We start from the raw sequence: 144,179 nt of genomic DNA on the forward strand, positions 1-144,179 counted from the left end.
TCCGAAAACGAAGTGAGGTTCGTAATTCCGAAGGTTCGTTAATCCGAAAAAGAAATGAGGTTCGTAATTCCGAAGGTTCGTTTGTCCGAAAACTAAATGATTAACTGACCTCATTTCGTTTTCGGACTGACTAACCTTCGGAACAACGAACCTTATTTCGTTTTCGGATTAACGGATCTTCGGAACAACGAACCTTCGGAACATCGAACCTTATTTTGTTTTGGGATTATCGAACCTTCGGAATAACGCCACAAATGTTCGGATTAACGAACCCTTTTACGTTTTCGGATTAACGAACATCGAGGTATAGGCAATTTGCGTGTTTCGGAATTACGAATCTTCGGAATAAAGAACCTTCGGAATTACGAACCTTTGAAATTACGAAGTGTAACCATTTCACCCAAAACATACCAAAAGGTACAAGTGTTTCATTAAAAACTTTCCTTGTGTTTTGTCCTAACCCTCTTGCAGGGGAACGTGAAAAGGACATTCTGTAAACGTTTTTTGGGGAAAGGATGAAAACATAATCAGTGAAAAAGATTCAAACAAAATCGGACGAACAGGAGAAATCTTTGTCTTCTCACGATTTCGATCGATGGCAATTTCTAAATTTGCCGATATGTATACTGACAAACTCATTTTGCTCCGGTAAGCAAATTCAATCAAATGTCATGTCTAATGAATGTAATATGCTATCTGTAAGCCTACTGCCCGTGAAAATGCTCTTTGGAAAATATAAAGACCGCATTAACTAAACGATAACAAATATTGCCCCTACCAACTACTTGCCTAAATCAAATTTATCAATTTGAGATTTGTGTACTCGCACTTTTCCCACAACCTAGAAACCAATAATGAGGTTTATGTATTTAGGTACAGATGTGTCCATGGTTCTCCGTGCTACTCAGAGACTTTGATATAATTTTGTACATGAATCTATTGATCTCACTGACTGGCAAGGCTTGGTTGGCTCATTAATATTTACCAAATATGTTTGTCCTCCGTTGAAGCTTATCAAGGGCAACAATTGCCAAGTTTGATTCCCGAGTTTATAGGCAATCTTTTTACTCTCTTTGAGATCGTCCTATAGGAGTCGTTATCCAGGGCAGGAACATCGCAATTCCAAAGCGTTCATGACATCGGTGAATTGTTAATGCAAATGACAATACCACACAGAGCTGGATCATTTATGAAAAGCATCATATGCTGATTATCATTGCCGTTTTCTAATTCCAAACATGATGAGTAGAATCCATTAACCATTAAAAGACAAGAGTTCAGGCAGGCACCCTTCCTCTCGCTCTCGAAAAATTACTGTTTATACATCATTTTTAAAACTACATCAAGTCTTTGCCCCCACTGACGATTCCCTTGCCCCCCCCCCTCACTGCTGTCGCCATGCACTTGTGCGCTTTCTCAATATGTTCTTCATTGTAATGTATCTCAATTAGGGGATTCATTGCTGTGCATAGGCGGTGGAAGCGGGGGAGGGGGGGGGGGTGGACGTGACCCCCTAAATTTTAGGTGGGGGACGATCCCCCTGAATTTGTTGTTGGTAACAACAAATTTTATGCTCGCCAATTTTTTATTGCTGCGTCCCCCCTATAATGTGGGGTTGGTAACCTTTTTTTTTTGCTTGTCAAAAAATTGTGTGGTGGTCCCCCTAAAATTTTGGCTTCCGCTGTGTCGTACAAGATATCTCGACAACATTTTTAGATATTTCTGACATGAAAATAAAAGAATATTTTTTTGATTGAAGGTGATCCTCGAGTAACACCAAAAGGAAACAAAAACTCGATCACACATCCGTGTAAAATGTCCGTGTCGTGCAAAACACAAAACACACACACCCCAAAAATCAAAGAAAGTAAAAGAACAAAAGCATTGAGTCACATTTGGCAAACGAAAGTTCCATGAATTCATGAGGCAGTTGAAAACATCCGGGACATCAATGACCCCCAGAACTCGGTGGAGTATTATATTTAAAAAAATGTATATCGGCCCCATGCTAATTTACAGGAAATGATGATAGACAACACTTACCGCCATTTCAACCACTCATCATGAATAATTTCTAGCAAAATCGCCACATTGGTTTAATTCGGTATCCCGATTTCCAGGGCCGTGTTTCATTGCTTTACACCCACCTACGTATACTTGTCCTTGTACGGTGATACATTATTGCATAATGTAAAAGACGTTCTTTGAATCCGCATCCAGCAGCCTTCGCACGACGCAACATCATATTAGTTCAGGTGATAGCGATTATTAATCAGAATAAAAAAAGCACAAATAATTTGCTTAATATTGTTAGTAATGATAATAATATGCATCATTTATATAGCGCTTAATACAAATGTTTCCAAGCACGGCTACCCTTTTTGGGCGCTCGAGTATTCAAGGAATTCCTTCCTACCGGGCACCCATTCACTACACCTGGATGGAGAGTGTCAAATGTAGATAAAACGCCTTGCCAAAGGGCACGAGTGCTGTGGTTGGATTTGAACCTGGACCTTGTGGTTCGAAGTCCGGAGACTTATCCACTGAGCCACACAAAACACCTCAAGTGTTAGACAAAAAGTTTAAAGGTTTCAGCCTTTTCGGGACACCTGTGCGATTGACCATTATGACGTCATTTTTTTGTCCAATAAATGCACGCAAGTTTGGTTCACTGTAGGGCAGATTTGCACCAGCCTGAGTTTTCAAATTAGCGCGCTATTTTCTGATCTGGCAAATTAACCCGAACAATCTCGAGATTATTTGTAATAGAGACGCAATTATCGCGCTAGTTCGCTGGTTTAATATCGAGATTGCAAATCCCAAGTAAATTTGCAAAATAGCGCGCTATTTTAAGAATTAGCCCGCTAATTCGCAGGCGGTGCAGACGCACTCGAGATTATTTATTTACGACGAGACACCATATATGCATCGATGCCTCGCTCGAACACGGATCGCTCTTCTTGCGATGGTGGAGACGGGGTTTCTTGAATCTCGAGATTAATCGTGAAGAGGGCCGATCGGGCTAAAATCTCGAAATAGAGCAAACTCGTTCTGGTGCAGCACCGCCTACAATTTTTTTTTTTTTTTTTTTTTATAACAAGTGGACACCTAGTTTCCAATAATGCAAATAGCATTTCCATTTATTTGAAAGCAGGATAAAAGAGCATTGTAGATTAAATGCCTCGCTCACGGGCATAGGAGCCGCGGCCGGGGATCGAACTCCGGACTTTCCATGTATAACCAGGCGCCTTAGACCACTCGGCCACGGCACCTATACCATTGCTAAAGATCCAAGATTAAAGGGAGATTAAAGAACCCCAACAGAAATTCGCTCTCGACCTTTAATTTGAAGTTTTAAATTTCGATGATTAGCCAGTAGTTTCGAAGGTTTGCAATCTTCAAGCTGAATAGAAGATTTAAAAAATACAATAATTTCTCATCCGGCTCATGGTTCTCCGTCCAGGGTTCGTAACCATGGTAACACAAAGGTTAGCGATTAATCGTACGCTTGATTTTCACGATTGATTGTACATTGTAGTCAATGGAATCAATCGTCGAAAGATGTGTTACGGGCCCCAGATCCCCGTAACTCAAAGGTTTGCGATTAATCGCTAATTTGAAATAACAATTCTGATTGGTTCATTGTCAGTCTACTGAGCAAAATGCCCATGCAACGGTAATCCTGATAGGCCGTTTCATTTAGCGATTCATCGCTAACCTTTGTGTTACGGGGCCCTGGGTTGTCGACGAGCTGCGAGGGTCTGCTGTGCAAACCCTTCACTCGAGTAAAGTGGTCTGAATATACAGCCTAAAGTCCCCGGCAGTGACTCGTATGCAGAATTGTCTTTGTGCTAGTCTTGGGTGAAAACACCTATTTGTTGATCAACGTTCCAGTCAGGGTCCTTCATATAGCGTGTGCACTCCGTAGTTTCCGCGACACGTAAAACAGGTAAAGTTCCGTGATTTGGACATCAACTACCCCTGTGGGTCCTCTCGCACTATAGTTTTAGCCAGAAAGTGTCAAGAACGAAGTCTCTCGAGATCAAAGAGTCATTTTACACAAAAGATTTAAATTAACACCCCTCACCAGGCGCGCCGGAACACTTTCAGTTTTGGGGGGGCAAAATCCCGAAGGGCCCAATATTTTTGACAGCGTGAGATACCGAAGCGATCGAGCGGGAGAGGCTATGGGACCCCCACCCCCACGGTAAGGATTTTGTGTAAAAATTTAGTATAAAAGTTGCGTTTCTAAGTGCATTCAAAAATGAATTTCTTGAGAATTAAACAGTCTTGGAGTTCTTTTTGCTCCTTCTGTTTCCTCCCTTCTGACCCAGCCTGGTGTTTCTTCATGACCAGGGTCGCAGTTCCAGCAAATTACGAGCCTTATTGCAAACGAAATTGTTTCAAACCAATGTTATATAGGCCTTTTAAAGACTTTAAGATGACAAACATGACCGTACGAGCCGGGGCCGCCGATCGAGAGGGCAAAATTCACCAAAAGTGTGCACGAAATCCTTCAATTTTATTTTAGAAAATGCAAAAGCTCCCCCATCACAAATCCCCTCGCTCTTACGTTTCTTCGAAAATTTAGGTCTTGCAGCCCCACCCACTCCCGGGTTGTTTTTTTTTTTGCAAACGTCCATGAATAACAAAAGCTGGGATGAACCAGAGAACATAGCTGCCATCTCGATCTGATTAGTAACAGGTAATGGGAAGAAGTTTTGGAATCTAAAATACATATATAAGTGCTATATATGAGCTGAAATAGTATCAGACAAAACGCCTTCCAATCATGCCAATGAAAAGGAATAGAGGAAAATACGGGGCTGTGAAAATATCTTAAGATTTTTTTTTTTATATAGTAGAGCAGTACTGTAACGCTTTTTTTTTCTTTTATATTCTTTACATTTTTATTCATATCTCGGATAATATGAGTCCGGTCAAGGAGACACTTTCACAGATGATTTTATTTTTTCATGTCTAAACATTATCTCTAAGTTGCTTTCGAGTGGGATTCACCATTTTTACAAATAATAAATTATAATCCTCTACACATGATTATTCTGAGTGTAATTTTCTGATAACATGTCTATATTGAGTTGGAATGACCTTGGTATTTTCTTTAGGGCGCTGAATTGTTATTATTATTTGTTTGGCGTCACCTTTGCCTGGGAGGCGAAAAGCGAAGTAACTGAATCACACAGGTCTCTTCTCCTGATATAACTGATTGGGGAGGGGGGGGTGCAGGTGGACCTCGACACCGGGGTTTCCCCCTATACGAATAGTGCAGTGGGTTCTTAACGTGCAAGGGTGGTGACTCTCCTCTACACGGGGCCTCCATTTAACGTCCTATCCGAGGGACGGAGTGTTTTCCATTGTAACATAGCCTGCATCTATGAAACATGGGAGAGACGTTTACACACAACGCACTGACTTCAGTCATCCGCCCATGCAGGGTGGACTCGAACCTACGATCTTTGGTTCGACTTCGACGGGCAGACGCGTTACCGACTGAGCCAACACCGCTCTCTTGTTATCACTGTATTAACTAGTTGAAAATGATATAATTGAAACAAGTTTCTCGAGATGTTATGGTTTCTGGGCTTGACAGCTATGACATAGATTCCATATCTTGCTCGAGTAACTAGTGTTCACGCGCGTTAGTGATATCGGGTCCGGTCTGAGCGTTTCTGGGCGACCGCGCGTTTGTTAGACGACACAGCCAGCATCATAGAATTATAAACCTAATCATTGATGGACCACTATCAATTTGCCATTCGCTTTTAGTCTGAAATGTATTCATTAAAAGGTTAAACGTTATCACACTGTAATAAGATGGAAAGGGGGCTTATCAAAGCTATGTTTCACAGAGGAACTGTTCGTCAAAAGACGCGAGGCTTACTATGACAATGTATTTGCCCCGTCAGGGGCAAAATTTTTTCATTTTTGACAATGGAAATGACAATTTTCAGGCAGAAAAGTGCCTTCATTTACTTTTGTCCTTAAATAATTTATCATTTTTCATCTTTCAGGGGGCACGTTGGGGGGGCAAAATCTCGTTTTGCCCCCCCAAAATTTTATTTGGGGGGCAAGTGCCCCCCCTGCCCCCCCGCTTCCGGCGCCCTTGCCCCTCACCCCTCCAAAAAAAACCCAAAATGCCATGGTAATTTTACAAAAGTTCGACTAGCAACAAATCTAGGGTTCACTCTCTTGTGACATTTCCCATAGACTTGCGCGTTAAAATGGCACTGTTAAAAAAATTCATGAAAAATACAGTTGAAATCAGAGGGTCAAAATTGTATTACCAGTGAATAGGATATATATCTGACATTCCATATCTGACCAGAAAAGGGTACCTTGAACAGCTCTGGTATTTATCTGTAGCCTAAACTTCACGAATGAGATGACATCGTTAGGAAACAACGGCAGGAATTCTCGTCTGCACGCAATATTTTTAATTAGGTCCTTGTAAGGCACTAACATCCTGCATGATTTCGTCAACTGGGTAGTAAAACTAGAAAAAAAAAGTTTTAAAGAGTCAATAGAAGAAAAAGGCTTAATTTTCTCTTCGCTTTTCTATGAAATCAGGAATACAGAGGGTCAAAAATTTTATTACCAGTGGATAGGATATCTGACATTCCATATCTGACCAGAAAGGGGTACCTTGACCAGCTCTGGTATTTATCTGTAGCCCTAAACTTCACGAATGAGATGACATCGTTAGGAAACAACGGCAGGAATTCTCGTCTGCACGCAATATTTTTTAATTAGGTCCTTGTAAGGCACTAACATCCTGCATGATTTCGTCAACTGGGTAGTAAAACTTGAAAAAAAAGTTTTAAAGAGTCAATAGAATAAAAAGGCTTAATTTTCTCTTCGTTTTTCCATGAAATCAGGAATACAGAGGGTCAAAATTTTATTACCATTGGATAGGATATCTGACATTCCATATCTGACCAGAAAGGGGTACCTTGACCAGCTCTGGTATTTATCTGTAGCCCTAAACTTCACGAATGAGATGACATCGTTAGGAAACAACGGCAGGAATTATCGTCTGCACGCATTATTTTTTAATTAGGTTCTTGTAAGCCACTAACATCCTGCATGAGTTCGTCAACTGGGTAATAAAACATGGAAAAAAAGTTTTAAAGAGTCTAGAAGAAAAGGGTTTAATTTTCTCTTTTCTATGCAATCAGGAATAAATCATTTTAGAGTGCTAATTAATAGTTTCCACGGTTTCTTACTTTCTCTGAATAGAGAGATAGAGAGAGAGAGAGAGTGATTTTTATTGCCATATCGACCCGGACTTTTCAAATATATTTTTGCGCCTCATACAGGAACATCGTTAGTTTTCAATCTTTCTCATTATATTTTCACCACACTTCAATGCTGAAAGAGTAACCTTAATGTTACAAATATCATTCATCGTTTTTTTTTCGCACAATGAAATAGAATACCACTAATAATCAACTTGCAAAGAAGCATTACATTGCTCATGAATATTTATGAGCAACATGACCAATCACAGGAAGAAAATGCTGCATATATAAAATGAAGGGGGTTGAGTCAGAAAGGAGGTATCAGAAAATTGGGGTCACATTATAGGAATACCCGGCAAAGTTCTACCAGTCGGTTAACCAGTCAATTTATTATTTTTTTGTGAATAAGATGATTGATTAGAACGTATGAGATATGTGTTCCAAATATAGGATACTCATGGGAAGGGGGCTTGGGAGATTGACAGCCAAAAGTACCACTACCGAGAAAAAAATAAAACGAACGACAGAATATGTGACACAAAAAAAGATACAATACGTCATGATTTTCTTGATGTTATGTTGAAACCAGTCACAAAATTAGATTTAAAGTAAAAAAAGGTTTAGTTTTACTCACTCACTTCGCTTCCTCGCGACTATTTATGATTTTTTCCTTCTACACCATGTTATGCCCCCTTAAGTTTTTAACCCACCCTTCTGTTATGGTAACTCCAGTAGGAAATCGGCAGGACAGCTTTTTGCTGGTATAATGCCAAGCTGGTACATAACCTATAGTGGCTGACCATACGACAGAAACTACTCTCGGGTCTTTTTATCAAAGTGAAGACGATGGCAGAACGGGGATTCGAACTCACAACCTTACGGTTATGAGTCCAATGCTCTAACCACTAGACCATACGACCCATTCTGCAGACTATTCATCATGACTCTTGCTCTCAGTCTTGTATTTTTTTCTTGGTGTAGTTGATCTGATCCAGTTAAGATAATAATACGGATAAAATCATGATCAGCAATATAGCACTGGCTTATCGGTCAACAACCTGCAAGCAATTACGATTATCCAACTTATTTCTTAAAATAAAAAAGCAATCAAAAACTCAGGACGAACGCTTCAATTCATAATGTTGCTGATTTGGGGTTGCAGGGGGTTGAATGAAGGAAATTAATTATTACGATCCTACTGCTCTTCGTCTTATTTGCCTTATATAGATAACCTTGAGAACAAAATCATTTTGGTGATCAATGAAAGAAGTCAACGGTTAGCAATGCATGGCTTATTCCGGTGCTTATTATTTAACGAGGCGATAACCAGGTTTAGCAATGTAGCAAATCCCGCAATTCACAATGTTGCTGAAATAAAGTTCAACGACCCAATGTTTCTTTATCAGCAACCTGCAGGTGAAATATTAATGAAAATGGAGTAGAACTATTCAATATTGTTCTTGGCCTTTGGGAAGATGTATATGCTTTGGAAAGTTTTGCTATAACAATTTTTCGAAGTAAATTCAGAATTGATAATTGAAACAAGAGACTCAGCTAGCTTGCTAGTTTAAGAGAGTAACTATGGAAAACAAATCTGAATGAATTAATACAGTAGGAATAGGCGTCTAAAGTTACTTATAAATGTCAATATAGTTTAAAGCTAAAATATTCGACTCTTTGTTTCTTCATCAGATATTTCCTCCCGTTTCTGTTAATAAGACATGAGGTGCTAAAAATTTAAAACTTGCAACGGTCTTTTGACAGGGAAACGTTTCATAAAAAAAAATTTCATCCAACAATCTTTCAACTTTCATTGGTCTTGAACATGACTGTGAAGCATGGCTCCTGTGATGGTAACCATGGAAACTACCGGACGAAATAATCCCCTTTCCAGGTCCTGAAGGCTGATACTTACTGGAATTTAAATGATATGTATGTATTTTTTTTCCAAATGTGTATCAATTAGATAGAATTATTTACGTGTAGGACCGAGCTTTGACGTCACCATCCGAAAGACGTGACCAGTCGAGCGTTTCATCAACATTTTGTCAGATCTGACAACTTTCCTTGATTCTGATTGGCTGAAAATTACTGTTACTATGGTAACTGTCGGAAGAAACGCTCCCCATGCAGAGCAAAAACCCCGGTAACGTCTTCCTTCATTAACTTCTCTGACGTAGCTATAGGATTACAGGCGCACGCCCCAACTCCCAACGTTGGGAATTGGGAATCGAGTCAAGATTTATCTGACAGCATTCTGAGGCCATTTCCTATCACAGTGGACATCCCCTTTCTTTATGAAAATGAAATTGCTCGTGTCCAACGTCAAAATTATGTCAAGTATATATCATGTTTACAGTTACATCATTTTAGAGATTGATATATTCAACAGTAAGGTTATTTTCATAGGTTTTTTAGTTATTGGTCAAATTGCGTTCATGGAGTACTTAAATTATTGGACATACCAAAAGACCAAAACCAAGCACAAGCTTCAAGCTTCAAGTCATTTTTGACACCAGGGACTCATTCCAGTCCCGTAGCACAGGGCGTGCCAAGATAAAAATTGGCACATACATATATTAAAGTTGATTTTAGAGGATAAAGCATGCCATCAAACATTACACAAAGCATAAGCATGAACAACCATGACGGCTTATAAACCGGGACAGAACGTTGAGATGAGCAAAGAAGATTTCTTATTCCGAAGCTGAATTTTAGTATATCATGAACTAAGAGAAGGTAGTGGATGTACTTATTGTTCCAATACTCTGATTAAATTGGCACATAACGCAGTATAATTCATATCAAAATATGCAGTTATACGATAATCTCCTAAATACAAAAAAAATGATGTCGCGTGTATTGCCGCATGATGATTTAAAAGTTAATCACCTCGCAAATCGGTCGTGAAATTACACAATGATTGCATACCTACTCAGTTGAAGCATAGCTCCATGGTTGAAGTTCCTACTTGTTTTAATAGGCCCACCACAATCCTCCTTTTTGTACGAGAGAGTACTATTACGTAACAGGGTACAAAAGATTTTGAAAGTCATGAAATAAGGCTCATGATAATGGTATAGAATATTTCTGATCCCCCCAAAAAAATTATAATAATAAAAAAAGAGAGAGATAAAAAAATTGACTGTTGTGGACTAAGTAAGAAAGTTGGCTGATGTGAACAGCTTTTCCTTTGGCATAATATCATCTTCATTTTTTTTACATATTGAATTCACCTGGGTTAATTTTACCCCTTGGCTAAGACAAAATGGTGGGCTAATTAGTTCAAAAAGAAGACGGCCAAGTGACCTATTGGAAGTTGCACCGAGCCTGGGCGGTGATCCCCGTTTTGAATTTGTAAAGCAGCCTACATGAGAGGGTCATCTTGCCCCCATCCTATGAAGTGAAAAGAAATCTCAAGAAATCACCACGTATGAAGTACCACTGACGTAAGGATGCCGGGGCGCTTGGGGGCATGCCCCTCCCCCCAAAAAAGAATCGCCACCAATAGAGATTATGTCAAAATCAATGCAAAAAAAGAAAGAATTGTATAAAAAATGTCAATATTTTTGCTCACTCTCTGCTCGCTTGCATCTTGTTATTACTTTTGCTCCATCGCTACATCTGGTCCCCTTCAATTTCCCTTGTGTGTCATTTCGCCCTTGGCAAGCACCAGGAAATTTAAAGGGAATAATAATCCAAAGGGTTAGACATGAGTCGTAGATCATTATGACGATTTGTAAGAATTTCACATTCCTGTGGTTAAGGTGACGTTTTGTTCGGCAAAGTGGCAGAAATGTTGTCTTATATAAATAAATGACATAAGATATACAATTGAATGACCGGATAACTGTCCCTCTCTTCTTTTTTTAATACTTATAGATTACACATTATTAACAAGACCAATATGGAGTTTAAAGGACAAGTTCACCCCCAACAAAAAGTTGAATTGAATAAAAGGAGAAAAATTCCGACAAGCATAACACTGAATCAAAATCGGATGTAAAATAAGAGAGTCAATTTATGGCATTTTAAAACTGTTATGTGCATATCCTGGTCAGTATGCCAGTGAGCCGAGTGATGACGTCATCCACTCACTACTTCTTTTGTATTTTTATAAAAAGAAATATGAAATATTAGAATGTTCTCCACATTTTCATGTGAAACAAAATTTCATTCCTCCCTGAACATGTGGAATTACCATTATTTAAAATTTTTTTGGTTAAGTCAAGTTGGTCCTCTAAAAATTGAAATATATAATTAAAACCATAAAAAAACAAAAGAAACAGTGAATGAGAGACATCATCTACTCTCTCATTTGCATATCACTGAGTTGTGCTAAACTGTTTTGTGAAACATAATAAAGCTAAACTTTAAAATATCATAACTTTCTTATTTCTCATCTGATCTTGATGGAATTTTCAGTGTTATGCTTGTTTGATTTCTCTATATCGATTCAAATAGAAAAAAAAATCTGGGGTGGAATTGACCCTTAATATCAAGCGGTTTTAGAACAAACTTGAAGAACCTATAGAAACATTATGACAATCCGTAAGATTTGCACATTCCTGTGGTTAAGGTCGTGGGGTTTCTTCCGAAAAGTGGCAGAAATGTTGCCTATTAATCAATAAACGACACAAAATGTGCCATTTAATGACCGCATAGCCGCCCCCTGCATGTTTACATACATAGATTTTACATTGTTAGCAATTGACCACGAGATTTAAACGGATTGGCGGCGTCTGTAGGTTTGGCACGTCCATGATAGATTGTATACTCTTTGTAAAGGAAGGCACTTTTCCCCCCCTGGACTTAGGGTCCATGATTCATCTACTTGACCATAATCGGACAGTCCCACCTACGCAACCGATTACAATTTGACCGATGATATCTCATTGGGGATGACTTTCAAGCTTCAATCGATCTGGTGTCGAATTCTCCGGTGTCAATTGGAGTCAGTTTGCCAATCCGAAAGTCTGCTTCACTGAACGACAATGAACCTCCTTCAAGGATCGCCGAGCTCTATGTAACGGCGGATTCCTTTTAAGTTCTTTGTTTCCATACACAACGAAAGATTTGGAACGCTGACTGAGCTGTATACCAAAAAAGTTTCTCATTTTAAACCTCCCTGTGAAGACCATGGATCCTGTGATCCATGTGGTATACTAACAGATAGTAGACAGATCAGTGGGAGCACTTTGTGCACCGTGATTCACCGTTGAGAAAAAGCTATATCTATAATTCATACCCAGGGGGGCACTTACATTGACGAGTGGATACAAAAAAAAAACACGTAAAACGGATGTTTTTTTCACGATAGGGCACGTTACGTACGTAACGTGATAAGGGTGTCAAAAACAAAAATAATGAAAAAAGGGTATCTATTTCGCTAGGAAAATTACGTGTTTAGGGTCGAATTTGCGGGGAAGATAAAACAAAATTAAAATGTTTTGTAAAGGATGTCCTTTTTGCCCCAACACTTCGTGTTTAGAGTCCGATTTGCGCAAGGTGTAGAATGTGGGGTCATACTAAACCATTGGTAAAGCCGACGACCGAAGGACCCGTAACAATAAAACATTCCTGTACTTGTTTAGGGGTTCATTTCAGGGAATAATTGCCAAGAGTATCGTTTTGTTTCCAATACTTGTTAAGGGTAGGGTTTCACACGCCAATACTTGTTAAGGGGTGCATTTTCAGAATATGGAAATTACGTGTTTAGGGTGCTTTTCGAGACCCCATGGTCGCGCATGGTATCCACTCGTGAATGGAAGTGACCCCCCGGGAATTCATGGTTCACCCAAGTTTTTACTCTCACGGGGCGTTTTCTTTCCTTGTCTCTTTTTTTGGCGCCCTGAAAGTAGCGTCCTGAGATACACGCGCGGGGATACACTGCATCTTTAACCTCCATCCAGTCGGGTCCAGTCATTTGAGATTCGTTGTTTAGAAATTGTATAAAGATAATTAAAGATCAATGGAACATAAGGGGATTTCACTAATCATCTAGAAGGAGATATTCTGCTTCTTCACGCAGTGCTAGCTCAAGCAAAGATGAATAGATCATATTTTTGGTAAAGCGCTATATAAGTACCTGTTATGTAATAGGATCTGAGAGCGGAAGAGACAAAATAGAAGAGACGCTATATCTTTCATGTGTAGTTCTTACGACAATCTTTGGGTCATTTTAAGCCAATTATATGTATTTTCAAGTGAAAAAAAGAATACTGCTGGACAAGATGTATTATTAAATGTATAAACTGTAGATGCTTTATATTGAAATTCATACGTGGGAAACAAATAAACGGAAAGACATTCAAATCTGCTAGAAGTCATTTTCAGGCAACTCTTGTATAAGAGATAAAATGAGTGTTCAATCCCCATAAGTCATTATGATATAATACCATATCAATTCCCTTACAGATAGTGCAGTTATGTGTTCTTTACGGCACTTGTACGCGTGTTTGTTTTAAAATCAATGTAAATTACAAAATACCAATGCGTTAGCCTTTATTAAAAATGACGACTGTCTTGATGTGATATCTGCATTCTTACATTAAGACAGTTGATAATGTGCATGTACATTTTTCTGTTTTTTTTCCCAAGGTTGTCATGCAGCGAAACTTAGCTCATAGGCCCGTATTCTGAAGTCAGGTTTAACTTGAAGTCAGGTTTAAAGATTTTTCACAAAACAGTGATATGCACAACTCAGTGACATTCAAATGAGTCAGTCGATGATGTCCATCACTCACTATTTCTGTTTTTTTCATTGTTTGAATTATACAATATTTCATTTTTTTAATAGATTTGACGATAACGATCAACTAATTCCCATGATCAGGGAGGAATTAATCGTTGCTTCACTTGACAATGAGGAGAAAATGAGAATATATCATATTTCATATTATGAAATACAAAATAAATAGTGAGTGGATGACGTCATCAGTCTCCTCATTTGCATACCGACCAGGATTTGCATATAACTGTTTTGTGAAATTAAGCGAAACTAAAAATGTCATAACTTTCCTATTTTACATCCGATTTCAATGAAATTTTCATTGTTATGCTTGTTTGATTTTTCTCTTTTTATTCAAATCAACTTTTTTTGGGGGGTAGACTTTAATAGAATTCTGAAGTCCATGGGGAACTAAAAAAAAATCATTTGCCATTAAAAATGATTCTAAGCAAATACGTCATGATTTCGACAAATTTTGTTGATTTGAAAGTGTCCTGTGCAATTCTCCACTCATACAGAAAACTATGTAGTGGGTGTGTGTTTGTGGGAGGGGAGCGGGGGGCGAGGATAGATGCGGGAGGTGGGTAGTGAGGAATATGTATTTCATATTGATGAATTGACGGATTTACATTTGAAAGGAAAAAAAAGTTGAAAGAAAAGCAGTGTTGGAGGCTGCTGCCCGAAATTTACACAGCGTAAACACGGTATAGCCCCCCCCCCCATCCTCATTGATAGGTTGAATCTTGGTGGTCATTTTACACAAGATGCAGAAACCTTTGTAAATCATTTCAATCACATTTTTATTTTGACCGATGTGAAGCACGTGGGCACTGAGCAACGAGGTCATCTTAATCCCACTTGTCACATTGAATGAAGGCGCACAACAGACTGTGTAATTAAAAGAAATACGTGTTTTTTTTCATAGCCAGGAATTAATGTATATAGCATGTATACCTATACATGTTTTCATGTTATTTCTGCGAATATTTCAGGTTTTCGGTTACCTTTAATTTTCTGAAGCCATTGAGGCTTTCTCGTTCCACACACTGTCATTAATGGGCACAACATGTTGAGGAAGCTGACCTTCTGATAACTGTGCACGATTTGTGGAGATTTTCGAGAGAGCATGGCGAGCTATTCAAATCTCCAGCAGTTATAGGGAAAATGATTAATTCTTTGAAATTATATATAAAAGAATGTATAACGGAAAAAATCAGGTAAGTAGCAATGAAAGCAGGTGGTATCTTCAGCCAGATATCAGGGGAAAAAATGATGAAAACTATGTTGAAATACAAATGAATGAATGCTAAAACCATGTATATACAAACGATGGACATTTCACTTAAAACAGCATATTTCAGTCGTTCGTAAAAAAAAAACATTCGCAACTTTAACGAAAACTATCATGAAGTTATCCCCGGTTAATAATCTTCTGAATGACTCAAAATTTAATGAACAAAATTATGATAATGGAGATTCGCCCTGACAGCCCTGGCATTACTGCCAATATCAGCAACATAGAAAATTACGGTAAGTGGATAATGATGTAAATTGATATATGATAACTCAAGATTAGCGACACGAACTTTTCTCTAATGACATTTTATTTCTGGATATTATTTTCCCGAACGGGGTAGTACATTCCTTTCCCTCAAATGATCGTTTCCGTAATTAGGTTGTGGTTAATACTGTATATACAGTATAATATACATGATATATATATTTTTAAAAAGTCTAGTTCGATCTAGGATTGTGTGGTTTGTTATTTCTGCGAAGGAGCTGATCTCCTTTTAAAAGGTAAATGATGGTCCGAGTTGAAAATTAATATTGGAGAAAAATTCTTCCATATTTGATTTTCCAATCAACAAATGATATAAACATGGACTTAGAAATGAATCTGCAATAATGAACCTACAGATGCGGTAGGTTGATTGATACATTAATGGAACAAATCCTGCCGGGTACTTGTTAATCTCACCCGGGTTTAGTGCAGCATATTGTGGAACAATATTAATGCAATGACAAATTCATTCTTCGTATATATATCCCATTCTAAATACATATTTTGATTAAGCATTTGGTTCATTATAATATAGCAACTTCATCCACTGCATTTATATTCATCCAGGCAATGATATATTGGTATGTGTTACTACAATTCTAATGTTTTGTTTTGTAACACAGGTAAATTTTGACATGCCTGATTCGTTCATTTGTGGGCCTGCAAGGGTTCTTTATGTACATACCGTCGCAAGCACCACAAACCGTCCTGCGCACTTCGATGCGAAAGTCAAGCGCACTGTATCTATTCCACGAACCGTCCTCTCTGTTACGTTGCCCATTGTGGCGTAAATAATTAACTTCAAGAAAATATAAAGATACGGGATGAAACTTTGGAACCTGAACTTTTTAACGAAGACACTGGTAAATAATTTGCTCTCTTTTTAGGTGCACTTATTGCTGGTTCAAAAAAAACTTTTATTTAAATGCGTTTTCTGCAAAAGTAACTTTCGCATCGAAGTGCGCAGAGAGGACGGTTCGTGGTGTGTGCGAGTACATTTGCGTAAGGCCAATAACATCCATTTTAAAAGTTTAATTTGCTTTCCTTTTCATCTGCTCTGATTTCTATAAGCTTGGTCTTCTTTTAAGTGGGATTATAAGAAGCTGATGAGTAGCCATTGTACTACTGATTAGGTTTGGCATTGTCCAGTAATCTCTCATTAATCACTCTCTTTGTACTGTCTTCTCCTTTGATTTTATCTGCTTTACATTGACTATAAAACCTCTCCCTCTCTTTCTCCTCTCTCATTTTTCTCTCTCAGTCACCCCTCCCAAAAGATTGATTATCCCTCTTGCTTTGTATCTTTGTGCAATGCCATCTTTATTTTAAAGGGGAAGTTCACCCTGACAAAAATTTTATTGTAAAAAAAGCAGAAAAAATAATAAAAAATATTGACGAAGGTTTGAGAAAAATTCACCAAATAATTAAAAAGTTATTAGAATTTCAATTATTTGATTTGTGACGTCATATGCGAGCAGCATTCCTACATAGCGAATGGTAAAAAAAATCAATGAAATGTCATTTTCTCAGAAAATTCAAAATGGTTTTCACTGTACCTTTTGTATACCAATAGACAAATCATCTCACACCCGATCATGAATAGAAAACATAATTAAGTCATCAGGAACCATAAAAAAATTTAAATTCATGCATTTTATATTACATAACACATGGGGCAGCTGCTCGTTTATGACGTCACAAATCCAAAACTTTGAACTCTAATAACTTTCTTATTCTTTAACGGAATTTCCTCAAACCTTTACTAATAATTTTTACTATTTTTTCTGCTATTTTTACAACAAAGTTTTTTATCAGGGTGAACTTCCCCTTTAAGTAGACCATTCGCATGGGTAATAGGTCCATGGTATAAGCATGGAGTTAGCCCCATGGTTCTATTGGGGTCTTTGAACTTTGCTTGCTCTTCCCTACATACACTCTTGGCTGCTTGGCCAATCCCATGGCTGTAAACCAAGGAGTACTCGAGATTTCTCATATATATATTCATACTATTCCAGTTGTTTCTTTTCTCGCGATATTTTATATTCATACATCTAAAGTTTGTAAAATCTTTTTACCTTTAAGAAAGATTGATTAAATGAATATATTGAAAAGAACATCGTTCATCGTGCATACGCCATCGAACGCTACCTGACCACAAGTACCATTACATTATATTCCACCACAATAATTTATAGTGCTACATTTGTTTAACAAATGTAACACTACGCTTCAAGCATTATATTTGCTTAATATAGTTTGCCTCTGCATTTTACTCAATATATATATATATATATATATATATTTCAATGTATTCATGTCTTTCTACAGTCACTACATATAAGATTGTCACTTGGTTATGTACTTTATGCTATATTATGTCTCAACCATTGCTAATTTGGTTTGTATATTATTTCAATAAATGCAGAAAATCCTGCAAATGAAAAATACAATCTCAATGATGAAACAACATAACCTTGCTTGGCTGGGATTAGAACCCACGAGTCCCGGGGGTGGGGGCACTAACATTGGCTAGTGGATACCATGCGCGACCCCAAAAACACGTGAAAATGATGTCTTTTTCAAGATAGGGCACGTTACGTACGTAACGTATTAAAGGTGTCAAAAACACTGAAATAATAAAAAAAGGGTATCTGTTTTCACTAGGAAAGCTACTTGTTTAGGATCAAATTTGCGAGGGCATAACAATTAAGACTAAAATTATTTATGAAAGATGTACTTTTTGCCCCAAGTGTCAACACTCCTTGTTTAGACTCTACGATTTGCGCGAGGTGGGGCTGTACTAAACCCAATGATTGAAACAATTGAAATATCGCTGTACTTGTTTAGGGGTTTAATTCAGGGAATACTTGCCAATAGTAACGTTTTGTTTCCACTACTTGTCAGGGTAGGGTTTCACACGCCAATACTTGTTAAGGGGTGCATTTTCAGATTATGGAAATACGTGCTTAGGGTGCTTTTCGAGACCCCATGGTCGCGCATGGTATCTACTCGTCAATGGAAGTGCCCCCCCCCCCCGAGTAAGACCCTCTGTTTCAAAGGCGATAGTTTAGAACCACTCGACCACAACGCTCCTTTACTACCAATGATGACTAAAATTGGATCACCGTATCACCGCGAACCTGGAAGCCTAGCTATTAGAATAAAATCATTGTTGAGGTTGATTTAAGGTATTTAATCTGTTAATCAAATCAAGGCAAAACAGTCATTTTATCACATTCAAGGATACATTAACCTGGTTTACATGTCCCTGAAAAGAGGGATGCATTCCGGGGGTGCTTTCTCTCCTTCTTCTTTTCTTTATTATCATTTTTGTAAAGACCAAAATCACTCCCACTTTCGAGTGAAAACCTTTTTTGGGGGATTGTCCATTTTTTTTCCATACCACCGCCCCTCTTCAAAAATCGTTCCCAGTGCCCTGGTGATTTCGACACATGAAGGCCAATATACATGTCCGTGGTAACATTTGTATATCTCCATTCTATATCCAGGGCGTCAAACAAGGTGCAAGGCCGTAAGAGTCCACTTGTTCCACCTCAAACCTTAAAGTTTTACTTACGGTGTCTTATTAAGTCGAATATGATTTCTTCACAATTCAGTAATGCAAACACTATAATTACAAGTTCTTTTGATATTGTTTACAATTTGAAGCTATGTAAATTAATGCTGATATTTATTTATGAATCCATCTTACTACACTCATTTTCAGTTTTCCTTGAAGCTGATATGAAGTTCGGTTGGTTTTTATAAAAGCAGAAAAATTAGAAAGAAATATAAAATAATGTTTTACAAATTTGTCTGATAGCAACATGGCCCTAAACTGGACAGGGTTAAAACTTTAATATTGTGTGATTTCCAACGTAGACATAAAATGTCTATTTTTTTTATTTTCCCCCAATTTTCTCTAAAGATTTAAACAGGCGTGTGAGGTAGGGGCCCCTTAAAGAAACATTAAATATGCAAAAGCCATGATCATCATTTAACCCTGAATTTCTAGCATGCGATATTTTGAAACAATACGGTGGAACGATCACTGAAACACTACCCTTCACCAACGTTGGATGATTCTTATATGGCTTTGGAGGGGTAACATTTCACAGCGAAATACAATTGTTTATTACGAATATAGACTCCAAATAAAAATTGTCATTTCTTCCTTTTAAGGTGTTTTTAATAGCACGCGCAAGGGTTGTTTACAATCTGTTCAAAGTACTATCATGACCGAGGACAAATATTTTACTAAAACTGAAAATTGCCTCCTCGAACAACCGATGCCATAAATCTTCAAATGCTTTCATGATAACACAACATACTAGTAGTTGTATTCCTTTAAAGAATGTCAGCATGCAAAGTGAGAGTTGTCTTGATATTAACAGTTAACTTCTGACAAATTCAATTCAATTCAAGTAAACATTCGTTTTCTTCCAGTTCACACTGTTTTCATGTAAATTCACACAAAAATATAGAACAAAACGTAACGAATATGAATAGAGTATTTACAAATACAGATGAAGCCGTAACGAACCAAGAAATCAGAGGGTTAAGGTGGGATGCGCATACCACTTATGCTGCAATCACATTTCCCCTTCGGCGGCCGTACGGCAAGTCGAAAACAACCGTTTTCATTCCAACCACCTACATGTAGCTGATACAAATAATGTTAAAAGGGCTGTTTTCGACTCGCCGTACGGCCAAGATAAGGAAAATGCGACTGCACCCTTAACGATATTAAACCTTTTATGCAATTTTGACCTAAATGCATGCTAAATGATACGTGATTAAAATTTGAACAAAAGTAAAGGATCATTATCCCACCATGTGGTCTAAAATAGTGAAATATTTTCTTTTGTTCCGATTTTTTTTTTTACCTTTGTATTATGCTTGCTTATGTGCCTCGAAACGAAAAGCTTGTTTGCGACATTTTCCCGAAAAAAACACATTCTGTATATATTTTGTTTCTTTACAATTTCTTGCAGACTTTTGAAAGGCTTAGAAATTAAAAATAGTTTTCTTTTTTCTTTCAAAATTCTAATCGTGATGCTTTAGGGGCTTCGCTTCTTCAAGGCAAGTCATTGAAAGAAAACGTCAGAAGATATAAGGATGGGTCCGTGACCGCATGCATGTCATTGAGGGGCCAGAGTCTGTGTGGTTTCTATTTTACAAAGAAATAAAAACGAAAGTCCTTTTTTATCCCTTAAAATCCTGAAATCACTGGTATTTTCCAAATGTTTTCCGGGATGTTTTCTTGCTGAAGGATACACGTGCTGGGCTGCTCACGTGCCATCTTGATCACGCTTTACCGGGTCCTTGAACAGTCCTAAAGAAAGGGAAAGTTTACTGAATGGAAGAAACCATGCATAAGAGACAATCGTTTGAATTGCACATTTTCACAAAACAGTTCGTAATCCTCTTCCATACATCGGTGATGAAATCACAACCCCGCATTATTCGATTTAATCCTTTACTGTGTGAGCCACAAAGGCGGACAAAGAGTTAACAGCTCCCAACACAATCAATGTCCCTCCCGAATATTGCGGCTATTACAGATTTATCATGTTTCTTCAAAATGATATACGATGTCATTAATTTACCGAGCTGGTTAAGAGGTCACATGTTTTTTTTTCTTTAGCATGTTGTTGGCTGTTCATCAGCCCCTCTATCCACCACTCTGAACTTGGTCACTCCTTGTATACTCAAATGTACTCAAATTCAATCTCGTCAAGAGGTCATCTGGGTCGGGGGGGGGGGGGCAGCCCCTTCTTTACTTTGTTATGCCTGATAATTTCAAATACTAAAACCTTACCAAAGAATGCAGACATTTTAGTGACTTTTGGCTTTCCTGCATAGCAAAGCGAGACATGTACACGTAGTTTCATTTTTTTGTAGGCGCCACTTTTCCTCCGACGGCGACGGCGCCGTCGTCGTCAACATTGAAATCTTAACCAATGTTTAGATTTTGAAATGTCATTATAGATTAGAAACTCACGTGGAAGTGGGTGTTGCATCGACACAATGTGCACACAATCATTGGAATGGCTGTAATAAGTTTTTCACTATTCAAAACTACCGCCACGCCCTTCTCTCTCATTCTGTATTACCTTTAGTCCCTTCTTGTAAACTGCATGGGTCAATATATTAATATAGCGTATTCTCTTTAAGAACATCTCGAGACAGTCGCCTGACAATTATTCTTCTGAAATTATATGTGCCAATGCATTTCCAAATGGTCCAGCTAGTACTAAAGTATGTATAGATATATATATGTACATATTATGATCACGGACTTATTACAAATGATATAATGCAGTAAAACTCTACCAGCCAGCAAACGCATTTCGGAAAATAAAGTATATTCCCCGGGTTATATTCTCGCCCGTAACCGCCACGTTCATAATCTAAACACGTGTTTGTTTATATAGTGTGTCATATCATACTCACGGTTATTAAACCCATGGAAAGTGCACGATTTGCAACATATATCAATATTAATATCAATTTCACTTGTCCCTTCCGGCTTATAAAGTCTCCCTAAAAATAACATTTATTTGTGGTCGAACCACTAAGGGAGGGCTTCCTTAATCACTCTTGTATGGAACGGATGACTTCTCGGGTATTTTCTTCATACCGTGTATGGTTAGTTCTGGACTCCTATTATAACGATTCGCGCCACGATCGTTGCGTAGATCGTATAGGAAAGTCGTGGATTGATCGTGAAATAATCGCGATATTTCCGATCTATATCATATCGTGTCGGATCTTGTGGCTGGTCATTTTAATTATACATAGGCCTATATGGATCGCTTAAATGAGATCACCACTAATGAATTGTAACACCCAAACGTCAATTGTATTTTGTTACTTGTGTAATACATTTACATATACAGACGATTAAAGAAACTTAGAGCTCGAGTAATACGTGCATAATTTTATTTCATTATGACAAATTACTGTAAGATAATTGTACTGCCATGTCTGCAAATGTCACGGGGGCCACGGGGTACTTGGAATCTCGTATAATATTTGAAACCACTGTTGGATGAATTACTTTAAACGACATTGCTGAATATACTCTAAAAGATATTACAATCTACCAGCAATGTATTTGTCTACAAAACACTGACCAAACAGGCTCCATATTATTTAAGTAACTGCTTGAATCTTTATACACCAACTAAAGCTCTTAGGTCGGCCAGTGATCACCTTCGCCTCACATATTCATTAACTCGTACATTAGCTGGTGATAGAACTTTTACAGTGTCGGCTTCAAAATCCTGGAACGACCTGCCACTAATAATTAGACAGTCTCCGTCATTAGTAATCTTCAAAAACTCATTAAAAACTCATCTCTTTCATACTTTGTAGTTTTTTTTTATATATTACATGTTATTAATTCATTGTAAGCGCTTTGGGCCTTATAGAAAAAGAGCAGTACAAATAATAAGTAATAAGTAATAATAATATCAATAATAATATTTTTATTCATTAGTGTATCAACAGACTTATGCTTGAGTGTCCATTTTGCTCAGCTGTTTGATGCAAATCAGAATTTATATAAATACAATATGCCTACACGTCCCTATATATGCATTTGCTAAGACGCTGGCATTATATTCGTTTTATAGATCAGAAAAAGTAGAACAATTTATCTAACGACATCAAAAACACACCAGCTTTACATTGCTTTATCTAATGACATCAGAAATGCACAAAGCAGCTTTAAATTGCTCAAAAGACAAAAGTTAAGAAAAGAAAATTACTTCTGCATGGTCCCTATAGATTGAGGGATTCGCTTAGTTTCACGATTAATTATTTAATGCGTAAATAAATTTGCCTTTTTTTGTTGTGTTTGTTTTGTATTCGTTTTCCCTTGTTACGTGCTGTACTTTGTAATCTTGTATGTGTAGCCCCTCTTATACATAATTGTAGAAATAAGTTAAAAGAGATTAGTCTCTATTAATTTTGTATTATAGTGGTTATACCCATATTTATGTAGATACATGACATACAGAGTGAGAGAGGAGAGAGTGAGATGACTTGCATGACCTTTTGTACATACTGAGAGAGAGTGAGTGAAAGAGAGAGCCAGTGGTCAGTTCTGGCTGGCGTGAGTAAGGGTCAGGTGGTCCTTATTCTCAGAAAATAATGACGTGAATGACATGAATGACGTAGTATGTTGGGGATTCTTTGTTTAAAAACCCTTCCGCTGCACTGTTCTGTTATTGTTAAAGGTCAAGTCCACCTCAGAAAAATGTTGATTTGAATCAATAGAGAAAAATCAGACAAGGACAATGCTGAAAATTTCATCAAAATCGGATGTAAAATAAGAAAGTTATGACATTTCAAAGTTTCGATTATTTCTAACAAAATAGTTATATGAACGAGCACATCCAAATGAGAGAATCGATGATGTCACTCACTATTTCTTTTGTTTTTTACTATTTGAATTATACAATATATAATTTTTTTACGGATTTGATGATTAGGACCTCATTGCCTGAAGCACAAAATGTTAAAATAATAAAATTCCACGTGTTCAGGGAGGAATGAAACTTCATTTCACATGACAATGACGAGAAAATAAAAATATTTCATATTTCATATAATAAAATACAAAAGAAATAGTGAGTGAGTGATGTCATCAGTTCCCTCATTTGCATACCGACCGAGATGTGCATATAACTGTTTTGTGAAATGAAGCGAAACTTGAAAATGTCATTACTTTCTTATTTTACATCCGATTTTGATTAAATTTTCAATGTTTTGCTTGTTGAATTTTCCTCTTTTTATTCAAATCAAGACTTGGGGTGGACTTGTCCTTTAAGTAAAAGATCCTCCCCTACCCAAAACGGACCCGTGCTTGATTTTTTTCTTTGATTTAGTATTATGTCTTTATTGTTTTTATGTCATGATGCACTCGTCACAAGCTATGTTGAACTTAATACCTCCATTGTATTGTAAATTTTAGAAATGTATTAATGCTTATACCATTGAAAATAAATGTTGAACTGAAATGAATTGAAATTGGCCAAAACCAAGCACTTAAAGTATTGCTAAAAACGTATATATTTAAAGGTGTTGCTTTCGGCATTATATTATGTATGTAAATTGGTTGAAACGGTATTGCTGAATATAAGCAAAAAGCACGCACTTATGTTCAGAAAAAAACAAAAATGTTGCCAACATGCCGATATTAAAAAAAAATATGGAGGATAAATGGGGAAATGTCTTCTTAAAGACGAACATGTTGCTTACCTGCATATATTGTATCGGATCGGGTGGTGGTAAAGTCGAAGTACCATGGATTAAAGAAAGAGTAGATGGAAAGTGCTCTCATCCCAAAGGGGTCATGTCGAATATTTTTATCTTTTTAGGGATAAGTATAAAACAATAAAAGAAGAGGAAAATGAACAACTTCGCCCAAACTAAGTTTATCTGTTCGGACTCCATTCTTGAATCGTACGAAGGTTTATGACACATCAGTTAAATTCAGTTTGATTCAAGACAGAACCAAGCTTGTTTCGATTTATGAAATGGGGTAACTTTTCTGGATTGTGTGACGTTAAAAAAAATGAGATGATTGACCCCCACCCCGACACGGAGTGCATAAAGGTGTTTAATAAATGCAAATGACACAGGTATTATCATTAAGCTTCTACTTTGTTTGGTTTAGCTGGCAACCAAGAAACGATGATTTTTTCCACTGCTGTTTGGAGCTTTTTTTTTCTTTGAAAGAATCAGAAGTTCTTTAATGTTTTCAGATATTTTTCTTTTCTTTCTTTCTAATTATTTTTTCCTGTTCTATTTTCTTTTCTTTCCCTTTATTGTCTTTTCTTTCTTTTCCTTTCTTCTTCTTTTTTTCCCTATAATTTCCTCTCTTTTCTCATACTTTTTTCTTTTATTTCTTCACTTTTCTCTTCATGTTTTCCTTTATGTTTTATTTCTTTTTTATTTTGTTTTCTTTTATTTTTTATTTCCTCTCTTTTTTCTTCATTTCCTCTTTTTTCTTTTCCTTTTTTTTTACTTTCCTTTTTTTGTATTTTTCTGCTTTTGTTTTAATTTCATTATTTTTTCTGTAACTTTCGTCTGTTGCAATATGCTACAGCAGAGTAAACAAAGTTAAATGAATTTGCACAAGAAAGGATCCCCGGTTAACTTTATGAAACACTCATTGAGTTTATAAAGACAAATTCTGAGACAGGATTTCTCCATGTATTCTCTCTATTTTCTTTTCTATTTATCAGTTACAATGACAATGGAATTTCCTTCGCATCCAGCGCCAGTAACAGTATATAAAATTTGTGCATTGAGGGCACAACATGAGTCTCTTATTACCAATTTCCTTTTCATTTCCCAATGTTGATTTAATTCCTTTTCATGTGTTTTTTTGTAAAATGCGGACTTCGTATTTGGCACTACTTCCTGATGATGAAGATTGGTTTGACAAAGTATTGATGAATATCAACCCGAAACAATCACTTTGAACAAGTATAAAATGAGGCCTACTTCTTTATAAAGAAAGTGTACATTTCGTAACTCGCTGGTACGTTATTATTTTTTTAAAAGATGTCTGTCAGGGATAAAAAAAAAATAAGCAAATGGTAGGTTCTATCGCAAAAAATGGGAGGGGCGAGTCTCTATCCCTTTTTTGGAGAAGTAAACTAATACATAAATAGATGAAATAACATATAATTTATAGAGGAAAAACAAGTTAATATCTTAAAGGAAGAAGGTCCAATGTCCTCTCCATGGATCCATCGCTTTCAGATGACAACTTATAACCACAGAAAAAAATGTTAAAATTCATATACGACGCCGTTTATTAGCTCTACAATAGTTTTTTTAAAACAATAATGATATGTGTACAACCGACCCCCTTGTGGAACATGCCAACCAGAGTGTTTCATGTCTGAAGAAAGCTTAAAGTAATAAATGATACTTGGAAAATATCATGTATATTCCGAAGATTGAAGCAGTTGTTCAGATTTCATAAAATGTGAAAGAAAAAATGCTTCATGTTTGCTTTAGATCGAACATGTGGGATGATAGTCGGATCTATAGAAATAGAAATCTTTCATGAGCGAATTTGATAAGTATTTGGCCATGGATCAAAATGGTGTGTGTTTTTTTCATATTGGAGGGGTGTTTAAACAGATTTCTGTATTCCAAGAACAGAATTGCATTCCCATCCATCGTTGTTATTCTTTGAATTCTATGCACTTCCAGTAGTTTTAGGGATTAATCACAGCATACCTGTCTTACCGCCCTTTCACACGGTAAAAAAGTAATTTGATTTGATTTTATTTTATTTATTGTTTTCTTCTGCATGCATAACATACGTATAATACATTTTTCATAACATAATTAACATAATATGTTGAAGCATTTTTGGCATGAATCATAAATAAAGAGTACTAAAAAGATAATTCCAGACAAAAATTATGAACTATATGATATTCACAATTTGCAGGAAGATTGTCATCATAAGCAGATTGCTTGAAAAAAATGACAATCCCAAACTTATACTAATTGAATTAATTAATACATTTATTAAGCAGAATGGGCATATATTTTCAAATACGAAACATGAATTCATGCAATGCTATAGTATGAAGATGAAGATGATAAAGCTGAGAGTGATGGTGATATGATGATGATAATGAAGGCCATGGAGATGATGGTGGTCATGATGAAGATATTGGTAATGACTAAATCGAAGGAGGAATAAATTCGCGATAAAAAGGATACGACACAGAATGAATGATGATTCCAGTGAAAAATATAAGGCTAATGACGAATATTTAGCACGTGTGAAACCAAACTAGAACATGATTAGAATCACAGTCACGATTGCAATAGCAATCAATACGATGATTCAAGATTCACGTGTGAAAAGGCCCTTATTTCCCATGTTTCCTTCTTCGTGCAAAAAGTTCACTGATGTTTCATTAATTCTTCCCCCTACGTTCTGTTTGAAGGGAAATCCAACCTTGGCAACGTAATTGTTTTTGCACAATAAAGAACAAAAAAGTACACAAAAGGGTGGATGTATGAAAGAAATCAGACAAAGTGTAATAAAGTCATGGCTGTATGGAAACTTAGTATGCGAAACTCATAACGGAAATTTCATAAGTACATTGTGACATTTATAATGCATAATCATGCATTAATTTATAATGCATTTACATCAGAAACTGGCAGTTTTATCCCATCAGATAAGCGGCGGTCCGCCTCTTTCAGGGGGGGGGGCTCTCTCAAGTGTCAAGGCATAACATATTTTTTTAGGTGAAAAATGCCAAATTTAGACCCAAAACTTCCCAATTTTATATAGTTCAGGGGTGTATCTATTCTAATGGTGAACATTATTTTTTCCATTTAGTGTACTTGTGAAAATATGTTAGCATAACACCCATTATACCCCCCTTCGACATCTCTATACAGATTGGGGTGTTGATATTCTTTGGTCTATCCCCCTCCTCTTCTTTTCAATTCAAAACATAATACAAAATAATGTAAATCAGATACAATTTTAAAGATGAACAATCTTACTTCGTAAAAAAAAACGGTATAAAATTGAGCATAAATGGAAATGAGGGGTCCACTAAAAGTTTGTAAAGTGTGGATCCCCCTTGGAAATGAAAAAAAAATATTGTCGACTTATTCATATATGGGTACATATTCAGGAAAGAAAAAAGAAAAGGAACAAAAATTGAATTACTGACCAAATGCAAAGCTATTCACACACTCCTCCGCCCATTCATAACATAAATCACCCCCAATGCTACACATTTTCCCTCAGGGCTCAGAAAAGTTTCAGAAGTTATGTAATGAAGATGTAACACAGAAAACATTTTGATATGTCATCGTAGAACAAAATATTATATCCATCCCAAGTTTTGTAAAGGATGAGTAATTTGGTATATTGGAGCATATTGGGATGGTGTCCCTATCCTAAATTGACGCCAGCTATACTAGAAGGTCTGCAATTATTACAATAATTAGATCAGGCTTTGATTCCCCGGTTATGAATATACACGCACACCCACACACCCGTGTTTGTGCACACACTCTCACAGTTATCATGGTCATGAAGGTGATTCACGAAGATTATTTCAATATTTAAATCAAACAATATTTTGAAGAAATGAAATAAAAATCTAGAAACCATTGTTAAAAATTTAAATGAAACTTTTTCATTGTAAAGCGAAGGCGTGATATGTTCTTATCATTTTTCCGTTTATTATTCCGCTGTTTGAAAATGAAACATGGTTGTAAATTGTGTCAAAAGTGTGGGTGTGTGATATCGCAGACAATATCGAATGTAAGCTGACGAAAAAAAAACTTTGATATAATTGCCTCGAAACATAATGTAGTAAATCATCATCATCATCATCATAATCTTCATTATCTTCGTCATCAGCTTCAGCCCTCCACTATTTTTTTTCCAAAACCGTGTACAAAAATAAAAAAATGACCATGATTGTGATTTTTTGCATGGTCAGCCCCAAACTTTGAACACCGTTTTATCATTATCGCCATTTAGTGTTGTTTTTGCTATTATCCGAATCATAATTGCCATTTTAATCATTACTATTTGTGTCATTATGATTATATCACTTTACAGCTCTCTGGTTGTTGGTGTGCTATTATCAGGGACTAGTATCCCGGTAGTGAGATGGGGAGTCACCCTCATCATCACCAACTACCGGGTCGCCTTCCTAGCCTTTGCTCTCGTCGCCTCTCTCTCTGCTGTCTGCTCGTGTTTCATGGACTTTAAGGTAAATCTCTGACCAGGGTCCGTAACACAAAGGTTAACGATTGATCGTATCCTTGATTTTCACGATTGATTGCACATTGTAGTCAATGCAATCAATCATAGAAAAATGTTCTACGATCATTGTTAAGCTTTGTGTTACGGGCCCCTGGTATCCGTAACACAAAGATTATCGATTAATCGCTAATTTCAAAGACCGGCTCCGATTGGTTCCTTGTCAGTCAACTGAGCAAAATGCTCATGCAACGATGATCTTGATAGGCTATTTCAGTTAATAGCGATTAATCGCTAACTTATGTGTTTCGGGACCATGGAGTTTTCCGCTCTCAAAGAGGTTCCATGACAATTGCTCCTGCGACAATTGCTCCGCTGTAAATTCCACACACTAATGGAACGATCAACTTCAACCCTGGATTTTACCTAACCTAAACCTAACATAAAACCCCATTGCAAACCTAACCCTATATCTCAGGTGAAATAAAGCCCAGAGCAATTGTCGCCAGAGCAAATGTCGTGTCACCTTCAAGGTACAGTACATGACTGTCAGCTTAAATATTTCCTGGTGGTGGTAGGAGAAGGGGGCATAGAATGTTCAAGGATGCACGCGGATGCGGGGAGGAATAGAAGAAGAACGATGGTGCTTTGGAATTTTCAAAAAATCTGTCCCTTTAAATTTGAACATTTGATGTAATTTTATCGATTGATTTTTATTTTCAATATGCCCTAAAATTGTTTTCATTATTTATTCATTTCTAACTGATTGATATATAAATGTGAAGGAATCTTTCAAGCTTATTATCGACAAAGCATAGCGAATCTGTAATTCGAAGTGATGTTTATTTCCTGGGGACCTAGTATCATTGAACTACATACTTAATTGATCCAGGATTTGACAGGAGAGTGATCCTTGTCAATAAATAAATAAGACTATATTAATTTACTGCATATTAGATTAGATTAGATTAGATCTATCTATTATTTCAAAAATATGACCCCTCCATGGAGTCCTTCATTATCCTAGCTTCCATAGTTTCTTTGTAACTTTTACAGACGAGCTATTCATAGATGAAAAGATATGATCCCTCTAGGCAGTCCAATATTTCTATGTGCTTTTATTTTTTTTTTTAGCTTTCTTTGTTTACCATTATAATGTGTATACCCCTCTTTTCTTCGAAATTAGCCATCATTCAGGAACTTTCGTACAAGTTGAGTGCATGCGAGTGCAAACGACGTGTTATTTTTTACCTCTCCTATTTATATCCAGGCAATTTTTATCTGACTCCATTATAATATCCCTCTTATCATTTTTTCTCGAAAATTGTGTCAATAATAGATACTGGATTTCAACGACGAAGACCTCTTTTATTCACTCTTTTCTATTTTCTTTTTCTTTTTTTTTTCTTACTACGTGTTTCATATTTTGTTTTTGTTTATTGCTTGAGAGATAATAGGGTGTCATCTCCCCCCTCCCTTGCCCCATCCATATGCCGTCGTCCCCTTAACCTTCCAAACTTCCAAGTTCAAATAACCGTTTAAAGGTATTATTTAACTTTGTGAGCAGCCAGGCAAACCCAAATTTTGTAATTAGGCGTCTTGAAAACGCTTAAATAGAATACATAATTGTATGGGATGAAATTAAGATGGTGTTCCGTCACTTTATATTTCACTTTTTGAAGCACTAAATAATGATTTTGGACGCAATATTTTCTGGTCTTAAATTTTGTAACGTATCAAAGACACAGCATCTAGCTCAGATTTTTAAAAGTCACATCAATGTTAGCAAATCACTTTAAAATCAACATTTGCTACCTTCCTTAACCAACTGAAATTTTGCCTGTTCTTCAAGTTTTGTTTATGCACTTTGTTTATGCAAATTAGTTGGTCAAAACATGAGAAATCAGCTTATGGGAACTGGTCTAATCAGATTCAGCATATTTGAATTTTGTGAATATTCCGGTTTCCAACTTTTACCCCAAAATGCTTCTAGAAGTTTATATAGGCCTCTTTTTCCAGAATGGCTCTAGTCTAAAGTATCGAATCAATGGTCTATCATTATACTTTTGATGTTGTATATGTACACATACCTTTCGATATATTGAATGATTTCAAGTTCATTGTTGACCTTTTGGTGTTGGTGTTAGGTCAATTTTTTTCACGATTATAACACCAAACAACATGAAGATGGTCCCGATAAGTCACACAATGGTTGTTGAGATGTCAATAATGTGATCTGGATCAGTCTTACAAACTCTGAGTAAGTTTTGGAGCAAGGGGAAGTAATCAAAATTTCAACACCAACACCAAGGCCAACACCGGACTTGAAATCCCCCATTATTGAATCACGTTTTCATATGATTGATCATAACTGGAAAACGGGAAAGCCTGGAAACGTTCTTTAGTTTATTCAATAATTACTAACAGCTTTTTGGTGTAAAACTGAGGGGTAATATTTGCAATCTTTGAACTTTGCGTGTCACAAGACCCCGCGATACAAAATGTTGCATTTTGGATAGGAATCATAAACAATTTTTATACAAAATAATGTTATTAATGTTGTGGTGATCTTGCTTTGTCCGAGTGTAATTGGTCGACGAATTCAATTTTAAAAATGTAAATGGAATAGTGAAAAATACAAATAATTCAAGAGTTACCAAACAACATTACATTTTTAACATCTGTTTCATAATTTCATGAAATTATTATTTTTCACGAAACACTCCATTGTTTGGAAATGATTTCTGTTTGAAGTGTTTCACGTTGAACATGTTGAAAATGGTAAGGGGCCGATGAATAGAAAATCATCCCTTTTGATCATCCTATCCTTCATTTAATCTAGTCATTATTTGGTCGTCACAATCAACATATTTCTACGTTTTGTGATTACTTTTGGTTATTATTTATTTCATTTCATAACATAGTATACTACTTGTGACTGGGAAACGCAGTGGTCGGAGCTAAGACGCGTACTACTCAGTCCACACTTTGCTTCAGTTTTCTTCGTAGCCTTCTTCACAGGCGTTTGCAACGGTAGCGTCTGGGGTTTTTTGTTGTGGCACTTCCAGAATATTGGTAAGACATGATCGGTTCCAGTGTATTTATCACAAACACGATACATTTTTTTTGTTATTACATTTTGTTATATACATAACTGATCATCTAAAATTAATAGGTAGAATAACTTTCAAAAGATGTCGGTGGAGAAAAAGATGTATTGCAGTACTGTTTTTATCATATTTTCCATTGAAAAAAAAATCAAATTAATGTAATTTTATATAGACTTTGGGATCAGACAAAACCTGGGTCACGTAACATATAGATTAGCGACTGATTGTACGCTTGATTTTTACGATTAATTGTACACTGTAGTCAATGCAATCAATCGTTAAAAAGTGTTATACGATGATTAATAGCTAAATTATTAAACTTGGTGTTACGACCCCTAGAAAGCGTTTTATCAACATATGTAGCCTGATGATTTTTTTTTTGGATCCAACAGACATGAGAGATTTATTTGATTTTGATTGGCTGAGAAGCAAAGGTCTGTGACTGTTTCTATGGTAACCGTCTGACAAAAATAGACTTTTTGGACATCCGACAATTCCAAACGCTCTAATGAAGGTGATAGCGTTGAATATTTTTTTTAAAGACTTACTGGAAACTGTCATTAAGCTGATCTACCGGATATGTGTCAATTTGAGATGACAGGTATCGTTTAAAGAGTATAAAGGACAAGCCTATTATCGTTCATTAGACATATCACTGTGTACTCTGAGAATCAAATATTACTTTTATCATACCCCAGGCAAATATTCTCGCCAAGTAATGATTGAAATTGAGTGAACAAAATAATGATAAGTCAGCTGGCTCGCTGTCTAAGGAAAGGGCTTGAAAAGCAACATCAAATTTCGAAATTCCGTGTCAATAATCTACACACTAAGAAATAAGGTTCAAATTTCAACCCTCTGGGTTGGTAAAATAGCAGTACCCCAAGGGGCGTAATGAGTGCAATTTTGCTCATTCGTGCACCTTTAAAGGTGCAATTAGCTATGTTAAGCACATTATATACGGTGCAGAAATGACCCATGTAATGAGGGTTCAAATTTGAACCCTTTCTAATGTCAAGTATTATACACCTTAAAAGGTTCAATTTTGCACCTTTTTTCGTGGACGAAATATCCTTATATCTTTGTTGAAAACCCTTTTTTTTTCCTTGTCAATTTTTTTCCTCGGGGAAAATGTGCCCCCCTTCTGGAAAATCCAGGATCCGCCCCTGGTGTAGATAATGATAAAAATGGTGGTAATCATGGTAATAGGGTTTCATTTATATTTTATCTGCTTCTTTTGAACAGGTGCCAGTCAGACCTTGATAGGCGTACTTGAGGCGATACAAAGTATTGCAGAGTTGATACTTGGTTACTTTTCACGGCGATTCCTAAATTACTTAGGATACATTACTTCTCTAACGCTGGGTTTGGCAGTCTACGCTATTCGCTTCGTCTGCTATGCTGCCATTTCAAATCCCCTGTGGCTTATACCTGTTGAGATTTTACACGGTGAGATGTCTATTCCTATTCTTTTTTTTTAATTTGAAAAGTATTGAAGTGATAGGCTATTGTTATCACATCGAACCGGTTTTGCTCGATAGTGCACCTCATAAAAGTACATGCCCATGGAGAGGGTGTTTTAAGGAAACGGAAGACTAAATTCTATCCGTGCCCCCCCCTAGCTCTTTCTCTTCACATTGGAGAAAAAAAGACAACTGGTGTCTTTATAATGCGTGGTGTAACCGTGCATATCATGTGTATAAGTGAATATGGTATAATAATGATAATTATACTTGCTTATATAGCACTTAATACTTACTTTGTCAGAAGTCTCTAAGCGCTCTACAGTATATGCAGCATAACGTCGGCCTTATGCCAAAAGGGCCTTAACCCGATTTTAGGGGTTCTGAATATTTTATAATAAATTTAACACATTTCATGTAAAACTTAATAACTTAACACGTTTATCGAAATTGGCTTCTAAAGCAAAAAAACGACCACAAACTTTTGATTATAAGAGAGGCCAAAACCTTTATAAACGCCATTATCTCGGAATGGCCAAAAAGCAGTTAAGGCCCTTTTGGCATAAGGCCGACGATAATTACCCTGGCATGCCTGGCTTTAGCAGTTCAGCTGTTACGCGCGCTGCGTTTCAAGGAATAAATTCCTGCCAGGTACCCATTTACCTCACCTGGGTTGAGTGCAGCACATTGTGGATCAATGTCTTGCTGAAGGAAATTACGCCATGAACCATGGTATTCGGGTATGAAATTCGAAGTGAAAGTAGTGCCACTTTCGTCTTTTAAAGCAAGTATCCGGCTCTAAAGGCTCTATGCTTCTTTTTGCAGCAACATTCCCGCATTCCACGTCTATGGTGAAATGAAAGGATTGTTGATGAAAAGCCGCATGCAGTTTTTGTCCTGCCATAAGAACGCTACTCTGACTTTCACTAGGTTCCTACAAGTCGTTCCTGCTAGCATATATTTGTCGTTGGAGGTTGCCAGTTACAAAATATTCTTACTGAAATAAACAACACTGTAAACTTTCAATCGTGGGCCACTCCATGGCATCTTTATTTAGCAGTTTGACAAGTCGCACATAGTGTCCTATGATATGCTCAGTTTGAGTATTGATAGATCATGCGGTGTACATCAAGGTCACTGATAGGCCCTCATTTACTTTTTCTCATTTTTTCATTGAAAAGAATCATCATTACCATGGCATCTGTTTATCAATTTGGCAAGTCGTATATAGTGCCCCGTGGCATGCGGAAATATAATATGCTCAGTTTGAGTAGGCTTGCTGATAAATTATGTGGTGTACCACAAGGTCATGTATACACCCTCATTTTTTTTTACCTGATTCTTTTTATTGAAATTACTATTATTATTCATTATTGCCATACCTGCAATATCTATCCTGATAATACAAAATAAAAACAAACGAGGAAAATAACAAGTTGTCATATGAAACTACTGAAACCAAATGACGCAAGATTTGAATACTCTTATATGCAACGTATCTATGTGATTATATAACATAGGGAATTCCGAATTTTACACCATGCATGCTACATCACGTGATCTCAAATATTGATATTTAGGTGCCAAATTAGATAACGTGAGACTTCTGTAGAGTCCGATTCTTGTCTGCTATCAAAATATTACTGTCGATGTGAGCTTTTGCACTTAACGTTGCGACCCTATGCTTGGAGTATGAACATATGAACATTGGTGATCATGAGGTGTATAATCATGGACCTACTACAGTAATAGGCCCATGACATAATGTGTTATACTTATTGCGAACTTAGGTGACGCAGTTACTAACGCGTTACCGCGATTGCAGTTCCCAAGACTTTACCAGATTTGCTAGACCAAGTATGGCACTGCAATCAACTTCAGAACTGCATGAACGGGGAGTAGATTAGTATTTCCATCTTAATTTAATTTCTATTGAAATATAGTATACATAATTTAAAACCTACAATATGTTGCCCAAATTGTCGAAGTGTTTTTCACAACATTAATTTGTTTGCAACGGATACAAATATTTATGTTTATCTATGGTATACAATTTGTTTTTGTTTGATGGAAGTGAAATAAATAAATTTGAATTTGAAAAGATAGGCCTACTCATATACTGTATACAATATACATATACATACACATTCTTCTGAATGCAATTGGGAGATCTGTATCATGGTTATGATCTTTGATTTTCTTCCCTTTGATCAGGTATTTCATTCTTACTGACGTGGACCACCTTGGTGTCGTACCTGGGGACGGCCGTCCCTGCCGAGTGCATGACCACGGTACAGGGGATCCTCGGCGCGCTCTATTTCGGCCTTGGCGTCGGAGCAGGGTCCCTTGTCAGTGGCATCATCATCGACTACTTCAACGCCGTCAAAGCATTCTATGGATTCGCCGTGGCTAGTCTGGCGGTGATGTTTCTCTTCATGGTTTCTCAACAGGTATGCATGTAACAACAGTCAATGATGAAGGTTTATGGCCAATCTTGCCATGCATAGTGTTCATAAAGCTGTGTGTGGGCGTCGTGGTCTAGCTAGTGGTTAAGACTCTCGCTTTTAAATATGAGGGACGTAGGTGGGTTCGATTCCCAACCATGGCGTGTTTTCCTTCAGCAAGAAATGTACCCACATTGTGCTGCACTAGACCCAGGTGAGGTGAGTGGGTACCCGGTAGGGAGGTATTCGGATCTGGAGCGTCTGATTTAGATAGCCGTGCTAAAGCCGGGGCAATAATAACACTATCATGTTAAGCAGATAGGGCCCGTTCTGAGAACAGTTTTCGAACTGAAGTTGCTACCCTGTGTATAACATGACATTATTATTGTCATTATCATGTTTATTTGTTTCTTGAGGTTTATAATAATGATAATATCAATAATAACAATTATATTCATAATCATAATATTTATGATCAATAATTATTCTTATAGCTGAATTCATGAATTCATCCGAGGTAAAACGTGTTTTATGAATGTCCGGAATAGGGCGTTCATTACTGCAATGAATAAACAAATAACAGTAAAAATTAGGACGTTTGAAAATTTACGAAAGCGAAAGCTATTTGCTTTATTTGAAACCACTGCCCCTTTTGCAAGATAAGAGCATGGCTATGGATGTTTCGATATGGAAAATCGATGACTGCGTTTAAAATGACTGCAACTGGTTCAGTACAAGAAACAAAATTATATTGTTTGATCAAATTCCTCTGATGCACTGTAAAAACGTTGGTGTTGATTTAACACCAGCCCGGAATATATATACATGTATGTCCACACCGGAGAAGTGTTAAACAACACCAGTTTCGTTTTGGTCTAACACCAGATAGGTGTTTATACAACAGTAACAACACCAATCAGTATTAAGACAGCATCGGTTTGATTCCAAACTGGTGTTGCTTCAATACTTCTCTGCTTCAATATGTAGACTCCGGGCTGGTGTTAAATCAACACCGCAGTTTTTGCAGTGTGCCGATCAGGAACAGATTGACTCCGGTCATCTTGTCAATCTCAATCGACCAGGCTAAATCATCACAATATTGGGTTTGATCGAATTGATCATTTCCGACGGTGGAATCCTGGCATTAAATCACTTGGACATGTTGAACTAGATTTGGCACGATTCCGTCATTTCTTGATTATTTAACATTGTAAGAAAAAAAAATCTAGGGCAAATAACGGAGTGTTAAAAATAAAAATACTGACGTGATTGAAGATTTTAACAAAGGGAAAATAAGGCGAAAATGAAATTATGAATGATTGGGTGTGTTCTGGGGCTCGAAACACAAAGCTTATCAATGATCGTAGAACACTGTGAAATGACCTCATTAAGAAAATGCCGTATTGTGAAAATAATATGAAAATATGCAGTACTGGGTCTGATATCTAACAGGAAACTAAAAACAAGGGTATTCGGAATATGTATTCTAACGTTCGTGTCTCTTACCTCATGGCTGAATGGCGTAGTCCTTCGATAATTAGGCCTAGGACAAATAAATCTGACATGATTTTTACAATGTCCACCATCTTTATCAAGTGAAGTCTCCCACCATAGGACTGGGTCCCGTAACACAAAGGTTAGCGACTGATCGTAAGCTTGATTTTCATGATTAATTCTATACTGTATTTATACGTATCAGATCGTATCAGATCAGTTGTGGCGATCGTACTGATTTTAGATATTCTTGAATGGTAAAAAAAGAAAAAATCGCAATCATTTACGAAAAGCCAATCGCGACGATCATACAAAGGATCGCAGGACAGTGGGAACGAGACATTAATGAAATCAGTCGAAGAAAAACGTTCTATGACGATGGTTAAGCTTTGTGTTAAGGGCCACTGGGGGTGTTTCACAAAGAGTTAAGTAGGACTTATAAGGCGACCGCACGATTGATCTGCGAATCATTTTTTGAATAAAATGTAGTAGAATTTGATGCTATTATTGAGACTTGGAATAATTATTGTGTAATGTTCGAAATCATCGTACGAATACCTATGATCTAATCTGTGACTATGCTATCATCCTTCTTTGAATAAAAGCAAATTTAATCTCTAGTCGTAATGACGCCATAGCAGTCGTACGAATGGCTACGATTTGAAACTAATTTGTCCTTTACTCCAAGAAAGGCTTGCAATCTTTCAAAATGGTTATATTAGTATTCTTTCAATTAATTTTAACCTCAAATAAAATAATATGTTCCATTCACATTGTCAGATTATCAGCAAAATGCGATTTGTTCCAAAATCGGATCGCGAACAATCGTAAGATGTGCGGTGGCCTTTAGCTCTTAAATACCGAGTAGCTTACGGTATTAAAAAGCTTGACCGCATTGGTCAGATCGTAACATGAGGACGGACACTGATGTGTATCTATCAATAAGATGGTGCGTTGCATATCATGATGTACGCGTCGGCATTTAAGTGCCACCTAAGTCGTAATTAAATCTGTGTGAAACACCCCCTCTTGGCTACGTTTCCACTAAAGCTTTTCTTTTCTTCTGTTTCAGCTCTTTCCGCGTGGGAGCAAATTCGATGATAAATCAGAGTATGATGACAATGGCAATGACGAAGAAAAGCAGAAACTCGACCACGTGTACGATGACGAAGCTGAAGAGGTCATAACTCCTGCCCCGCCGTATCCTGTTTCCATCAAGAATTTTTTACAACCAAAAAGAACGAAGAATGAACAACATTTGCTTAGTCCCGGAGCTGGAACCGGTCCGATCCCAGAAATGATGCCGCACGGTCGATTCCTTCACCGGAAAAATTTCGCTGATGCCCATAAAGAAGTACATCAAATACAGCAACGTCCGCTGAGTTACTGTGGAACAGCGACCAGCGACAGCGAAATGAGAGTCGAAGTGCAACAGCGGGCATTACCTGTACACGTGACCATTTCACTGCAGCAGCTGAAACAGCTGAAATGTTTACCACCAAAAGAAAAGACGTTACCTAACAATAAAATTCCAAAAGAAGAAACTCGGATAAATGCCACGTGTCAGCACGAGACAATAGAAAACAATTGGTTGATGCCTCGCCAAAGAACTTACACGATAAACTGAAAATAACCCAATTTCATTCTCTGAGCCAATGACATCGAATTGTTTAAATTTGATTATTTATTTATGCATGTAGGAAATTATGTAATTGAAAGTTTTCAATGCTAAGTTCACCCCGACAAAAAGTTGATCTGAATGACAAAAAAAAATCAAACCAGCATAACATTGAAACCTCCTTAATAGAACTATGGTGCTTCATTTATTGCAATAAAATGAGTATGTGATGTTGAATCAATATCACAATTTCTTTTTCTATTTTATGACGTCACATCAAAAAGACCTATGTCGTTTTTTTTTATCCTGTAAAGTAAAACCCGGTTCAAATCATCCGTCTGGGCTACATATTATTGCAAGATCATTAAGAATCAATCAAGATGTTCTTTATTAACAAATCTAAAAAATTAAAAAGAAAACGTTTTCAATCATTGTTATGCTTTTTGGTAATTGTTTTACCTATTCATCACCTTCCTTGCTGTATTTGGGGTGGTCTTGGCCATTTATGCCATCCACACAGTACTTGAATGTATATATATGTACGTATATGATATAGAGTTTCAATGAATCTTTCGAGACAAGCTGCATAGAAAAAAATCTGGTCTTTCACTAAATAAATTAAAAACTCAAATGTTAAGAGCGTGTATAGAAGTCTACTGCTTGTACGCCTGTTACGGTCTTAAACTGTTAACTCCCGCTATAGTGTAACTCGCTCCCTAGCTTATTGAAAATGTGTCCAGTGTGTGCGCGCACTGCCTCTAGGTTGTTTGGTACCATTTGTTTGTACACCAACGCACCGGATGCACACATAGGATCCACTGCATACAATGTACACGATCGCCTATGACTTGCTCTAAATGAAAAATATGCTGCAGTTTCTTACCAGGTTATTATATGTCTTAAATCTCTTTTATTTTGTGATGAGAAAGATGTGTTTTTCTAGAACGGACTACAACCCCCCCCCACCCCAAAGGAAAAAAAACATACAGAGTGTTTGTGCATGAATATTTTGTACTGAAGTGATTTTCTCGCATAAACTCCCCATTCACAGCACACATACATTATATTTGCAATAGAACACTTTTACGCGAACTTACCCGGCGAGTTACACTATAAGCACGATTCGCTTATAAGATCGTAACATACGCCCTATACTGTATAACAGCCATGGTTGCTCATGATTGGTCAATTTGCATTTCATCTGAGTATCTATGGGATGACAGAAATGGTTTAATTAAAGATTAATACATGTAGAAAACAGATACAATGTTTATGTATGCATTCGGCAAATAAATGACTGAAACGAAAGCGTAAAAAAAATGAGTTTATGACAAACTTTCAAGAACACCGATATTCGCCATCCGATTTCCGAAATTCAAAGGACATTTTTTTAAACGGAAAATCACGTTAAGTGATTATCAAACATGACGCGATCGTTCGGAGCAAGCCCACTATGTTTGTGTGACTGTCATACCCATGGATTTCATTTCATTTATAGGTTTAATTAAAAAATACAATTTTATAGATGCTGCAGTCTCGGTTCTGGGGTCCGTTGCAGAAAGAGTTGCGTTTAAACGCAAGTCAAAAAATCAATCGCAAGTCCCAAATGCTCGCTGTTGATTGGTTGAAAATCAAATTGCGCATGCTTTTTAGAGTTGCGATTGAATACAACTCTTTCTGCGACGGGACCCTGGTCACATTCTCTTTCTGCTTTTGTATGGGGGGGGGGGGGTTCTTGGTGCTAGAAATATATGTGAAATTTACTTATCGTAATTTTTATGGAAGACATTATAGACAGCTGGAGAATGGCTTGTGGAAAATCTATCTTTTACAAAAATTATATTTTAGTAATTTTGATTGTTGAATAATATTGAGGATTTCTTCCTAGCGTACATTGTTAGAAAATGTATCCTTAAAATAAAAGAAGTTCCTGCAGCAGAGTCTCGAGAACACCTGTAATGTTACTAGATTGCATAATCTTACAGGAAATTGTATTTGGTGTATGGAATCTGACAAATTTCCTTAAATGAAAAACCCTTTTCCCCTGTTTTAACAGACCTGTTCTGTTAAATTGCAGAAAATTCCTGTTTTATGAATTCACAGAATGATTCTGTTGTTTTCTTCAAAATCTTCTCATATTTCCTGTAAAATCACGTTTTTTTAAACAGTGTATACCACGATGATATCATTTTCAACTGTAAGTCATGCATGGGTATATTAATTTTACAACTTGAAAAAAAACTATACATTTCTTATTGTTTCTCCAATTGTGCTAAAACCTTCACCTATCAATTTCTTTGTATTTTCTTTCATCGATTAAAGCCATTCCACTTTGATTGGAACCCCTGAAAAATTCATTTTTCCACTCAAGCTTTCCACGGCTCATTATACGTATGCTAACAAAGGCCTCAAGTAGACATGGTGCTCCAGTTTTCATTATGATATATTTTGATTTTTGATATTTTTCATTGACTCGGTATTGACACTATAACCTATAACCACCATCACAGGAAGCTCTTTACCAGAAAAATTGGGCCAAAATGGCGTTTCTTGAGAGTCTACTTTTACCGAACTACAATACAGGACTATCGATGACGTTTCGGCAGAAAGATACAAAGTGATATTATATTTGGGATATTTATTTATTTATTCATTCAGCTGTATATATATCTTATTTTCTGAGTACAAGGAGTAGACGATTTCAGATATTTGTAAAAAAATGTTTCTGTGACAAAATGGTCGATGATTATTGTATAGAATGATTTGATGAAACTCATATTTTCTCTATTCTTGTGCTTTATGTTAGATTCAAAGTAGGGCATTCTCAAACGCTTTCTAAAAACGTCGATAATCTTTTGTCAAAAGCCCTCCATAACAAAGCAGCCTTTGTCAAAAAATTTGTGAATCAAAACAGCAGTGCACAGCAAAAACTGTGGTGTTAACCGGTGTACATAGAGGACCACACCAGTTATTTTACACCGGTGTTAAATTGGTGGTGTTAGTTTTACACCTATAGGTGTCATTACAACACCTTTTGTTGTTATATTTGCACTCTTTGGTGTTATGTTTAATCTCTAGGGTGTAATTTTAATACCTCAGGGTGTGGTCCTCTATTAACACCAATTGGCGTCAGTTTTAACACCGCAGTTTTTACAGTGTGTCATTCTGGACTGTGGACAAACGACATATTTGCAATTATTTGGCCGGTCTGAATGTTAAGACGATGTGCTGTACTGGTCCACCAACTTTCGACAATGACCTCTATACTGATCTGTCCATTGTGATTCGCCGCAGGAAACGTCTGCGAAGTAGATTCTAAAATACGCCAGTGATGGAGCACTGTAAAAACTGTGATGTTAAAACTGACACCAGTTGGTGTTGAGGACCACACCCTGAGGTGTTAAAATAACACCCTAGAGATTGAGCATAACACCAAAGAGTGTAAATGTAACAAACATAGGTGTTGTAATAACACCTATAGGTGTAAAACTAACACCACCAATTTAACACCGGTGTAAAATAACTGGTGTGGTCCTCTATGTACACCGGTTAACACCACAGTTTTTGCCGTGAGGGAGCCGTAGGTTACGAGATAAGGGGCGTGGTCTCTTTTTTATGTACAGTAACCGTTAATAGTGTGAGGAAAAGAAAGTGGCTAGAAGGATAGGAGAGATAAAAAGAAAAGGGAGGAGGGACGGAGGGAAATGGACAATAGAAAGAGGAGGTAGGAGCTAGAAGGAGTTACGGTATATGTGTTTGAGAGGGAGTGAGGTTGTGCGAGAGCGCACACGGTTTGTGAGGGTGAGGGTTATGGGCGTGTCTATTTAAAAAAAATTGAGTATTTTGGGCGAAGGTGTATTCTCCCGTCTTCCCGACTCGTATCAATCGAATGTGCTCGGATAAACACATGTTGGAGCGGTCGTGGAGCGGAGAGAAAAAAGTCATCACCGCTCGCTACCGTTCACCATTTTCGATTTCGATTGTTTTTTTTGTTTTCGATTTTTCCCCCAATTTTGTGAGCGAAATTCGACCCTCTCTCCCCACCGCTCCACGACCGTTCCAACAACGCTCGGGCGGTGTGTGACCAGGCCTTTAGTTACCCAAATTGCAGCTCATTGTAGCTGATCAATGCGACCGGAACGGCGTAACGAAAAATATGAGAAGCTTTGGAGCGGATTTCTTTCTTCTTTTTTTCTCGATAAGAAGAAAATGCTATGCTTTGGAGCGACTTTCTTTGTTCTTTTTCTCAATAAGACAAAAATGCTACGCATTGGAACGGACATTTGAGTGTGAAAATGGGGGTCCCCTCCGCGGCACATACCCACTATGCATTATATACTGAGTGCCCCCCCCCCCCATGAACACATGCACTTTCAATGGGATTCGTCCAATGAGTGAAGCGGAAAGAAAATGAAAAACAGACGAAAACTAAAAATCATTAATCATGTTAAAACGACATAATTTTCCTACGAGACAATAAATGTGATAATGTCTAAGTTATTATGACTATATTGCAAATCAAGCTTAAATTTGCTTAAAATCAATAAGAATTGCAGTTAACAAAGCATAAACATGGTCAATGATGTAAACATGTCTACAGAAAATGTAAAGAAAGGTAAGATAAAAACAGACAAAACTTTGTCTGTTTTGTCTTTGTCAGGAGTATGCATCATCATGTAATCAAATCTATATGTAGAACACCTTTTTTATTTTTTTTATTTGTATGTTCTCATCGTCCTGGTGTATTGAACAAAAAACAACATGATATAGTTTAGAATTCAACATAAAAAATTGACAACATTATATAAGTATAGCAATAAAGAATTTTAGATACATGTTGAATAGTAAGCAAACATAATGCCTAAATTGACTTTTCAATCATCTTTTTGCAATTTTTCCAAAAAATACTTTTTTTGTTATTTGCTCGCCATGTTATTTCTTCTAAGAATATTTCAAATATTTCTTTGAAAATGATTTTCTTTTTTGTTGAAAAATTGTGTAAAAAACTAAATTAATTAATACATTAAAGAAATATATAATGTTGTGTCCATTACCACCGTGTCTACCAATCACAATGTCTTTATAACTTTATACATCAACATTTTTAATATTCAGGTTTATGGTAACACAAAATTTACTGAATTTTAACCAAAAGAGTCTAGAATAATGTCAATCATAAAATAAGCGATAGTAGTTGTCAATAGTTTTACATTTAAAACAAAGTGGAGATTCTGCCAATTTAAATTGAAACAAATATTCATTTGGCATCAAAAATTTATACAAAAATTTAAAGTTGAGTTCAGCTTAACGAAATTCTTCAATAAAAGTAATATTTTTTCCAGATATTGTTCCAAATCAAATTTTCTTTGAAATAAAGTGACCAAGATTGTTCATCATTTTGGGTTATAATTTTTTTATTCACAAGAAAATTGTATAATCTTTTAGAAAGTTTAACAGATGTTTACTTTGTTTTATATGTAAAGCAGGATCATGGTCCTTCAATTTAAAGTAGCTAATAATTGAATAATATCAGCAATGTTTATCTTCAATATAATATATATATATTTGTTTTATATCCTACTTTTAATAATTTATAACCAAAATATATGCGCTGAGCTCGCAAAGTCCGGTTACTTGCGTTGAATTACCCACTTTTCTCCGAGCCACCGCGCTCAGCGGAACGCAGATTAGTGCCTGCGCCTACGCATCACTGGACTTGCCCGGTAGAGAGAGAGAGAGAGCTGTACAACAGTATTCTATGCTTGATTGTACCTATAAAGATTCGATGCCTGTAGCATCATGTCAGTGATGGAGTGGTTGGGAAGGTTAAAATGGCGATCACTGACATGATGCTACAGGGCATCGAATCTTTAGGTACCCGTCCTGACTCAGTCCGTACTAGCAGAGAGAAATTCTGGATGAGACGACTTCGCACCATCCAACCTCATGGCCTGAACATCCAATAGGGGAACGACTGATTAATCCTTCTTATCCACTTTCCATTTGTGTACACATATAATTTTTCCCTCAGCTTTTTTAGATTAGTTACATTATAGTTTCTGCCTCTACTTTCCTCCCATATCTCATACCAGCTCAGCTGCAATTTTTCCTCCCTTATTCAGGCGATATAATAATTATTATATATTCATTTTTTTTCTCTCCACTCACCTCTTAGATTTACCACTTAATTATTTTGCATATTTTCAAGCTCAGCTCCAATTTTTCCTCCCTTATTCAGGCGATATAATAATAATTTTTTTTTCTCTCAACTCACCTCTTAGATTTACCACTCAATTATTTTGCTTATTTTCATGTTTACTATGTTTTTTTTTTCTTAATACACCCCCTCTCTCATACAGCATCGGCTTCTTTATTTGCTTTTACCTTTTAGGCAATTTGCTTCCCTTCCGTATGTACAGGGTTTTTTTTCTATTATATAGTCTTCTGTTTTTTTCCCTCACACCCAGCGGATTACAATATCAGTTACACCATTTGTATATATATTATTTTTTCATTTTGGATATATTCATATACTTTTATACTTACAAATTTATTTTTACACTTACTTTCTTCTCTTAGTTTGTTTAATGCTCTATCATACATACTTATGTCTTTTGCACATTATCAGTTGTTCCCTTCTCTTTCCCCTTTTCCCCACTCTTATGCACCAGTTTATTATGCCTTTCTTTGTTACCTGTTTGACCCACCTCTCACTAATTCTCTTGTCATTCATATCTTCCTCATACCCTCTATCACTGTTTTGTTCCAGATCCTGTTTGATGTTGCCTGCCTCATTATCTTAATCCCTCTTGGCTTGAGGTCTTTCTTTGGCCTCACACTTACTTCCCTTTGTGTCTGCCTACTCCTTTTCTTTCATCCCCTTCATTAACCTGATTGGTCATCTCTTCTCACTAATGCCCCTTTTGTCTCCTTGTTTCTAGTATTGCTGTTGGATGTCTGTGGTCTATATTATGGTTGTTCCACTTTATATGTTTGTCATTTTGCCTCCGACGAAGATTCTGCTAGGTAAGGATCAAAAGCTTAGGCCCCTTTTGATCTGAAAAAATGACAGTTTAATGGACGTTTTTGATAAAGAACAAGATATATATCCAAGAAAAGATGATTACAAATCAGGGAAGAATTCTTTTAAGGATTAGAACTGAACACGGGACATTTACATTCACCTATTTAATCATGAAAAGTATGGGTTTTTGCTACAAAAATGATGCGAGCGCGAAGCGCGAGCTGAATATTTTTATATTCCAATCTGAAAAGCGGACATTTTGAGCACGATTTTAAATAAAGAACGAGTTTTGTATCTTATTCTTGCTTGCTGAACATTACAATCTTGTTTTTTAATGCATATCCGGAATTATTGGGGTGGGGGGGGGGGCGAAATGATATGTTTGCCCCCCAATATTTTCATTGGTGGGGCGATCGCCCCCCTGCCCCCAGGATCGACGCCTCTGGTGTGAAATCAGTCGTAACTTACGGACAGCTTTAAACGACCCTGAGTGCAACCCCTCTAAAAGCCAATCTTCCTTGTAAATTGATGGGAGGCAGTGAGGGAATATAGTAGGAGTGGGTGTGGGAGGGGTGCGGGTGAGGGTGCGTGGGGTGGGGTGTGAGTGTGGTTGCATGTGCACGTAAGCGGTTATGGGGTGTGTGAGAGAGAAAGAGAGAGAGAGAGAGAGAGAGAGAGAGAGAAAGAGACAGACACGTTTTCACATCAAGCCTCCTGTAGAATTTCGGAACCACAAATGCCCATTTAGAGACAGAGAAAGTCGGATCATTTCATAATTATGTTTAAGCCTTGATACAGATTCAATTTCAATATTTTAAAAAACAACAATATTTTTCATACAATAAAATACAGAGAATACATGTGCATGCGTGCGGGTATGGGATGTGTGTTAGAGAGAGTGGGGGGGGAGGGGTTGGGGAGAGCCGGATCCTTTCATAATTACGTTTAAGCTTTGTTAAAGGTTCAACAATCCAATTCATGAAATTCTTGGTGAACAAAATTGGAAAACAACAAATATTTCATACAATGAAATACAAAGTATAAACGGGGATATGACAACATTAATTTGCTAAGCGCATATCGATGAGTCACGCACGCACAAAACTGTTTCACTGCAATCACCGGAATAAAACAGAATTTTCATATGTCAAAACTTTGTTACTCCTTGTCATATTTCTTATGAAATCGTCACTGTTTTTGTCTGATTTTCATTTATATGTTCAAATTATCTTTTACAGCCTGGAGTACTCCTTTTAAGGTGTCCTTGCAGTCTAAATTCTAGATACATATTACTTACATATGTGAATGATTTTTGAAAGAATATTTTTTTATTGACATCAACAGGAATCAACTCAGATTCAGTTTGCAGGGGGACTTTAAAAACACATTTTCAGGAAATTCCGCGGTTAAAGTGCTCCCGCGGATGGATATTTTCTAATAACAAGTGGAATGCCTCTGGTCGTCTCACCTGCATCACGCAGTTCAATATAGCAGCAGTGCTGACTTTGAAAACTACTCTAACTCGTACAAGATGTTCAGTGATACATGGTTACTCTTATGTCCACTTTTTATGAACTAGACCAATAAACTTACAGGGATATGATGGTTATTCAACAAAAAAAAAACCAACATGGCCAAAGTTCATTGACCTTACATGACCTTTAACCTTGATCATGTGACCTGAAACTCGCACAGGATGTTCAGTGAAACTTGATTACTCTTATGTCCAAGTTTCATGAATCAGATCCATAAACTTTCAAAGTTATGATGGTAATTCAACAGATACACCCAATTCGGCCGAAGTTCATTGACCTTTGACCTTGGTCATGTGACCTGAAATGCGGACAGGATGTTCAGTGATACTTGATTACTCTAATGTCCAAGTTTAACGAACTAGATAAAAAAACTTTCAAAGTTATGATGGCAATTCAACAGATACCCCCAATTCGGCCAAAGTTCATTGACCCTAAATGACCTTTGACCTTGGTCATGTGACATGAAACTCTAATAGGATGTTCAGTAATACTTGATTAACCTTATGGCCAAGTTTCATATACAAGGTTCATACACTTTCTAAGTTATGATGTCATTTCAAAAACTTAACCTCAGGTTAAGATTTGATGTTGACGCCGCCGCCGTCGGAAAAGCGGCGCCCATAGTCTCACTCTGCTATGCAGGTGAGACAAAAACTGATATGATAAAAAAAAAAAACTAGGGCTACTTAAGGAACTTTGGAATTTGAAAAGTACTCATTTAGTTGCTTTTGAGTTACTTGTTATCTTGAGATTTTGCTTCATGGATATCGTGCTAAACATTGCTCCAGCAAAAAGCCCATACCAGTAGCTAATACAATATTTGCAAAACTGAAACATTTGAAATAAATCTAATTAATATTTGTTCCTTAACTTTTGTCTTTGGCGTACCCCCAAAATTAATACTTTTCTGTGAACACGATCCGTTAGGCATAATCCCCTGCTTCATTTGCTAATAACAGAACAATATTTGATTTTTCTACCAGATTTATTTGTTTTGGTTGCATCAGGAATTCATCAAACGAGTACACGTTTTCACATATTTTCATTTGCATTAAAGGAAAAAAAGAAGAAGCATTAATTCGGCCTCAGGTCTATAAATTGAAGCAAGATTGACTAGTTAATCTCCGCAATAATGAGTTTCTTCTTAGCTAATGATACTACAACGATTACATAATGGTATTTATAATGTGTTTCCCCCTCCATTAATACGACGACGATTGAATGATTGCTATTTAACACGGTGAATTACCCCCCCAAACCTGCTTGAATAAATCAGATAGCTGTTAAAAAAATTTCCCCTCTATAAAACGACCCATCTATAACTGGTTTGATTTTGATTAATCTTTTTTATATCGTTCATATAGTGGGTCGCAGGCCCAGGCCACAGAAAAATTAGACTCTCCCTTACTTCAGTATCAATAATCTTTCTCTGTTGGGGCCATGCAAATCGGGGCCACAGATACGTACTTATATCGGCGTTTTTTTTTCTTCAAACGAAAGTAAGGCTGGAATTTCAAACCCTGAGAGTACCTGCTCCCTCCCCGATATTCAGTTGAACAAAAGTTTTAAAAAAGTATCTTTTCGCAAAGAGCACTGTCCTCCTAAACTGTCAGAGACGCTTGAGGTCACTTTAATAACACTTCAATTTATATCGGTAATTAAAACGCCCTCGCAAACTTTCACTTTTAAAATATAACCATACAATGCAAATGTAACATTCATATATGAAGGTAAAAAACATCACACCAGCTTTAGCGGGCTATGGTCTAAGATCAACTTTGAATATTGAGAGAAGGATCCAACACGTGTCGTTCTTCCACGTGAGACAAGGGACTGACCAACACTGTGTTGTTTCTCATTGACTGTGTTTTAAATGGCTAGTCTTAAAATTTACCTTTTGGGATGGCCATTTGTAATACAGAGGATGATTAGCCTATAATTTTATTTGTGTAAAGAAACTAATTTATATTTGGGAAGGAAGGTACCTGTATTAGTATATTGGCAAAATAATTATTGCGATATTCATGTATAGAGTAGTGAGTTGTTCAACTGTGTTGCTATTCAAGCGGGACTATATTCCAAGAGGTACAGGCCTAATTCATTTCCCATAGACTCGTGTGGCACTTTAAAAGAATTCATAAAAAATAAGGAAGAAATTCGAGGATTGGATGTTTACTACCAGTGGATAGGATACATGTCTGACATTCCATATCTGACCAGAAAAGCGGGGTACGGGGGGGGGGGGGGGGGGGGGGGTGGGGGGTACCTCGATCGGCTCATTTTTTAAAATAAATAGGCATTTATATATGAAGACTACACCTAGCTGACGGGATCAAAATCATCACTTGAGAGAGTAAAATGGCCCTAATTATTTCGTCAGTAAAAAAATAGTTCCATCGTGGTGATATATATCTTTGGACAAGGAAAGTTCAGTAGGTACCCTCCCTAGAATCAGTGTTAGATTGTCAGTCATATTCATTCATTTTTGTCAATCAGCAATATCAAATTTAAAAATTGAGCTATGGGTTGGCTCGAATTCATATCTTTTGCATGCCAGTTGTAATTAGGTCCGTGTAACCAACACTACACTGATCAGAATGTGCATTATGGTTAATTAACCTGGCAGGTGTTTCATTAAAGCTGATCGTAAGCTACGAGCGACTTGACAAGCGACTGTTGGCCCTTTCTTGTGATGACCTACACCACATTTTCACTGACGTTCATTCAGCGCATAAGAAACGATCACTGGTCGTTCGCAACGTCACTCGATCGTAACTTACTAACATCTTTATGAAACACCCACCAGGTCAGATATAAAGAAGGGCTATTAAAGCTGCGCTGGTTTGTATACCCTTTAAAAAGTCTCTTTTGGGTGTTCGGTGTTAATTCCTCAAGGACGCTAATGACAACAAAGTGCTGGGAAGAACGATCCTGTCAAATCAATCAACATTACTTGGTCATTGTGTTCCACACATTCCACTGCATGATAGTAAATGAAAGCGGTTTATGATTTGTCAACATTGGATACACGTGTTTGAAGTCACACGTGATTTTTGAGAATGTGCTATTTATCTTAGTTTATTGACTTTTATGAAGTGGCTTATATAATATACATTGATCATCCATGCACACTTATATCTACGCACACAATCATCCACGCACAACTAGTCTACACCATAGAGTTATATAAACCTAAACACGTATTTAACTCTATGGTCTACACGCCCTTTACACATACATTCATTCACGCACACTTCCATCCACGCACACTTAGTCTACTAGTGCACACTCTCTACACACATATATTTATCCACGCACACTTCCATCCATTCACACTTAGTCTACTAGTACACACTCTCTACACACATATATTCATCCACGCACACTTCCAACTATCCACACTTATGTCTACGCACACATTCATCCACGCACACTTAGTATACAAGCTCCTTTATCTATATACATATATTCATCCACGCACACATATATCTACGCACACATTCGTCCATGCACACTTCCACCCAGCCACTCCTCATCCACACACCCTTGCACCAATAAAACACATGCATGCATTCACGCACACTTCCACCCACCAACAGCTTCCATCTACGCACACATTAATCCAGGCACACACTCGTTCATACAATCCGATATTTCGTGGTCATTGTCATCCGGCACACTTTCACACATCAAACGATTACAATCTACAAACACACTTTATCTAGCACACTTTTATCTACACAAACAATCGTATAAACCGCGCACCTTAACGTATCTTCGGCGTATCTTATACCTCCGCTATATTTCATCTATGTTTACGTTTTTTTCTGCGGACATTTTACCAACTAAATGGCCGGAAGTAGGCATATGTGAGCATTTGCACGCTTATCCTTGTGTATACTCCATCATCTTTCCCTGACACATAATCATTTTCGACGCCCGGAAGAAAAATGATAATATAGATTATATAGAGCGCAGAAAGTATTCACTGAAGTATATTTTCTATCGCGCTATATAAGACCTCTAAAATGATTCTTATCAATGAAATAGATGTGTTTCTTGAGAATCAGTCCGTACGGGTGACAAATAACTAGAGCAGAAAATCCGATCATTACAACAAGTGATCTATGGGCTAGTAGATGTATAAGAAGATTTAAATTTTTTACGCACGCATTCATCTCTAAGATGCTAGACCCGCAGGTCTCTCGGAGGTCTCTCCTCCCGATATAACTGATTGGGGGAATGCAGGTGGACCACTACACCGGGGTTTCCCCCTAATCTTATACGAATAGTGCAGTGGGTTCTTAACGTGCAAAGGTGGTTACTCTCCTCTACACGGGGCCTCCATTTAACGTCCTATCCGAGGGACGGAGTGTTTTCCATTGTAACATAGCCTGCATCTATGAAACATGGGAGAGACGTTTACACACAACGCACTGGCTTCAGTCATCCGCCCTGGGTGGACTCGAACCCACGATCTTTGGTTCGACGGGCAGACGCGTTACCGACTGAGCCAACTCCGCTCTTTCACATCTAACCAATAATAGACATTCATCTTTGAGTATATATCTCTATGATCTCTGCTTACTTTTACGTACACGCACAATCTTATGTCCCCTAGCTATTTCACCCCATTTTCACCAACACTTTCCTACAAGTATCATGTGCACACCAATCCACGTGTACTCCATCATCTTCCCTTGACACATATTTTCGGCACCCGTCAAAATAATCCGACAAATTACTAGAGCAGAAAGTCTTATTCAATCCTTACAATAAGTGGTCTATAGTGAATGTAAAAGTAGATTTAACCATCCTAATCACCAATGAAGCACTTTCGCACCCGAAGGTAATCGAAACAATTTAGACACTAGTAAATAGAATCAAGCTCAATATTGTACAGATGTCAATAATGCGATCTGGATCAGTTTTCCAAACTCTGAATTAGTTTTGGAGCTTGGGGAAGCAATTCAAATTTCATCACCAACACTTGTGCTTGTGTGGGTGCCTGGAAGTGTGTGTGTGGGGTAGGTGTATAAGAAAATGCGACGTCAACTGTCAAAACAAGTTTCAAAAACTTGGGGGGGGGGGGTGGAATTATTTATTGCTCATGCGTGCCCCAGGCCCGGGGCCCCAGGAACCGACTTCCTGAAGACATCTGTATCTCTCTTGAGTCCTTCAAAAAGGTTCGTCTTCATTTGTAAATTCAGCAAAGTTGTTCCAAAACTTTGGAGCATTCAGATCCTTTGTTGAGAAGCAAAAAGAAATTTAATATTGCTTGGCCAAAAAAAAGACACAATCTCTCGGCTCAGAAATGGAAGGTCGAATCTTAATTTTTGTTATCTTCTTCTCTAAAGTATATCATGTTTACTGTGTATGAGCAAACGAATACTTGCCATCAAAGTTGCTGAGTAAAAGTCTCTGGGTCATTGAATAAAACTTTCTGCTTTTTTTATATTACTTATATATTTTTTTCAACAATGATATGATTACTTATTGTAATTGTTTGATTTGCTGTTTTTTGTCGTTTACTTTGTTTACTTAACATAAAATTATTAAAGCGTTTTTACTTCCTAATTTCTTTATGTGCCTTGAGCACGGTGTTTTTTTTTATTTTAAGTCACATGTATTATTGTTATTATGCCTCATGTGTTGTCAGCTGCATTGGCTTGCCGATCATCGGATATATCTGATATTTAACCTCTGAAAAGGTGTCAAGTTGGGCGGCAAACTCATTTGCCAGTTGTCAGGAACACGGATTTTAGAATTGATGAATGACGTAATACAGACTTTATTTATGTTACAAAAATCTAAAAAAGGGAGATGCAATAATTTGATTCTGAGATGTTTTCCGTCATCTGCTCGGAAGAGATGGATGAGTTACGGAGGATGCTGGGAGAATGCGGTGGAACGCAAGCTCACCCGTGTCGGTGGGGATCTGATTGGCGTCGCGGGGAATACGAATTAAGCTAGTGGATGAAATATGAACTAATGTTCGTAAAAAAAAAGACAATACGATATGAGTTATTTGGTACACACGAAGTAAACGTACAATCCAAGTGGATAAAAAATGATGAGGCCAATTAATTATTCAATGTCGTACGAAACGCTAATTACCGTTAAATAAACATATAGGCCTTAACGTTGTTCACAGAATACGAAAGGCTCTCAAGAAGTATTTTTTGTGCTGTGGTTGAAAATAATCAAGGGTATTTCATCGCATTTGCCCTTTTTAGCGCCTATCAATTTTCCGCGTAATTGCGAATCAGCAAAGGGCACGAGGGTAACACGTTTATTCGCCATTGTTAGAGGGGGCGAGCTTTTAATTATTGAGATCCGATTATGACCATCAATCAAGGGGATATATCCAAATAAAATAGAAAGGAGGAATCTGAAAACAAACAGGAAAATGTACTTTTTACCATTTTGAAAAAGTTTTGTCATGTTATTTTTTTTTCTTGGTGGGAGTGGGAATTTATCTCCCTCTTCCTAATCGATATCACTACCGGTATATGAGCAATTCAAGCGACAATGCATTTCTTAAATCTTGCTATTCGTCAATGAACTAAGAAAAAAAAAGAGATATGACATTAAAACATAAAAAAACGGATTATGGTAAAGCAGTCACATTAATCTGCCCTAAAACTTAAATTTACAGGATAACGAATGCAAAATCACATACACAAAATCAGTAGCTTATTTGTTTTAATTCTATTTTCAAAACAGATTGAGGAGAAGCGGTACATATGATAAGTTTTAAAAAAAGAGGAAATAGACATAAAATTGAAAATTTGACTGCTAGGTCTCTTTCAATTCGAAGTGATTCTGATGGGGGGGAGTCGATCTATGGGTGACGTCTTTTTACACTCTTGATTGACTAACAAAGCAGTGTTTCCACAGCTCCAAAATAAATTTCCCGAAATTGGATTCCAAATTTCCTAAAATTCATAAATATTTCCTGGAATTTTCAAGTTTGATTTTTAACGAAAATCGGGCAATAATACAACGAGTGTAAATTTGTTCCAGGTGGCAAAAATCAGGGAATTTAGCAATTTTTTTGTCCCGGCCCTCTTTAAAAATAGGAACAACATTACGAAATGCGAGCGCGGAGCGCGAGCGAAAAAATTTTGAGCTACGTATGGAGGTTAAAATCATGTAAATATAACATGAATATTAATAGTTGCTATATTTGTTGTTTCATTCAGAAACTACCTTGTAAATCGCAAACAATTCGTAAGCATAAATGAACAAAATTCTTCTCTACAAAATGTTAACTGGGGTGTTCCCCAAGGTAGCCTCCTGGGCCCTCTTTTATTTATTATCTATATAAATGACATCCAGAACTCCTCTGAAATATTATCTTATGTCCTTTTGGCAGATGATTCAAATGTACTCTACTCTCATCCTAACCCCAATATTTTAATTAATGTACTGAACACTGAACTGGATAAATTGGTACAATGGATTAAGGCTAACAAATTGTCAATAAATGTTCAAAAAACGAAATGCATGCTTTTAAGCAATTATTTAGAACAATTGCCATTTAATATCAAATTAGACAATGTAGACATTGAAGTTGTTACTACAACTAAATTTTTAGGCCTCATAATAGACAACAAATTATCTTGGAAATCGCATATTGACTCTATATGTCGCACAATTTCACGCAATATTGGTGTTATCAACAAAGTTAAGTTTTTTCTTCCAACTTCCTCCCTAAAAATGCTTTATTCAACATTAATTTTACCATATCTAAATTATGGAGCAATTGTTTGGGGAAACACACACTCAACCTACCTAGATAGAATATTGCTTTTACAAAAGAAGGCATTGCGTGTTATTTTCAACTTGTCCTGGAGATCTCACACAGATGAGTTGTTTTTAAACAATAACATTCTAAAAATAAAAACACTGTACCAATATAATTTAGGTCAATTCATGTATCAGTTAAACAATAATATGTTACCACCCATATTTAATTTTTCATTTAACAAAAACAAAACCCTTCACAAATATCCCACACGTCAATCCGATGAATTTCATTTACCACTACCCCGGACCATCCTTGCAAAATCAATTTTTACTTTTGAAGGCCCTAGACTCTGGGGAACTATCAATAGTAACATCAAAGAATCTCCAAGCCTTAATTCTTTCAAATATAAGTTCAAAAAAATTTCTTCAAGATAACCATTGAATTTACCTCTTCATCACTCAAGCTCTTGTATTTTTTTAATCAAACATGTTTATCATGTCACGTACACTTATACATCTCTTTCGTTTTCCTGTTGATCGGCGAGGTCCGTCTGTGAGTGCTGGGGCTGGATTCTGGAGACCTTTAATCTCTCTTTTTCTTATTTCCTTTTCTATTTTTATTTCCAATTTTTCTTTTTAATTCAACTGGTCATGCTCAAGTTGGTACCTTATTTTTTTTATATGCTAAACAACTGCAAGAATATTTATTAGGAGGCTGCACTCTACAAGCTCCGCTTTTTAGCAGCCTCCTCCATTTTCAACCTGATTTGTAATAATCTTGAATATAATTTTCTGTACAGGAATAATTGAAATATGTTTTAATATTTATATATGTCAACATGTACAGAAGAAACTGTAATTGTTGAAAATGGAAATAAACGAATGAAATGAAATTGTAATTTTCGGATTTCCCGGAATTTCCTGGATTTTTTTCATTTCCCGGAAATTACCTGGAAAACGTCTGGATTTCCCGGAATTCGGGTAATTTCCTTCAAAGTGGAAACACTGTAACAAAGGTAAATAGGCTTATACAACACAGACATATATTTCAAACCATGTTATCTCACAGAACCACATGGTCAGAACCAGGGGCTTGATTTGAGTGGATTTTCATCTCTATTGACACAGACAAAAGAACCATGTTGACTCTTCACGACTATTTCTGCTCGTTTTGCAGCTTTTCAATTCAGGCCTCATCCAACACTTGAATCCTGCTCTTTTCGTGATGACATGATCATAACAAGCATGGTATCGTTTTAAAGAGAATTAAATAATCTTTCGAATGATGTCAAATATGCATTGTGTAAAACTGGGAGTTGGGAGAAAGGAATGGTCAAACTCAGATTTCCAAACCTTTTTTTCTCGTTTTGCAGCTTTTCAATTCAGACCTCATCCAATACATTTAAACCTTGCCCTTTTCGTGATGACATCATCATAACAAGCATGGTACCATTTTAAAGAGAATTGAATTATCTTTTGAATGATGTAAAAGATGCATTGTGTAAAATTGGAAGTTGGGAGAAATTAATGGCCAAACACAGATTTCCAAACTTTTTTTGAGGGGCTTAGATTTAACATCATTCATTTTGTGAAATATGTACACTTTCAGTTAATTGACTTTGCAAGCCAAATAACCTTGATAAAGATTTTACAGTTTTTTGTGTCTCCAATCCACGATTTTTCCATTTTTCTCTCTCCCCCCATCTTCCTCCCTTCGCCCTCACTTTCTTCTTCCATTCTTTCTCTTTATCCCATTCTGTTTCCTCTTAGGCACTTTAATAAATTAAACTTAATGGTCAGTCCATCCCTAGAAAATGTTGATTTGAATCAATGGAGAAAAATGAAACAAGCACATCATTGAAAATTTCATCAAAATCAGATGTAACATAAAGGACATTCAGATCTCTTGCTTATTTTTCACATGTTTATATGCATAACTCAGTGATATGCAAATGAGAGAGTCGGTGATATCCCTTACTATTTCTTTTGGCTTTTAGTCATTGAATTATACAATATTTCAATTTTTACAGTTGACAATAAGAACCAACTTGACTGAACCAGAAGTATAATGGTAATACCACATAATCAGGGAGGAATAATTTTTTTCATTAGACATTGAGAAGAAAATAAGCCAATTTAATATTTCATGACAAAAAAATGAGGGTGACGTCATCCGATCCCCTCATTTGCTTACCGACCTGGATGTGCATATATTAAAGTGAACCTTTAAATCATCATAACTTTCTTATTTTACATTCGATTTTGAGGAAATTTTCAATTTAATACTTGTTCAATTTTTCTCTTTTTAGTCAAATCAACTATTTGTTGTTTGTTAGAATTTTCCTTTAAACTTATCAAACAAAATAATGTTTATTTCTTTGCAGCACTCAGATAGAAATATGATTATAAAAGACACATTAAATGCACATCTTATTTCAATGATGCATTTTAGTTTATTCCATAATTCCATATTAATATTCTACATCAAAGGGATATTCCATGTTGAAAGTACTAGTAATAATATGATCTCAATAAATATAGTAAAATTATACAAGAAAACACTGAATATTGCATTAAAATCAAATGAAAAATAAGATCTGACCTTTTTGAATATTTGTACCATTTGAAAAAAAAACACATCTAAAAGTACGGATGTCATCCGAACATCCAATGATTGAGCTCATAATGCCATCTCTACACTTTTATTGTGTATTATATTACTCAAAGTTAAATTATCCCTTTTCTACTCCATGACTTTATTATGACCAAGTAAATGTGTAAGTTCATCAGAATTTGTTGCAAAGGAGATATATTCTTTTGTATATGTGTATATGAAAAGAATGAAATGATTTAATCAACATATCATTTAATAAAACTTATTTTAAAAATGAAACATGGTGCATGATATCATCATTTCATAACATTATTTTTCATCAAAATTTGCTTAAGTATTTTTTGAATGTTTAATAGTACTATATTTATTAAAATCGTATCATTTCAGTATGGAACATCCTTTCAATTCATATATAAATGCCTCTATTGTAAATACAATATATATATCATATTTATAAAAAGATGAATGCTTTAAGATGTATGTCAGCTCTTCTAACTTTCCTTTTCAACCAATATTTTGGTATGCAATTTTGAATATTAGATACAAGATAATATTAAACATTTTATATAGATATCTTTATATTAAATATGGAATCATTTGGCAGATTCAAAGGTGTAGATCATTACTCCTTATCTTTCTTGGTGGTTAACAAACAAGATAAGAATATCAATTGAAAAATAATACTTTATAAGCTTGAAACAATACACTTCTTGTATTGAAAATATATGGTACATACATGACTCTCCACATATCAATTGCACATTTTTGGACACTGAAATTTGTCAATAGCCGTATTAACAGTGTTAAAGTGTACAAGTTTACGCCATTTTTACTCTGACAGATTAACTAAGGTAAGAGTTCAATAAGGCTTGTTATCAATTTCAAACTTCTAAGCCAGTGTTACAAGCTACTGAAATCCTCATACTTGATTGGCTAAGAGTCAATTCGTCGGCAGTCATCCGAACTGTCGTATCACAAATACAATGGTGCAAACCCATTTTAGAGAAAATCGACTTCAAAATTTACTGTAATTTCCACACTTTGTTCCTCAGCCTTACAACATATTCATTGCTAGAAAAATTCATGGTTGGAAAGACCAAGACAATTGCTTGACATTGGTATTTCTATTTTTACACAAAATCAGAGAAAAATATCGCAAAAGAGCTACATGTTTGTAATTTTGGTTTGAGCGGTTTAGATTTTCCCTGTACAAAAATGCCATTGGGGATACAACAACCCTGACCTAGATTCCAATGCGTGCGGTCAGTCAGTACGTCGTATGGCTATTTCATGTGCAAGTCAATGCAGTGCCAATATGACGGTTTGACTGACCTTGCATTTGCATATTTAGTGCGCATAGCTGTTGTTTGCTTTGCTATAGTACACACTTCCAAGGGATTTGTGCATTTTTATCAAAAATCTGTATGGCATTGCCATGGAAATCCCCACATATCTTAGAAACTGAAATAAATTGCTAGAAATTAAAGAAGGTATAGAATAGGACTTTGACTTTCAATTGACCAAAATTGACTGAGAGAACGGTTCGGATGAACGCCGACGGATTGTCATAAACTGGTTTTGATAACAAGTTATATGAAAACAGGAACATGATACTGCTTGAAGAAATATGCATGATCATAGTTGAGTCTACAAAAAGGGAAATTTTTAAATGAATACAAAAATCAAAATTTGGTGATCTAATTACTACAGAGGGTATTAAACACAGATGCTTGAAAGAAAAGAGCATTCATAACAGATACAGTAACATCACAAATCCACATAGAGGGGTGGAATGTTAGAAGAAAGGAATATTTAATACCTGACATAATTAACTCATCCTAAATATTCATATACTCCTTTTAAATATATATCAATTATTAGATAAACCTGTACCTGTATGGAGTTGGTTTGACATATGTTGACAATTAAAAAAAAGTAAAATAAGAAGCAGAAAGAGGGATAAGAAGGGAAGAGGGAGTGAGAGAGTAAGGAGGAGATGAAAGGAGAGAGAGAGAGAGCAAGAGAGACAGGTGAGCAGAAAAATAGGTTGAGGGAGATGGAGGGGAAGGGGGGAGGGGTGGCTTAATGGGAAGGATGTGTGTGTGTGTATTTGAGTTTTTGTCAGACGTGTATCAATCAGGTATGATTATTTACGTCTCGGACCGACCTTTAACGTCACCATCCGAAAGATGTGACCAGGGCTCGAACCTCTGCATCAATTTGTAACTTCCCCACAGCTTGGATTACAGGCGCACGCCACAACGCCCAGTTGATGAAGGATGAAGAATGTTTCCTTTTTATAGAGCTGTGCATTCTTTCTTTTCATAAAAAGCGGTTATTAACAAATTAGTCCAAAATAATCCATCGACTATTGAGTAGCGAGGTCTAATGTGTAATGTTTTTGTTTCACAAAACAGAGCCTCTACTTGGACATACTAGTAATTTATTTGATCTGTACAAAATCTACATTGTATCTTTATCCCATATTTTATGAACAACTCAAATTTTGAACTGTACAAAATTCTCAGAGATGCCTATGTGTAAGCCAGGGGGGGGGGTTAATAAAGCTGATTGTAGGTTTTTGTACAAGTTTAAGCCAAAGACTCAGTTACAATCAACATACAATCTATTTCGTCTTTCTAGGTAAAGCCACTTGATCTAGAACGCCGGTTTGTGCTTCTTCACTTCCACCATGAGATGGTGAATGTTGATGAGTTCTCCTCTGACGCTCAGAGCTTTGAAGGGGTTCTGAGATAACACCTTCTGAAACCGGTGATAGTACTGAATGAGTTGTGTGAGGGCGCCCTACAATTGAAGACGAAAAAATATCAAAACATAGAATAAGAATAAGTATTGTGTCCCAGAGGATTGTGGGTTTAACTCTATGCTACGTATAGTTAGAGCCCAAGAGTTTTGTAGACCAAACAGCAATTAGACTGATTTGATAATAGACCAAATGGGTTTATTTAGCCTATGTTGTATAAGAGCAACTCAAAATTTGACAAACTGCTGATAGGGCAAGTGACAATAAACTATTAATTCTTAGACTTGCAGTTCCTATAATCTTGGTGCAGTGGTCATTACTAATCTGAGATTCAGAGAAACCTTCTCTAAATTCAAACGTCATATTTCAAACATCCATTTGCTTTGAAAAATGTAAATCATGTCAAAACCATGCTTTAGGAGTTGAATAGCAATATCATAAATCAGAATATTCTAAGACCAAATGTACGCCCACCCTTATGAACAGCATCGAACTGTGCATTTGAGCGAATTACATATCAATATTTTATAGAAATTTTTTTGGGTGGTAATGGTAGAATAATCGAAAATCATTCTCCTAAGTTCTCGTAAGGAACATTCGTCAGTTTCAGAGGATTTGATGTGAAAAAGAAACTCACTTGTAAAATACTTGTGCCATTTTTGAAGTTGGTGAATGATCTCATGATTTCTTGGTTGATCAGCTCGATGGCCTGCTTCCACCCTGAGGAGAATCCTCTAACCAACTGCTCAACATGACCTATCAAAACAATCATAAAACAACATCTCCTTCAAAAATAATGTTCAATCATGCTTCATTTAAATCCAGAAAAAAATTCTACAAGAACTAGATCCATTCTAAATTGCGCATAGTCAAATTTTATAACTCCACCATTGCAAGATCAGAATTATATTGCAAACCCTATCATAGTGTAAATACTCATTGAGTGAATAAGTAGCCAATGCTGTTAGAAGACCTAGCAGCAGCAGCAAACAAGAAAGCTAATCATCATTGAGCAAATGCAGATTCTTGGATGAAAAGGATTTTAATTGTTTAAAAGGATTTTGATTCTGATTCTCAAAACCTTTATGCAAATGCTGCCTTTGGTTTTAAGTAGCAGTATCAGTGAACAAGAAAACCCAAAATCCCCAAAAGCTCGGTAAAAAACTTTTCACCAAGAACATTTAGATAAAAAAAAATATTCAAAGATTGAAACATCACTGGGTTAGACAGACAGTAGAAATTGCTACATCTAAGAAATAAAAACTTCATCTTTCTTCTCATTATCTCTAGTCAATTCCACATATAAGTTTACTAGAGTTTACAACTGATTTCCTATGTAGTCAAGTACTGTATATTCCTACAAACAACAGTGATTATGAGACAGATATTGCATTTTATCATGGATCAGGACCTAGTTCTACAAATGTTCGTTTTATCGATAATAATTCAAAGAATTGAAGGATAAACTTGATAAACAGCCAACCTGCCCAAAAGGTTGAGTCTTCTCCCCTGCTCCTGTTCTACAACTCTACTCACCGACTCAAGCCAGTATTCTCTTGATCTCTCTAACAATACAACACTGTCATCTCTCCGCCTCTTAACTTTTTCTGGCCTTCAGTCCTTTTAAGGATTACACTCATTTCCGAAAGATACCCTACTTGCTAACCAACTTTCTCGCCTCTCCATTTCACTTCTAACTATACCCTCTTTTCTTGGTCCTTCTAGGTCATGGAAATGGTGTAGCTTAAACCAATTCCATGAATGACCTTACCACCATGCAAACCTTCAAACATCATCCAAGCCTCAGGTCATTAAATTGAAAAACGATGTCTTACGTTCTTGGGTCTTGAGATGGTCTGCTTGTCCTCTCTCGATGCGATTCTCCGCGTCTTTCACGAACGACATCATCCCTCCAAAGTGAGGTGCGAGAACCTCCTCGATGAACTCCTGCGTCCTGGCATCCAGGAGCTGTCGGAAGCTCTCAGCCTCCCTGGAATCTTCGGACGTACACTCCTGTAAAAGAAGAATGCATTAAGTTCTTATCAAACTTTGTTATAGCATTCACTAACAAGTACTGGTTATCAAAAGGCCTTGATGAACTCCTGCATCGTGGCATCCAGGAGCTGTTCGAAGCTCTCAGCCTCCCTGGAATCCTCTGATTTGCACTCCTGGAAAAGAAGAATGCATCAAGTTTATATCAAACTTTATGGTATAGCATTCACTGAAAAGTGCTGGTTATCAAAAGGTGAACTCCTGCGTCCTCACACCCCGACTGTCAGATGTTTTCCACTTTCATTTAACGCTCCAATATACACTCCTGGAAAAGAAGAATGCATCAAGTTCATATCAAACTTTTAAAGACTTTCTGTGACAGCACTGGCAGACGAGTACTTGTTATAAGAAAAGATGTGATGAACTCCTGCATCCTGACATGCAAGGGCTGTGAGTTTTCTACTATATTGGAATCCTCTGTTGTACAACCCTGGAAAAGAATATATCAAGTTCATACTCCAAAACTGCACCTGAAAATCATTATTTACTGCTTCGGAAAAATTAAATTGTACAATATGATTACTAACTCCATCCCTACCTCAATTAAAGATTCATATATTAAAATTATTTCCCTGTCTAAATGATTCCTTTTTTTTCAGTTACGGATATCTCAAGAGTGAAATTGATTTATTTTTATTTCTGGTTATTAATTTTTTTTATCAACATAAGCAATACGACATAAAACATTCATCAAAGTTCAGGATCTATTTTAGAATAATTCTATTGTTAGTTAATATCTTTAACCTGTTGTAACATAGAGCATCGTGTCATCATGAAGGTCAAAGGACTTACAGTTATGACATTGAGCATCATGTCGTAGTTGTTAATAAGAAAGATAAGCTGTTCCTTCCTCGAAGGGAACTCGGCGGCCATTCTCAGGATGAAATTCTCCACTTCAGACTGTAGCTTCAGCAGAAGCCTGTTCACACGTTCATCCGGGAACGTTTCATTCAGGTTGACAATCGCACCGGAGTACTCTGCATACCGACGGGTAATCTGTAAAGAGAGGAAGGGCAATGTTCAATTCAATTCATTTCCACTTTAATGCAAAACAACAATACAAATCAATATAGTACAATATCAAATACATACATATCAGTGGGGAATCATAAAAAGCTCAAATTGGCATACGGAAAATGACCCCTTACAGCAAATAAACAAAGATAAAATTACACAAATTCATACAATCTTGAACTACAAAAAAAACCTTGACTAAAAGAAAAGAAAGGAAAGAAGTGAGGAAATCATACATGAATTAAGTCTGCATTAATCAGGTAAAGTAAGAAGGTGACTTTTATATAAACATTTGAAATGCTTTACAGTCTTACTATTCTTAAGATGAAATGGAAGAATGTTCCAAATGCATTGGACCTTGAAAAAAAAAAATTCGCGCCATTGATGTGCGGTAAAGAGGAAGGTGGATATTTTGAGCATTCATGGTATTATGATTATGAATTGAACAGTTCAGTGTGAATATATAGTAAGTAATTTTTGGAAGATTATTATTAAATTAAATATTACAAGTTCTGAAACATAACCCTTTCACAAATGTTCATATCATTGATATCACTTAATTTATAGAGCAAAATTTAGTTAAACATTCCTTTCCAGATTATATATAAAAAAAAAAATCTGCTAAGAATTGGGCTTTTTTTCGAGTGCTCTTGCATTCATATTATGACCCAAAGCCCATCCCTAAACAAAAAAAAAACAAAAAAAAGAAAAGAGACAAGCACACACTCAAAGAGCTGATCATTCTCATATACATTTCTGTGTGCATTATTATGTGAACCCCCCCCAACCTTGGGTATGATTCTCACGATAATCAGCATTTATATTCTCATCATTATCATGACCATCATTATCATCATTGTAAATCATTATCATAGCCTCAACCTCCTACACAACCACCATCATCACCACTGCCACCATTACCATGACCACCACCAACACCCCTGCTGTCATCATCATCTTCATCATCACCAATATCATCATCATCATCATCACCACTATCATCATCATCATCATCATCATCACATCATCATCATTATCACCAATATCATCATCATCATCACTATCATCATCATCATCATCATTCTCATCATCATCATCATCATCATCATCATTCTAATCATCATCATCATCATTCTCATCATCATCATCATCATCATCACCTTCATCATCATCATCATCATCATCATCATCATCATTATCATCATCATCATCATCTCATCATCATCATTACCCTCATCATCATCATCATTATCATCATCCTCATCAAATGTCCTCATCTTCATCATCACCCTCATCCTCCTCCTCAAATTCATTCTTACATAGTGCGGCCTGACATCAATGGAGCCTAGTTTTTGTGGGTCCATTTCGTGAATACTTTGGACGTTGAGTTCTACAATCAATTTGAATCTCGGCCATAACATCTCAAGAAGCGTCTCCCAATATCTGGTGAGAAAAGAAAAGATACATATTTGGCATTTTTAATTGATGTGTTTTCTTTTTTTTTTCTTCACTGAACTCAAAATATTATGATGATGTTAAAAGCACCTAAATCATAGTAAAAGATAAGCTTATGATACATGTATTTTCATGAATCCCTTTTGTGTCCAATACTAAACGTTTTTTTTGGGGGGAGGGGGGTGAGATTTTATATAGCCATAGACAGGGTTGTCGCAAGGATTATTTTGGGCTTGTGACTGGAAATCAAACTCCTTGCCACAGGGTTTCAGGGGGTGGAAACTATTCAGTTTTACATAATAAGAATATCATTTTCCTTTACAGTGGAGAAAATCAATGCCGGTCTGAAATTAATAGAGGTGGACAGTTTTGATCAATGCTGACCACCGTTCTGACAACATTGTGTGGAGTGTCATGGCCCAGTGGATTAGTCTTCTGCCTTGGAAACAGAGGGTCGTGGGTTCGAATCCCAGCCATGGCGTAATTTCCTTCAGCAAGAAACTCATCCACATTGTGCTGCACTCAACCCAGGTGAGGTGAATGGGCACCCGGTAGGAAGAAATTCCTTGAATGCTTGAGCGCCTAGGCAGCTCAGCTAAAGCCGGGATGATAATAATAATAGCAGGGCCTGCTGGTAGAACAGTTTTCGAAACTGAAGTGGCTACCCTGGGTATATATACCTATATTATCATATTATTATTATTATATACAAAGTAGTAGTATGAAGTGCACGGTGAATGATTGGCTGAGAATATGCATTTATTACTTCACTTACTTGTCTAATGCAGGAACAGACCTCTTGTGCATGAGTACCCTGTAGCGTTGGATGATATGAATACAGAGGAATACTGCTATTGAGTCATAACACTCATTGGTGTATGTGTCCATATGTTTCTAAAATAGGAGGGGAAAAGAGAGAGTCATTCATTAGTATTGCATCCGAATGATATCACTCATGACACAATTTCAATAATGCAAGGGACCTCAGTAATACAGCAGCTTTTTTTTTTAACTGAAGACACCAACCTGTTGAAATGATGAAACTGGAAATATAATAGAAAATAATAATTCAGGGCTCCGTTTCATAAAACAATTAAAGGCAAATCTGTCATCACTGGCAAATACCATGGTAAAATCATTGATAAACCAATCACATCATTGCTATTTTTATTTGTTTTATGTTCCCCTGAATATTTCTTTATCTATGCAACAGTTGTGCTCACAAGTTAGTGAACCTCTAAACAAAATACCCTTCTTCATTCTGAGTGATGAATTCAGACAATAACTCTACAATGTTTGGTGAGCACAGAAAAACAAAGTTTATTGAATGTAATATTTTATTACTTGATTTCACAATTTGACATCTACAACATGGCAGAACTTGAACACTTGAAATATGTCAATTTTCTGGTGGGGTTCAAGTTTTGTGCACTACTGTGTTTTTGGAATTGCAATTTTTGTAAAAGAATACATCTATAAGGAAAGGTGTGCTTTCAGAATGATTGGTTCACTAATTAGTCTCTTTTTCTGTCTCATATACTAGTCAAAACTTCAAAATGCTGGTGTAATTTTACTGTATTCTCCAAATCAATAAACTCCTTCAGTATTACCCCATTTGTTAGCAATTGTCCAAAAGAAACCTTCAAGAAGTAACGATGAACTTTTGACAAAACTGCCCAACTTTGGCAAAAGGAAGCAAGTGACACATCAGTCAAATTTGAGTTATTGTTGTTTCTGAAACACCCTTCGTATGTTGCATGGTCAGCCAAAATTTGGTGAAGAAATGATCGTTCTATGGAAAGATATTGAAGAAAATATGCTGTTAAACTGCATTGACTTCTCTGTAAATGACGGACACACATTGGTAATTTACAACAAATGATACTCTTATAACTTGCTCCCTTTTGCCAAAGTATGGTAGAAATGTCTTTCTTGTGACAACATAAAATCTGTGATTTGGATTTATTTCCATCTTTCACTCACAAAAAATTCAGAAAATAATAAAAGTGAGATAAACAAATAGAGTCACAATGGAATGTGTGAGTTCATTGAATACATACAGGGGGAAAAAATATAAAGCTTGCAGAGTCAGGTCTCCCTTAGCCTTAGCGAATAAAATATCTCATCACTCAGACCACGTTCTCATAACCATCCTAAACCTAGTTTACTTGAAACTAGAGCAATGGAAACTAGTTTAACATGTAATGAGAACGCTCAAAGCGGTCTTAGAAGAAATCTTCCAAAGGTTCGGAAACCACCTTGCGATGTAGTTTTCAAGATCGCTCTGCCTCGTTAGACTGGTTTTAGCGTAAGTGAGGATGCAACCATTCTTCTTCAGGAGCGGGCTACTCCACACACTGTGTGTAGAATGTCTACGGTGCGGTTTTTTATTTTTGCGTGAAACATGTAATCCCACTGAGGACGTTCCTGTAGCAACAAGACCGATTTTGAAAACAACTTTTGGGCGATGAGATAAGAACGCTAGCAAAGCGACCTTCCAAACTGGTTTCATTAATCTGTTTCCACTAAACTAGTTTTAGAAGGTATACTGAGAATGGGGTCTTATATACATACATGATGAAACATAATACTCACCAAAAACATTGATAGTGTCTTTCCAAGGATATTGGTGAAGAGATCCTGCGCGTTGCTTCCACTCACCATGAAGAAATCACAGACAAAGAGATACTCTCGACAGCAGTTATCCAACAGGGCAAAGTGCTGGCTGCGGAACAAGCTCTCGAAGGTATGCTATAATGGGGAGAGAAGTCAATGCAAGAGAGAGAGACAGAGAAGAGAGTTTTGTGAATAATTCTTTTATGTAGTAAATGATACAAAGGCTATTTCAGAAAGCTGATCATACATGACCTCACAACTTAATGCACTGGTACATTGGCTCAGATGGTAGAGCATCCACCTCACAACCAAGGGGGTGTTTCATCAATGCTGTCAGCACTGACTAAATGGTCAGTGCTGACTATTTCAGTGAAATCCTTGGTTTTGATTGGCTAAGAAGCACTGGCCTCTGACTGCTGCTATGGTAACTGTCGGAGAAAGACAACTTGTCAGTGCTGATAACTTTCATGAAACTGACCCTAGAAGATCGGGAGTTCAAATCTCAGCCATGTCAGACCAAAAGATGATAAAAGATGTGAGTTGCTGCTACCCTGTTTGGCGTTTAAGGGATAGAGCGATGTTGATCTCGCACTGCTCAGTGGCTACCGGGCCCTTGATTAATTGGGCAAAATTAATTTTCGGAGGACTTCTAGTTCTGATCTCTATTTTGAACAATAAAATATGAAGCATTATTCTTGTACCAAATCAGATTCTCAATTAATTTCACTTCACGTTTCTAGATTAAAATTCTCATTATTGTCGTCCATTTTAGAATAATCTCTTGCTCTCATGCTTGACTTTACGTTCCCTGTCTGTATTTCTTTTCTTTTCTTGCGCCCTTGCTATATCATACCGCTTTTTGTCTGGCAAAAAACACCTCTTTGACACAAGATAATGTAAATTTTTGTTACCTCATCATAATTTTTGTATTGTTCAAGGGTAGCACAAGAAAGCTAATATAGCCCTGTTCGTGGCCTTTTGTCATAAAGAATTGTATGCTTTTTGTGGATGATTTGTCTATCCACTGAGCTTATATTGGGCAGGAGAATCTTGGGAGTCTCTGACAACATACAAATAATTAATGTTTATGAGTTCCATAGACGTAGTATTTCACGAGGTGAAAGATTAAATGATTCATTCAATGAGGTGTATTGTCCAGTGCACGAATGAGAAGACATGCATTATTTGTCTTACGACACCAAAAACAGATCCTTGCCATTTGACTATTGGGATTCAAAAGTACATGCAGTGTATGTAGCTGAGAGAGCGTGGTCTGTTCATCGTCACATATACATATAACAGTAATACATGCTGCATATACAAGTGTCTATACATGTAGTGCCTTGGTCTCAGCGAGTGTGCAATGGACGCAATCGAACGGGACCACAATTGCAAGATGAATGGATCCAAAACTACACGAACGACAACGTCATCGTAAAATGGACTGGATGATCGATATCAAACAACCAATCAAACGGCAATGATCCCTCTTGGGGGGGTGTTTCACAAAGATTTAAGTATGACTTAAGTTGCACTTAAATTCCGACGCGTACTTGATATGTAACACGCGATCTTATTGATAGATATGCAGTAGTGCGCGTCCCCATGACACGATCTGACCAATGCAGTCAAGCCTTTCATATCGTACGCAACTCAGCATTTAAGTGCGACTCTTAAGTTATAATTAAATCTTTGTGAAACACCCCCCAGGTGTCTTATAATGCTATAATATACATACCTTAGTGTCATCCTTCTGGGCAGCATGGGGGAGGATGATTGAGGCTTCTAATCCTGATGTTAGAATGTTACCACGGTTACCAATCGTGAAAACTGTGGAACGATTCTTGAGAGACGGCTTCGATGAAAAAAGTCGTAGACATTCACAGGTCAAGGAAAAGTTTATAGTCAGGAGGATGATTCCTAAAGAGCTAAGTGTTTGCCAATTTGAGGATGCCATATAAAGTACAACAAGGCCTTTGAACATCCATAACCTGCTTATTTCACAAGTGATTTTGATGAAACTTGTTTTAAATTGTTCCTCTCATTTTACTCTTTCCAATAAGATTGCTTCTCTTCTTGAGTTTGTTTTCCTCTATTAAAGATAGGTTTGAGTGCCATTGTGCATATTGGCAATTACTATGGAATTGAAAGTAAAGTGTGATTCAAGTTAGGTTCGAGTGTCAATTTGCATATCAGTAATTACCATGGAATTGAAAGTTAAGTGTGATTTAAGTTAGGTTTGAGTGCCAATTTGCATATCAGTAATTACCATGGAATTGAAAGTTAAGTGTGATTTAAGTTAGGTTTGAGCGCCAATGTGCATATAGGTAATTACCATGGAATTGAAAGTTAAGTGTGATTTAAGTTAGGTTTGAGTGCCAATTTGCATATCAGTAATTACCATGGAATTGAAAGTTAAGTGTGATTTAAGTTAGGTTTGAGCGCCAATGTGCATATTGGTAATTACCATGGAATTGAAAGTTAAGTGTGATTTAAGTTAAGTTTGAGTGCCACTGATTGATTACTATGCAGAAGTATGCATCCTCTGTAGTGATCTTTACAATGCTGTTAAGTCTGATAAACCACATTTGAAGAAAAAAAAAATAAAGCAAATACGAATCAGTGGCCTAACATCTCAAGTCCTCATCTATAAAAATCTGGCCATTATCCAACCCATAATGAAATATTATGGGCAGTGTAGTCTTGGAATACTAGACCCACACAAATGATAACATATTAATTCACTACTCAACATATCCATACTACGATGATTATTTTACCAAGAAGCTACACAAGCACTTTTCTCCTCAAAATATTTTAGTTTCTCTATACAAATACAATAATAGGCTAATTAATCATCTTTATCATTAATATATATCTCAAAACATATATTTTAAGAGTAGGTAATTACACCACACAGTTTATAAGTTTGCTCCCCTTTAAGTGCAACTCCTAATCCACAAGTAACAGAGAACCCTAGAACAAAGAATTTTTCATGCCAAAACAGTTTATCATTGAAATGTTTACAATCCAATATTTGGAGGAGATGAGGCATACATCATTTCTTCATAGAGCCCTTTTTCACAACACACTCATTCCTGGGCCCAGTCTTACAAAGAGATACGATTGATCCAACCAATCGTAACTCTATGGAAATCCAACAGTGTCATAACTTTCTACAGGAAATTTTCAAAATGTCCTTAGTAAACAGAGGAGAACACACCAAATTGTCAAGAAATCGATGAATTTATAAGTATCACCATATCTATAATTTTTTTTGAAGAAACATGCTTTTATATGTTGACGTTGCTGGCCGTTCATGGATGCAATTGATCGGATCAATCGCAACTCTTTGTAAGACGGGCTCTCAGTCAATCTACTGTATTAACTGAGACACCCAGTGATTAATGGATTGAAAAGGATATCTCTCTTAGCTGTGTCTTCCACACCCATCAGATCATCCTTGTCTGCCACTTCATCGTACTGTAAAGAGAGAGAGAGAGAGACACGGTTAGAGGGACACGGTGATAGGCAGAGAGTGTGTGTGAGTGTGATAGAGAGAGGCATGTACTTAAAGGCCCAAATTCACAAAGGTGGTTTTGAAAAACCCACGGTTGAATCTATGGTTTATGTAGATTTCCTGTATAAATTACGCTTAATTGAGCGCGTATCGCCGCGTGTATAAAATATGTCCAATGCTGATGCGCGCTTTTGTCACAGTGCGCCAAATTGACGCCTGTTACCATGGTTAGATACGCTTTTTTATTCATGAGTCCACTGTTTTTATTCATGAGTCCACCCTCCAAACAGTGGACTCATGAATAAAATAGCGTATCTAACCATGGTAACAAGCGTCGATTTCCTGATGCAGGGTCAAAATGATACCATGAAATGAAATGCATTATTTAATATCTATTAAGTATGAATAATAGAAATTAAAGGAAAAGTTCACCCTGAATAAAGTTTAATGTAAAAATAACAGAAAAAATAATGGTGAAGGTTGAAGATTTAGAAAGTTATTATACCTTAAAGAGAAATACCAGTAGTTGCAGTAAACACTGATTTCATGAGAAAGTCTGTAAAACCAGGCTTAATTGTCAGTATATCATCAAGGATCTAGATCTGGTACAGTTACCTAAACTGAACTTTGTGAAATCTTGAAATCTACGCTGGAAAATGTTCACACTGAAGATCACCAACACAGATAGGCACACGTGGGACAGTGTATTATTATTGCTGACCAGACGGAATTGACCGAATCCGCGCCTATTTTGCTTATTTCTCAGCAATTACACAATTTCTTCCAGAATCTTTTGGCACATATTTTTTATTCATACAAACAGACACTTGGGTGGTCATTATATTAGATTCTGTAAAAAGTCATTTTGACATTTTTTTTGGAATTTATCTTTAAGATTTTGATTTGTGACATCATATACATGTACAAGCAGAGCTCTGCCCAATATGTTACGAAATATAAAATGCATAAATTTCAATTTTTCAATGGTTCATGATGACTACAAATTTTCTTCTTTCAGGAGTGGGTGAAAAAATTGATGTCTGTTGATATACTGAAGGTACAACAAAACCCATTTTAAAGTTTTAAAAGAAAATGACATTTCATTTAGTTCTCTTTTAATTCACTAAACATGGCATGCTGCTCGCATTTGATGTCCCAAATAAAATAAAAAATTCTTTAATAACTTTTTAAATCCTTGATGGATTTTCCTCAATTGTTTTGAATTCTAAGAAATATTTTCTACCGAGTCTAGGTGGTGCATGTAAAACGGCTACAGAAAAACAGAATTCAGTCATCGATGGATTTGAGCGCAATATAGGGTCGGAGCCCAGGACCCGTCCGTGTAATATTAGGCAGAGGATACACTCCAATTTTTTTTATCTATTTATTCCACGTTTAAAACAAATAACATAATATATATAACAAATGTTTTCGTAATTATAGTGTATCAATGATAAAATTAAGTATCTAACATAAGTATTCAACATAAGGTACACTACAAAATGTAAAAAAAAGTGAGGAGCCTAAATAAAAGGCAGAGCAGAGCTAGAAAATTAGGCTCCCATTGGGAGAAAATATAAGTTCTTACTTTGAGTGAAAAAATGTGGAAACGGAATACATATTCATTACATAGATTGTTATACACAAAATATATCAGAAGGCATCAAGTTACCAGAAAATGATGGAGTAGAAAAAGAATAAAGATAAAAATAGTAAGATAAAATAACAAGTGGAATGCCTCTGGCCGTCTCACCTGCATCACGCGGTTCAATATAGCAGCAGTGCTGACTTTGAAAACTACTCTAACTCGCACAAGATGTTCAGTGATACATGGTTACTCTTATGTCCACTTTTTATGAACTAGACCAATAAACTTACAGAGATATGATGGTTATTCAACACAAAACCCCAACATGGCCAAAGTTCATTGACCTTACATGACCTTTGACCTTGATCATGTGACCTGAAACTCGCACAGGATGTTCAGTGATACTTGATTACTCTTATGTACAAGTTTCATGAATCAGATCCATAAAATTTTAAAGTTATGATGGTAATTCAACAGATACACCCAATTCGGCCAAAGTTCATTGACCTTTGACCTTGGTCATGTGACCTGAAATGCGCACAGGATGTTCAGTGATACTTGATTACTCTAATGTCCAAGTTTAACGAACTAGACCAATAAACTTTCAAAGTTATGATGGTAATTCAAAAGATACCCCCGATTCGGCCAAAGTTCATTGACCCTAAATGACCTTTGACCTTAATCATGAGACCTGAAACTTGCACAAAATGTTCAGTGATGCTTGGTTACTATTATGTCTAAGTTTCATGAATCAGATCCATAAATATTCAAAGTTATGATGGGAATTCAACAGATACCCCCTATTCGGCCAAAGTTCATTGACCCTAAATGACCTTTGACCTTGGTCATGTGACGTGAAACTCATGCAGGATGTTCAGTGATACTTGATTAACCTTATGTCCAAGTTTCATGAACTAGGTCCATATATTTTCTAAGTTATGATGACATTTCAAAAACTTAACCTCAGGTTAAGATTTTGATGTTGATTCCTCCAACATGGTCTAAGTTCATTGACCCTAAATGACCTTTGACCTTGGTCATGTGACATGAAACTCTAATAGGATGTTCAGTAATACTTGATTAACCTTATGGCCAAGTTTCATGAACTAGGTCCATATACTTTCTAAGTTATGATGTCATTTCAAAAACTTAACCTCAGGTTAAGATTTGATGTTGACGCTGCCGCCGTCGGAAAAGCGGCGCCTATAGTCTCACTCTGCTATGCAGGTGAGACAAAAATGGAAAACTACCAAAAAGACGGAGGGGGGGGGGATCAAGGGATAAATAATAGAGAGTATAAGAAAGAAAGAATAGAAAACATAATTATAATCATTTGCAGTGATCAGTACGATCCAGCATTGTACCTCTCTAAGAGGTATAACTTAAGCTTACATTTGAAAGAATTGAGAGAGGGGCTATCAGCCAGTTTGTTATTTAGGCTGTTCCAGAATTTGATTCCTGTTGTAGTAAAAGTGCTATTAGCAAAACAGTTTGGGTTTGTGGGAGGTGGTAATGGTTAGCTTGTCTGGTTGAATGGGAGTGTAAAATAAAATTGCGTTGAAATAATGGCACAAAGGCATCTGGTAAATTATCACTCTTATGTTTGAACGTAAATATACCAAGGTTGTACAAATATAAATCAGATATTTTCAAGATTTTGCAATTATAAAAAAGGTCATTTGTATGAGCACGAAATCCAGCGTTATTGATTATTCTTATAACACGCTTTTGGACAATGTTAATTTTGCCCGATCAACTATTATTGCTAGAACATTTCAATATTGGAGTGATCTTTTGGTTAATATTATAATTTATGATCTGTACACAAGAGACCAAAACAACTCCAGAATAATAGGAAATTTATTCCTTGAAACGCAACACGCGTAACAGCTGCACTGCTAAAGCCAGGGTAATTATGCTGCATATACTGTAGAGCGCTTAGAGACTCCTGACAAAGTAAGTAAGTATTAAGTGTTATATAAGCAAGTATAATTATAATTATTAATACACAAAATTATCTTTATCTTTTAACTTTTAATGTGTTTTATGTACCTAAAGAATGCCCATCTATGAAAAGACAAAATTTTACATACACTGTATAATTTATTAATATGAACAGGTCAAACAAATTCTTAGATATCATAATCAAAAGCTTGAAGAGGAAATAGTAACATGAAGCCACATGAAATCCAATCTTCCTATCTAGCACGTGGGCGAAGATGTAGTTGATCCTGTATAAATGTACCAATATTCCTTTAAACTACAACAATCATTTCAAGTCTATCTTTTGGTGATCCTCCCTGCATCCTGCTACACTTACTTATATACAGACTACAAATGCCAATACTGACATTAAGTCTTCACTTTTGGGGTGTGCAAATGAAAAGGAGAATGTGTTAGGTGAATACTCTTAAAGAACTCTTGCTCTACTGGAAACTGTACAACTCCAGATCTTAACATTCACGCATGCATTTACCTACAGCAAGAGAAGGATGGCAGTTAACACCGTCCGTAGCAAATTCAGAAGTGTATATAGTCTGCAGCTTTCACTATTAGCATTCTGCCCTTTTTTTTTGATCCATGTGCAATCACCTGATGCAGAAACTGCCAAGAATCTTCCAAAATGTAAGCTTGTAAACTCCAGCCATGGAGTCGCTGCAAACTGTCAGCATCTCGGACTAACGGAAGTCCCTCAAGATCTGCCTTCGAGTGTGTATGAGCTTGACCTGTCTGAAAATAAACTGACCGCTCTGCACAATGATTCTTTTCACCATGTTCCCAACATGATAAACCAACCCAATAATATTTCTTGAGAGTGGGTCATTCTGGCCTTTAACAAAGCTCAGGACTCTAATTCTCAGCTACAACAACCTACAGTCAATACCACCAAGAACTTTTCTGAAGAATGTGCTACTTACAAAGCTCCTAATGAATGACAATCACTTTAGGGTCTGTCCCCCACAGACCCTGAAACAGAGCTATTTCCGACATACAACCTTCCCTAGGCATGACTTCCATTGACTATGCCAGATCCATGACCTTTTACCACCTGAAACAGCCTCCAAAATGTCTGTCACGTACCCAACCATTCGATCTCTAATGCTGTCTGGTAATAAAATTGAGACAGTGCCAGTGGGTGCTTTCTGGGGCTTCACAACACTTGAAGTGCTCTCCTTGAGACTAAACAAACTCGAACTCCTCACAAACAGATCTTTGTGTCATCTGGAGTCACAGAACTGGATATTTCCTATAACAAAATAACCACCTTCTCAAATGCTACATTTGCCTGCCTGCAGAATTTGAAAGTGCTTAATGCATCAGGAAACTTACTACAGGCCCTTTTGCCAGGATATTTTAATGGATTGCGATCCATTCTTACCATAACAATCTCGAGTAACAGAATCGAAGAACTGAACAATGGCAGACATCTGTGGTCAGTCAAGACACTGTGCATGCTCGACATATCCCACAATGCCTTAATCAGTATTTCTCAGGACAGATTCCATGGCCTTGCCAATCTGGAGGTACTAAACATAACTGATAATAATATCAATTACTACAGTTACAAAGCTTTCACCAGCATTTTGAACTTAAAGGAGTTGTACCTCAAAAATGAAGTGACAACATATCTAAAAGATGCCTTTAGTCAACTACATACCTTGCTTATTCTAGATATATCGAATGCACCCAACAGGGTATCACTTCAAACTCAAGAGCAGTTTTCAAATATGAGAAGTTTAGGTGAACTTCGAATGGAAAATGCACAGCTGGAAAATACTACCTCATATGCCCTGGCCAATAGCTTCAAGAGAGTCTTGTTGATCAGCAGCCATTCAGTGGATGATGCCTGGTGCATGACTACTACCTTCCATGCCCTGGACAATAGCTTCAAGACAGTCTTGTTGATCAGCAGCCATTCAGTGGATGATGCCTGGTGCATGACTACTACCTTCCATGCCCTGGACAATAGCTTCAAGACAGTCTTGTTGATCAGCAGCCATTCAGTGGATGATGCCTGGTGCATGACTACTACCTTCCATGCCCTGGACAATAGCTTCAAGACAGTCTTGTTGATCAGCAGCCATTCAGTGGATGATGCCTGGTGCATGACTACTACCTTCCATGCCCTGGACAATAGCTTCAAGACAGTCTTGTTGATCAGCAGCCATTCAGTGGATGATGCCTGGTGCATGACTACTACCTTCCATGCCCTGGCCAATAGCTTCAAGACAGTCTTGTTGATCAGCAGCCATTCAGTGGATGATGCCTGGTGCATGACTACTACCTTCCATGCCCTGGACAATAGCTTCAAGACAGTCTTGTTGATCAGCAGCCATTCAGTGGATGATGCCTGGTGCATGACTACTACCTTCCATGCCCTGGACAATAGCTTCAAGACAGTCTTGTTGATCAGCAACCGGTCAGTGGATGATGCCTGGTGCATGACTAAGCTTCGTATGGCTCTTGAGCACATCAATGATACAGGACTTGACAAGATCGTCTTGCTCTTTGTTAAGGAGATCGATAATGAGAACCTGCCGATCTTGTCAGGTTGTTCCTGAGCAAGAACAAACCTTTCAAGCTGTGGACGGATGATGAAGATGGGCAGGAACTCTTCTGGGCTCAGTTTGAGAAGAGCATGAGATCTAATAAGGCTATCAATAATGCTATTCCTTTCTGATGGGCACTTATTTTTTTTGAGGTTTTTTTTTTATATATATACATGAATATAGCGGCAAATACAGCCCATAAACATTGAAAAAAACCTTGTACGTGAGCATTAGCATTTTGTGTGTGTGTGGGGGGGCACTCACATATATTGGTGGTACAGGGATATACTGTAACTCTTTGGAGAACCCCTTTTTCAGACTGATTCCAGTTCCCTAGACACTCTATATGACAAAAGTTCCGTTCAGATGCCATCCGTTACAAAAAACCCGTTCCCAGGCCTGCCAAAATTCCAGCACGTGTGTGCACCGCAAAGCTTGCTGCACGCACAGCATGGCTCCAAACCACGACGCAAGCACCATGCATGGATAAGAGTGCCTTGAGCAACTTACAAGGTGGATATACGCGCTTTGCAGTGTAATCTTCTTTTAGGAGATACCTACTAACCTGTAACTTCATCAGTCTGTTGATATAGCCCTTGAAGTAAGAGAAGTAAACTTTACTCATGGTGTCCACATACTCATCCCGGACTTCCTTAGCTACATGTCTCTCATTGGCCAGCAGAAACTCGTAAAAGAATCTGTAGTATGGAATGATAATGGCATATATTGGAAGCTGCTGTCATAAGCTACTGAAATCACTAATGCTAAGACAATACATGTATGTGATTAAGATTTTAGTTATTGATGGATTTACTTGGTTTGCGCAATTCTCAATTCATTCTTCATTTGTGTACCTTTCTTAATATGGCTCTCAAGTCTCAATATCCTTGTCATTTTTTTCCTGAAACGAATCAGCGACCTGTATACAAATTCATGTTTTTCAGCAATTTTCGGTCTGAATGCACTAACGAAATGTTTAATTTCCGGCCTGCATACCCAGGGGGTCACAATTTTGGTCTCAAAAAGTTGCGCGAGACTAGAAAGTAAAAAGTAAGCGTCACGGCGGATTTATCATTAAAAAAATTGAGGGTGGCTGAATCAGCCCCACTGTCTTTTAGGGTTAAACCTCAATGTTTGAATATGTTGTATTTCTGAATAAATTTTGCTAAAAAATAATGTTACCTTGATTTAAGCATTGCATTCTGCTGAAGCTGGTAGTTTGTCATGGGCTTCTTCATCTGATTTACCTTTTGAAGTATGAACTCTCGAATCTTGAAGATTGCCTGAAAAAAGTATCAATTCCAACGGGTTGTAGAATACTATTAGGAACGTAATGCATGTAAATAAAAGCTAAGGCACATATCATACAGAATCAATATTGTGTAATATTTTCTTTTAGAATTGGTAAGTGGATATGTGGCAAATTAGACCAAAGGGGCAACCCTCCCTCCCACAATGGATATTGTGCATGCCTCCATCACCACTATCCACCATCTTGCTACCCACAATGCTTCGCCGTATAAATAATGTTGGAACAACAATTACAGCAGCCACATGTTTTTATATGACAAAAAAACGGCAGCAGACCATTTATTTGCGGCGTCAGGGACTGTGGGGCGTTTTGCGTGTCAGTGTGCGGAAGTGCTGATCTATGCCAGTGCCACTGAGCTTCGATATCGCTTTATAGTATGGAACATCAAAATCGCAAATATCTTTTATTAAACATAAAAAAAAACATTTTTGAAACTTGAAAAATCGTATGCCTGTATTTTAATTTAAAAAAATCGTACTAAATACAGGAAAATCATACTGGTTGGAAGGTCTGTATCAGGTTTATTACAAAACAACATAATCATGAACTGACCTTGAGTTTTAGTTTTTCCAAAATGTCCTCTACATCACGACAGGACAAGGCATCTTTGAATGCCTGCTCCTTGACGAAACGTATCTTGTGGTTCAGTTCATGGAGCTGCTCCAGAAACTGTCTCTCTGTGACAGGGGCATCTAAAACAATGCTAGATAAAGGGGTCAACAGGGAATCATGAATGAATATTCCCCAGGGACTGAAGAATGTGCAAACCGGTACATTGTATTTTACAATTTGGTATTCAAGCTTCTCAAGAAAATGTCTGTTTGTAACAGTGCCCTCCAAAGCAATGGTAAACAAAGGGATCATAATAACAATAATATGCATTTATATAGCGCCATCTATCTAGAAATATTTTATATTGAGGCGCGAAGTTATTATTATTATTACCCCGGCTTTAGCTTAAGCTGCCTTTCAGCGCTCATGCATTCAAGGAATTAATCCTGCCGGATGCCCATTCACCTCACCTGGGTTCAATGCAGTACAATGTGGGTAAATTTCTTTCAGAAGGAAATAACACCATGGCTGGGATTGAAATCCTCAACCCTCTGTACTTTCAAAGTCAGAAGACTAATCCACTGGGCCACAATGTTCCACTATCAGGGACTTAGAATGTGCATAGTGTGCATTCATTACATTTCATAATGTTGTATCCAGCTGCTCAAAATCTGTCTCTCTAAACCAGTGGCCACCAAAATCACCAACAAACACTCATAAACATACAAATATTCCCAGGGACTGATGAATGAGCAAACCATGTATTTCATAAGGTTATTACCAGGCTGCTCGAGAATCTTTCTATGTAAGTGTAACAGAGGTCTCCAAAACAATGCTAAACAATGTGATCAACAACAGGGACTCATGAAACAGATATTCCCCAGGGACTGAAGAATGTGCAAACAACATGTTTCATAACTTTCTCATCAGGCAGCTCATAAATCTGTCTCTCTGTTACAGTGGCCTCCAAATTAATGCTGAACAAAGATAACAATGAAATGATAAACACATTGGAATATCCCCCAGGGAATGAAGAATGTATATATTCATATATTTCATAATTTGGTTCATTAAACTGCTCTAGAAATCTGTAACAAGGGCTTCCAACACAACAGTGAACAAAGAGAAAAATGAAAAGGTCTCATCATAAACAATTGGAATATTTCCTAGGAAAATTTAAGTTCAGGTCAGATTGAAATCTAGTTACCCACTGAGGTCAAGGTTCATAGGTCAGGGGTCAACTTACTTGATCATTCGCTCGTTGACAGCCATCTCATCCACAAACTGGCTGAGTTCACCTCTCACTGCTTGCCTGTTTTTAAGTTTGACATTCATTGCGATGGACTGCTCCTGCAAGGTCTGTATCTCGGCACTCAGACTGCCAAGGTCTGATTGGAAACCATTCAGCATCTGTTCCATCCTCTGAAATAATCACACAATTATTATACAAATAATGCATGCAGCCGAGTGCGTTAGTGGAAATGCAGAGCACGCGAGGTTTCTTTAGATAGATGCCGCACTATGCATGAGCCGCTTGCGGCGAGTGCCCAGTGTGCATCATCTGAATAAACCGAGCTTTCTCAGCATTTTCACTAACACACGACAGTGCGAGTGCATTATTTGTTTTATAAAATAGCAACACAGAAACAAATTTTTAAAAAGTTACAGTACAGTTTTGTTGGACTTCTATCGGGACTTCTACCGCACGCGTGCAATATCAATTTTCGTTGCGCACCTTTTGCACTGCCGTGCAGTGCACAAAAAAGTTGGATGTCATGTGACGCATATTGGCCAATTACGATGCTTAAAAATACAGAGCTATTTTATAATTTTCATTTTCACACTATGGTATTCCAAAAAATGAATTAAAAAAAGAAAATTCAATTAAAATTCAATTTCAATTCAATTTTTCAAATTCAATTTTTTTTTGCTCGTTCTTGTACAGTACATTTGTACAACAAGCAAAAAAAAAATCAAAATTTATTAAAAGGCTATCAATTATCTGACCCCGCTAATCAAAATCTTGCTATCTTTTGAACTTTTCAAACCTTCTGCCAAGAAATTAATGAAGAAGTTCACCCTGACAATGAAGACCCGTTATATTTTGAATTATAAGGATACAAAATAACAGGGAATCTTTTGGTGCAGTTTTGATGAAATTCATAAAAGCAAAATAGTTATGAATTATAAAGTTATCAAGTTGTGATGTTGATATGCGAGCAACTACCCCATATGGAATATAATTTAACCCTCATTTTCAATGGCTCATGGTAGTTGAAATTTTATTTAGAAGTGGGTTTGAAATAATTCATCTGATGATAAACTGAATGCAAGTAGTAAAATAATTGAAAATTGTCATATGAAATGACATTTTATACAATTTATTTCACACGATACATGGGGGAGCTCCTCATACATTTATACACAATAGAAACTTTGAAAATCCCTTACTCTGTTAATCTTTGATGGTTTTTTCCCAAACCTTCACCAAATGTTTCTTTTGTTTTTATGTATATATTCATACCACCATTGAGTCAGGGTGAACTTTCTCTTTAAGGATGTGTAGACCTCTTCATTTGCCAAAACCTTATCATCAGCAAATTGATTTTTTTTAATCTGAACGGATAAATATTGAGACGTGGTCACTTCCATGGTCTGTTAAATAAATAAAATCTTCATTCATATCTGTTGGAAAGATGTGCCCTCTTTTTTTTAAAAGGGGAAGTTCAACCTGCAAAAAAAGTTTATTGTAAAAATAGCAGAAAATAATACAATATAATGCCGAAGGTTTGAGAAAAATCCATTCAAGAATAAAAAAAGTAATAAGAATTATAATCATTTGATTTGTGACGTCATATGCGAGCAGGCTTCCTACATGTATACCGAATGGAAAAAACTCAATGAAATTTCATTTTCTCAGAAAATTGAAAATGATTTTTAGTGTACCTTCAGTATATCAATAGACAAACTATTTCAAACCCATTCCTAGGGATTAAAAAAAAATATACGAACCATTAAAAAATAGAAATTCATGCATTTTTACTACCGGTAAATAATATATGGGACAGCTGCTTGTTCACGACGTCACAAATCCAAAACTTAAAATTCTAATAACTTTCTTAATCTTTAGTGGATTTTCCTTAAACCTTCAGCAATATTTTCTTATAATTTTTTCTGCTATTTTTACAACAAACTTTTCTTCAGGGTGAACATCCCCTCTCTAGATTTACCTCTAGGATGGTATCACATGCTGTTATTTGGTTATGCAGACTGGCAATGTTTTGGCTTTCCTTGATATCTGTTGCAATGACAGTCAAGGCATTCAAAAATCAATTTCTGGGCCCAATACAAAAAAAAGGTTTCTTTTATGGTAGCTTCCATGGAATTCTTTTTTTCTGATTGGCTGAATAACATTGTAACATGGTAGTTACCATTTTATGCAACAGGGCCCTATCTGACCCTCATATCCAAAAGAGTTCAGCAAGATATTGTTCTGTCAATATCAGTGAAATTAAATTTATGTAATTTTTTTTTATAATCAGATGTTTACAAAACTTGTACACATGGAATGAAAATATTTGTCACCGGCATTCACTTTGTTCAGATATATGCATAACTTAGTTAAAATCTGTGTTCTACATGTATTTAAAAATGTGCAATGCTTTAACGATTTCAGGGTTCCCAGCTTTTCAAGAAAACAAAATTCCCTGATTTTCCTTGATGAAGTTTATAAATTCCCTGATAATCATTTATACCGATTCCTAATTTCGCATGTTTTCTAAGTTGTTGTATTGGATTACATGTATAAAAACAATAATGTAAAACTAATTAGTACCACCACCATAACCAATCATTCAATGGATGTTGTTTTGATTTGCAACAAAATATAACAGAGTCTGACTGACTACCATGCTTTCGACTTTTGGGGTGATCAAGATTCCCTGATTTTCCCTCATTCAAGGCATTTTTCCCTGATTTGAGGTAATTTTTGTAAAAATCAAATTCCCTGATTTTACCCTGACTGGAAAAAAGTAAAATAATTTCCCTGATGGGCTGGGAACCCTGAATTTATGAATATGGATGTAACAGCAAACAGTCTGTTATGACTGATAATGAATTCTATCTTTTTTTATAAATCACCTTTTATTCATAAAAAAGGGAATCAATTACAATAAAGGGCCAAGGTTATCAGTTCTAAACAAACATAATACAGGGCAACATAAATTGAATACATTAAAGGTATACATAAACAAACATAAAACAAGAGATAATAATTATTTACATATCAAACACGTCAATTTAATTCATAACAAAATTCATACTTAGAGTGATTAGAAGGGTGAAGGAGGGGATATGCTATCCCGTGGTTTAACTTAAGTTGTTCTGATTTTAAAATGAGTTCAATGGACTAACATATCGTATTACAAAAATACATAAATTATGCATAACTGAAAATAATAAAATCATAACGTTATAACATATCCATAAATATCTTAATAAACCTTACTTGATCACAAGTTATACAAGCTCATCTCTATCAAACAAAATAAAAAATATTTGGGATGCATGGTCATTTCTTGTCTTCATGTCATTTCCTGTTCACAGTGTTATACATTTTTTTTCTATTCAAGTGAATAAATGGTTAAAATGAACAAAATCAAAAAGGATACAATCATCGATCGAGGCATTTTCCACTTCCTGAAGTTCAGCTTCAATCTGTTTGGAGTACTGCCTCAGATCCACACCCTGTTTAACATAAAATGAGAATGAATTAAAGAAAGTTGAGTAACATAGTCTAAAAGAGACTGATAAAGGATGGTAGGGATCGAGATATGGAGAAAAGGGTATAATGAGTCGAGAACAAGAGAGAAAAGAAACTTGAAGAACATTAAAGAAAAATGGACATGGTTAATTACGTTTAATAACAAATGATGATACTGCATCAGATGATTTTGTAGAAGTTTATGTGCATTTGACTATGTTTGTATCGAAACATAGTCAAATGCTTTGCACCTATATGTAACCCACTCACAATACCATAAGAAAACTTAGAGAAATCTTGTAATTGTTCTATTCACAGGGAATAATTTTGCTTTACAAATTTGCGTAATGTGTTTGGTCATAAGGGAAAAGCTCTCTACTAAGTAATGTACAGTCCTATGTAAAAGTATGCTATATATACATCATCCATTAGATAAAATGATAATATTCCGTCACTGATTTTCATTGACCTTCAAGGAGATGTTACACAAAGAAAAACAAAAAGAGAAATTAAATTCAAAGATGCACTTTTTTTGCAATGGGATATAGAAGTTATGTTTTACAAGACACCCCCCCCTTCTGAATGAAAGGGGAAAATCCCTTTAAAGGGAAAGTTCACCCTGACAAAAAGTTTATTGTAAAAATAGCAGAAAAAATAACGAAAACTATTGGCGAAGGTTTGAGAAAAATTCATCAAATAATTAAAAAGTTATTAGAATTTCAATGATTTGATTTGTGACGTCATATGCGAGCAGCATTCCTACATCGTGAATGGTAAAAAATCAATGAAATGTCAGCTGCTCGTTTATGACGTCAAAAATCCAAAACTTTGAACTGTAACCCTAACTTTCTTACTCTTTAACGGATTTTCCTCAAACCTCCACCAATATTTTTAATAATTTTTTCTGCTATTTTCCAACAAAGTTTTCTTCAGGGTGAACTTCCCCTTTAAATTGGTATATTCAGCTTTGTCTTTGTTTCTCCTTTTCTCATATATCTGATCCATGAAACTTTGAGATCAGATGGGAATGTCCCCTTTAACACGAATCACATAAATATCTAAAGAACATCTGGTTTCTTTTAATGCAGCCAGACAGTATTTTATCCAACTTCTGTACTTTCCAAAATATCATGGAATTGAAGGCAATGGTAATGTATTTTTCTACTCTATTTTCTTTTGCACACTGTAGACTAAATACATCTACAATCACTCGTCATCTAAGTTTTATTGTTTTTTGCACAATCTGAACCCTCTCATACAATACGTTGGAAATGGAAATAAATTAAATTGAATTTATAGGGATGGTCCGTGCTGAAAATATTTATATCTAAATAAATAGAGTAAAATTCACAGAGCAAAATGATGAGAAGTTAATCAAATTGGGATAACAAATAACGAAGTTATTGAATTTTAAAGTTCATCCATAATTTTTTTAAACGGTTATTTCCACATCTTCAAGAATATTCATTAGGTGGGATGATGATGTCACATCCCCACTTTCCTTTTTCTTATGTTATTACATGAAATCATAAATGTTTCATTTTTCATACATGTGCAAATGATGTGTCTCCATTATGATGAAATAAGTTGTGGCAATAAATAACTTATACACTTAATCAGTTGTCAATCCAATTGTTCTTGTTCTTGGTAGAATTTTTTTTAGTAAACCTAATTTCATATAATAAAATACAAAAGAACAAGTGGGGATATGACATCATCAGCCCACCTAATGAACATTCATAAAAACATGCCTAGAACTGTTTCACCAGGATAATGCAAATCTTTAAAATTCAATAGTTTTGTTATGTATTATCCGATTTTGATCAAATTTTCTGCATTTTTGCTCTGTGAATTTTACTGTATTTTTTGAGATATAACTATCTCCAGCCTGGACCATCCCTTTAAAATAAAAGATTGATTGATTACCGATTCCAAAGCTGCCTTGACCACTTCATCCTCCAGGTTCTGCTGGATGTGAATGTCTACTTCATCCAAGATGAACTCATCCGATGTTAGATCAAGAACACCAAGGTTCAATTCAGCCACAGCCTCCTCAATCTGCAATCAGAATTATCAAGTGATTTTCAACACAGGCCTGTAGTAGCCCAGGGGCCACTTCCTTTGATGAGTGGATACCATGTGTGACCATGGGGTTTCGAAACGCACCCTTAACAAGTATTTTCCATGTTCTGACAATGCACCCCTTAACAAATATTGGCGTGTGAAACCCAACCTGTAATAAGTATTGGAAACAAAATGGTACCCTTGACAAGCATTCCCTGAACTGACCCCCTAAACAAATATGATATCTTAATTGTTATGTCACGGAGTGGATCATTGACGTCAGCTTTACGTTTATTAACTTCATTGGGTTTACTTTAGTACCACTCCACACATCTCGCTCAAATCGGACCCTTAACACGTAGTGTTGGGGCAACAAGTACTTTAGTATTTTAGTCTTTTTATACCCTTGCTAATTGGACCGTAAACACATAGTTTTCCTCGTGAAATATATACCGTTTTTCCATTATATTAGTGTTTTTGACACCCTAATTACCTTACATACATTACGGTGCTCGCGCAATTGGCGGCCGAGATGCACCCCACACATTCACTTGCTCCCTATCACACAACAAAATCATCCTATGACATGGGCAAAATCTCGAACAAAAGTGAAATTTTCTTTTCTAAATGACCGCATCTCGCACTAGAAATGTCACAATCCCATTTCCTTCACATCATAATTAAGAAATAAGGGGACTAAAAACGAACAGCCAAAAAAAGCCCGGCCTCGTTAAGGTTAAACTTAGCGACATCTTCTCATTTTGAATTTTTCTGGCAGTCAAGTTGATTATCTATTGATGTGACATGTTTCCTCTCAGACGCTCACACAGTCGAGGCTCTCGCAAAGTACGGAAATTTTACGCATGGCGCATTTTAGAAATTATTTTCTAACACCCAAATTCAGCGCCACGCTGCTGTGTAACGCGCGGTGCGGTGTATACGAATGGATTAAGGGATCTACACGAGATCAATCTGGTAAAAAAAACACTAACTTATCATCTTTTTATCAACACCTTCATACACACTAGGTGTTTAAGGTATATAGGGTCATGCGTCATGAGGTCGCCCCCTTTGCGTTACATGGTGATTTTTGCTTTCGCGACGCACTTTCAACTTTAAAAACATTTATCTGACAAAGTATACACCCTATGATAGCAAAAGTATACATTTTCTGAAAGGAAATTGCACAAGGAATCCAAATCTGCACTCAAAAATAGCATTAGGTGTAAGGCAACAGTTTTACATGGATTTGATTAGGGAAATTCTGATATTTTTTTAATCTCTTGGTTTTTGTCTTAAATTTTTGTGTAGTCCCCTATGACAAAAATAATGCTATATTATGACAGAACACATTCAGACCTTTCTAACAATCATGTTCAATTAATGATCTGAAAATTGACCCCGACTTTAGCCCCCAAAAATCATGCGTTTTAGGAATCGTGTACTATATATCAGGTGTTATAATGCTTGCAATACCAACATTTGTTGGGTTTTCTTTGCCTTGTACATCAGAATTTATAAGTTATTAACATTTTAAAAGGAATTGATGGTACATGTAGGTACATAAACAATTCAAAGGAAAAGTAACCATTGAAGTGTAAGTTACACAATTTGCTTAACGAGGCTCTTATTACAATGATCTGCCAAGTGATGATGACATGCAAGAGACAATGTCTATAGGTTCAGGAGTAAAGACTGAAACAAGTTTGCAGATGCTGTATGTACAAAAATACTACTGCAGCTTCATGAAAGAAGTTTCTTAAAGGTCAAGTCCACTTCAGAAAAATGTTGATTTAAATCAATAGAGAAAAATCAGACAAGCACAATGCTGAAAATTTCATCAAAATCGGATGTAAAATAAGAAAGTTATGACATTTCAAAGTTTCGCTTATTTTAAACAAAATAGTTATATGAACGAGCCAGTTACATCCAAATGAGAGAGTCGATGACGTCATTCACTCACTATTTCTTTTGTTTTTTATTGTTTGAATTATACAATATTTCAATTTTTACGAATTTGATGATTAGGACCTCATTGCCTGAAGCACAAAATGTTAAAATAATGGAATTCCACATGTTCAGGGAGGAATGAAACTTCATTTCACATGACAATGACGAGAAAATCAAAATATTTCATATTTTATATAATAAAATACAAAAGAAATAGTGAGTGAGTGATGTCATCAACTCTCTCATTTGGATGTAACTGGCTCGTTCATATAACTATTTTGTTGAAAATAAGCCAAACTTTAAAATGCCATAACTTTCTTATTTTACATCCGATTTTGATGAAATTTTCAGTGTTATGCTTGTTGAATATTTCTCTTTTTATTCAAATCAAGTTTTTGTTGGGGTGGACTTGTCCTTTAAGGGCAATTGCACACATTATAGCCACATAGTCTGTGTTTGATAGTTTAAAGCCATGGCGGGTTTTGATGAGTTCAAAGCCAAAATATAGTATGCAGTCCTTTGGTATGATAGTATTTGAGGTAGGTTATGTCCATTTGACCATTTCACACAGACACTTATTGTTTAATGTCAGTGTGTGTATTTTAATAGTGAAATATGTATTCATGAATGTGTGTAATAAGACATCAGTGAAGATGTACAAACTTGGTGCTTTTAAGAAAATAATGCTAAACCTTCTAAAATTCGTAACACATTTTCTGGATGTTTGAAGGTCATTGACCTTTGTCAGTTAATAATTTGGATTATTTGCCTTAATACTGAGCAGTATTTTCATCCCCTCAGAATTGTAGGAAGTGTTTTTTTTTGTAATTGATGCAAGTTTAGTGCTAACAATAACTGTCATTCAAATATGTGTCAATCTGGAAGAAATGTCAAAATTAAGACATTGCAAATTTATCAGATTTTTATGTTTCAACCTTATCACACAGGTCTATGACATGGCCAAACCTACTTTTCAATCATTAGACAGTAAAGTAGAGTATGTTAGCTTTAATTTGATACCAAGTTTGTAGGTTTAGGCCAAGTTTTGACAAAAATATTGATGTTTTCCCAAAAATTGTGTTTTCCCATTGACTTTGTACAGGCGGCGCCGCTTCCGGCACCACCCCTCATCACCTCTGGTGTCCTGACTTTTGAGAGCTATAACTCAAGTTCTATAAAGTCTACAGCAATGAAACTTTCCAGGCTATTGCCTTATTAATTCAGCTTTAAAATGATACTAAATTTGTTGGAATAGCCTCTATGGTTTTGAAAATAATTAAGAATTACTATAGCACGAAGCCAAAATATGTAACAGCACCACCCTTTTTGGGGGCGAGCTCATGACGCATGACCATAGATAACTTAAATCAAACAAATTTACATGACTTCTATCTTCAAAAATGGATTTCCAAGGGGATCTTTGTTTACAAGTGTCTCTTATGTATATGGCAGGGGCTGCGGGCTGGGGCACTCATTCAATGAACAAGCCTTCAGCCCCCTACTTTTTTCTAAAACCGTGTACAAATACGTAAAAATTACCATGTGATTGTGATTTTTTGCATGGTCAGCCCCCCCCCCCACTTTCAAAACCGTATGTATGGGAGGGGGTTCAAGGCTTTGTGATGAAGAAGTATAGGGTAATAACCCTATTAATCCCCCCCCCAAAAAAGGCATCATATTTCCTTTCACCATACGACAAGATACATGTGTGTGTGTGTATTTGAGTTTTGTCAGACGTGTATCAATCAGACATGATTATTTACGTCTGGGACCGACCTTTAACGTCACCATCCGAAAGACGTGACCAGGGCTCGAACCTTGAACCTCTGCATCAATTTGTAACTTCCCCACAGCTTGGATTACAGGCGCACGCCACAACGCCCAGTCAAAGTTAATTATAGAATAAACTAAGCTGATGGCGCTACAACAACTATAATTAAAAAAATATCGTGTGTCATGGGAGAAAGAGACTACTAATAGTAGAGATCCAGCGATAGTAGTACGATCGCTGGATCTCGAAGAAAAAGAAAAAGAATTTAAAAAAGAGAAAAAATAAGAAATATAGGAAGAAAAGCAAAGAAAACAGAAGAAAAAAAGAAAAAAAAGACAAAAAGAGAAAAGAGAAGACAAAAAGAAAAGAAAAAAAAATATAACATGAAAAAGAAAAAAAGACAGAAAATAACAGAAAACAAAAGAAAAAAAAGAAAAAAAAAGAATTAGAGAGAGAAGGAAAAAAGGAATGGAAAAAAAAATATATAATAAGCTACTGAAAATGAACAAAAGCTGTGGCAAAAATAGTCAATCCTGACTGGTTACCAACCAAGGAAAGAAGAAGATCCGAAATAGAAGCATCTCCGGCATGACCGGAAACAGGTATCTGTGGAGAGAAGCAGTATTATTCAGCTCTGTAGATGTCAGTGGTGTGGTCGCTTCTGTTAGCTTTCTTTAATTGAGCACAAGAGGGCGTGTTACATCCTTTACGTAGAAGTCTATGCGCTGCTGAAGACCATGACAAATTTCCGCATACATTCCAACGATTTCTCGAAGAGCCTTCAAATAAATGACAATATAACATCGATTCCAGCTTACATCAAAGCAACAACGGAAGGAAGATCAACGTTTGGTTCGGGTGGAAAGACTGGTAAGTCAATCTCTCTTACTTTTAATTTTTCAAAGAGAATTGTTAGTAGATCTACGCCTCACGTACCACTAGTCCCATTCCCTACCTTTTGCTGTATGGCAAATGGTCGGGGATGACTAGACCAAAAGCTTCAGTCTCTGTATTTTGGTTGTTCCGCTGAACTACGTTGGCTCCACTCACCATACATAGACTGAAGAGGTTGGGGGTCCGTGGCTACAGACAACGTATAGTGAACTAGCGTTTTATAGATCGCGATTTAAAACTGTTTTTTGAGCGAAATTTACAGTTTAATTATCAGGGAAATATAAATAACTTAAGTAATTGCATACCTTGGACCGGAGTTATTGAAAAAAATCCACTGGATGATTGAGAAATCTGTCATCTAAGACATTTTCTCCTGACCTGACGGTTTTTCCTGCAAGTTGCCATCTTGAATGACGTCATTATCGTTAATGTCTCGATATATCGCGATTATAACTATTATCGTTTGTCTTCGTGAGTGTATCGTATCGTATTATTGCCTTGTAGGTGTGCTGGTGGAATGCAATATCGATATCACATTCGTATATTGTTGACGCCCTCTCCGTTCGTTTGTAAATATTTCATAGTTTGGCTGCCTTAATTTGGATCGATGAGCTGTGCTTTTCCCAACTAAACATCGGTAAAGTATAATTTTCATGCATTTTCATCTATATCGTTTAAAGTATTTTAAAATTGAATAATTAGATATTTTTAATTTAGTTTTCATATCCTTAGATTGTAACCTCAATGTGTTATACACAACGGCAAATTGTCCATAGACTGTGTACAACGGATAGATCGTCTCCGCACAGCGATTCGAAGACCGCTGATTGGTCAATTGCGCAGATCACGTCATGATCACGTGGTCCGAAAAATAATTCCTTCGGACTGCGTGCGGAAGTATCGATAGCGATAACGATATCCGGTCACGATGTGTACGCGGTAAATGGTCTTGGTTCGTGATCGGATCACTCCGGTATCGATCGAAAATTATCGAAACTCTGCAATTTCATGCATATTCACGCGACGCTCCGAAACCCGGAAGCCAATTGACTTTGTGCACGTTGCGATAGACTCTACAAATTCCAACGAACACGATGACATATAGACGCTAATTTGTAAGATTTTGACGGAAAAGCAAAAAGTAATCGAAATTCTCTTACCTGTGCGGTATCGGTGAGAAAATAGATCCTCCGAGAATACCTTTCATAATTCATATAAAATACGCGAAAGTGAAATTCTAGGTCGATTTTGGTACGAGGTGATAGAGAATTGCACACTTGTTTTGGTGGAATTCTGTGTGGGGAAATAAAAGGCTTGCACTGCGCATGCTTACTATATTTTCATTCATAAATTGGTTCTCGGCAGTGGCTGGATGACGTCATGTAATAAGCAAAAATGTACACGACCGCTACGTCCACGCTCCGCTATCCGTTGTACACAATTTGTCGCTGTGTTATATAACCCCAAACTTTGGACTCTGGTCGGACAAAAGTGCTGGTGTTATAACAAATGGGAGCCCACACGGACACTTTACCGTCGGTGAATGGGGATTACAGTAAAATGTCAGAAATTGTTGAATAAATCCCCAGAAACCACGGTTATTCCTGTCTAGGGGATGACGAGTGGATACAGGTACGGAAGATTGATATTGTAACAGTAAATTTTGCTGGTTCTATTTAATCTGTACTCTTACATTTGGCTTTCCATACTTTATTGTTTACATTCAACTTGTTTATTTCCATTCCAACTCATCTCATCCTTCTTTCCATCCTCACAATCCACATACATTGTCATGATCTCATCTTTCATTCCATCTCCACAATACATCTCACATAGCAACACAGGTTCATTGCATTTCATTCTTTCATTCAGTTTCCCCTCAGTCATGCTTCCTGGTTTTCCATTAGCTTTCCACTCCACATGGTCTTATTGTTTAATTCTCATTAGGATTCAGTTTAACTCATGATCACCCTTCTCTATTCTCTGATTGGTTCTTATTTTTAAATAGGGTTAGTTCATTTTATAGTTCATACCATTTTTCTTGTATTTGATTGGTTGATTTTTATGATTATCCAATGTGGGTACATTGGCAGAAGATAAGATTGGAAAGTAAAGTCAGTGCTGATCTGGACTTCATCTTGTAAACTTCTAATTTATTCTGTGTTCACCCTATCTTCAGTTTGATAATTTTATTTTAATCAATTAAAGTAAGGAGAGTTTGAATGTACAGGAGAGCATAGGAGACTGAGTTTGGAATTGTACGGTCATGTTACAATATATTGTAATATGAATTATGAACGTCTGACAAAAAGAAAACCAACCGATCGCCTGACCGATCAGCTGACCAGTACGCGAATCACATCAGAGTTGATCTGTGGAACGCCCACCAAGAATTCAAGAAAAAAGACTGAAAATGTAACTAAGTTTAAGTTTAAGTTAACCTCAATCCATTAAAATCTGAAATGTCTTAAATAGGCCTAGTTAAAAATTGGCAGTGTATACAGCCACACGCGTGTGTCTTTACCATTCAGCCACACGCGTGTGGTTATATCCAGAACACCTATCTGTGGATACCGCCACACGCCGCCAGTAATAACAGTAAAACACGTACCGGTATGTAGGTCTGACCGTCTATATCATTATCACGATCAAAATAACCTCATTTCTTCATTAAATTCTAACCCCTTTGATATCCTTAGATCGTTTCAATTTCATTCTCACCGTCTTCTCTCCTTGCTTTTCTTGTCTTGTTACAAACGGTCGTCTGTTTAACAGCAAATTTCCACACTACTTGTGTCGATTCTGGCTTCCTTCGCGGTGGCAGACCCATACAGCGTTAACGCAGCGCAGTTATAGTAGACATACACAGTTTGGGTTTACGTTTGGTACGAATTATGAATATTCATAACTTAGTAGTACGTCTTGGTAGTGCTTGCATGAATATGCATGATTTCATTTTTACGATCTCCTGCTAACGATATCGATAGCCTCAGGAGATGAAATGGAAACGAATACTTAGATGGATAGACAGATAAAATTTAGATAAACAGGAAACAGATAGAGTGATAGACATATAGATAGATAGATATAGATAGATAGATAGATAGACAGAGACACCGGGGATAGTGGACAGATAGATCTGACAGAAAGACAGAATATATAGGCCTGGCATTAGAATGAAATATAAATGAATATAATGAATATGAATATAATATAAAAGAAAATAAATGAATCTATAAGTATTAGATTTATGGGTACCTACATTACTACTAAAACAAATGATTGGATAAATAAATAAATAAATGAAGAAGTAGACCTAGGTAAACTTAGACTTCTGGTGATGGGAGGGGGTCATAATGTATACATCATAACCACTGGCGTAGCCAGGAATTTTCAACAGGAGGGGGTGGGGCAAGGAGAGGGAGCGAAGAGACCGAGGGGGGGGGAGGGTGGGGAGGGGGTATTCCCCTTCTCACGGTAGGGAGATTTTTTTTGAAAATTCGAGCATGATAATGGCATTTTCTGCACACTAAAAATTCAGGATAAGGGGCATCTTGGCAAGTGGCATATGGGGGGGGGGGGGGCAAGGCGAGGAGAGAAGCGACTGATCGCTCACAAAATGCATGTGGGTTTGTGCGTGTGTTGGATGGGGGGTTGGAGGGGTCTGCACGGTGAATGCGTGTGTGCATGTGCGTGAGTGTGTTGTGTGTGTGTGTGTGTGTGTGGGTGGGTATGTGAGTGTAAGGGTGTGTGTATGTGTGTGTGCGTTCACGCAAGAAATTTTGGGCAAAAAAAAGTCGATCACCCCCTCTTCAAAACGGATTCACGCCGGTATGTGTACGATAATTTTCTTCTAAAAACGGTCGACTAGTTAGACCCTATGGTACGATAATTTAGCATTTTGAACTGGCCTGGCAACCCCCCCCCCCCCCCGGGGGATCACTTCCATTGAAGAGTGGACAGCATTCGCGAGAATCGTCCTTAAAGAGCACCCTAAACGAGGATTCAAGGGCAGGTCGCTAGGACACCCTTAACACGGATTTTGTGCAGATGTCCCAGCTTTGCACACCCTAAACGAGGATATTCCCATTTTCATATCTGGAGTAGTGGGGGGGGGGTCCATTGCGTGCAGCGCGCGCCCATCTACGTTGCCGCCGAATTTGCATCTGCATGCTGGTTGGTAATGCCTCTGAAGAGTTAAAAATGACTTTGGAAGTGGGACAAGAATTCACTAGCTTTTCAGATTTCAAAAAGAAACTAGAGGTATATAGCCAGACTCGTCACACTCAGTTCTTCACAAGGACATCAAAAAGTTACCAGCTTTGCAACAGATCTAGACCAGAAGAGAGACGTATCTCTCCTCAACTGAAATATGGAATGCTTGAGGTAAGTCTGATCGACCCTAGGTGCCTAGGCCGGGGCCTAGGCCAAATAAGGCATGTGCTTTCGTTGTGTCGCTTTTTAGACGATCATCTACCCAAATGTGATGCGCAATGATAAGAAAGTCTAGTATAAATTCTTGTTTAAAAGTAAAACATACTGCAGGTTATGTAATGTCTGTTTTCATGTGATTGCAAGACACTTCATTCCACTGTACTCTGGCACTAGCTCGGTATTCACGCCAATCGCGCGCTCGCCATTGAAAGCTACTGTATACTGGGTATAGACGTACGTACGTAGCGCTATAGCGAGCGCAGCGCCCCTAATGCCAAGGCGGTCGTTGTTTAGCTAGTCGAAATAACGAAATCTGATTGGTCTGTTGTCGATGGTAACTTTGAGCCAATTACCTTGCAACACTAACAGTGGCAGATTTATGGTGATTGTGTGCTTTTTTTTCAATGATAAAATCACCTCCAATAGAGTGCTGACAGGCTTACAACACTACATTTGGGTTGGGGGGGGGGGGACTGTGTTGTGTACATATGTGAAAATTTACTACTTGTAGATCTACTGGAGTCAGTGGAGAGGTGGGTGCAGGCAGAAGCATATTCAGAATGAAGACTCAAAATTGATTATTCCCAAGAGGAGTTAAAACCTCAATTGTTTCATGACATTGGCGACAATTTCTTAATTACAAACCAGTAGAACTTGATATTTGGGGTATAACAAACTCAAATATCATTTGGCAATCTTTCTAATCTAACAAGTTACCAATTTGCACCAATTTTGTAAATGCTGCCAATTGAGGATTCACATTATTTCAGTTTGCACTTGAAATAATTCCTATGAGCCACTCAGCCATTCATGAGGGCTAATTTTTTCAGAAAAAAAACCCCTCTCTTTTTGTACATATTTCAGAATTTTAGAAAACCTGATTGAATTGTATCAGATGTGGTCTGCTACTCAATGGGTGAAATTGAAGCATATAAATGGAAAAAAAAGTGGATTGAAACATAAAGAGAAGGTGAGAAAATAGTGGCAATTGAAAGTAGGCATTTGGAACATGACCACTACACTATAACCGTGCTCATTGAAAAGAGAGATAATGTAAGTGGTAGAAATTTAAAATGTACATTTTTTTTTCTTTCAGTTGCACTGTGTCATTGGAGGAGAAAAACCAAGAAGTCGCGGATCAGGAAAGCGTGATAGAAGGTATGATCCTGGTATGATCAGTGAATGGGCTCTAGTCCAATCAATCCAAGTCTTGAGACCAAGATCGAGTCACTTTACCCATTACAAATGCAAAGACAATGAAAACGCACACATCCACACACCCTCACACAGACACACACACACATATATATATAAATATATATATATATACATACACCAAAATCACTGAATTACTACTGAACCACTAAAAGAGGTCTAATTTTCAAAATTATTCGAAAGTCTAAAATTTTCTGAAAGTGTTTGATGGCTCAACCTAATTTATCATTAAATATGCGTATGATTCTGACCAAATTTACCATGCCGACCAAACTATACATTTATAATTCTTTCATCTTCATTATGTAGCACAATGCGGTCATCGTGTCCTGTCATGCTAAAGTTGCTGGCTTCCGTGGATGGGAAGAAACTTCGCTTATCGTCCATGGTATCAGAGCATAATCATGAGGTGTCAGAGGTATGATTTAGTCTGGAAGATAGATTACTCTTTCTTTAAAAGAGTTGAAGAAATTTTAAAATGAACAGAATTATTAGAAAAAAAAAAATGCCAATCATAATTCATTACATAGCTGCTAGAACAAATTACGAGAATGGAACTAGATTAGAGCTAAATCAAAAAGAAGGAAATGTCCTCCCTAAATTCATCTTAAACTGTTACAGGTGCAAATTTAAGATCACCTTAAACAAGAATGAAAATTTTCATGATACTAATGATGATGGTGATGATGATGATGGTGATTATGATGATAATAATATTGTCTTTTCAGTAATCTAGTATTAACATTAGTATTCTGAGCTACTAGTAATTAAGACCTTCCCAAGGTACAAATCTACACCAGAGTGAACCAACGTGAAGGGCTACACTTGTGAATAAATTGGTAAATGGCATTATCAGAGATGGCAAGTCTTACTTTTTGCAGTATTTTGTACTGTTTCTTAAATGAAAATACTGCAGGATTTGTGAAAATACTGTTTTTGTCTCAAAGTTTATCACTACACATGTTTATTGCTAAATTGGTGAAAGTACTGTTTTCATCCAAAATACCACTTTGCAGCCTACAAATGCTGCCAAATATCACTGCATTATAGTGATGCATAGTGAAAATCATTCTGGAAGTTGAGAGCCCACCTGCCAGATTGTCACTATGATCTACTGTATGTGTGTTTAATACTCCATCCTACATACCGGTATCCATTAATCAACTTTAACTGTTTCATCTGCAGGCACTGTTTCGCCACCTGCCTCAGCAGAGGAAACTGTCTGATGATGAGAGGGAGGAAGTAATGGGATTTCTTGCAATGGATGTAAGTATGTCACTTGATCTTAGATGGTAAAAAAAACAAGTTGTGGGCTAATACTAACTGCAAATAAGTCCGTTTCTGAGAGTGAAAGAAGTGAAATTTCACGGAGGTCTCTACGAAGCAAAATTATCAAAATGATTAGCCCAATTTTTTGTTAGTGCAGCCCATACAAACGTGTACTCTTGTCTTTAATAATCACAACTATCAAGAAAGATGCATCACCAGTGACATTCGCATTTATCGTGTTGTAACAAAAGAAAGTAAACAGCAGATCAAAGAAATATTCCGTCATGTAAATGTTAGAGCTTGTAAGAATACCATACTCACAATTAGTAAACTGGCCCTTGTAGGATCCTATGTAATATTCAATGCCAGGGGTGAACCGCATTGGACAGACATGTCACTACTGGACTAACTTGGTGTATCCTGCCTACGTCTTGATTTCTTGTTTTTTAGTCTTCCTACCCCCTTTCTTTATCCTTTGCTAAATTCTCTCTAATCCAGTTTCGTCTTTCAGAACCCTTTCCTTCTATACAGTTCCTTCTCCATATACCCTCTTCTTCCCTGTTTTCAGTCCATAATTCCTTTCCTTCTGGCCTTTGCTGCCCTTCAGCTCTTCTATTTCTTTCACTGCAGGCACTCACTCAGCTACTCCTTCATTCAGAAAACATCAGCATCAATTTATTATGACGTCTATATGTTAACTGCATTTTCCCCATTTTACCTTCATTCTTGGTTTAGTTCTTACCCTCACTATGTCTCAATTTGCTTAAAATGTTTGATGTATTTTATGTGTATGTATTATGATGTAAGTACTATGTTTTGTAATCATGCTCTTACCCACAGTCCTGTACAATGTTCCCATAGAAACATGTAACCTGGACTTTTTATGTTTGTTTCCCTTGGTTTGAAATCAATAAAGGTGATTATGAAAAAAAAACATGTATTTATGCACATCTACACTAGCTGATCACATATATTTTCTTGTGCAAATTGGATGCAATACGGGGTTTGAATTACATCATTCCTTTGTATACATCACACTGTTCTTTTTTTGTGTTTTCATTCAGGCCAACAAGAAACTCATTCAAGAGAGAATGCAGAGCAAAACTGGGAAGGTCATTGTGCTTCGAGATTTAACAAACATTGCTGCTAAGGTGAAGTGTAGAGAACAAGATGCAGCCACCATTGTGCGGACACTCCGTGAAAAATATGGTTAGTAACTTGCCTTTCTGTCAGCATCTACTGGTGGGGGTCGAGCTGAAAAAGAAATTAGGAAAGGAATAGCCACTTTCTTCCAAGGTAGAAAAAACAGTTAAAACCAGAACTGGAATCAACTGGTACCAGTACAAGTTGCCTTTCTGGTCCTCAATTTTTTTTTTTTTTTACCTGGGTTCCTTCCTTCCTTTCTCTCTTTCTCTCTTTATCTCTCTTTCTTTTTCTGTTTCTTTTCTTTCTTCGATATGAGGAAGGAATGGCAATTTAGCATCACCAGAATCCTTTTATTGTTATATTACAGGTGCGACAACAGAAGTCCTGAAAGACAAGAGCAATCAACTCACTGGCCTATTCTTTCAAGATCCGGATATGCATCGAATCTATCAGGCCTATCCGGAACTTATCTGCGTAGATGCAACATACAAACTAAACAACCTCAGGATGCCTCTCTACCTGATTCTTGTGGAAGATGGTAACGGTAAAAGTGAAATAGCAGCGGCAGCAATTCTTGCGAGTGAAAACAGAGAGAGCTTGAAATGGCTGTTTGAAAGTTTCAAGAAACACAATGAACACTGGCCCCAAACAGTTAACATCATGAGTGACAAAGATATGAATGAACGAGAGGCAATAGGAGATGCCTTCCCTCAAGCAAGCATGCATGTTTGCTTGTTCCACACACTGCGGACCTTCCGTCGAGAGGTAACAGAAGGGAAGATGGGTATTACCAGTGGACAGAGAATGACGGCTCTGAGGATACTTCAGAAAATAGCATACAGTCAGAATGAAGAAGAGTACAAGAAAAATCTAACACTTCTTGAGGAGTCATGTCCATCTGCAGTCACACAGTATGTGAAGGCAAACTGGGATCCCATCAGAGAAGAATGGGTCCTTGGCATGAAGAACACTTACACACTGTTAAACAACACAAACAATCGTCTGGAGTGTCTGAATCAGAAAGTAAAAAGCGTTGTAGGACGCTACAGCACACTGCCAGAGTTCATATCAAGATTCTTTGTTTTGGTGCACTCATTGAGAGGTGAGCGGGACCAAGATGCAGCAAACATAGTTCATAAGAGGAAGGTGATGAAGTTGCCAGAAGATGCACCGGAAAGGAAATACTGTGAGGTTCTTACCCCATATGCAGCCTCATTAGTGAACCAGCAATTGAGCAGAAAGGCCAGCCCAAATTCCCAGTACAAAACAATGCAAAATGAATGTAACTGTAGTTTCTACAATGCTACTCACCTACCATGCTGTCACATCTTCCAGCTTAGGGCTGAGCAGGGGCTGCCAAAGTATGACAATGACCTGTGCCCACTGCGTTGGACCACTGCCTTCTACAAATCCCAACAGAGGATTTTTGTGACTCACCAGGATCAGCACATGGTAACACCGAGATCTGCAGGAGTTTCAGTGGAGCAACAGCAAATACGCCCAATTAGCCAGCATGCGCGCTATAGGACAGCGATAGACATAACATCAAAGTTGGCATCTGTTGCATCAGAGACAGCTGGACAAATCTACCAGAACAGAATAACATCACTTAGAAGGATCTACGAGATGTGGTGCCAAGGAAAAGAAGTTACCATAACGGAAAAACAGGATGGTGAGTTCATTGTTTTTTTGCCTAATGAATACACACCCACTCACACGCACATACATACATTCATACCAGGTGTTAAAAAGAACCTTTTGCTATTTTTCATCGCCAATACCTTTTTACTGCATTCATAGATGATAATCAGATTTTGGTAGTGTATAGCAGATGAGTACAATTTCATTTTTATAAAAAATAAATTTGGAGGCACAGATATCTTGCATTTTTTCACTTTTATGCATTCTCTTCAAAAATTGGCTTCAGATTTTGGTGATCTTGAAACCTTATGTGTTAAAAAAGAGAGCCACAGAGATTGCACTAAATGCAAATGAGTGCGTCCAATGAATAGAAGCATTCATTGCAAATCTGGGTCATCCTTTATGGGGCTCACAGTCAATGTAGGAATTAACACCTGGAATTAGGAATGTTCTGCCTTTCCTCATTAGTTTCTAAAACAAGAAAAGTTATGTACCATAAATTAATGCATTGCATTGCTTACTATTTTCTCTTTCTTTTTCCTTTAAAATCAAACTAGACATTGATGCCCAGGAGGCCACAGAGGTGATGGTAGTTGACAGGATGGACCAGGAAGAGGAGAGAGAGCATGGAGGGGACAATAAGGAAGGAGAGGAGGATCAGGCTGAGGAGGAGGAGGTGGGACAGGACAAGGAGATTAGACAAGAGGAGAGGGAAGATGATCTGACAGCTGTAGGTCTGCTTCAGGAAATGCATTTGACAGGTATAGTAGTTGTTTGAAAGTATTGCTTTCATTACTAAAACATTCTTTCAAAAGTAGTCTTTTAAGCATGCGCAATTATTTTGCGCAGTTATTTGAAAGTAAAAATGTATTCCAACTCGAGATGTCAACTAAGAGAAATTTGTAATGAGGTTGATGGTACACTAAATAGCATTCTTTCTATGAAGAACTATAGACATCATAATATGAGGTGTTTCAGATTTTTTGTTTTATAATGGATACTTCGATATCTTTTTAATGGTTTGGTGAAACCTGTATAAAATTGTAATAATAAAACTCATGTTTTTTTATCTGAAAGTGTAAGATCATTTTCTTGTCTATTTAGTATCTGTCTTCTTCAGATATTTTATGTGAGTGTATATTTTCAGAAGATTGATTGCAACTTATCATTTGTTCCTTTGTATTGCTGATTTGCTTTACATAGTTATCAAGTCTCCAGAGGTTGAGATGATGGAAGAGGAAAGGTTGAAGGAATGTGAGGTAACGCAGGACAATGAAACTGTATCAGAGGTGAATGACGATGAACTAGTCCATTTACTGGAGGAACTGAGGGCAGAGAGTACAAACGTTGATGGTTAGTTATTTCTTAATCTAGAAGATTACATCACTACATTTGACTGCTGTTAGAAAAGAGCCTTTCCCCTTACCCTTCCCTTTGGCCTTAGGGGTTGCTCATCATACTGAATCCCCTGGTTGCCAGATTATTGTTCATGTACTGACACAGAGATCAAGGATTCACAGATAGTCAAAAGACAGGAATTAAACTTTGTCATTATAAATTTGACATGCTAGAGGTTATGACAATGTGTACAATACGATTTGGACACTGATATTGTGCTGTTGTGTGCATGTGAACACAATACCTCAGTATGAATGTGTTAACCCATTCGTGACAGAGGGTCCACATTATGTGGTTTGACCTAATAACTTTTGATGCAGAGCCCTAAAAATCATATCAAATACATGAGCAGAAAGAGCAAAAAAATCTACACTTACTGTGCCCATTTTCGTTGCATCAGTATTTGTTGTTTGATGCTGAAATTTTTTAAAAGGAAAATAAGCATTAAAATCCTTAAATTGACAATGCTATGAAAATGTCAAAATTACCGTTTTTTCCTGCAAATTGGCAACTTCATGACTTCTCATCATACATACTGTCAATTAAAATTTGTTTCAGATACATGATGTTTTATAAGAAAAATGTAGCAATAAAAGAAAAATGTTGCCAATTTGAAGAATAAAAGCGGATCAATTTGAAGGATAAAAGCGGATCAAATTAGACTTTAAATAATTCCTGTCACGAATGGGTTCACACCAATGTTTGTGCCAAAAGTCAAAGCTGCCAAGTAGCAGATGTGCGGAAAGTCGAACTTCAGAAGCAAGGAGTTGAGAGCCTTGTAATTCAAAGATTTGAATTCTATATTGAAAATTCATTAATCCTTTTAACCTAACAACATCTAATCTACAGCATTTATCTACAATAAGTCTACATCTTTCTAGTGTCTCTCTACTTCCATGTATATATCTATCCATATATTCAGCTATCTTAGATCAACTATTGACCTATCTACGTATTTAACTATATATATGTTTATATAATTATACATGAATCTTGTATATATTCTTATTTTAGCTCCAAATGCTTTGGAGGTGAATGAAGGACGTACTGAAAATCAGCAGAAGGGGGAAGTACAGGAAGTGACAGCACAAGAGAAGGGTGATGATCATCAGGCGAAAGAAGTGCAGATGAAGGATGCATTTGATGGTCAGTATTGGCATTCATTTACTGTATACTGGTTAATAAACAATTTAAGGTGATGCACCTGTCGTGTGAAGTCAGTGGTTATACCTGAAAGCCCAGTCATTAACCCCACCCCCTATTATTGTCCTAGGGGGCTTATTGTGCTGGGGGTAATTGTCTAGGGGGTAGTTGTGCAGGACTCATTTCTGACAAATATATAATATAGCTATCATAGTCAAGGAGGTTCAATACTACACTCTTGAAATATGAATATTCCAGGTGCAATGAAACACCTGTTTATTTCTTCTTCTTTTTTTTCCCAGATCTGAAGGGGTTGAGACTACCACCCAAAATGAAGAAAAGAGGAAGACCAAAGGGCCAGGAGTGCACTGTTGTTGGGCTGCCAAAGAGAAAAAAACGTCAGACCATTCCATTCTCAAGATTGCATCCATGTGAGAAAGATCAAGGTAATTCAGGGAAATTAAAGGAAGATTGAAATTTTTACCAAGAAAATAATAACATGCATGGACTCTGCAAAAGAAAAATCAGATATTACAAAGTTAGCATACACCATTGCAGGCATTTTGTGAGTATCTGGACTCATGATTTGAAGCTAAATTGTCATACTTGCAATTTTTCCTGGCAAAGAAACAAGAAACAAAGTCAAAATAAAATCAAGTCAATAGATAAAGAGAATGAAAATTCACTCTTAAATATGATAATTTTCATGTACATGTAACAATTTAGCCAAGTTTAAACGTTACAGTTGTAGTCAAAGTCTGAGTCATGCTCTTCCAAATATGGATCCAACTTGGCTGAGGCCAGGGGAAAATATAACCTTATTTATGGTACTACATGTAGTACATATGAATCACTTGCTTTAATTTCTGAGGTATACAATTACATGAAATGATTTTTTGCCTTTAATGTTGAATCTTAAACAGCTGTTGTGTCATGGCTTGTCGGAGAAGAGCTGGCAAAGAGAAGTATTCTAAGAGGATATATGATCGAGGAGGTGGATGTCGAGGTCAGACCTGAGAAACTGCCCTCCAGGATTTTAGACGAGCAGGTCGATGTTAACAGGATGAGGAAGTATTTTACCAAAGATGCCTGGAGTTTGGTGCAGGATGTGGTGGCTGCCAAGAGGAATGATCCAAGATGGACATGCCCTATTTGCAACCTTGACCTTGATGACATAGACTCACCTACACTTGGGTGTGATGCCTGCTTGGAATGGTTTCACCTGAAATGTCTAGGGAAAGCAAGCCAGCCAAAGACGGCCAAATGGTTCTGCTCAGTTTGCCGCAATGCCACACACCGCAACTCCCAAAACTGATTAATTTGGGAACAGATCCATCCAGGCTCAAAAGTCATGAAATTAGTATGGAATTGCTAATTTTACCTAGTTTGGCCTAAGGTCGGTCAGCTAGGCTTACCTCAAGCATTCCATATTTCAGTTGAGCGGAGATATGTCTCTCCTCTGGTCTCGATCTGTTGCACAGATCGATACTTCTTGAAATCCTTGTGTAGAACTTAGTGAAAGAAGACTCGCTTTCATTTTATTCTTTATTCATTCCTTTGGTATTCATTTTAATAGTTTTTTTTTTTTTTCAAAATCGGAAAAGAAAGCAAACTCTTGGCCTATTTCCAATGCCACGTTTAAGGAGAGTTTATGCGGTTTTCAGCCGTTATGTAACTGGCATAAGATATGTATGCTATACAAAAAAAAACATGAAAGAATGAACAGTAAAATAATTAAAATGTGTAATCTGCTATAGCCTAAATATTCAAATACATTAAAGTGATTACACAATGGTAAACAAAATTTTGATATATGATCAAGAATAGAATTCTAAGAAGAATGACATTAAAAATATGATGATTTTCAATCGAAATCATTGCATTTTGGCAAATTTTCTCATAAAAAGTTATGAGCTGACCCAAAAAAATGAGTTTAAGGTATGACGTATAAGTGGGTACCCAGCTTCACGCATTGCAGTTGTGCTACGCGCTAGACTGTACAACATGTATTATACATTGCGCGCATTTTGCTAGAAGTGCGCGACAAGGTACCCACTTTTAAATCATTTTGACGTCAAAGTGGGTACCCAGTTGAAACTGGGTCACAGCTTAGGGGTCAAAAATATCCTGAATTCTTACCACATTTGGGGGTTTCCTTGGCAACACGACTTTTAAAGAAACTTTAGACAGATGATTTTCTGCTAATAAAATCATGCTCTTTTAAATGAACTAACATTGTTTGAGCATTGGGTACCCCCTTTAATATTAAAAATTTGCATGATTGTAGTATGTAGAATTCTGTATGATTCTAGGTTTATATATGATTCGGCAGAAGAAACTCTTAAAGCTTTTTTGTTTCTTTTCAAAAGCTGAATTCACTTAACGTACCTACACATTGATGGCTCAAGTCTCCTCGTGATTAATGACTCAGTTTTCCTCATGTTGACCATTTTTTGAAGAGGATGACAGTTTCAATGAAGTGCTGATATTGAACTGAATCAAAGTCATCGGGGGGAAAAAGGTTCTATATGTTACATGATAATTTTATGTGTTCCAATGAATCAAAGTGCAGTCACAGAAAGTGATGAACTGGTAACTCCTTTTCACTTTTAACAATCATGTTTTTGGTACACATTTTTAAACAAGGCATTACAGTACACTCCCATGTTTGCATTTGCTAAAAAAGGACAGCAACTTTAGACTCGATACATACAAAATGCAAGTATATGGTTCCATTTGATATAGACTGGCCATCTGGATAAAAAGAAAAGAAAACTGTGCACTGCCAAAGATGAATGTGATTTTCATATTGGCTTTCTTTTACTTTGACCAAGTAGAGTCATTGTTGTGTTTTAAAAGATTAATGATCTTTATAAGTTGGCATTATACATGTTTATGTTCTCTTTTGAACTGAGTTTGGATATAAAGTTGAAAATAAAAATGTGTTTTGACTTAATTAGAATGTGTGCAAATTGTGTCTGAATTATTTTAAACTGGGGGGGGGGGATCATAGGGATGGGGGGGGGAGTCAAATAGTCAATCGGGGTTAGTATATGTAGAGTAAACAAACAAAATGGCTACATAATGAGTAAACATATTTCTTATCAATGTGCGTGCTTGTTTCTTTGTTTCTGTATATGTGCATGTGTGCAAGTATCAATGGGTGTTTATACGTCCGTGAGTTGTGTTGGTGTGTACATGTAAGGGGGGAGGGGTTAGTGGAGAATAATGAATAATTATGAAATTAATCTAAAACCTGTAATGATCACTGTATGAGGGGAAATAATGAAATCAATAATTAAGCTAATGGTAATAATCACTGTTTATCATACCCCCTAACCCATCCCCATCCCCCCCCCAAAAAAAAAGGGGGAGGGCAAAAAAGGAGAATAGGTATGCTAAAATCACACATCCACATCACCACAAACACATACAAAGTTGGTGTTGTTTTCATGCATGGCCGATTACACACAATGTGACCTCCCACAAGCCCAAGTCAAACAAATTATTTATTATTGACAGGTATTGATTGATTGATTTATTCAACCATTTATTCGATCATTAATTTCTTTATTAATTTTTCTATTCATTTAGTCATTTATCTATTCATTTATTTATTCATATTCATTCATTCATCCTGTTCATTCATTTATTCATTTGTTTATAATTTTTCAGGTATCAATCTATAATAGATTCATTTATTTTCTTCTTATTTCATTCTAATTTGCTAGATATATCTGTCTTTCCATCCTATCTATTTGTTTATCTATCTATCTATCTATATGTCTATCACTCTATCTGTTTTCTATTTATCTAAAATTTATCTATCTATCCATCTACTAAGTACTAACGTTTAGTATTCGTTTTCATTTCATCTCCAGAGGCTGTATCGTTAGCAGGAGATCGTAAGAATGAAATCATGCATATGCATTACTATCATGCAAGATATACAAGCTTATGAATATTCATAATTTTCGTACCAAGCGTTAAGCATGCACGAATCCCGAGTTTCGTACGTACGCACGTACGTACGCGCACATAGCCTAGAGTCAGTAGATCTAGAGAATCGACACAAGTGGAGAATCGACACAAGTAGTGTGGAAATTTGCTGTTAAACAGACGACCGTTTGTAACAAGACAAGAAAAGCAAGGAGAGAAGACGGTGAGAATGAAATTGAAACGATCTAAGGATATCAAAGGGGTTAGAATTTAATGAAGAAATGAGGTTATTTTGATCGTGATATAGACGGTCAGACCCACATACGTGTTTTACTGTTATTGCTGGCGGCGTGTGGCGGTATCCATAGATAGGTGTTCTGGATATAACCACACGCGTGTGGCTGGATGGTAAAGACACACGCGTGTGGCTGTATACACTGCCTTAAAAGTTTACTTATGATGTTTAGAACTATACCCAAATTGTTACCATCCAATTTGTATTAAGCCCAAGCCTTTCAATTTAGCCTAAGCCAAGCCCAAGGGCGTACATTCGCCAAACTTGGAACATTTTACTAAATTAAAATTTTTAGAAAAAAACCCAAATTGACATGACATGAATATGGACAGGTGGGACCGTGTATACTTCTTAAAGTCCTTCTCCACACAAATAATGAGCTAAATTAATGAGAGCATCGTTCAAAGATAAGTTTTAAACTTCATTCCATGAGTAAAAAAATAAACAGACCTCTGGATTGCCTGGAACATGTTCATCCCAAAATGGATTTTCAGGCTCGTCAACATCATCAAAAGGATTGGTGGACTTTCTGGCACTGGTGGCTGCCATCTTGCATCCTTCTCACTAAAGAGACGACATTGGCCATTGGTCGAATCAGTGAGTTTCTTGTAGATTTGTCCAATCAGGGATCTCGGAGCTGGAAGCAATAAAAATCAGCATCTCCCTTTTTGCTCCGCACCCGAATCAAGATGGTAACGAAACGACACTACATCTAAATTATATCATGTTAAATCTCAGCTTTATTAACCCATCCTCTCAATAAATTGTCTTTGTTGATTCCGTTTTTACTACTGCATCATAATTTATTGTGTGTGCGTTTATTTGTAATTACGATTAAATACATTTTTCATTTTTAAATGCGAGGTAGCGCCGAGATTTTTTGCAAAGTTACTTCTCATACTCGACATACTCGACAGCGATAAATGTGTAACGGTATCCTGTCCAAATTCGGTTGTTGTATCCCTTTTTAACGAACTAAGAGATTGTTAGCCAATTTTTGCCTTGTATCAGATGGAAGGTATAGTATAGGCCTACATTTATTCAGGAACAACCTAATTTCATATGAGTAAGTTGGGCCTAAAAAAAGTTGTATGGTGAGACTACCACATATGGACCACCTCTTTTGAAACCGACCACCTTGCGCGCGTTAAAATTAGGCAGTGTATACAGCCACACGCGTGTGTCTTTACCATCCAGCCACACGCGTGTGGTTATATCCAGAACACATATCTGTGGATACCGCCACACGCCGCCAGTAATAACAGTAAAACACGTATGTCTGACCGTCTATATCACGATCAAAATAACCTCATTTCTTCATTAAATTCTTACATTCTAAACCCCTTTGATATCCTTAGATCGTTTCAATTTCATTCTCACCGTCTTCTCTCCTTGCTTTTCTTGTCTTGTTACAAACGGTCGTCTGTTTAACAGCAAATTCTCTTTTTCTACTTGTGTCGATTCTGGCTTCCTGCTTCGCGGTGGCAGACCCATACAGCGTTAGCGCAGCGCAGTATAGTAGACGAGACATACACAGTTTGGGTTTCGTACGTACGCGCACATAGCCTAGATTCAGTAGAGAATCGACACAAGTAGAAAAAGTGTGGAAATTTGCTATTTAACAGGCGGCCTTTTGTAACAAGACAAGAAAAGCAAGGAAAGACGGTGAGAATGAAATTGAAACGATTTAAAGAAATCAAAGGGGTTTAGAATGTAAGAATTTAATGAAGAAATGAGGTTATTTTGATCGTGATATAGACGGTCAGACCTACATACCGCGGTACGTGTTTTACTGTTATTACTGGCGGCGTGTGGCGGTATCCACAGATAGGTGTTCTGGATATAACCACACGCGTGTGGCTGGATGGTAAAGACACACGCGTGTGGCTGTATACACTGCCTTAAAATTATTGCGTATTACAAACGATACGCGCGGGAGAGTAGGCGCAGTGTCCATAGAAACGGTAAAAATTGATTTTACGAGAAAAAAGGTAGCAACAAAAAGTATAAATTGAGTAGAATTAAAGTAGAAATATATTGAAAATCGTAAAAATGGAGAATCATATATCACAATAAAGGAGAAAATAAGGAGAACACGATGGTGTACATCATTTATCATGGAGACGGATGAAACTCAGTTAATTGATAGTTTGAAGTTCTCTCTCTGAATGCTTCAAACACGCAGAATTACGTCCGCGACATTGGGGATTTTTTATGACGTCACTGTCTGTACGAGAGGCGTGATTGGCTCTCCCACATGAAGCTCCACTTGCATGCAAAACCTGTTGCAAGGGTAGATTTTCTCCACATTGTCACTGAATATTTCGATCCCGAAATGATCGAAAGAAAACCCAGAATTTTATCTAGATTTGGATTTTCAAATTGATGATTTTGAGATGAAGAGAATGATGATGAAGTGAAACAACACAGTGACGTAGTTGGAGGTAAATTGGGGGAATTACGCCGATGATGATGATGAAAATTCAACTTGCAACACAATCACAAGTAAAGTCATGTACATGCCGATTCGCTACCAATTCATGCTGCTGGAAGTGCTAGCTACACCGCGCGGGCCAAATTGAATTCATGCTGAACATGAATAACCACATCCAAATAGAGTCTATCATAAGAAGGAAAATGATATAACTGTACTTACAAACAAGTGAATAATCCGAACCTGAAGGCAAATCAACTCAACGAATAGTAGCAGACGATATGTGGCAAATGCACTGACGATAAACTTCGTGTGGCTGGATAGATTGTCACTCGTTCTGTTAGATGTAACTTTTATCTCATTAATTTGACAAAATTACGAAACTCGTGGAATTATCTATGTAAAAATATAGTAACATCTCTTATTATTTTTTGAATTACGATAAAACCTGTTTTGAAGGAAAACGTTGAGGTAAATTAAGATTAGATGTAAAAGATCATCCCATCATGCGTAGCATTATGTGATCGTAAACAAACCATCACAACAACACATGCCGTATTGTTTGCTCGCCTTGGCTGAGACTGAGAGAATAGATCTATGCACGTGTTGCACAGCTCTCAATCAGCAAGGAAGGAATACGTGCATGTTTGCGATGGTTTGTTTGCAATGACATACAAGCTACGCATGTTGGGGGTGATCTTTTACATGTAATTTTAGTTTACCTCAACGTTTTCCTTCAAAACAGGTTTTATCGTAATACAAAAAATAATAAGAGATGTTACTATATTTTTATATATATAAATAATTCCCCGAGTTTCGTAATTTTGTCAAATTAATGAGTTACAAATTACATCTAACAGAACGAGTGACAATCTATCCCAGCCACATGAAGTTTATCGTCGGTGCATATCGTCTGCTGCTATTCGTTGAGTTGATTTGCTTTCAGGTTCGAATTATTCACTTGTTTGTAAGTACAGTTATATCATTATTTTCCTTATGATAGACTCTGTCTGGATGTGGTTATTCATTTTCATGGATTTAATTTGGCCCGCGCGGTGTACGTAGCTACCACTTGTAGCAGCAGCTGAGTTGGTAGCGAATCGGCATGTACATGACTTATGATCGTCAGGCAAGTTGAATTTTCATCATAATCACCGGCATTGTTCCCCCATTATTTACTTCCAACTACCTCACTGTGTTGTTCACTTCATCATCATTCTCTTCATCTTTAAAATCATCAATTTGAGATGAAATTCTGGGTTTTCTTTCATTTCATGATAGAAGTATTCAGTGACAGTGTGGAGAAAACGTACCCACGCAACAGGTTTTGCATGCAAGTGGAGCTTCACGTGGGAGAGCCAATCACGCCTCTCGTACAGACAGTGACGTCATCAAATTCCAGTCAATTCAGAGACCGATGCGAGGCATATTTCGGAGGGGCATTTTAGCGTTTTTTAATCGGCGATTTTCACCTTTTTGTATTATTTTCGGATTTTTTGAATGACCCACTGATGATCCCCACATCATTACCTTTCCATTGATATATAATAAGACCACATTCATAATCAATATATTTCTCCTTTAATCAAAATTGTATTGACCAGACCCAAACCCCGCTGAAAAACCAAGAAATCCGATAGGAAACGGCTTTAGAACAAATTTCCGTTGTCAATCGTTGAATCATGTACCGGAGCTCGCAATGGAAGTAGTGAGACGATCATTTAGCATGTTGACATCATAGAACTGATTTGGAAGAGTTAAAATTCTTCGCCACCGCGACAAGAATCGGCCGTAAACTTAGTGTATCGCGGGTGGTCGGTTTCAAAAGATGGGTGCAAATGAGCAAATGTAAAATCGTATTCGTTGTTCGTCGATATATACGCGGATCGAATGGGAGTCGCCGTGCGAAACATGGGAATCTGATCTGCTTAATTTTCTGCACAAATGAGACGAAAACTGGGTAAAATTGATGAATATTTTCGCAGATACGATGCTTAGAAGATTAGGTGGTCGATAAGGGGTAGTTCCAACCATACATGATCATGAAGGCAAATTGAGCTAGATCTAACGTTAGGCCTTTATTAGGCTTGGCTTATAACTTAGATCTAGGGCCTAGTAAGACTAGGGCCTAGGCCCTATTCTACTTCTGAAAAAGGCCTAGCCTACCGCCTTTATCATGTTTATAATAATGATGTAGGCCTCAAACTGAATGAAGGTCTAACATAAAACAAGTTGGGCCCTACAAATATGGATTATGGTGTCTGGAGAAAAAAATATTTTTCTTTGTTTCAAGAAGATATCACATTTTTGTGAATTTGAAGAGAAATGACCTTCAGACTTAGATCTACACTAGAGTCGCACGGCCAATATTGGAGACTGTCTCCAATGTACTGGGAGATTATCTCCAATATCAGAGACTTTTGTAAAGACTGGGTATCCAATTTCAGAGACAGTCTCCAGTTTTGGAGACCAATTTGTTTACATTTGCTGTAAAAGGAGTACCTTGGCGGCAAATAAAAATGTGATAAGCAGATTCCTCATGAAAAGTTACCCCTTTTCACTGTCTACTTTAAAAATTCACCATCTACTTTTGTTTTGATGAGGACTTTTGTTGTCGATCACACACAAAACAAATGGGTTTCTCACCTCAGTGAGCCAAAATTTTGGGTGGAAAAATCCATGAATGCTTTTGTTGGAGTTTCTTATGTCCTTTTGCAAAGCAAGTCTCCAATATGGGAGATTGTCTCCCATATTATTGAAGAGAGTCTCCCATATTGGCCGTGCGCCTCTAGTGACTGACAGAAATGTAACATATTTGAAAAAAATCCAATTATTGGCTGCAAAAAAGAAGAATGGAATTAGGTGCAGCATTTCTCTGCCATAGACTGTGTATAAATGGACACACACAAATCAAAATTTTTAGCTTCCGAGAGCTGTTTTAAATTTATTATTGATGCCAAAAACTTGTCCAGAAAGAGTCCAATAGAATTTTTTATGCTCTTTCTGATGGTATGATTTTTTTAATGATTTGGAAACCAGATCACAATGAAAAATTGCGACAAAGTGAAAAAAATTGTGCAAAACAGAAATTTCATTTTCTCATAGAAAACGCTTGGGGAAATGGCAATCTCAACACACACAAAAATAAGGGTTTGCAATTTTCCTCTAAATCCTTATTTAAAATGATCACATAAACTTGTCCTTACTGTCAAAAGAAGCCCCTGAATTTTCTCTTTCCATACATGCCAAACATTTTTCTAGTAGCCTAAACTTCACGAAAAAATGTGCCATATTTTCCCCTAAATCAGCCTGTTTTATGCTGACACTTTTCAGTGTGGCTTCAGACACCCTACTACAAATATTTGACCACCCCCTGTCAAGACAGCTGGCAGCCATCTGTTTCGAGGAGTTTTTTAAACATTTTTTCTCCTTGTACACAGACAGCTATCGTGCAGCCACCATTAGGGGGTTAACAATGCAAAATTCCCCCTGACGGTGCTCATCGATTTTTGCCTTTATTTTCAGTCTAATTTAGGCCTAAAAAGAACTTTCCCCAATAGAGAGTAACATTCCGTTTTGGCCTGAACTGCACCAAAACGGGGAAAAATAAACTTAAATTGTAAGGACTTCGAAAAGTAGAAAAGTGATTTCGGCTGTCGTGAACTTCACTTCTCTGTTTCATCCGAACTTAAATAAAAGTATTTTTTATAAAGTTCCTTATATTTATTCAATAAATAGCAAATTTTAAGAAAATAACACAAATGTTTACTGACCAGTCTGTTTACGTTGCCATTTTGCAGTCTTTTATTATCGATGCCTAGATACCACACGCGTGTAGAGCTGCCAACTTAGATTTATAAATAATTTCATCGGCTGATAAATATCACAAATCGTAAAATACTTGTTTCGGTCGATAAATATAAAAATCGCTTTATGATAGAGGTGGATTTATTGATGATAGTCTTTTTTAGATTTTCAGATTTCTATCTAAGCCACAGCAGATCTCCAGATGAAGGCAAACTGAATGTGTTCCTGCATTCTTTCGTTCTTGTAATCATAGATGAGAAAGATATTAAAATTCATATAAAATGAAGGTGGGGGGGGGGGTGCCTGCACACCTATGTACATGAGATTCATCAATATTGTAAATTTTAAAAAATATATATTTTATTATTTTTTGCAGCCTGCTCTCGTGCTGCCAGAGAAGTTCCAGCACATCTTGCGTGTGCTCAACACCAACATTGATGGACGAAGGAAGATAATGTATGCCCTCACAGCCATCAAGGTACCACAATTTATTTCATGCAGAATCATTCTTTGAACTTAATCTGGCTTGACCTTTTGAAGTTTTGTGCATTACCCATGAAGTCATCTACCAATTATTGTAGTTTTAAATGTGGCAATCTTTATATGTAAGCCATACTTTTTGGTATAAGTCACAAAAATGAAGTTCCAGATATTAGTATTATAAATAGCTGTTGCTTATTTTTATGTTTGACCTCGGAATTCATATTTGATTGTGATATTTCAATTGGGCTACTAAGCGATTTAACAGTTTTAAAAATAGAAAAATCTTAAAATGAAATGGATAGATTGAAAAAGAAATCATTTATCACATTGTGCTGCTTCTCAAGTGTCTTGGTAAATTGTAACCAAATTATTTCCTACGCAACATATAAAAAGCAAGAACATTCTTGTTCTTTCAGGGTGTGGGAAGGCGATATGCCAACATATGCTGTCGCAAGGCCGATATTGACCTGACAAAGAGGGCAGGAGAACTTTCTGATGATGAGGTGAGTACATAGATGTATTCAATGCAGGAGTGGCAATGGAGTATTTTGATACATTGGTGGCGGGGGAGTGGGGATTTACAGCATCATAAACATCAAATCTTAACCAAGTTTAAAGTTGTTTTTTTAGCTCATCCGGCCTGAAGGCGTGGTGTGCGTTGTCAGCTGTTGGTCAGTGCTTTATATGATAGCACTAGGTGGGGGATTCAAAACTTTTACATGGAATTTATATTTTTCAAAAACCCACAAAAAATATTTGTTGACTGATTTTGATTTTTTATTTTTATTCCATCTGAGAGCTGCATTAGGTTCACGAAGAATATAGAAATTTTTACTTGAAAATGATTTCTGCTAAGTTATACGAACTTTATTCATAAATCACAAAAATTCTTCATTCATCAATTTCCATTGTTTCCTCAATTTATGTCACGAATATAATTGACTACCTTGTCAACAGGGCTGAAATTAAAAATTATGTTAAATTTCATTGCTAGATGCCGGATGACCTCCACATCATTAAGTTTTACATGTTATAACTTACAGTTAGGGCCTTTTAATCTCCCTGGTTGTCTGGGAGGCTCCCTGAAAATTGACTGATTTTTAAGTGAAAAAAAATGCATATGTTCAATATGTCCATGATTCATACATTGATCTCCTATATTGAATTGTGAGTAATTGAGAGAGATCTCTACATTTCCTCAGTAAATTTGCCCTGAAAGGAGATTATTTAATTAATATTTGTTTATTTTGTTTCATTAACCCAAACCCTATAAGTGTAACTTATCACTGTTCTTTGGGGGGCCTGCAAGAAAATGACAATACGTATAGCTATACAAACAATTACGGTAAAAGAAAAACAGGAATAACAGTTTGTAGCTCTGAGTGACCCATTTTATGTAACATGCATTATTGAGTCACTCATCATGTCATTCGGGGCCAATGAATTTTGAATACCATAATGCAGAATCAACAGTAGAAACTGGACGAGGGTTGATATTTAATTGGATTATAATATTTTGAAATCACCATACTTTGAAGTCCCTATTACAATTTACATGAACCTTATGCAATGGTTACTTGGTATTGACAATATTTGAATGTTCGATCTCATTTGTTGAGAGGCTGCCTACCCTTCTGCAGAACTCTGTTGAGACATAGTTTTAGATTTATCAGAAGTTATGATTGCAAACTTCATTAATTTATATCCTCTGACAGGTGGAGAAGCTGATGACCATCCTCCAGAACCCCCGCCAGTACAAGATACCCGACTGGTTCCTCAACAGGCAGAAGGACGTCAAGGATGGCAAGTACGGCCAGATGATGGCCAACAACCTGGACAACAAGCTCCGTGAGGATCTGGAGCGCCTCAAGAAGATCAGGGCTCACCGTGGGCTCAGGCATTACTGGGGGTGAGTTTGTTTCAGCAGATTTGGGGAGTCCTAGCTCTCCTTGTAACTTAGGGAAATTCTGTTCATATGCCTCTTATTTTTCTCTGAATGGGCGAAACCAGGAATCCACACTGCTGGTATATGTAGGAAACAATGCAGGAATTTTTTTTTTCATCAGCTCTCCTGTGCTCTTCTGCGCCATATATGTACTGGTTAGTTGAGCCCTCCGCAAACCATATGCTTGGTCTACAACCACAGTAACATTTGATGTAAAAATTTAAACTGATATATAATATCTTATTTTCTTCTATTATATTGCTATTGAATGTTAACCTTAATGATTTTTGGGGTTGGAAATTTAAATTTGAAAAAAATTTGAATATGATTAAGTATACTAGACAACCTATACAATCCTAACCGGTCTAAATAAACAAATTTCCAATTCATAACCACAATGATATGGTATCAATCTTACGATTATATTAATTTGGCCTTAACCCTAAAAAGACTGGGGGGGGCTGATTCAGCCCCCCCCTCGACATTTTTCGCGATAAATCCGTTGCGCAAAATTTTTTGACCGCGTCGCTCGCTGACTTTTTACTTTCAAGTCTCGCGCAACTTTTGAGACCAAAATTGTGACCCCCGGGTACACGGTTCCAAAATTACGCAACATTTCGTAAGTGCATGCAGACCCAAAATTACTCAAAAACGTGAATTTGTGTACAAATCCAATGCAAATAGTGTTCTTAGCCAAAATTCATAAATGTTTCATTATTTTTCCTTTTACTGCTTAAAATCAATTAATTTTATCTTGTTTATGGTCAAAATAAAGTCCCCGACAATTTCCATTGAAAAAACAATAAAAAACAAAAAGTCGAAAAACAAGGAAATACATAAGAAATTTAGAAAACAATAGAATACATAAGAAAATAAATTTGATTTTGAAATTTTTTTAAAATCAATTTGATCAGATGCCTATCTAGAGTATGTGAAACAAATATTAGCATTTCAGGGGCATTATTTTATTAATTAGAGCAAACTTATGATTTTACGCATAAATTAGCATAATTAATGAGACATGAGATTTTTTGCCGAATTTGATGTTATAGTTTTGTAGATAATGCCATGGGTAATGTGTGTGCCAATTTTCGTCGCGATTGCGCGATCAACGGCCGAGATCATAAGGGGGGGCTGAATCAGCCCCCCCCCCAGTCTTTTTAGGCGTCGAAATAGCCCAGTCTGTTTAGGGTTAAGTCATGCTATAGGCTTGCAATTGATCCAAATTTCGATATTAGTATTCCACTAGAAAATTTTGAACCCCCACCAAATTTGTTTACATTTTTAGAAAATGTTCAAAAAGCTGTTTCTTCCAATTCAGATTGTTCATGCGTGTGTGAAGTATTTTTCAGGCACGACATCATAGCATTGCATTAAACAGCCGAGTAAAAATAAATTACAGCTGGCTAGTAGTCACCACGATATGTCACTTGTCACTCTCTTCTTTTTGCCATTTTCTGGCTGAATAAGTTTCTCCTCGACCCTATCAATGACAATCATCTTTCTGTTTTTCTTCCTTTTCAGTCTACGTGTGAGGGGACAGCATACCAAGACCACTGGCAGGAGAGGAAGGACTGTTGGTGTGTCCAAGAAGAAGTAAAATGGGACCAGAGCAGTTATTATGTATTGTCTACAATGGACTCTTTGTAAAATAAAGATCAAATAACAAAGAGGAAAGACTGTATTTTGGTGTTATTTTTCATGGTCTGCAGTAGGGTAATAAGCTTAAAGTTTCAAGGGGGCAAGATATGGCATCTTGGAAAAAATTTCTAAGAAGCTGCGAGCAAGCAAAATTACATATTTTTTAATTTTTTTTCAAAATAGGTTTTTAAACAATTTTCAGATTAAATTTTTTTTCACTTTTTCTTTTTTTTTCTTAGTCATGAATTTTTTGGGGGCCTATTACATTGTAACGCATAATTTGCATAATCTGGTCTTAGAAGGTGCTTTGAATTGGGCGTATATTTCCCTTATGGAAGATCGATCCATGCTAGCTTACCTGTATTTTTGAAATACAGTCTTCTCTGCATATATCAACTACCCAAAAGTTGATTGGAATAAAAAGGGAAAAATCAAGTATGACACTGAAAATTTCTTCAAAATCTGATGTAAAATAAGAAACTTATAACATTTTTAAATTTTGCTTGATATCACAAAACAGTTATATGCACATCCTGGCCAGTATGCAAATGAGGGGATGACATGACAATTTCTTTTGTATTTTATTATATGATATATTGATATTCTTATTTTTTCATTGTCCTGTGAAACAGTTTTATTTCTCCCTAAAAATGTGGAATTACCATTGTTTGAAATTTTATGGTTCAGTCAAGTTGGTCCTTATTTTCAAATCTGAAAATTTTGCATAGTGATTGGTAGTGATTTTTAACCCGAATGCTAAGAAAGCATGATTGCTTGTAAGCAAGCAACCAGAGGACCAATGGCTTAAAGTCTTTTCCAAGGGACCTGGTATTTAGGATAAATGCCTTACCAAAGGGCACTAGCGCACCAAGTGGGAATCGAACCCGGGTCACCAGAATCCGAATCCCCTGCTCACCGACTGAGCTATTGCGCCTCCCAAATAATGTTTTGTATAATTCAAACAAAAAAAAAGAAATGGTGAGTGAGGGACATCGACTGTCATTTTGCATGTGAAAAAATTGCACATAACTATTTTGTGAAAAATAAGTGAAACTTTATTTTTACATTCAATTTTGATGAAATTTTCGGCATTATGCTTGTCTGATTTTTCTTTATTGATTCAAATCAACATTTTCTGGGGTGGACTTGACCTTTAAGTAAAAAAAAAAATACCCAAGTAAAAGCAATTTTTTTAGTCCAGATTACGTAAGATGTGTTATTCACTCTCCAAAGTCGAAAAGATGTCTATGGTCTCACGAGATCGACTTTGGCAGAGTTGCTTGCACAGCCTTTGCTGAGCTCGAAATTGAAAATCAATTTGAGAGAACAAGGTTCTTAGAAGGTACAACCCAGTGATGATGTGGAGATGTACGGTGGTGTAAACTGGAAACGTCACTCCGCTCATATCAGTGCTGTGAAGATTTCTGAGAGAAGGGAGTTAGATTTTTGAGGAATTGGAGTATGCAGTGAGGAAGTAATGAGAGAGCCAAGGAATCGAGTTGTGCTATAGACATTCCCAACAATAACATTTTCGCACTCACTACGCAGACGCTTTCTACAACGCACCAGTTCCTTTGAAAATGCAAGTCAAATCACAATGGACAGCTGAGAGGTCTTTGTCAAAAATTGGTAAACCAGGATTAGCCGATTATCGTTAAATTCTGAGCTGCAAAATGAAGCTGCTGAAAACTAAAAATAAAAAAGCCAATGGAGTAAATTAGAGAGTCAAAAGGGGCCTAAGCCTTTGATCCTGTATTTGATTGTACCATGGTGGTGCCCCACCCACAAGTTTTTTAATGAAAACTTCTAGAGGCTCCCAATCCCATGTTTTTACCTACTTTGTATATACCTGTATTTTTATGATTGATTGATTGAAATATATTTTGAATTGAATTTTGAATTGAATTGAATTCTAGCAGAATCTTCGTCAGAGGCAAAATGACCAAGTTTTTTTTTTTTTTGCAGCTCAGAATTTAACGATAATCGGCTAATCCTGGTTTACCAATTTTTGACAAAGACCTCTCATTTTGCCTCCGAAGAAGATTCTGCTAGGATCAAAAGCTTAGGCCCCTTTTGACTCTCTAAATTCAGAGCTGATGAAAAATTGCAAATAAGTTATTTTTCTAGGGTCATGGATGACCCTGCCTGGTTTGATTCACAGATTTTCGACAAAGGCTGCTTTGTCATGAAGGGCTTCTGACAATAGATTCTCTACATCCCAGAAAGCATCTGCCTGGTAGTTGCAAAAAGTCCTTCATGTAGACTTCTTGATCAGTATGAATATTGTCATGGACTCCATGCAAATTATTATTAAGCATCTAACAATTCAATTGTACCCAAAAGGGATGGTCCAGGCTGAAAGTATTTCGAGCTTAATTAATAGAGCAGAATTCACTGAGCAAAATGCTGAAAATTTCATCAAAATCGAATAACTGATGATAAAGTTATTGAAGTTTGGCAATATTTTGTGAAAACAGTTTCATGAATATTCATTAGGTAGGCTGATGTCACAACCCCACTTTCCGTTTTCTTATGTTATTACATAAAATCATAGTTTTTTTCATTATTTCATACTTGTGTGGATGTGTCTCCCTTGTAATGAAAATAAGTTCCAGCAATAAATATCTAATGCAGTAAATCAGTTGTCAATCCAATTTTTCTAGTTCTTGGAGAGAAAAATTTGAGTTAACCCAGTTTCATATAATAAAATACAAAAGAACAATGAATATTCATGACCACTGTTTCCCACTGTTTCACAAGATATTCAATAACCTTGTTATCCGTTTTTGATGAAAATTTGGCATTTTGCTCAGTGAATTCTGCTTTATTAAGCTAGAAATACTTTCAGCCCGGACTAATTTTACCCTGGGGATATCTACGATGTCATTGCCCTCTTTCATTAATGGTCCAGATTTAGTTATTGCATATTAAGCAGGTTGCTTCACACCGCATAGTGAAATCATGTAGAGGTAAAGTGTAATTGAATATTAAAGGGCAAGTTCACCCTGACCAAATAATTGTAAATAAAATATATTTTGTTGAAACTGAGAAAATCCATCAAAGATTAAGAAATATATTAGAATTCAAATTTTTTGACTTGTGATTTTATATAAAAGCAGCTTTTTAATGTTTTTTTTATGCCAATTATGTGAAATTATTTGTCTGTTGAATACTGAAGGTACAACAAAATATGAATAATTTTAGAAAAGGCAATTAAATACACAATACACAGGTATGCTGCTCCCATATGACTTTCAAATAATTAACTAAAAATTCCAATAACCGATTAAATCTTTGATGGATTTCCCTCATTTTTCTTCTATTTTAATGACTTATTTGTCAGGGTGAACTTCCTCTTGGTGTACCCCCCCCCAAAAAAAAAAAGAAAACTGGAAAAATAAACATCCTGAGATTTCAAACCCATTCTACGCTTGAGAAGTCAAGTGTTTCTATTTGAGCCAGGTGGTCCAGTGAAAAGTACCAGTATATTGTTGACTGAAGCTCACCTGATGCACGCACCCCTTATGTGCCTACCACTGGCATAAATCATTTCGTCACACCTGTTGTTCAGGGGGAGATGATCTATTGTTCCATCCCCTCCCCACTTGAATAGCATGAAGTCACAGATTTGCCTACTCCAGAGCTGGGGAATTTATAGAACAGCCGCTTAAATGTACATGAGTAATGATTTCTAATGGCATTTCAGAGAGATAATTTAAATACATTAACAAACTTCAATGAATTTAATAAAATCAGATACTTTTTAATGTGTCAAAGTTATATAATCACATTAATAATATACAATCTGCATTTACAAAGATTTTTTTTCATATATACACCCAATTCATGAGACAATGAAAATACTAAATTCCTTACAGTCAGTGGCAGACCGCAATGGGGGGGGGGGCACAGCATTGTTCACAAACAATACAGTGCCCCCCCCCCTCAATGCTTTGTCTCCTCCGGGTCACGGTCTGCTACTGCTTACAGTTAAAAGCACGCTGTACATATTTTCAAACTTTGAATACATCCATCTGAAAGTTAATGCATAATAACGAAATGACTAAGCTTCTCTAGTTCTGCAAGAAATATAGAAATGAACAGCTTTTCAAATGCAATATTAGTACAATAATTTTATCACCAATACATTATTAAAAATATACCGTATGAATGCACTATCAATGAAAACCAATTTCACTTACAAAATCTAAAAACATGTATCTAATTCAATGCATCTAGGAAGAATGAAACTTAGAACAGATAGTTTGTGAAGCAGAATACTGAAACTTAGAAATGATATGGGGTCAATATGAGTTTGGATGTTCACCCTGACAATAAGTGGTTTAATAGAAGCAGAAATAAATTGAAAGTTTGATGAGAATCCGTCAAGAATATCATATTTAGGAATAGTTATAATTCCGTGATGTCAAAAAAAGAGCAACTCCTCCATACATGTACGTAATGGGAAATATATATTTTTTTAATAAAAACTTGAAAGTCATGTGTTTGATGGATGTACCATCAGACCCATCATTTCATACCCCCTCCTTTTAAGAAAAAAAATAATGTTGTTCATGTTCCAATAAAAAATGTGGATTTATAGAATTCATATAACATGATATAGGGGGGAGGGAGAGGCTACAATATGATGTCACTTGGTTTTCATGGATTTTCATCAAACCACTATTTTTCTCTGATTTTCCTGCCTTTGTTAGGACCACCTTAGTGTCAGGTTGAACTTTACCTTTAATAAAGTCCCTGCAAACATCCAATTTGCTCTTGTCAGTGGACTCGTGTGATTATTATATTATTTATAATGTTTTTTCCCTTTCTTTCATGTATTTCAAATATGCTCAACAAAAAGTATGCCATTGCCATGGCAATGATGTTTCCAAGAAATAATAGTTGTTTTGCAGTTCATCTTCATCCAAATTTTAGCTTTTATCAAATTTCATGAGCAATGCACAAAGGGAAAATAAATAATTTCATCCAGAACAAAAAAAAAATCAGTTACTGCAATAATATAGTAGACATGGCAACATTTTCTGACTGACCAAAATCATAGGTCTCCGATTTTCTGACCAAATTCATGAGCATTGATTAATAAATCAAGGCATAATTTTACTAATATTTACAAGATTTTTATTTTTTTTCTTTATTACAAGTACTACAATATGTACCTACTATGGCAACACAAATACGGACACATTCAGTAAACACATCCTAACACATGAATTTACTTACATGTAACTACATGATCAATGTATATTTTAGGAACACCGTTGAAAAAATTGGTAGTTAAGGTAAACCTGTGTTAGTCTACCATCTATTGAATAGTCAAAGCAATGTGTAAATCACATTATGCAAAATGTGATTTCTAAGATGAATTTCTCGGAAGTTGAACGGATTTTTGCAATGCCATGATTTGACTTTTTCCTGTACTATAATGAAAGTTAACAGGGCCGTCACCAGCTTTTTTCTAGGGGGTGCTTTTTATGAAAAAAAAACACAAAAACACAAAAAACAACATATTAACTCAATTTCATGCAGTTATATAGCCCGCCGGCCAGAATGGATATAAAAGTACATACTGGTCAACATGCCTATTGTTCCTCAATGCAGTTTCGGTGTATCCCTACCCCCCCCTCCGTTTTTTTTTTTTTTTTTGGTTCTGAAGGGGGGTGCGTTCGCACCCTCCGCACCCCCCTGGCGACGGCCCTGGTTAAATGTACTGCTTTTCAATTTGCAGTTTAATGACTGATGACTAAAAAAAAGTATTACCATTCTTGCATGCTTATACTCTAGGTGTACACATTTTGGAGAGGCACCTAGGCAACAAAAATGGCATTGTGACATTATCGCAAAACATTTCATGGTCGGAACATTTTGGTTTACTACTGAATGAAATGTTTTAGATGATTGCTCTATGTGACATCAAAACTTTACATATACTTATACTTATACTTATAAATTGTGTAAATTGTGTACAATTTTTTTAATCTTTTTATAGAAGTGCCACATATATGTTACATGTATATCATTTGGCGAATAAAGATGATATATATATATATATGATTGATTGCTGATATTTTATATATATATATATATATATATATATATATATATATATATATATATATATAAATTGTACACAATTTACACAATTTATATACAGACTGTCTCATATTTCTGAAAAAAAAAAACGTATTTCATATTTCAGAAAAAAAAGAAACGTTTTGAAAAAAACAGACACAATCATATTTTCAAAAAATATTTACGAACATGGAAGACATTTGATGTACACATGGACACAAATATTTCACTTTTAAAAATAAATGAAAAACTTTGAAATTTGCAAATAGAAAACAAATGTATGCATTAACATGAGTATCTAGACAAGTTGAAAAAGAAAGCCTGAAAATAATTAATTATTGACATGTCATAGGGGGTGTTGCAAGAAAATATTTGCAATTAATCACAAATATTCTGTTGCAATTTTAAAATCAATAGATCAATCTTAGCAGTAGAAAATCAGTTTACAATCCTTGTTGCAAGCATCAGGGGCCCGATGCAGAAAGAGTTGCAATCAATCGCAAAACTAAAAATCATGCACAACTTGATTTTCTACCAATCAACATCGCGCATTTGGAACTTGCGATTGATTTTTTGACCTACGTTTGAACGCAACTCTTTCTGCAACAGGCCCCAGATCAGCAATCAATCACACATTTGCAATTAATTGCAAGACATACAATTGATTTAGGGACCAAAAATAGACTTTTAATTGATCAAAAGTTTCTTGCAATGCCCCACTAGTGTCATATAATAACATACAATTAAAATTGATAAACGATAGGTAATGATTAAGCTTTGGCCCTCTTTTTTCTTTTGATGCAAGCTAAATGAACTTCTAGAAGTGTATTTTTCTCTCTGAAATCCATAGAACACCCACCAATAAATTATTAGTAATTGGTACCCTCTATTCAAATTGTATTCACCACCTTATTTGTGAGGTATTCTAACCTTTAAAATTAATTTCATCTCCATGTAAAAAATTAAAAATATATAAAATATCACAGACACAGGTGACAAGTGTGACCTTCTAGCTCAGATTTTTTAAAAGTCAAACCAATGTTAACCAATCACGATAGCATAATTATGAAAAAAAAATATTTCTAAGATTCATTTTTTAGGCCTAAAAATGGGAAAGTTCAAAAAATATTTCAAAAATAGTACAAGCATACGAAAAAATTGTTAAATCCCTAATATGCTTAATAACAGAAGATGGTTAAGATAATGAGGTTGATGGTGACAGTATGTGGTAATGATTTTGGTGACAAGGATCAGTGGCGTAAGGGGGCCAAAAATTTTGAGGGGGCTGGATATTCAACGAATCTTTACCAAAAAATCTAATTTTTTGATAGATTTTGACTTAATATTCAGAAAATATCATATTTCACCTTTTATCTTTCATGTTCTTTTGTTTCTTGGTCATTAAAAAGCAGACCCCCCCTCTGTACGCTACTGATGAAGATGATGATAATGATGAAGATGATGATGATAACGATGAAGATGATATCGATGAGGTTGATGGTGATAGGATAGTGATGATGACGATAAAGATGATGACAATGAGGTTGACGATGATGATGATAACGATGTTGTTGATGATGGAGATGAATAAGCAGATGATGATGAACTTTTCAGACTCATCTGGGGAAAATACAAGAGGTTCTACATGTATATCGTTTCCAAATAGTTCTAAACAATTTTCTGTCTCTTCATTTCTTCTGTCAACTTTTCAAAAAGATTTTCATCCATGATGCTGAGACACAGAGAAATACATTAGTATTGCACATGTGCTGTAGTAGACGAATGTACAAATATATTTATTTTCAGAAATTAAATCCCCAAAACAAACAGACCCAAATTTACAGAGGTGGCCTTGAATCAACGGTGAAAAAAAGAAAAATAAGATTTCATACATTTATTACACTTACTTCAGTACAAAATGTGTCCAGTAATGAATTTGTGCTTTCATCACACGGCATATTGTTTACTTGTTACATATGTCAGCCTACTGTTTTGAATTGATGAACCCACTGTTCATTTCAATTAATTTACATAAACAGTTGCTAATTCATGCAGTAACAATTACAAGTGAGGATTAAGCACCATATGACAAAATCTTGCCTTCATTATTAGACTCTTTCTCAATAAACACGCTGAAAATAAGCATCATGAATGAATGAAATTTGCATACATGTAACCCAAGGTTTTGGAACCACCTTTGAGAATTGAGGTCATAAAATGCAACCATTCAGTTCTGTGATCTATTTCTACCAGTGATTTTGTAACTGTGATCAATCACTACAACATGCGATCAAAATATTAAAAAACCTAGTCCTCCTGAGATTAATAACAATTAATAGATATAACGCCATAATTTAGCTCTTCTGCCATCCATTGATACAAGCGATCGCTAGAGAAATGCCATCATTTTGCTCTCCTGCAATCCATTGCCATTAGGGATTAATAGATTAAATGCTATTGCTGCAAGTGATCACAAGATGAAATGCCATCATTTTGTTCTACTGCAATCCATTGCAATCAGTGATAGATAAAATGATACCATTTAGTTCTCTTGTTATCCATTGCTGTAAAAGCGATCGATAGAATGCTATCGTATCATTCCTGCAATCCATTGCGGTACGCAATCAATAGATAGAATGCTATCATATAATTCCTGCAATCCATTGCGGTACGCGATCAATAGATAACATGGTATCATTTCTGCAATCCATTGTTATGAGCGATCAATAGATAGCATGCTATCATTTCTGCAATCCATTGCTATGAGCGATCAATAGATAGCATGCTATCATTTCTGCAATCCATTGCTATGAGCGATCAATAGATAACATGCTATCATTTCTGCAATCCATTGTTATGAGCGATCAATAGATAGCATGCTATCATTTCTGCAATCCATTGCTATGAGCGATCAATAGATAACATGCTATCATTTCTGCAATCCATTGCTATGAGCGATCAATAGATAACATGCTATCATTTCTGCAATCCATTGCCATAAGCGATCAATAGATAGAATGCTATCATATCATTCCTGCAATCCATTGCAGTACGCGATCAATAGATAGCATGCTATCATTTCTGCAATCCATTGCTATGAGCGATCAATAGATAGCATGCTATCATTTCTGCAATCCATTGCCATGAGCGATCAATAGATAGAATGCTATCATTTAGTTCTCTTTCGATCCATCCACTGACATCATTTATTTTCCAGTGATCGATTGCCGCAATAAAAGCACACCACCTGTTTTATTATACTGCGATCAATTGCAACCTGCAATCAATAGATATTTGATTCTCTGACATGTTGTTTATTGAGAAATCGCTCAAAGCCCATTCTGTTCAGGTCAATCTCCACAAACTTTCCTTCAAATATAAGATCGCTTATTGCTTGTCCAACTGCCGGCGACTGCTGAATACCATGACCACTAAATCCTGTAGCAAGAAGGAGGTTTGGAAAGGCAGGGTGGGTTCCGATGATGGCGTTCTGGTCGATCGTGTTGTAGTCGTAGAAACCAGCCCACGCACTCTTTAGCTGAAAGACACAAAAATAAATCATTTTGCTATCATTTTTTTTCATTATCATTGCAGAAATATGGAGCGTTGTGCCCCAGTGAATGAGTCTCCGGACTTTGAAACAGAGGGTCATGGGTTCAAATCCCAGCTATGGCATAGTTTCTTTCAGCAAGAAATTTATCCACATTGTGCTGCACTCGACCCATGTGAGGTAAATGGGTACCTGGTAGTAAATGATTCCTTGAACTACATGTGCACTTTAGGTAATTACTGCTGTCAAGCTAAAGCCAGGGTAATAATATCCAAGTCCTTTGGATGTGCACAGAGATGTTATAATCACAACATGACATGTGCTATACAAGAGTTGTTTATTATTATTATTATCATTAATAAAGTCAAATCTCTAATAGAGATCACCCATTTATAAAGACAACTGGTCCATGAGGTCCGGAGTTCAAATCCTACTGTAGCACCCATGCCCTTTGACAAAGGCATTTTACGTAATTTCCACTCTCCACAAAGGTGTAGTAAATGGGTATCCAGTAGGAAGAAATTCCATGAATGCTCGAGCACATGTCCAGATTAGCAATGCTGAAGTCGGGGTAATAGTATGCAGTGCTTTAATAGAGACAATGAATTAAGCACTTTAAGAACGTTGCACACCATTATCAAAGACTAACTTTCTGTTTCATTGAAATATTGGAACATGTATTACACAAACTGTTGTTTTTATGTATCCATTAGGTCATATTTATAGATGGATTTCTCTGAAATACACGAATTGTATAGTTTGGTCTATTAGAAGTTAAGTTACGATGAATACAGGTAAAAACAATCAAATGAGGTGGCTCCACAAAGCAGATCTTTAACTTCCACTGATAAAATAACACATTCATATACATATAATTATGACTTCCTGCTGGAAAAAAAAAGAAATTTCTCAACAAAATTACATAACACAGTATCGTATGTTGTAGTTTATTGTTCAGAATGATTTTTACACATTTTAGAAACTTAAACTGAAAAATTAATTCATGAATTGAAAAAAAAATAAAAAGAATCAGCAATTATTTTTCTAACAACTTGATCATTCAGGTTGGGAGATATCAGTTTCTAATTCAGTTTCTAAGAAAGGGCAACAACTCGTTCATGACTTGGCTTGTAAGTTACGAACAGCTTTATGAAACATCCATCTAAAGAATAAAGTATGATATATTGGATTTGCTATTAGGAAGAACACTTAGTACACTAAATTTTTCAGGGTTTCTTACCTTTAAATTTTCAAAGGCTGGAACTCTGTTTGCCATTGAAGGCCATACTTTTTCCTCAAAGAAATCATAATCTACATTGAGATTATCGCAGTCTGGTTCCGCCTGGAAATGAAAAAGAAAATAGAAAAGAAAACTCTACTTACAGTCCTTCTGTAGAGCGAACCAAATGGTGAAGTATCTCTAACAAGAGATAAGAAACCCGATGGCATATCATTCTGATTAAAAGTCGGCGGGAAATTATTCAGATTGAAAACCAATGGGAGATTATACAGATTGAAAACCGATGCGAGATTTAAACAGCTTTATGGATTGACAACTAAATGGAGATTTAAACAACTCAAACATGAAATGGATACATGTATTTCATGGATTAAAAACCAGTGGGAAATAATGAATTCAAATTTTCAGCATTGGCAGTCAAGTTCAGAGTACAATACAATTACAGGCATTAAACATACCAATTCATTCAATTAATTTCAATATTTTGTAAGTGCCATCAGGCCACAAATAGCTCAAATACATGCACATACATTTCAAATTTTTTGCACAAGACATTTGCACATGTCCTTTTGTAAACAGAAAAAAGCATACAAAATTGTTTAAAAAAATGAATTTGTGGATATACATCATATCTAGGAAACAGATTGAACAAACAAGCATTTTAGATGTTGGCTTTCCATAGTTGTGGTTGATCGGATCAATTACAACTCCTTGTCAGACAAGGACCAGGGGATCGTTTCATCAACATTTTTGTCTGACAAGTTGTCGGATCTGACATCTTTCCTTGATTCTGATTGGCTGAGAGGCACTGTTACTATAGTAACTGTCGGATAAAATGGGACTTGTCGGATAAAACGTCTGACAAGTCCTTTCATGAAACTCTCCCCTGGTCCCAATATCATAAAGCTTTATGGGGCTGATTTCTATGATTGATTGCATTGAGCATTGTTTACAATAAATTGTAAAAATCAGCTCCATGATCAATTGCTAAGCTTTATCGCTACCGTACTTGGCCCCGAAGAGCACCTTAGAAAATGTCCTACCTTCTACTTCTGATGGACAAGATCCCATGAGGTAGTTCCTTGCCAGTCCTTCCCTCTGGGTATAGACACCATTAACATTTACAATCACCTTGAACTAGGTCCTACCTACCTCTTCTGGTGGACAAGATCCCATGAGGTAGTTCCCTCCAAGGCCTTCCCTCTGGGTATAGACACCATTAACATTTACAATCACCTTGGTCTAAGTCCTACCTATCTCTTCTGGTGTGCAAGATCCCATGAGGTAGTTCCCTCCCAGCCCTTACCTCTGGGTATAGACACCATTAACATTTACAATCACCTTGGACTAGGTCCTACCTACCTCTTCTGGTGGGCAAGATCCCATGAGGTAGTTCCCTCCAAGGCCTTCCCTCCGGGTATAGACCCCATCAACGTTGACGATCATGGGACAATCGAGACCAGGACCATCCGGGCAGTGGGCCACATAGACATATCTCTTCCTGGGTTCCACAGGCAAGGGAACATCCATCAATTCTTCAGCAGTTCCTTGACCGATGCCCAATGTGGACGTGACCTCGCCAGACCAGGAGCCGGCACAGATCACTGCAAAGGCGCACTGGACATCGATTACTTCTGGGCTGTTAGGCATTCTAACCTGAGAATTACAAAAATGGCATAGATGTCAAGTTTAAACACCAGGGCCCCATTGCAGTTACTATTAAGATAACTTTACCATCCAATGGTAACTACCATGGTAACATGGCTCAACAGCCATTCAAAATCAATGATTCCATAGAAGATACCACAGAATGGCAAAGTTACTATAATAGTGCTGCTGCACATTGGGAAGCAACTTTTAGTGATTTATTGACAAGAATCCCAAGATCTTTCTCTTCGACTGTTTCTTTTAGTGCAGAGCCATTCAGTGAATACACTTGGTTAGGGTTTTTGGATCCAAAATGCATCACACCACACTTGTCTATATTGAATCTCATCAGCCATTTTGCTGCCCATCTATCAAGGTGATTGATCGACTGTTGCATACCTTGTAGGTCATCGTCGGTTTGTACAGCGTGTATAAGCTTGGTATCATCTGCAAATTTGCTGATTTTAGAGTCATTGTTGATTCCAATATCCATATCATTTACATACATCAAAAAACAGAACAACTGAGCAGGTAACTTCCCTCCAATCAGATTCTGCTCCCTGTGTACTAACTCTTTGTTTACGATCATTGAGCCAACATTTGATCCATTGTAGTAGCTTGCCACCGATCCCGTGTGCTTCAATTTTCCTGATTAGTCTTTTGTGTGGTACAGTGTCAAACGCTTTTGCTAGATCGAGGTAGACAACGTCAACTGGCGTACCCTCGTCGACTCTCTTTGTGATGATTTCGAGATACTCCAGCAGGTTTGTTGTTGTTGACCTTCCTTTGGTGAAGCCATGTTGAGTGTCATAGATAAGCTTGTGTTTGTCAATGTGTTCAGTTATCTTGTCTCTGATTATGCTTTCCATAACTTTCCCAGCTGTTGAAGTTAGGCTGATCGGTCTATAGTTGTTAGGCTTAGACCTTGATCCTTTTTTGAAGATTGGGATAACATGGGCAAGTTTCCAATCTGTTGGTACTATTCCTTCCTCTAAGGATTTGTTGAATATGTAGGCTAGGGGTACACATAATTGGTTTGCCAGAGTTGTAAGAATGACTGGAGGTATCTCATCTGGTCCAGCAGCTTTAGTTGGATCAAGAGCTTCCAGTTTCTTTCTGACACATTCATCCGTTATCAAGAAGTCTTTCAGAAACATGTCACTGGGTCCTTGGAATATTGTTTCAGGAATGGGTGCTTCCTCTTTCTCGTCTGCAAACACCGTTATAAAATAGTTGTTGAGGGCATTAGCTGTATCAACTCCTGGGTTAATTGTTTCACCAGCTTCATTCTTAAGAGGCCCGACGGAATCCTTAACCTTCTGTTTTGTTCTCACATATGCATAGAAGCTTTTGGTATCTTCCTTTATATTCTCAGCTAGTCTTTTCTCAAAGTTTTTCTTTGCCACTTCTACTTCATGCTTTGCCTCTTTCTGGCACTGCTTATAGTGCTCAAATCTTTGGGTTGACTTCTGGGCTTTATATCGTTTCCATGCTCTGTGTTTGCGGCGAATCGATTTCTGTGCTCTCCTTGTGAGCCACAGTGTCTTCTTCTTTTTGTGTTGTTTTGTAGGTACATAGTCATATATTAGCCGATGTAGCACAGCTTTAGTTTCATTCCATGCCTGTTCAGCTGATTTGTTGTTTAGTTTGTTATTCCAATCAATCTCCTCTAATTCACATTTAATTGCATCAAAGTTGGCAGATTTAAAGTCTCGTTTAGGTACAATGTTATTCTGATTTACAAAGTAGTTTGTATCCCATCGTAGCATATTATGGTCACTATTTCCCAGGTGTGCTATGATTTCAACTTCATCGATTGCACAAGGGTTTGATGTAATCACAAGGTCCAGGAGTGATTCTTGTCTCGTCGGTGCTGACACATGTTGAGTCCACAGGTTGTCCATAATAACGTCCAAAAATGCTTCTGACTTGCCTGAGCCTGCTTGCATCGTTTCCCAATTAATATCACGATAATTGAAGTCACCCATAATCAAGATGTCTTTCTGTTCTTTGTTTAGCAGATATAGGGCTTTGTTCAGGTTGTCATTCTGTTCATTTGTATTGTTGGGGCTTCTGTACACAATACCAATTAACAAATCTAGTTCTGTGCCTTGGCTAGTGATATCACACCATAGTGCTTCGTCGTAGATATCTAGCTCAGAATCTGTTCTTGGTTGTACTTCTATTCCTTCCTTGGTGTACAATAGAACACCTCCATGTGGTCTGTTTTGCCTATCTAGTCGGGTGGCTTGATAACCAGGAATTTGTATCTCAGCATCTGATATCTTATCGTTTAGCCATGTCTCTACAATGCTTATTACATCTGGTTCTTCTTGGTATACAGTACTCTGCAGTTCGTCTCTTTTGTTGACGATGCTTTGGGCATTTGTGAATATGCATTTCAACTTCTTTCTAGTGACATTTCCTTTAATGTTTGGTTTACTGTTACTTGTTTTATTTTGAGGGTTGTGATCCATGTCACTATACAAGTTCTTGTGCTTTTCTGGTTGGTTGTCTTTGATTGCTTCTTGTTTCCTTGAAAACTTAGATAAATCATAATCTAGTGGATCCTCTTCATGGTGACTTACCTCTGAAGTTCTTGGATCATTTAAAAAGTTTGTTTTGTTGTGTTTTAAAGGTGCGCTATATACAGTGGTGCTTTGTGTTGAAGTGTTTACTTCAATTCCTTTATTGGAGGGGGGTCTATTTCCATGATTTTCCCCCTCACTATCCTCAGATTCCTCTCTCCCATTTCCTTCCGACGCTTTAGTTCTAGTCTTAATTTGGTTTCTTTGCATCGCTGTTTGTAAGTCAGGTCTGGCTTCAGGTATACATTTTTTGACACCTCATCGTGTTGTAGAAGTTTTGCATTAGAGAGAGCCGTTTTCTTTGCTTTTAAGTTTTTCATCTGTACCTTTACCAGAACTCCTTTCTCTGTGGCAATGGTTTCGGCTTTCTCGATATCACTAGAGTTTACTTGGAGTTTGCCTTGGAATAGGTCTTTGGTGGCTTTCAATACAGCTTTCTGCGTACTTGTAGCGGTGACATCAGCCATGTTGGTAACTACAATATTTTTCTGTCTTTTATCTTGTTCCATTACTTCCTTTATGGCGCTATAGAGGTTTGGGTTATCCTCACTCACCACTGTTGGCCCGAGTTCACTGACACTTTTCAACTTTTCTTTGACTTGATTGAACTCTCTTTCTAGCAAATCTTGCCGCCTTCTTAAATCAATCATCTCGTCAAACATTACTTGAGCATACTTCTTACAGATCGAACAATGCCATGGTATGTCTCGAGTGCCCTGCATGCCAAATTTGCTGATGATCTCAAAAAGTTCATCTGATAGACCACTACATTGTCGATGATAATAAGTTTTACAGACATCGCAAACCACCGATAGAGGATGGCTTGGTTCTTTATCAATACCAGAGTCATCAGGGTCAGGTAGGATGCACTTGTCACACTTTCCACACATTGGTAGATCTAGATTTATACTTTGTTCAACACTTCTTTCTGGTACCTGCAGAATATCTTTAGCTTTATTTGACTTGGGTATTAATCCATGTTGCGAACTAAGTGTAAACTTCAGTGGTGCTTGCTGTTTGTATTCAGGTTTGGAAGCTTCTTTTGATGCAAGCTTTGATTAGTGATGTCGCAATACTCGCGCTGGTCAAAATTTGTATCTGCCACCGTACCAACAAAACTTTTAAAATCAATGTTTATTGAATCTAAACGAGTACATTAACATATTGTAAAAAACACATATAGCATGAATAAATCCCCACCTTTCACATAAATAGCATTACTTTAGGGTTGGATGAAATTTTATCAAGGATTTGAGGGCTTTTCTGACATCGTTCTGAGCAGTCAAGGACTTTCACCTATCCGCCATTTGTATTTCATGCTGTTACATCTTTGAACGTAGAGGGCAGCGACACACGGCTGTGTTGCTCCTACATATTTGGTATTTGTTTTGGTCACTAAATTGAGCTTGCGCTTATATGTTTTTGATACATGGAGGGATCATGTTTTGTGGCCAGTAAGTATTTGTATTTTGTTAAGATTGTGGAGTGATTTCTGTTGCTGTTCTGTGCATTTTGAGGAAAAATAGGTTATCTGTGATTTTCTATTTAAAAAGCCACTTCTGTTTTTAAAGGCTGTTCCCGCAAATCCTGTCCGTCTTCCGCAATCGCGGAAAATCACTGTCCCTACATAATAGTGGGTATTATCGACTATGAGAGAAAGGTTATTGATAATCGCTCAGAGGCAAAAACAAGCGATTATAGACAGGGCTAGCGATATAGAGGTTTATCAATAACAGCACTTCCACTGAGCCATGGTGGAGAGGTGGTAATGAAAGATAATGTGGCCGGAAACATGGCAAAATTGAAGAGCATAGAATATTGATATAATGTGGAAAGTTAAGTTTTGGCTGGATTTCAACCCTTCATTTGTTAACTGGGGAGTACTATTTTATCTTTTGAAGGAATATAAGAATGATTAGTCTTAACTTATTAAAATGAGTAGGGCAAACGCTCAGTTACAACTAAAAGTATCTTAAATGGAGATTACTTTCATCCACAGACTTATGGCGCAATTTCAAAACCATCTTGAACCTACCTGGCACATCTTAATGAGAACAACCTTTCATAACAAATTCCTTTCATTTTTTTCTAATGAGTGCGCCAAATGGAATATCAAATAAATCTATCTCTAAAAGAAGCAAATCTAGCCAAAACTCAACTTTCCACAATGAAATAATTCATGAATAAAACTTCAGTAAACTTTAGTATGCTCAGAATACAGCTGCCAAGGTTTTAACCTGGTACGTCAAAATATAGAGACATTTCACTGATTCTCCAAAAGTTACATTGGTTGCCAATCCGGAAGCGTAAAGTATTTAAAATACTTCTTCTCACTTGGAAAGTGTTTAATAGTTTGGCACCAAAATATCTACACGACCTTGTCATGCGTTATACACCAGCTCGTAGCCTAAGATCATCACACCAGCAACTTCTTAAAACTCCAAGACACGTCTAGCATATGGTGCATAAGCTTTCTCTGCCTCAGCACCTTCTCTCTGGAATAATTTGCCATTGAATTTAAGAATTATACCATCACTGGAGACCTTCAAATCTAAACTGAAGTCTTATCTTTTTTAACAGTATTAGTTATTGGCACTTTGACACTCATCCAAACGTTCTAATTCTTTCTTTTCTTGAGTGCCTCAGAATATATTTCTAGATAGATGGCACTATATAAATGCTTATTGTTATTATCATCATTATTATTATGAACCAAGATTTGATCTTCGGTTTTAATCATACATTGCCACTCACTCCTACACTTGAAATAAAACACCATGCTTCTAATGTTGGCAAATATTTACCTTGACTGCCTTAATCCTCTTTCCTTGGCCAACATAGTACCCTGGAACACTCATTTGTTTGTCAAGTTTGCTGCATTCAAAGCCAACCACTTCCCCAAGGCAGTACTGTGCTCCAAGGGATTCTGCTTTCTGCTTGAAGGACCTTGTGAGAAGGTACGGGTCAAACCAACCTTCATTCTCTAAACCTAAATGCAAACAAGAGGATTAATAATATAAGGTCGGAAGATAATAAGGAATGCACAAGGAGTGCTAAACTTCCTTGGTACACTGCACTTAAGGATACAGGTTCTACACAACATTCAGACTCCAAACCTACATCTTAAAAAAAATGATGTGAAAAAGGAATGAATTAAGGAGTGTAGACCATCCTTAGAACATTCAATTGTGTTTTGAATTGAATTTGGACTCATGGCACAAAGTGTTGAGGGGGGGGGGGGGCTAGGAGCCCCACCCCACTCATTTTTTTTCTACTTTCAACAATGTTAATTCATTCCTTTAAATCATTAAACTTACCATATGTACCGATTTCTACTTCATCGGTGTTCAACCATGGAAACCGTTCTTTCAGTCTCATCGATGACATAAGTTCGACCTTTGCACCAAGTTCACTGTAATAAAAAACAAAGTGTAATTCTTACTTTTTGTGAAGTCCATTATTGAGCTTACCTCAAGGGAAAGGGATAGGCCTATCTTCGAGCTTATATAAAGTTGATTGAGATGGTTTATTAGAAAAATGTGGCAACAAACTGTGAATAGCAAAATTTTGATAATCACAAAATTAAATAATATATGACTGGAATGAAAACAAATGAAATAATACGTAGGTCCCAGTATTACAGATAACTTCCATTTGTGATACTAATTCCAAAATAAATTAGAAAAGATCTCCTAAAACAACCTTCAAGCATTTTAGGTACATGTATGATTGAATATTGAGTGTCAAATGATGGTGGAAGAACGTCATCAGTGGTTCAAGAACCGGCAAAATAAGCTATGAGCTTTTTTTACTCAGAGTTGATAATTATTCCAAGGCACACTTATTGAAGGTGGTTTTCAGTTTTCAGCCCTTTACAGTGGAACCATTTCCCTCCCTCCCTCCCTCTTTCTTTCAGACTAAGCAGAATATCTTTTAATTTAGAAAAATGTACATAAAATTCGGCTTCCGCCATCCCCTCCCCCTGTTTGTAGCAACATTTAATTACAACCATTTGACTTCCTCAAACACACCTTACTATGGGGAAAGCTCTAAAGTCAAAAGCGTGGCTTTAGAAAGCACCGACTTAATATTTGACTTAGATTTAATGAGTATAAATCAAGGGACTTAAATCTATAGATTGGACATAAAATGTAAGAGGGGTAATAGCTAAGTCAGTATAGCAGAGGTTTTGGATTCCGATGACACGGGTTTGATTCCCACTTGGTGTGCTAGTGCCCTTTGGTAAAGCATTTATCCTTATTACCAGGTCCCTGAGAGAGGAACTTAGCTTTCAATCCCTTGGTTGCTTGCTTGCTTACAAGTATTTGTGCTTTCTTAGCAATCAGATATGTGTTATAAAAAAAAATCACCCCAAATTAGAAACTCACGTCTGCAGCTTGAAGTTCTGTTCCAAGATATGAGCATTGGCCTGAGAGGAAAGCGTGAGGTACCCTTGATGGTTAAACTGAATATCCGGAGGATCTCGGTCATCGACACAAAGATTTTGCTGAAATTCATAATGACAAAAAATAATGAAATTATAAAAGCTGCAAGACATGATGATCTCAATTACGAAAAATATAATTTCAATGAGTATTTCATTTTCTTTATTTTCCTTTTTCTCATTTAACAATTGTTTCACATTAAAAAAACCCCACAATAATATATCATATGAATTTACAGACAAATGAAATAAAGTAATAAGGTACAGTCAAAGAAAATGATGGGACTGAAATACACACAAGCTTGTAAAACTGCAGGCCCCATTAAAGTATGTTGTAAGTAATAATTGGTGGAAGAATACATTAGTTTGGTCCTATCAAATCACCAATATGATCCCTGGGTGATTACTGAAAATATGTATATACCGTTGAGGCCAAAAGTTTACATACATGTACACCCATGATACTCAAAGAAAAGTTGACACTTGCTAAATATCTTATAAAATATTTTTGCTATCATGACAAATTTGGTATCAAACAAATGAGTATGTCATGCCCCTTCATCACATTGCTTTGTCATCAGGAGCTGAAAAATATTTAGGTGTCATTTATTAATAAAAAAATCTTCATATATTTACATTGTAGGTGTCATTTTCCCCCAAGACTCTTCATATTTTACACAAATTAAGCATAAAAACTTGACAAAAACACTTCATATTTACATGTAGTTAGTTACTTCTCAACACAAACATTTCAGATTATACTTTTTTGTTCAGTGGTGACATATCATAATAGAAAATAAAATATAATAATAAATCATAGATTTGACATTTATATATTTTTGTGAAACGATGTTTGAAAACATAATTACAAACAATAGAATACATTTGGCTCGAGTATCAATATTTTCAAAGATTCCGCCTGAAATATACTTTAATCCCAACTTTATCCCAATCGTGTGAAAGAACTTAATATGCTCTTTCATTTAATGTACCACATTCGTCATGGTAGTATTCATATTTCTGACGATATAGTAAATTTTACAATGTTTGGCAAGCGAACAAATTTAACTGAATTCCATCTAGGTGTATGTAAACTTTTGGCCTAGACTGTATATCACCTATCATAATATTGCAGACTAATGAGGTCTTACTTTTACAGGGCTGGCATTCATTTCACAGAATTCATTTAGCATTTTATTTGACTAATATTACTTCTATTCAATTCACTTCCCAAATGTAAGTAAAGTACAAATACAAATATAAATACAAAAAACCATTGTGATTTCACAAAGCCTTAAGCCAAATAATGCGCTATGCTTTGCATCCATCTGTGTGTAGCATTATTGACTGCGTAATGTCCATTTGTAAATTGCACACGAGCCAGACTTAAGCCAGGGAGGTGGCTGGCTTACATTGAAGCAAAATACTTCACCAGAAAAATACAATTGAATACCAAAGATGGTTAAGCATTTTCAATAAGTAAAATTCTTATAAAATTCTGGCTCAAGTACTGCTGAGGTGCACAGAGAGGAATTAGAAAGAAGGTTATTTTTGCATAAAGTATGCTCCCAAAGCTATGACTAATGATTATGTAACTCATCCATCCAAGATGTGCAGCTCAGGGAATGCATTATAGATTTCACTGAGAGGATGATATATTAGTCCAGAAGTATAGAAAGAAATGAGGGGAACATAAAGATTGAGAACATGTGGGGGCAGGGGTAGGGAGCACTTGACTGACTCCCCAAAATTTTCATGACCTAGGGGAAATAATGATGGTGATACATACTGTGTGAGTAAAAAAAAAATTGACACCTCACAAATCCCCAAATTAAAGAAGATTGTCATGTACACATAATTATTATATGGCCTGAAAGAGTATGTTCTCCAAAATAATTTGATACCATATTTGTGTGGAATGTGTTAAGGCTTGGATGATCAGGAGGTAATCTTTGCAGTGATGTAAATTTTGTTTTGCGCCAAAGTAAGGCATGACTGCAATGAATCCAGATGACAAAATCCTACAAGGGTTGCATTAAAATCCATTTCAAAACACTTTTTTCAGTGATATACATTATAATTGTTTACACTTTTAAGGATCAATGCTCAAGTTAATTTCATTGAAAATGGATTTACAAATATGTTTACTAACTCATGTAGGATTATGACATCACTGGCTTCCGGGGTTCATTCATTGCAGGCATGCCTTACTTTGGCACAAATCAAATTTTACATCACTTCAAAGAATACCTACTGATTATCCAAGTGTGAAGACACCCACATAAATATGGTATTAAATTATTTGGGAGAAGATTCTCTTTCCAGCCATACATAATGATTTAATTTATGACATACTTTTTTCTACTAATTGGGGATTTGTGAGGTGTGTTAATTTTTTTTTACTCCCATGGTATATATCATTTTCACAACATTAATAATAATACCAACATGCTTACATGTATATACATGTAGCGCATATCACTGCCAAAAGCGTATTACCCTGGCTTTAGCCCCGCAGCCTTTTACAGCGCGGTGGCATTTCAAGGAATAAATTCCTGCCAGGTACTCATTTACTTCACCTGGGTCGAGCGCAGCACAATGTGGATAAATTTCTTGCCGAAGGAAATTACGCCATGGCTGGGATTCGAACCCACGACCCTGTTTCAAAGTCCGAAGACTAATCCACTGGGCCACGTTGCTCCACATATATTAAGTCAAAATCTATCACAAAGTTAGATTATTATGGTCAAGATTTTTGATCAGTCGCAACTTTTCACATTTCCCCATGCTGCGTTCTGCCCCTAAAATATTTCAGCTCACCATGCCACTGACATGCACACAACACTTTGTAACAAAAATATATTGCAAGAAGTTGTGATGAAATCTGAGGTTACCTACTACTTGTAATTTTATACCTTGATATTCCGAAGGAAGTGTGCACTGTATAGAGACATGTAGACATTTTCTGGAACTGAAAATTGTTGTCTGATCCCACCAACAGCAAGCGAACTAGAAGCTCTGGTATACTGGAAATACAAAACAATAGATGCATTTTCAATTTCATAAGAAAAATATTCATTGATTATCATAAAACAATCAAACGTATCCAATTATTCTTTCATTTCATATAAACTTGTTTTTAAAATACAGTGCAAAGTAAATTATAAATTTATTATATCATTTTATATTTCAATACCATCTGCAAAGGAAGTGTACTCAAACTATCTTTTTGATGGGGGTGTGCCTAGCGAAACTCTGAAATAGGGGTCCAAGGAGCTGACTAAAAGGGTAAAATACAGGGTCTTCGGAACTAAATATATACAGAGCGGTGTGAAAAACAGGGTCTATGGAAGGGGATCGCGGTACTGCAAATACATTGCACCATAGTGCTGTGCATGAACTCGCCATGCATACAGAAATTGATCCACAATGTACTGCACTCAACCCAGGTGAGGTAAATGGGTACTAGTAGGAAGTAATTCCTTAAAAAGCTGTGTGCGCTATGAACGCCTAGCTTAGCCGGGTAATATAGGAGCGCCTTGAGCACCTAACAGGGTGGATATGTGCTTAATATAAATACCCTATATTATTATTATTATTATTACAGTGGCTACTAGTTATTATGTAGGGAGTTGCGAAACCGTACATGCGTCTCTCGCATGCGGTGCTCATGCTAGACAATTTTGGTAGGGCTGGGGAACTGAGATGTCTCAAAACGGGAGTCTTACGAGCGGGGCTGTGCGGCTTCTGAACTGAAGTTTTGTCATTCGGAGTATCTAGAGAACTGAAAATTAGGTCTGAAAAAGGGGGTCATTAAAGCAGCACGTCCCCGTACCGCATGTGAGTGCCCCCGGGTTTTCCTCCATAGATGTCTAGACTGTTTAATTAAAGTGCTTTTTCACTAAGTCTGTCAGCAAATAATCCTCCAGTTTCCATGAAAGCTGCTCCCATCCAACTTTTAAAGAAATTGATCAATCAGGAATGAAAGCAACCTTTTTCAACCTTGCATGAATTTATTACTTCCAAAAGGGCTTAAACAAACCCTATACATTGTGTGTCACAGTGCAACAAAGAAATCACTCAGCCAAATCCACTGGTGAATTAACCCTAGTCATCCAAGGCAAAGGTAGATGTATTTGATGCCCTATCAGTTGGCCTTGGACATGTTTTGTTATTATTTGTGTAGTCATATATTATATATAAAAGAGACCATGCCCTAGAAATTTTACTTCTGTGGGATCAATGGAATTCCCGCTCTGCCTTATTTGCCAAAGTTTGGATTAAATGGAATTCACACCTGTTGACTCCTATCAATGAGTTAAGTCAAGCATATATGTGATCACAGAGGGACATGTAGGCCAGAATTCTCAAAGGGTGGCTAAAGCCCATGCTACATGTAACTATGGACCCACTACAACTTCAGTAAAAAATCTAAAATGTAAAGATGCAATAATCCCTTAACCTTCTATATAATTGCTTTGATTTATTGCTTAAGCATTATATACATGAATGTGAGAGATGCTGAAATCAAATTTTCTTATCTCAATCACTTTCAGGTAAAAAAAAATCAGAATATTACAGGTGTTGCCATGTTGAAGTCGGTCAAACCTTTCATATTGTCTAATCAAGCAACAGATAATGAATCAGAATACAATTGAATTCACATAATGACAACTGAATGTACTATATTATGTTTTATTCATTACTAGTGTAGAGTGGCCAAATGTTCAAAGATACACCTCACAAAATCAGTCGTAAAACAAGCAAACTCAAATCATATCAAACAGCCAGAAGCACCAAATAAGAAGAACCTAAAATATAATTGAAGCTGAACTAAACCCAAAATAAAGATGTCGACTAAATGAAGTCAAGTGATGCTCTGATTTATTGGTCTGTAATCTAGACCTCACAAGGCATTGCCTTTACAAATTATATATTCAAATATATTCAAAAATAATGTCACATGATAAATTCAACCAATAGAGAAACAGAGAATGGAAGAACCCAGAAAAGTGGAAGAACCAAGGTTGAAAGGTGAACCAATGAGGATGAGATAGGATGATATGAATGAAGAAGAATGCTATGAATGTAAATGAGAAAAGGACAATAGAAACATGTGGAGATGCATGGAGTTGGAATGGCAATGGAATGATGTGATGTAGAAACTAAGGAATGAGAGAAACAGGTGTGTGACAGTGGTATAGAAATGGGAGGTAAAGAAAAGTATGGAAAGCAAAGTGTGAAATAAATAATAAGATTAAATAAGGCAAAATTCAACCCTTACACTAGCACACTTCAATCAATTTCATTTACTCTCAGTGAAGTAAATGACAAGTTTGTATAACCTGGGTCCCGTAACACAAAGGTAATAGCAATGATCTTAGAACATTTTGCTACGATTGATTCCATTGACTGCAATGGAAAATCAATCGTTAAAAATTAAGCATACGATTAATTGCTAACCTTTGTCTTACGGGACTCAGGTCCTGTTGCATAAAAGTGATAAAACTTAGAAATCTAATAACTTCAATGAAATCCTTCATTCTAATTTGCTGTTATTGAGAGCATTTTTACCATTGGTACTGTGTTACCATTTGATGGCAAAGTTTTTACTTATATGCAATTGTCCATGGCCTGGTCAATCACCGAGATATTACAAAGAAGTATGGTTGTGGATCGTATTATCGAACACTTTTCATGAAGTCAATCATATCAAGCACATTATTCCCATAAAATTTGCCTAATTTTCACCATAATTTAAGCTCTACAAAATATAAATATGTAAAACTTGCCAAAATTTTTTTTCCGATATTAGCTTCCAATCGGACCCCACTTCAAATGTGAAATATTTTCGTAAATTGGAAAACGTATGTATTACCTAATGCGAGTTTCTATGGCAAAAGATGAGAAAACATCAAGAATCACTTATAAATGCGCTATTTAGACCATATTTTATTATTTTGAGAATATAAAGACTTTGAAAATGTGTTTTTTACCAATTTTCATCGTCTTTCTATTCAAGTTCCCTTTGGAAGGATGTTGCAAAGTTTTGAGCGTACAAAATTATTTTCTTTGACACGTATGATGCGCACGTTTGGTAATACAAGGCCGGTCGGTAATACAATCTCCCACTATACATTCACAATGTGAGTCCATATTTAGTCATGAGAGTTAAACAAGAAAACAAAAATCAGCATACTTACACTCATGTCCCTCTCTATGACACAAACGCTTACTCCTGCCTGAGCCTGCCGCCTCAGGAAATAGGCCACACTGGAGCCCATGACCCCGCCCCCAATCACAACAATGTCTGCGTGCCTTGGGGGTCTAGCTACCTTAAGGCTATCGCCGTAGTCAGTCCATTTCAAAGGGTTCCTGGATTTGGCATCTTTGGTTGCTCTGTCTACGAAGCTTGCTCGACGAAAAGGCTGTTGAAAAAGCACTGGTAGTCTTCGGAGTCCAGACGCCATGGTGACAGTGCCTAAGAGTGATGCCGATGCCAACGAATATTACATACGTAACTAACTTTATATCTTAACAGACAACTAAATATTTATCAGAATGTGAAGATCAAGT

At 36.6% G+C, this 144,179-nt stretch overlaps 6 protein-coding genes across 7 annotated transcripts in view; 4 read left to right on the forward strand and 2 right to left on the reverse strand.

Moving 5' to 3' along the window:
- Positions 1 to 29,150: 29,150 nt before the first annotated feature.
- On the forward strand, positions 29,151 to 40,424 carry LOC121429132 (major facilitator superfamily domain-containing protein 6-like). The gene is made up of 5 exons (XM_041626051.1): positions 29,151 to 29,343; positions 32,258 to 32,408; positions 33,689 to 33,892; positions 36,121 to 36,356; positions 38,917 to 40,424. The coding sequence occupies exons 1-5, from the start codon at positions 29,170 to 29,172 to the stop codon at positions 39,469 to 39,471; spliced, it is 1,320 nt and encodes a 439-aa protein (XP_041481985.1). The 5' UTR covers positions 29,151 to 29,169; the 3' UTR covers positions 39,472 to 40,424.
- Positions 40,425 to 60,581: 20,157 nt separating this feature from the next.
- LOC121428400 (vacuolar protein sorting-associated protein 52 homolog) lies at positions 60,582 to 108,280 on the reverse strand. The gene is made up of 17 exons (XM_041625000.1): positions 108,182 to 108,280; positions 86,499 to 86,630; positions 84,481 to 84,556; positions 83,041 to 83,108; positions 81,057 to 81,232; positions 79,811 to 79,961; positions 79,129 to 79,229; positions 78,512 to 78,644; positions 71,714 to 71,771; positions 70,027 to 70,160; positions 68,268 to 68,423; positions 66,448 to 66,566; positions 65,537 to 65,660; positions 63,996 to 64,199; positions 62,987 to 63,164; positions 61,789 to 61,907; positions 60,582 to 61,192 (listed from the first exon to the last, which is right to left on the reverse strand). The coding sequence occupies exons 1-17, from the start codon at positions 108,278 to 108,280 to the stop codon at positions 61,046 to 61,048; spliced, it is 2,175 nt and encodes a 724-aa protein (XP_041480934.1). The 3' UTR covers positions 60,582 to 61,045.
- On the forward strand, positions 96,367 to 102,221 carry LOC121428401 (putative protein FAR1-RELATED SEQUENCE 10). The gene is made up of 5 exons (XM_041625001.1): positions 96,367 to 97,318; positions 98,086 to 98,166; positions 99,234 to 99,378; positions 99,683 to 100,987; positions 101,514 to 102,221. Exons 1-5 carry the CDS (start codon positions 97,214 to 97,216, stop codon positions 101,732 to 101,734), a joined length of 1,857 nt encoding a protein of 618 aa, XP_041480935.1. The 5' UTR covers positions 96,367 to 97,213; the 3' UTR covers positions 101,735 to 102,221.
- On the forward strand, positions 103,034 to 104,334 carry LOC121428404. Its single transcript, XM_041625003.1, has 2 exons — positions 103,034 to 103,500; positions 103,800 to 104,334. The coding sequence occupies exons 1-2, from the start codon at positions 103,341 to 103,343 to the stop codon at positions 103,970 to 103,972; spliced, it is 333 nt and encodes a 110-aa protein (XP_041480937.1). The 5' UTR covers positions 103,034 to 103,340; the 3' UTR covers positions 103,973 to 104,334.
- A 53-nt stretch (positions 108,281 to 108,333) lies between the features above and the next one.
- LOC121428403 (40S ribosomal protein S18) lies at positions 108,334 to 118,077 on the forward strand. Its single transcript, XM_041625002.1, has 5 exons — positions 108,334 to 108,423; positions 114,349 to 114,450; positions 114,872 to 114,958; positions 116,171 to 116,364; positions 117,925 to 118,077. Exons 1-5 carry the CDS (start codon positions 108,421 to 108,423, stop codon positions 117,998 to 118,000), a joined length of 462 nt encoding a protein of 153 aa, XP_041480936.1. The 5' UTR covers positions 108,334 to 108,420; the 3' UTR covers positions 118,001 to 118,077.
- Positions 118,078 to 125,661: 7,584 nt separating this feature from the next.
- The window catches only part of LOC121428481 (FAD-dependent oxidoreductase domain-containing protein 1-like), a 22,971-nt gene continuing 4,453 nt past the window's right edge, over positions 125,662 to 144,179 (reverse strand). For both annotated transcript variants that reach the window (XM_041625109.1, XM_041625108.1), the window contains exons 2-9: positions 143,807 to 144,179; positions 140,519 to 140,629; positions 137,548 to 137,666; positions 136,477 to 136,571; positions 135,964 to 136,148; positions 130,287 to 130,580; positions 128,925 to 129,026; positions 125,662 to 127,672 (exon numbers count right to left, since the gene is read on the reverse strand). The exon at positions 143,807 to 144,179 is cut by the window's right edge. In XM_041625109.1, the coding sequence (XP_041481043.1) occupies positions 127,418 to 127,672; positions 128,925 to 129,026; positions 130,287 to 130,580; positions 135,964 to 136,148; positions 136,477 to 136,571; positions 137,548 to 137,666; positions 140,519 to 140,629; positions 143,807 to 144,073 (1,428 nt within the window). In that variant the 5' untranslated portion in view covers positions 144,074 to 144,179 and the 3' untranslated portion in view covers positions 125,662 to 127,417. The remainder of the gene's footprint in view (positions 127,673 to 128,924; positions 129,027 to 130,286; positions 130,581 to 135,963; positions 136,149 to 136,476; positions 136,572 to 137,547; positions 137,667 to 140,518; positions 140,630 to 143,806) is intronic.

Source organism: Lytechinus variegatus, chromosome 15 (genome assembly GCF_018143015.1).
Source record: "Lytechinus variegatus isolate NC3 chromosome 15, Lvar_3.0, whole genome shotgun sequence".
Lineage (NCBI taxonomy): Eukaryota > Metazoa > Echinodermata > Echinoidea > Temnopleuroida > Toxopneustidae > Lytechinus > Lytechinus variegatus.

What these genes read in the sequence shown, in the direction of transcription:
- LOC121428404 (XM_041625003.1), top strand. Translation starts at nt 103,341, where the DNA reads ATGAATCTTGTATATATTCTTATTTTAGCTCCAAATGCTTTGGAGGTG. An exon ending in GATGAAGGATGCATTTGATG is followed by an intron (nt 103,501 to 103,799) that starts GTCAGTATTGGC and finishes TTTTTTTCCCAG; the next exon opens with ATCTGAAGGGGTTGAGACTA.
- LOC121428403 (XM_041625002.1), top strand. An exon ending in GAGAACTTTCTGATGATGAG is followed by an intron (nt 114,959 to 116,170) that starts GTGAGTACATAG and finishes ATCCTCTGACAG; the next exon opens with GTGGAGAAGCTGATGACCAT. An exon ending in GGGCTCAGGCATTACTGGGG is followed by an intron (nt 116,365 to 117,924) that starts GTGAGTTTGTTT and finishes CTTCCTTTTCAG; the next exon opens with TCTACGTGTGAGGGGACAGC.
- LOC121429132 (XM_041626051.1), top strand. Translation starts at nt 29,170, where the DNA reads ATGATTATATCACTTTACAGCTCTCTGGTTGTTGGTGTGCTATTATCA. An exon ending in GTGGCACTTCCAGAATATTG is followed by an intron (nt 32,409 to 33,688) that starts GTAAGACATGAT and finishes TCTTTTGAACAG; the next exon opens with GTGCCAGTCAGACCTTGATA. An exon ending in TCTTCATGGTTTCTCAACAG is followed by an intron (nt 36,357 to 38,916) that starts GTATGCATGTAA and finishes CTTCTGTTTCAG; the next exon opens with CTCTTTCCGCGTGGGAGCAA.
- LOC121428400 (XM_041625000.1), bottom strand. Translation starts at nt 108,280, where the DNA reads ATGGCAGCCACCAGTGCCAGAAAGTCCACCAATCCTTTTGATGATGTT. An exon ending in TGGAAAAACTAAAACTCAAG is followed by an intron (nt 79,230 to 79,810) that starts GTCAGTTCATGA and finishes TACTTTTTTCAG; the next exon opens with GCAATCTTCAAGATTCGAGA. An exon ending in ATGGCACAAGTATTTTACAA is followed by an intron (nt 61,193 to 61,788) that starts GTGAGTTTCTTT and finishes CTTCAATTGTAG; the next exon opens with GGCGCCCTCACACAACTCAT.
- LOC121428401 (XM_041625001.1), top strand. Translation starts at nt 97,214, where the DNA reads ATGCGGTCATCGTGTCCTGTCATGCTAAAGTTGCTGGCTTCCGTGGAT. An exon ending in ATAATCATGAGGTGTCAGAG is followed by an intron (nt 97,319 to 98,085) that starts GTATGATTTAGT and finishes TTTCATCTGCAG; the next exon opens with GCACTGTTTCGCCACCTGCC. An exon ending in CATAACGGAAAAACAGGATG is followed by an intron (nt 100,988 to 101,513) that starts GTGAGTTCATTG and finishes AAATCAAACTAG; the next exon opens with ACATTGATGCCCAGGAGGCC.